Genomic DNA, 142,162 nt, shown 5'->3' with positions numbered 1-142,162 from the left:
TGACTATGCACTCAGAAATTGCTCCTGGCTTGGGGGACCATATGGGATGCTGGGGATTGGACCCAGGTCTGTCCTGGGTTAGCCGTGTGCAAGGTAAACACCTTACTGCTATACTATTGCTCTGGCCCCCTATCCCGGCATTTCTGCCTGCTGTAAGTGGTATTTAAAGTGACACTGTCCCTTCAATTGTCAATATAATGTCTAAACATCAGTGATGACAGGACAGAAAAAGTACCGCACCTTTATCCCGGGATATTCCTCTCCTGAACCCTGCAAGTATTCAATGACCAAGTGCAGAAGCACAGCATGGCTTGTCACAGCACACAAGCTGCTCAGACTGAATCAAGGCTGTCCTTTGCGGCTCTGCTTCCAATACCAAGGCACATGGTCATGACATCCTGGCCACCTCCAAAACCTGTGTCATTCCCTGGCCCTAGTATAAGCTCTTTGTCAACTGTAAAGGCCAATTTGGGCTGAGGCCTTTACTGGCTGCTTCATGGGCTTCCCCGTGTCCTGGGGGTTCACTCTGAGCTTTAGTCTGAAAAATTCTGAGCTGGTTTGTTATCATGGGAGTCACGTGGGGCATTTTTGGATGAAGGGATTCTGAGCTGACACATGTGCCATGTGAACAAATACAGAGGATGGCTCAGGCTGCTGAGTTACATCCCTTGTACCCAGTGATGCTGTCTTCTGCACCCCATGTCAGTGTCTCATCCTCTCAGCAGTGTTCAGCCATTTCTGAAACCCTGTCTGTCCCCACTGACCCCAGGAGTGGGAAAATGGAGTGCAGTAAAGCTGTGTGTTTTGCATACTCTGTGATCCTCAGGAAAAGGGGGGTGATTCTGTTTCAAGTATGTCAACTTGCTTATTTTAGTGTTTTAAATTTGGTTGTACTGTGAATCAACAGCTGGAGTCTGTGGCTAAAATGCACATCTGGGAAGTCCCATTGTGCTGTATCTCTTCCCTGTGATAACTCCAGCTGATCCAGTGGTTGACCAGCTGGAAAATAGGAGGGTCCCTTCACTGTGTCACTCCTGGATTCAGGCCTGCTCTGGTGGCCTGGGAGAGGTGGGCTGCATTGCCAGGGAGCCCTGTGGGGTACCCAAGCCTCCCTAATTTAAGTTCTTAGTAACAGCTTGCCAGAATTCAGGAGGCCCCACTCAAACGCCCACTGCCCTGCTCAGCATAGAGAATTTAAACTTGGCTTCACACACACCATTGTGCCCCAAATATTTGTGGTGGATGAACTTCTCCTGTAATGTGAAGAATTCCATTATAAATAATAATGAAGCAGCATCCTGAGTAGCAACTCCAAAGTGGAATGAAAAAGGCCCATTCTTCAGGTCGCATTAATGGAACCCTGGACATAAATAACTTGGTGTACCAGGGACTATAAATGCCACTTGGGCTTGAACAGCCCTGCTGATTCACTGCACTTTACAGCCTCCTTCTGCAGCCTGGGGGCGGCTTTTCCTGGGTCCCCACCTTTCCCTTGACTGCAAACCGTTAATCTGGTCTGATTTAGACTCACACACAAGATTGGACTCGAGCATTTTTCTGCCAAATATCCATTTGCTAACAGCTGCCTCTTAATCTCAGCGAGTGAGCTTTGAAACACAATCATTTTTCTCCAGCCTCACTGCCTGCTAAATAAAGAGGGAGTAACCAGAATATCAAACAGCAAAGGCATCTGAGACAATTAGCCATGACTACAGGGCCCCCAGCTTCTGCCAAGTCACACAAGTTGGGAGTCATAAGTCTTTCAACAACATAGTTCGGAGATCTGGGTTTTGCCTGGAGCTGTTGGGTCATGAAATCAGTAGTAAGCTGCTGGCACTCTGAAGGAATCTGTGGATTTTTTTTACAATGGTCTTGTTGCTTGGCTTTTTGTTTAGGTTGGGGGGCCAGGTGACATGATGACATGCCCTGACCCTAGGAAAGAAGGAACTAAGCCACTGTTGGATGAATTGACTTGGTACAGGCGAGTCCCATGGGTTGGCAGTCCTGGTCTTCTTGCCCTCACAGGGCCCCCTGTATCCCAGATGCAGGCCATGGTGCTGACCCATCTTATGGTGCTGGCCCAGTTGCTGTCAAGGGTGTAGGTAGGTGCTGGAATCACCAACAGCTGCCTGGATTGGACCCAGTGCATATAGGACACTGAGCATTTGAATTTGAGATCAGATGCCAACAAGGCTGGTGTTAGAAGTTCCCAAACTATTCTTCCAGGTTGGCTCAGGCAGTCTTGTCTGCAGATGGATAAACTGGCTGTCACCTTGCACCATCTCTTCTTGCTAGATAAGGAACTATTTCCTGCTCATTCAAGGCTTCCTGAGCACTTCTAACTTAGCTTTAGACTTTGCGTTTGACCTTTGCTAAGATTTGAAAAGTTAGCTTTGGTTGGCCAGCACAGCTCAGGGACCCTTGATAGTGCCAGGAATTGAACCAGGATTGGCTATATGCAAAGCAAATGTTTTTGCTTTGGTTTTTGGCTTTTGGTTTTTTGGGCCACACCCGTTTGATGCTCAGGGGTTACTCCTGGCTAAGTGCTCAGAAATTGCCCCTGGCTTGGGGGGACCGTATGGGACGCTGGGGGATCGAACCTCGGTCCTGATCCTTGGCTAGTGCTTGCAAGGCAGACACCTTACCTCTAGCGCCACCTCGAGGGTCCCAAGGCAAATGTTTTAACCTCTATCTTACCTCTCTGGCCTAACCCCTGTTGCTTTTCTCTCCTCCCTTCTTCATTCCCATTACTGACTGCGCTGCAGTCTCTGGCTTTAGCTGTATCTGAGGCTGGTCTCCGGGGTCACAGACCCTCTTAAGTGTCCCTAGATTGTCTGTGTCAATATCTTTGATTCATAGACAGTACTTGAGAAACATGGACCCTTCAGATCAGGCCCTGAATCTTGCCTCACAACAGAATTTTGATTAGCACCTGCAAAGTTGTTGAGAGTCCTGGGTTGCCCACTGTCACCCACAAAATTAAGGATAATTAAGAATATTGAATTTGTGCTCGCTTCGGCAGCACATATACTAAAATTGGAACGATACAGAGATTAGCATGGCCCCTGCGCAAGAATAACAGGCAAATTCGTGTAGCGTTCCATATTTTAAAAAAAAAAAGAATATTGAATTCTGCCTGATGAGCTAATAAGGGAGGTGATCTGCTCGCTGGAAGTAATGTGACAGAGCTAATGTGCCCCAAGTCATGATAGACATCTGGTGACTGGTGGATCAGGCCCTTCAGCAATTATCTTGTCCCCTGTCTGGAGAGATGAGTTTTGTCTTTCTGATAGTCCATCTATTTGTACAGTCGTCACTGCCACTTACATTCAGAGACTCTTGCAAAGGCTAGAAAGGCTATTTTGGGGTCCTTCTCCCCTCCCTCTTCCTCTTCTTCCTTCCTCCCCTACCCTTCGTTTTTGGGGTCACACTCGGTGGTGCTCAGGGCTTACTCCTGGCTCTACACTAAAAAATAACTCTTGGCTCTGTTTGGGGGACCATAATTGATATTGATGCCAGAGATCAAAGCCATGTCAGTCATATGCAAGGCAATACTCTACTATAGTATTAGTATAGTAGTCCACAGGAATACTGCTTCAGCCCTCTCTTGAGTTTTCCTCCTCCAAGGCTGCTCTTTACCTGTGTGATTTGATTTTACTTTGTAATCTGGCATTTCAAGAAAATTATTGAAGGGTATTTCGTAGTTTGGACCACATCCAGAGGTGCTCAGAGAACCATGTTGGGTGCTGGGGATCAAACTGGGACCAGCACAATCAAGGGAAGTGCCTTTCCCCGATACTCTCTCGAGCTCCCAGGACCTATTTGAAAAAGGAAACTGGATGTTATTTTGCTTCCCATTCATGAGGGGGCATATCTGAGAGGAGGGTACGGAGAGCACAGTTGTGTGTGAGGCCCTGGGTTCAATCCCTGCCTTGCTACCAGCTGTGATCCTGACCCCACAACAGAAATGACAGCAGTAATGACAAATATTACATACTCGTACACACATAAGAACATTTGTATTCATTCTTTCTTTATCAATGCAGATTCAGGCTACTAGGGACAGAAGGAACTTGTAGATCCTGGGGCTCCAAGGCCAGTGGGTCTCAGGTTATCCGAAAGAATCTTGACCTTAAATTAGCTGAGGGATACTGTTGTTATCATGTGCTGTTATCATTGTTAGAGGCCTGGATTTGCCCTGGAGGAACTTGCTGAGTAGGACTTGTCTGCTCATTGAGGCTATAGTTGGCTGGAGAATGGAAGAAAGGCCAATGTCCCCCCCTTCAGCCCCCTCCGGCCCCTACTGACAGACCCTTCTTTCAGAAAAGTTGATTTGATTCTCATCTACAGGAGTGCTCCTTCTTTGTCTGCTCACCAGGTTCAGGCATAGCACCTGAAGGGAGGGAGGGTCCCAAGGGCTTGGCCTCTGGCCTGGCTCAACCCTGCAGTTGCCACTTTGTTGCAGGTCAGCCCTTGATGGGGCTGACTGATGGAGGAATGGAGGATGAGGTCTTTCCTCCAGCTCCAAGCATGCCTCTGCCACCCTGTTCAGCCAGCGGTTCTGAGGTGAATGCAGTGGGTAAAAGGCTAGCAGTCAGGCTTGTGAAAATATCAGCTTTATTCCGAGGACAAGACTGAAGCCAAAAACCTCAGCATCAGTTCCAGCCCAAAAGCTCCTACCTTCCATAGACACTTCCTTTTATCCACCAGAATCAAACCCCACCCTAGGGTGGGAGCAGAATGCCAGGTCATACACTAGGGTAGGGCACAATCACAGATCAGGGTAGGGTCAGTAACATAGTAATCCCATTAAAATGTTTACACACACAATAATCTCCCCGTTTTTAGTAAACAAACATTAATAATATACAAAAGTAAGTAATATTGTTCACAATTATTAAAGGGAAAACTAAGCAATAATAAAAGACCAGCTGTTTGCATAAGCACATCACAGGAAAATGTAAATAAATAAAAACTTCTAACCTAAACTTAGGGTGTCTAAAACCAGAAACATGTGTCAAGGTACCAACCACAAGCTCCTGAGATGATAGATCTATGACATACAAGATGAAGAATTCCAAGTAAGTTCTTCCTTGGAAAAGCAGATGAAGAATCTGGAATTCAATGATCGAGGATCTAGTAGGCAATAGGGAGCTCCTCGGGCAATCAGAAAGCCCAATTGTAATCTGTAGACAGAGATCCTTCGAAGAGACGCCAGAAAGGTTGAGTAGCAGCCGAGAAGAAGCACTTTTTCCATAGAAGTCCAAGAAGACCACAAAGCCCATCTTTGAGGGTAGTGAATTAGGCCCTTATTTTGGAGGAAGAGGCACACACCCCCTGCACAGTAGGGGCCACTGCAATGATGATCAATAGGTATTCTGAACTTAAATCAAGTTTTTAGTCCAGGCAGAAGTCCATATGATGTCCAAAATTGATGTACCCAAGTACGGTCGATTATTTATAGATGAGAGCGTAAGTTGTAGCAGGTCAGCCCCTGAAGAGGTTGACTGATGGTGGGATGGAGAATGAGGCCCTTTTCTTCCAGCTCGGAGCACGCGTCTGCCACCCTGTCTAGCCCACGGTTCTGAGGTGAAACGGCGGGTAAACAGCTCGCAGACAATCAGGCTCGTGGAAATATTTGCTTTATTCGGATGGACAAAACTGAAGTCCAAAGACTCAGATTCAGTTCCAGCCAGCAAAAAGCCCTCGCCTTCCACAGACCCTTGCTCTTATACTCCAAAGTCAGGTCCCACCCAATGGTGGGATCAGATACCAACCAATGGTGGAAGCAGAATCAGGTCCTACCCTAGGGTGGGGGCAGAATGCCAGGTCACACCCTAGGGTAGGGCACAGATTAGGGTGAGCAACATAGTAATCCCCCAAAATATTTACATACACAACATAAGTCACAAACCAAAACAAAATGTTTAAGGCAGAGACCCTCCCTGTGTAAATAAACAACTTGAGGGCCCATCCAAAATGGATAAGACTTCCTTTTAAACCGAGTATTTTTGCCTATGATGCGCCCATGCAAAAAAACCCTGAGAGCAGACAAAAACATCATTTAGGAAATTATAGACAACAATATCTAACCCACTAACCTAAAGTCAACAAAGCAAAACCCTAATGTAATACAACATCAATTCCTAAGATTAAAAACTAGGATGGAAAAACATTAATTACAATAATCTAAAGAAGTGTAGTATCAAATTCAAAGGATTACAATTATAAGAAAATTACAAGAGGTGAAATTTCTGCAGAGTCCAATGACAATCTGTAAAGATGAGGGGTCTGGAACTCTGAAAAGACTGGCAAAAGACACTTGATGAGTCTGGAAAAGCAGGTTGCAGCCTGCAGGGTAAAAACTCCAACAGTCAAGGATTTCTTCCTCAGGCCGAGATCAGGAGGCATGTAGTTGTGCATGAAAGAGATGATTTGCACAGGTTAAGGGATTCCTGAAAATTAGATGTTAAGGGCTAGGAAGAGAGAGGGAAGGATAAGGAAGACAAAAAATATTTGTTGGATCAAAATGATCCTACATATTGTATTAACCTTGTTAATCCCACAATTTAATGAGACCATCCCAACCACATGTTATGACTTTAGATGTTTCATGAAGATGCCACACAGCACCTATACACACTTTATCATGAGCTTTAAACCGGCTGTAGAGTTTCGTGGTCTTCCAGTCCCAGATGTTTAATTTTCCATTTCCATCTCCTGAAATTACATAGCTCATGTCTGGGGAAATGCCCACTTGACAAGCATAACCTGCAACCATGTGGCCTGTAGTATATGAAAAAGTTTCCATAAGATTATTCTTGGAATTGTTGTATATAAAAATATTTTCCTTAGGATTGTTCTGTGACTATTGCCCCACTTAGGCCTTCCAGGTGGGGGCGCTGTGGAGTTGGCAATAAATAGCTTGATGGACAGGGGAGAGGGGTCCTTTTGCGAAAGCTATTTGCAGGCTTCGAGAGGATTCTCTCGCTCTCTTTGCCCAATCTTTTACACCCTACCCTTCTTGTCTGTGTGGATTATTATTTGCTGCGGATAAATATTACCAAGGTCTCCTCCCAAAAGGGGACAAGGGGATGGGAAGTAATTTCTCATCCTGGGGACTGTTCTTGGATTCACAAATACCCAACAAAGGATTTAACAGCACAGATACTTTACAAATGGTGCCTGGAACAAGTGGACCTGGACCCTCAATACCTGTAAGTGAAACACTTTATTAGAAATTGCCTCTGGAGATCCTTGGATGGCTTCTATGGTCAGCTGCGTTGATTGTGCCACCTTGTTACAAATTCTTTGGTTCTGTGTTTGTCAAGTGGATATTTCCATACTATTTAAAATGAATAGGCTTGATAATAGGAAAATTCATTGCTTTTGGATGGTTGTGGTCTATAGTTCAAACGAAAATTTATACTCAAATATTTGCCTCACCTGTGTTGTCTCCATCAGTCATAGTTGTGGAATCTCTGTGTTTGCTAATATTGTTATGGTGAGCATAGGTATTGGCTGGTATTTAGGAAGTAAAAAGTGTGGGAAAAGTGAGGCTAAGACCAGCATGGATAATAAGGAGATCTATCCAATGAAACTCCAGGCCAAAGTGCAGGCTGATGAATCTAGCACCACCATCAAAAATATAGGCATTTTTCCAACAAAAAAACTACTCAGAAATGTAATTTAGAAACTCAGGACACAAATCAAAATATTAACACTGATGACCAACCCCTGGTGCTAAGTCCACAAGTGAGTCCGGATTCTGTACACAGAATGGAATCACATAATAGTGCCGACTCAGATGACGAATCACAGGCTAGTGCTCCACATGTCAGGCCTCAGAGCCTGGTGCAGAGTACTTCTAATAATCTGGCCTCAGTTCTGTTACAGACAGTATATAGATCAATTTATGAACCCCTTGAAATAGAAGACATGGAATGGTTTAAGAAAGCATGTAAGGACTTTGGGCCAACTTATTCATACTGTCTGGAGATGCTAAGACTTTGGTGTCAAAAATCACTTTGGACCCTGCATGAATTAAAAAAACTAGCTGAAATATGCCTGCCATCTAAACAGCGAACCGAATGGGAGTTGTTATATGTGGAGGGTGTGTAGTTTAAATTGTATAGCCCGGATGGAACAAAAAAACGAGTGGCAGGGGTCAATCTTTTGTATGAATTCTTTTATTTTTTTTTTGGCCACACCCGTTTGACGCTCAGGGGTTACTCTGGCTATGCGCTCAGAAATAACCCCTGGCTTGGGGGGACCATATGGGACACCGGGGAATCGAACCGCGGTCCGTCCTATGCTAGCACTTGCAAGGCAGACACCTTACCTCTAGCACCACCTTCCCAGCCCTTGTATGAATTCTTAATGGCAGAAAATCAATATGCAGATATTCAGGCACTAGCTGCTTTACCTAAGGAAATCTTTGGGTTGGTTTGTTTGTTTGTTTTTTGTTTTGGGGCCACACCTGGCGGTGCTCAGGGGTTACTCCTGGCTGTCTGCTCAGAAATAGCTCCTAGCATTTGGACATATGGGACACATATGGGACACCGGTATTCGAACCAACCACCTTTGGTCCTGGATCAGCTGCTTGCAAGGCAAACACCACTGTGCTATCTCTCTGGGCCCAGGAAATCTTAAACATAATTAAAGATATTGCAGTATCTTCATGGAAAAAAATTGATATGAACAGCATGAGTGTGTAAAGGAAAAAGTTTCCCCTGAGTTTCCTGACTGCCCTGATCACCTACCCCCCTTTCACAATTCTGGGAACTTGTAGACCCAGTTACAGTTTAACTTTCTTTCTGTTCCTACATGGTTTTAACCTGGTCGTGTTAACCCTGTAAGCTTGCACCTAAACCTTGCAAAAATGTGATTGAGCAAATGCCAGATGTCATATACTTCCTAAAGCAAATCAATCTACTGTAACTTTCTATTGTTTGAAATGCTATATACAGCTTGTAAGCTCATGGCTCGGGGCTGGCAGTTTCTGGCTTATGTTGGATTCTAGCACAGCCCCTGCATATGCTTGTAAGAAAATAAACCCCCTGCTTTTGCATGAGACTGTGGTCTTGGTGTCTTTGAACGGCGAATCATTATCCTGGACTTAACATTGGAGGTCCCACTGAGATATTCACGCCTGTTCAGGGACATCAACGCCTCACCTCGGGGTTCTGAGAACACCGGCGCCTAGGAGGTAAAATTTGCACTTGGTGTGGGCAGTGTGACTGCCGTAAGGGCCCGTGAGGGTTCTGGGTGACGGCTGACAAACGTGTCTAGAGGGCTGCAGGTCACTGATCTGAGGGATGCCTCAGTGAGGTTTGGGGATTCCAAGGACGCTTGGAAGTCCCTTCTGTAAGTATACCCTTTTTTTTTTTTTGGTTTTTGGTTTTTGGGTCACACCCGCATTGCTCAGGGGTTACTCCTGACTGTCTGCTCAGAAATAGCTCCTGGCAGGCACGGGGGACCATATGGGACACCGGGATTCGAACCAACCACCTTTGGTCCTGGATCGGCTGCTTGCAAGGCAAACGCTGCTGTGCTATCTCTCCGGGCCCAAGTATACCCTTCTGTAAGTAAGTGTGGTATACATCTGTAAACTGCCCAAGAATTAGGACCTAGGTCAGACTTTGTCTGTTACTCTTTTGTGTGAGTTCTTTCTCCTTGTCTTGTGTGACTTGCTTTTATTGAGGAGCCCTAGGGAGAAGTGGCCAGAGGGGCCCTTCTCATCAGGGAGGAGGTCTGGTGAGGCCTCCTCAGCAGGGAACAGGAATCTTGGCTCCAAATGATTGAGACTCCACCGAGCTCCAAAGATCACTGCAAGTCCCAGCCAGGCTTTCCAAATTGGGTGTGAGCCCTTTGCAGATCCTTCAGGTTGGTTTGATTTCATTTTGATCTCATTTTTTAAATTTTGGTTTCATTTATTGGCTTTCCTCTTTTTTTTTTTTTTTTTTTTTTGGTTTTTGGGTCACACCCCGTGGTGCTCAGGGGTTACTCCTGGCTGTCTGCTCAGAAATAGCTCCTGGCAGGCATGGGGGACCATATGGGACACCAGGATTCGAACCAACCACCTTTGGTCCTGGATTGGCTGCTTGCAAGGCAAACACCGCTGTGCTATCTCTCCGGGCCCAGGCTTTCCTCTTTTCTGATTCATTTTCTCCTGTCTCTCTCCTCAAACTGGAAGTTACTCAGTGAGGGAAAAATCCCTCCCAGTCCTGGAGAGGTGTGGAGTTCATTGGCCCAGAGAGCAAAAGAAATTTGTAAAAGTTTAAAGTGAGAGTGAAGACCGGTCAGTGTGAGTGGTGAAGTGCTTGGCAGAATGTGTGGGGAATTTGTGTGATAACTGATTTCTTGACTGTTATTATCTATTGCCATTTCTCAGTCAACCATGGAGCAGGCTCAGACTGCTCAGTCCAAGGTCTCTTGCTGGCGAACTTCCCAGAGGTGCAAAAATTGGTGTTGAGTGGCGATTTCTATACTTCCTTGTTATTTTCTGTTTCATTGTTTTTGTATTTCAAGGCAGGCTCTGTTAAGGACAGAGCAGGGTGGTGGTCGCAAACTCTGCCTCTTTGCTGGTCAGCAGGACTTAAATTTGTCCTGGAGGGGCTGGATTTAGTGACTAAACACCTCGCCAAAAGGAAAAAAAAAATCATAAAAATCTTGAGAGCTGCCGTCTTGTTGCTTCTGGCTAGAAAGCTAAGAAATTAGTCAGTTAAAAAAATTCTTTACTGGAGCTTATCCAAGAAAGGGAAATTTACCAAACTCCCCCCACCCCCCGGTTTACATATCGAAGAAGAAATTGGGAGTGGCTGGGAGTCCAGAAGGAAAAATTGGGTCTTTAAATCTCTCAGAGAAATTCCTCTGACTTAAAGGTTTCTTAAAATGAATAATTTGGTGGTAAATGTTGCAAATTATTGTAATTAACTTTTCTGATAAAACTGAGTTCTAATACAGACTGAAAAATGCCACTTGCCATAAGGAATTTCACCCACTCTAAGAAATTATCAGTCAGTTCAGAGACAGGTTCCAACAGCATTGTAATGTGGGAATAATACAAATTTTTATATTTTATTTCTGTTAAAAATAATATTAATTTTAAGAGGCCCAAACTGTGTGAAAAATGTTGTGGTTAGCATTTTGATAATATTGTTAATCTTGTGAACGCTTAATATTGTTGAGGTAACTAAATCTGGATAACAATATAAATTTTAATGTGGTTTTAAGGTCTTAATGTAAAAATGCCTAGATTGTCTTTACTAAGTGTAACAAAGAAAACTTGGTCCTGTCAGATAAAAGTAATTCTAGCAATTTGTTTTCTAATTGGGAAAAATAAAAGAAATAAAAGTTTTAGGTATTTGTATAAAGTGCAGACCTTTTAAAATTGAAGTAAAATTAGTCATATTTAATATCTCTAAAGTTTTTATAACTTAAGTTATACTGTGGTGTTTGGATGGTTACAATACCTACCTCTCATTTGCTGAAGTTGCATCTTGTAAAGCTTAAGTAACTTGGTAACTGAAATTTAAAATATAATATGTTATGGACACTGTCATAAATTTGGCATTTTAATCAATAAACAGGATAAATTTGTAGTAAACTCATTTGGACCTATAATTAGTTATAGAGCAGTAAAAAATTGTAAAATAAATTTTTAGAAACTGCAAAGTGTTATATTTGAAATAGTTAAAGGAAAAGAACCATTTTGGATAATGAACTAAGTTGTTCAGAAAAGTAAAGTAATTAAAATTGAGTGAAAAGATAAGACTTTAAGAACTATAACTTGGGCCCGGAGAGATAGCACAGCGGCGTTTGCCTTGCAAGCAGCCGATCAGGACCAAAGGTGGTTGGTTCAAATCCCGGTGTCCCATATGGTCCCCCCATGCCTGCCAGGAGCTATTTCTGAGCAGACAGCCAGGAGTAACCCCTGAGCACCGCCGGGTGTGGCCCAAAAACCAAAAAAAAAAAAAAAAAAAAAAAAAAAAAAAGAACTATAACTCTTCTAGATTGTAAATTTAAAATATTTTTAAGAAAATTTATGTTTTGCTTTGGTCTAAAAATTTTGTCAAATCTGGCATATAGGAATTTTAACATGAAATACATATGAAAGCATAGCTTTTAAATTTGTTTAATGTTTTACTTAAAAGTCTTATAAAATATTATTTATGTAGGAGAATATGTGGTTATGCAAAATGAAAAGATATAAATTTAATACTGGAAAAAATAAAACTCTGAAAAAGAGTAGCCAGTTGGTAAAACTGAAGGAAATTTGTAGAGTGAATTTAGAAAGGAAAAATTTAAGAATGTGTAAAAAGAACTAAGGAGATATACTAAGGAAAAAAACTATCAGATTAAGTTGGGTTATTATTGTTGTTATTATTAAAATGCCTCTAACTCAGGAATTAGCCAATGTTTCGTGTAAAAGAAGTTTAAATGTTTTAAACCATGTTATAGTGTTCATATGTTGTTGGGTAAAAATGGAATAATAATGAGGTATTATAAAAACCTAAAATAAAGATAAAGGTTTTAAAAGAAAATAATCAAGAATTTAAAATATTGAGGTTCAGTTTAAAGGTGTTTAAAAAATATAGTGAGTGTTAATTGTAAATTTTTTAAAAAAGTCTAAAGCCTGCCAGAAAATTTTGTAAAATATAAATTGCTGGTGTCTAATATGTTTTCTGCTTTAAACTGGGTCCAGAAGAATAAGCAAACTTCTACTCTGTATGTAAAATTATTTGTTGCCAAGAATATTGGCATCCAAAAACTACAGAGGCACGGCTGGGCTCAGAACACTCCGCATGCCAGGATTTCTGGGCATCTTTGACTGGTATGTTGGGGGCTCTGGGCAGAATAGCTAGCCATAGGCCCCCTGGGCTGACCACTTAGTCCAGGGGAACAAGATCCCCCCACACCAGGCGGGTCTTCAGGGCCACGCCTGGTTAATCGGGCCCTGGGGGGAGGGGTGAGAAATTCCTCCCTATGTATCCAAAAACTACAGAACCGCTCGGGGGCTCGCGCCCCCGCACGTACTTCATGTATTGAGAGTATTCTTTATTCTTATGTTTTGCGTATCCAGAATATTCATTTTTTATTCTGCCCTTTCACACACCCCTACAAAGCTCTTTTTTACTCCTTAACTCTCTAACCCCCCAAAATGTCACTAACCTACATTACTCTTTTTAACTTCAGTAGTATACAATCCTAATCACAGACCAAAGCCATGCATTGTGTGTAACAACCCTAAACTGTTTCAAGATACATAAAATGGACACGTATTTCTTTAGAATATTTTGTGTTCTTTCTCTGACAGCTATAATTCTTAATAAATGTTGTCTTATGCAGTGACGATTGTAACCACTTTTTATCTTCTCTTTTTGAGCTGTTTAACAAGGAATTTTGGTGAGAGTCCCCCAGTTTAATGCTTATAATTGAACCATATCATGGGAATCGTTGGAATTGTTCTTATGGCCCCCATATGCGCCAATAAAACCATGTGGCATTGCTCCTTTTTTGCATAGGCACATTAAAATGGGAAAATACTATACATACAAATAAGATCCTAACTAATAGAGATTGGAACACACAAATCTTGTAGTGCAAAGGGACCTTACACCCTGAACATTGACATAACGACCTGGCACAGACCTCTGAAGAAAGGGCATTTTCCATTCACCCATGAACCAGGGAAGCCATCCACGAAACATCCAGGCTGGTCTATAAGCAATCCTCTACCACGGAAGACCCTGCACTGCTCAGACATTGACCTGCTCAAAAGAAACTTCCCTTAACACTGAGAAGACTTAACAACAACAACGACCTGCTTACAGGACAGGGCTCCCTGCATTGCCCTTTGATTGTGAGGTGAAACGAGAGGACGCTCCACATCCTGACCTCAATGTAGGATATGAAGATTCCAGGATCTTTAATACAGAAACATGATACCAACGACAGAGACTGTGTGAAAAATAAAAGTGTGTTGGCACTACAAACAGTGTCTTGGATTGGACGATCTAGCTTGCCTGGAGCCTAGAGTTGGTCTTGTGCAAGGAAACTTCAGGGGTCGGGTCTCTTTGTATTTAGGCCAAGGTTATTTCTTTCCATGTCCCTCATATTTTGGTGGGCCTATGCAAACAACAATTGCCACTCCAACACCAATTTTACTGTGCTCCTTTGACTCTAATCCTTAAAAAGAACCCACTTAAAATTTTAGGTTAACTTAAGCTAATATGCATGTATTTGGAAATGTAAAAAAATACTATGCCTGTAATGTTTAAGGAGTTATGTATGTTTTATGGCTTTAGATTGCCTTGTGTGTTGTTAATAAATATTATAATGTGTTACAACCTGGGGACTTGAGGGACAAAGTAATTGTACATGGATTCTGTCTTATTTTAATGTTCTTTGGCTGAAATTTCAAAGTTAAGATATCAGCAAGGGGACTTCGGAGAATTATGTTATGGGTGATTGTCCTTCCACTGTAACTTTACCTTGTCCTCTTTCTTTGCATCCTTGTTCTCATAATTAAAAATAAAAAATTAATAAAAAAAGAATATTAATACGTGTATCACAAGAAGCTTTGTAATTATAGTAATGGTTTAAAGAATTAATAATATAAAAAATCTTATTGTAAAAGCCTCCAGACAATAATCAGGTTTAGAATTTTCTGTGCAAAATTAAGTAACATTTGCTTTTTTTCTCTTCCTCGCACCTTTTAGTATCATTTTTATGTCATGGCATCAGTTTGCTTTGCATGAAATACAAACAGGTAAATTTCCTCTCTGCATGAGGAGTAATCCCCGTGCAAACAGGGAATCTTAAAATTAGTAAAGGGACCCCAGAGCCCTTTTTCGGGAAAATAATCAGGCTTGAGGTGGTGTGACAAGCAGGCATCTTTAGGTATCTGGCTAACAAAACCAAGAAAGAAAATTGAAAATTTCCTAGGAGTTTCTGGACCTGCCTAACTGGCCACAGCTACTCTCATCCTCCACCCTCAGTCTCAAGAATAGAGGATTCGACGTCAGAATCTCTTCCATACCTGAAGAGGAGTGGAACAGGCTACCTCTAGATCCTGCAGAGGGTAAAAAGACAACAGCCATTCGTGAACCAACTTGTTCTTACGTCAGCCTAGCCTAAGTGACTGTGACGTGACAAACTTGCTGTGTCCCCACCCTATCCTCAAAAATTCTCTGTAAGTATTGGGGGTGCCCCAAATGGAGATTTCTCCAGTAGTATTGTGTTTATGCAAAGGAAAGAGCCAAAATTTTTTCAAATATCTGGTAAGGTGCAGAGTGGAGGTAGAAAGAAAAATAATTTTTACTGAAACAGATTATAATAAATGCAAGCATTAGGGGCCGGGAAGGTGGCGCTAGAGGTAAGATGTCCGCCTTGCAAGCGCTAGCATAGGACGGACTGCGGTTCGATCCCCCGGCATCCCATATGGTCCCCCCAAGCCAGGGGCGATTTCTGAGCACATAGCCAGGAGTAACTCCTGAGCGTCAAACAGGTGTGGCCCAAAAACCAAAAAATAAATAAATAAATAAATGCAAGCATTAGTCTAACTAAAAATAATTCAGAGCTGTTTGTTAATAATGCTATGATGCTTTGATTTCTGTTGTTTAACTTGTGTTATCATTAATTGTTACACACCAGGTATAAGAGACGGTTCTCTTAGATACAGAACAAGTAAGAAACCCCCCAGGAACCTCTTCATAAGTCTTTTTCAGATACTTCTCAGAAGCCCACAGCCCGGTGGTCAGTGGCCTGGACGGACTATCTGGTGACCTAAAAGGACCACACCTCCCCCACCCCACCCCCCCGCGCATATCCATCTGACTCAACTTCCTGGACCGGGGCAAAATGAAGTTCACCTAATGTACCAGATGACAGCATGGAAATGTAAAACCACCGGTCAGGCATACTGGAAGCTCACTTCCTGTAATCACCAGATTAGTAGAGAATCACACTTTTTGAAGAGCATCTGGGGAAGGGGGCATAAAAAGAAACACCTTGCATTGTCCTTGAAGTTTTTAATCTGGCCTCCCATTATTGTGTGCTAATTCAGAAGCTGCCCAGAGTGCTATATTATAATTCTGATTCCTTTTTTTGTTTTTTTTTTGTTTGTTTGTTTTTTGGGCCACACCCGTTTGACGCTCAGGGGTTACTCCTGGCTATGCGCTCAGAAATTGCCTCTGGCTTGGGGGACCATATGAGACACCAGGGGATCGAACCTCGGTCCGTCCTAAGCTAGCGCTTGCAAGGCAGACACCTTACCTCTAGCGCCACCTTCCCGGCCCTAATTCTGATTCCTTTAAGGCAAGGTTTAGTAGCTGCTCCACCCAGTACCCTCAAGAACTGGTTTCCCTCACCCTGGCAGTCATCCTAGGGACCGGGGTAGCTGCTGAAGTTAAAACAGGAACAACTGCGCTCTCAAATCAGTCAGCAAAACAGCCGTCAGGCAGGACCTAAGAAAATTAAAAACCTCAGTTCAAGCTCTCAAAGACTCGCTAACTTCCCTGTCAGAAGTTGTGCTCCAGAATAGAAGGGGATTAAATCTCTTTAAACAGGAAAGTGGGCTATGTGTGGCCCTCAAAGAAGAATGTTGTTTTTATACAGATTACACTGGGGTCGTACAGGCATCTATGGACAGACTTAAAAAAAGGCTAGACAAAAGGGAACAAAAATCCCAAGTTCAAGATAATTGGTTTCAGTCCTGGTTCAAGCAGTGCCCCTGGCTAACAACTCTAATATCTGCCATTACAGGCCCGCTTGTGCTCCTGCTGCTATTACTGACTATAGGACCTTGCATCATTAATCGTTTAGTTGCTTTCATTCAAGAACAAGTGAAAGCAGTAAAATTAATAATTATTAGGCAGCAATATAAGGCACTTAATCAAATAGCCCAAGATCTCTAGGATTAGAGATCAAACAAAAGAAAAAGGGGGGGATGTAAAGGAAAAGTTTCCCCTGAGTTTCCTGACTGCCCTGATCACCTACCCCCTTCACAATTCTGGGAACTTGTAGACCTAGTTACAGTTTAACTTTCTGTTCCTACATGGTTATAACCTGGTCGTGTTAACCCTGTAAGCTTGCACCTAAACCTTGCAAAAATGTGATTGAGCAAATGCCAGATGTCATATACTTTTTAAAGCAAATCAATCTTCTGTAACTTTCTATTTGAAATGCTATATACAGCTTGTAAGCTCATGGCTCGGGGCTGGCAGTTTCTGGCTTATGCTGGATTCTAGCACAGCCCCTGCATATGCTTGTAAGAAAATAAACCCCCTGCTTTTGCATGAGACTGTGGTCTTGGTGTCTTTGAACGGCGCATCATTCTCCTGGACTTAACAAGTACAGGAACATTTTTAAGAATTACCCAAGGTCCCCATGAGCCATATATTGAATTTGTAGCTAAACTTAAAGACACTTTGAAAGCACAAATCAAAGATAAGCGGGTTAGAAAATATTAGAAAAATGTTTGGCTTATCATAATGCGAATTTGGCCTGCAAATTGATATTTGCCCCTTTGCAGGACAACACTGATTTAAATGATTTTTATATGCCTGCAGAAATGTTTATGATATGCCCCATTCATCAACAAACCTGGATCCAGTACAAACTTTTGCAATTACTAAGGGAACAAAGCCTTCTACTCCCAGGGATAAAGTGCCCCCCCAAAAACCAGGTCTCTGTCCAAAATGCAAGAGAGGTCGCCACTGGACAAAAGATCGCAGATCTGGAAATCTCCCTAATAACACAGGGACAGGTTTTAACACTACACCCAGGAGACAATTCTTCTGTTACCATTGTGGAAACAGGGCCATATCAAAAGAAATTGCCACAGGGTTCAGGTCCCTGTTCAGGCGCCATTATATTGCAAGTCAGTCCCTAAAGAGGTTGACTGATGGAGGGATGGAGATGAGGTCTTTCTCCCTCCAGCTCGGAGCACGTGTCTGCCACCCTGTCCAGCCAATGGTTCTGAGGTGAAACGGCGGGTAAACAGCTCGCACAGTCAGGCTTGTGGAAATAATTAGCTTTATTCAGTGGACAAGACTGAAGTCCAAAGTTTCAGCCTCAGTTCCAGCAAAAAAGCCCCTCGCCTTCCACAGACCTTTGTTTTTATCCCCCAGAATCAGGTACCACCCAATAGTGGGATCAGATGCCAACCAATGGTAGAAGCAGAATCAGGTACCACCCTAGGGTGGGGGCAGAATGCCAGGTCACACCCTATGGTAGGGTACAATCACTGATCAGGGTAGGTTCAGTAACATAATACTCCCATAAAATGTTTACATACACAACAATGTTTTTGTTAAATCAAGCTTCTCAGGGACCCACATTTCCGATGCAGGGAAACACTTACAAGACCAATCCCCAGGCCTGGTGCAAATCAGGAGCAAAGTCCTCAAACCATAATTCTTCCCAGCCCAAGAAGATTTCTCACAATTAGTGAATTAATTCATGTGACAGCAGGGAGCACTGGGCTTGACATAACTTGTCCAGAGGACATTACAATTTACCCAGGAGCATACCCTTATATGTTAAAACCTGGCATTGTGGGCCCGCCACCCCAGATACAATGGGGTTGATTCTGGCAGAAGTTCCCTCAATGTAAAGGATATATCAGTAACCACAGGGGTCATTGACTCAGATTCAAAGGGAGAAATTATTGTAGTTATTACCTTACTGGCTACTTGGACATTCAAAAAGGGAGAGGCAATTGCCCAGATAGTAATAGTGCCATATGTCAACTTTGGGGCTTCAGATAAGACACGAATTGGAGGTTTTGGAAGTACAGATCCAGGGGCCATCCACAACCCACTTGTTGCTCTGGTTACTAAATTTAAAGATGAAAACCCAATGATTAAACTTCACTTACAAGGGCAACCCCTAACAGTATGATAGACACACGGGGGCTCAAATTACCATAATTTCTGATAAAGAATGGCCAGAAAATTGGCCTCTACAAGAAATTTCATACTTGCTAGAAGGAGTGGGAGGCTTAAGTTCCTGTCTGTTAAGTAAAAGGACTATGGTAGTTCACAGCCCAGAAAATCAAAAGGCTATAATTAGACCTCATGTGGGCCCATTCTCACCTTCCCTGTGGGGCCCTGACCTACACAAACAGTGGAAGGCAGAATTTCACATTCCATTAGCTTCAGAAGAGTCTGGAACCCCTCCTTAAATAAAAACTCAGAATTTTTGGTAGGGGCCACTGCCAGAAAAAATCTAGCATCGATAAAAATAAAATGGAAATCTGATGAACCAATTTGGATAGGTCAGTGGCCCCTTAAAATTGATAAAGGTGATAACAGAATTAGTGGAAGAACAGCTAAAATTAGGGCATATTGAGCCTTCATTTTCTCAATGGAATTCGCCTATATTTACCATACAAAAGAAGTCTGGTAAATGGAGACTGTTGATGGATTTGAGAGCTGTAAACATATCTATAGTACCTATAGGAAAACTGCAAACAGATTTACCATCACCTATAGTTCTCCCAAAGGAATGGCCACTAATTATAATTGATTTGAAAGACTGCTTCTATCATATTCCTATTTAACCAGATGATAAACACCGTTTTGCATTCTCAGTTCCTTCTATCAACAATACCCATCCCTGCTGGCGGTCCAATGGACTGTCCTCCCCGGGGCATGCTGAATTCCCCAACAATGTGTCAATTTTTTGTAGATAAGATTTTGAGCCCTGCAGATCATCTGGCTGCCCACCACGGGCACTGGGGTCGGGGTCACAGCCAGGCCGTCCAGGGTCATGGTGGGGAACAGGGCCGTGGCTGGAATCTGACCGGCAGCTTGCATGGCCTTGTACTGCATGGGGGTGATGTGCTCAGAGTCAAGGGGTGGCACGTCCTAGTACTTGCGAACCCTCTTATCCTGGCGAGGGGAGTGGATCAGTCCCCATGCTCCTCCTTGGTGCCTCGGGTCAAAGGTTTGCTGCTCCGCCACCAGTCCCACGAGGTGCTGCGCTGGTCCTGGTTGCATCGGTCACCGCTGCTGGAACGGCGTTTGCAGTCACGGCTCCGCGAGCGGTTGTGGCTGCGTTTGTGGTGCCAGTTCTCCTTGTCATGCTCCTGCTTGTTCTTGTTGAGCTGCTGCTCGAACTCGTCCAAGTCAGATATGGTGAGGCGGACACGCTCGGCCACTCGGCCAGAAGCATCATTTTCTTGAAACTTTTTCTCTTTTCTGTTTTCTTCTGACCAGTTTCAAAAACAGTTAAGCCTTAATTTTTTTCAGCTTCTTCTATAGAACCAATATATTTAGTAGTTACTTGATGATTATCCAATGAAGGGTACAATGCATAACCATATGCGGCAAAAGTTCTTCTTTGCTGTTCAAACATAAAATCATTGATATGAGCAGGCTCAGCATAGCCAGAAAGCATATTTCTAGGGGCAGCCATTTGCTGTGTCCTAAAGGGATTATATGGTTCAAACTCAGGAGCATACATTGTCTCATAGGTCGAGTTGTACTGACCTTTGAGGGCAGGGTCAAGATGAACCCCAGTCTCCAGGTCTTCCTTAACTGCCACTGAAAGAGCCGAATCCACCGCCACTGCTAAGGAGGGCTTGGCCAAAGGCGATTCAGTCAAGTGCATCAAAGAGTCGGAGGCTGGGAGCGGACACTGTTTGCCTTCACTGTCCTAGCCTGACCCGTAGGAAGCAGCCAGAGCTGCAATTGCTGCCAACATTATGGCAACAGATCTTCAAAGGAGACCAGACCCAGGCAGAAGAAGTGGCTCTCTGGTCCTAATGGACGAGAGTGTTGTAACTCAGCCCCTGAAGAGGTTGACTGAAGAAGGGATGGAGGATGAGGCCTTTCTCTTCCAGCTCAGAGCACGCGTCTGCCACCCTGTCTAGCCGACGGTTCTGAGGTGAAACGGTGGGTAAACAGCTCACAGACAGTCAGGCTTGTGGAAATAATTAGCTTTATTCGGTGGACAAGACTGAAGTCCAAAGACTCAGCCTCAGTTCCAGCAAAAAAGTCCCTCGCCTTCCAAAGACCCTTGTTTTTATCCCCCAGAATCAGGTACCACCCAATAGTGGGATCAGATACCAACCAATGGTGGAAGCAGAATCAGGTACCACCCTAGGGTGGGGGCAGAATCCCAGGTCACACCCTAGGGTAGGGCACAGTCACTGATCAGGGTAGGTTCAGTAACATAATAATCCCATAAAATGTTTACATACACAACAATGTTTTTGTTAAATCAAGCTCCTCAGGGACCCACATTTCCAATGCAGGGAAACACCTACAGGACCAATCCCCAGGCCCGGTGAAAATCAGGCACTACCCTAGGGTGGGGGAAGAATGCCCTTGAAATATTTACATACACAAAAATTACCCCATTTGTTTTTAGTAAACAAACAATATTGTCTACAATTATTAAAGAAAAAATTAGTCAATAATAAAAGAGCTGCTGTTTGCATAAGCGCATCACAGGAAAATGTAAAGAAAAACTTCTAACCTAAACACAGGGTGTCTAAAACCAGAAACATGTATCAAGGAATCAACTACAAGCTCCTGAGAAGATAAATCTAAGACGTACATAGATCCTTCGAAGAGATGCCAAAAATGGTTGTGTAGCAGGCAAGAAGAAGCACTGTGGTGTACCTGAGACCCACCCATTTCTCGGAGGGGTCATGGGAACCGGATAATAGGTGTGACCTTACCTGCAAGACCTCCCATTCCTGGGAGGGGTCTTGGAAAAGGTAGATAAGGCTGGGACCGAGGGAATTCGGGCCCTTTTGGTCGTTTCCTTTGGCCCTGAAGATGGCTGAAGTGAGTTAAGACGCAGGGCTAGCCAAAAATGGCTGAATGCTTGAAAGGTTATGAGTAGGCCACACACATGTGGTGGTTAGGGCATGAATAAAGATAATGCTTCCTGAGGCCTGCCTGTGAGTGAGTCTTCATTACGCCGTTCACCTGGGCCTGGAACTAGCAGGCTGAATGGGGGATAAAGCCACGTGGCTGGGGCCTAAGCACAAAGGCCTCCATCCATCGCCATCCAGCCCCATTGTTATTTATTTAATACAAGAACACCTTTTCTTTATCTGTTGTTGTTGTTGGTGGTGGTTTTTTGGGTCACACCTGGCAGTGCTCAGGAGTTACTCCTGGCTCCATGCTCAGAAATCGCTCCTGGCAGATACCAGCATTCGGACCAATGACCTTCTGCATGAAAGGCAAATGCCTTACCTCCAGGCTATCTCTTCGGCCCCATTTTCATTCAAGTCCAGGTAGACTAGAAAGCCCATCTTTGAGGGCATTGAACTGGCCTTTATTTCAGAGGAAGAGGCACATACACCCCCTGCACGTTGGGGAGCTTCTGCAATGATGATCAATAGGTATCTGAACTTAATCCAAGTTCTTAATCCAGTCTGAAGTCCATATGATGTCTGAAATTGATGTCGATTATTTATAGATGGGAGCTTAAGTCACAAACCAAAACAAAATGTTTAAGGCTGAGACCCTCCCTGTGTAAATAAACAACTTGCTGGCCCATCCAAAATGGATGGAATCTCCTATAAACCTAATATTTTCCTATGATGCGCCCACGCAAAAAACTCTGAGAACAGACAAAAATATCATTTAGGAAATTATAGACAGTAGAATCATTAATTTATAATTAAGTAATTAATTTTGGATCTGGATAGTGAATGATGGATGGAGAGATTTTTCTCTGCCACCCCAGGCCACGTGGCTCCGCAACCCCCATCCAGCTGGCGGGTCCCAGGTTTAGGTGAACGGCGGAATCAGACTCATCCAGAGGCAGGCATCAGGAAGCATCAACTTTATTCATGCCCAATTCACCACATGTGTGTGGCCTATATCATAACCTTTCAAGCACAGCCATTCTTAGCTAGCCCTGTATCTTAACTCCTTTCAGCCATCTTCCCTTTGACCTCGATGCTGGCCAAAAACCAAAAGGGCAAAGACCCTAATCCCCTGGGTCAAAGGCTTTATATAATTTTCCAAGACCACTCCCTGGAATGGGAGGGGTCTTGCAGGTAAGGTTACACCTAATATTCGGTTCCCAAGACCCCTCCCAGAAAAGGGCGGGTCTCAAGTAGGTACACCTAAATCCAGGGTGGAGTTACAATAGACAACAATATCTAACTCACAAACCTAAAGTCAAGAAAGCAAAACCCTAATGTAATACAACATCAATTCCTAAGATTAAAAACTAGAATAGAAAAACATTAATTACAATAGTCAAAAGAAGTGTAGTACCAAATATAATTTCAAAGAATTACAATTATAAGAAAAATACAAAAGGTGAAATTTCTAGAGTCCAATACCAATCTGTAAAGATGAGGGGTCTGGAACTCCAAAAAGACCGGCAAAAGACACTTGATGGGTCTGGAAAAGTGGTTTGAAGCCTTGTACAGGAGATAACATCAAGCTGAATGAAGAAGGAAGGCCAGTACAGTCATCCATGTGTTGGGGCATCCCCAAGCATTACATCATTACCATCATGAGTTGGTTGGGCTTCTGCATTTCCTTTGGGATCGGTGCAATCTTGGGGTAGCCATTGTAGAAATGGTCAACAATAGCACTGTGTATGTGGATGGAAAACCAGAAATTCAGATAGCACAGTTTAACTGGGATCCAGAGACTGTGGGTCTTATCCATGGATCTTTTCTTTGGGGTTGCATTGTGACACAAATTCTAGGTGACTTCATTTCCAACAAGTTTTTTTATGGTGTAAAACTCCAACAGTCACGGATTTCTTCCTCAGGCCAAGATCAGGAGGCTTGTAGTTGTGGGAGAAGATGAGTTGCACATGTGAAGGGAATCCTGAAAATTAAATGTTAAGGACTAGGAAGAGAGAAGGAAGGATAAGAAAGACTAAATTGGGGAAGATAAAGTTAGGAAAAAGGGAACTATATACAAAATATGCAGAACAGACAGACACTAAACAAGACATACACATACAGGCTTCACAAAAATATGGCCCTAACACTCACTCATACTAAAAAATATTTGTTGGAAAGGATCCAAAATAGAGCAAAATAAAAGAGAATTCAGCTGAATCAACTAAAAGCGCCTTAAAATGTAATAGCCGGCAACTGTTTAGAAAAATCATTTCAAATTCAAAAATAATTATTTTTATTGCAGAGCAGAGCAGATATGAAAGAGAATTTCATGTGTAATACAAAAATGAAAACTCTACTATAAGTGTATAACAGTATATATACAATGTTATTGTATAACAGTAACTCTATGATAATCAATTATAGGCAAAAAGCACTGTGAAGAAAGTCCACCTAAAAATTATGATTATGTCAGCATCGTAAAACCTAAATTGAGGGAAATAAAACAATGATGTTAAAATAAAGAGTGAAAGTCGTTAAATGAGTATACCTAGAAAGAAAAACAACATTAATATATTTTTTTTATTTAAACACCTTGATTACATACATGATTGTGTTTGGGTTTCAGTCATGTAAAGAACACCACCCATCACCAGTGCAACATTCCCATCACCAATGTCCCAAGTCTCCCTCCTCCCCACCCGACCCCTGCCTGTACTCTAAACAGGCTCTCCATTTCCCTCATACATTCTCATTATTAGGAAAGTTCAAAATGTAGTTATTTCTCTAACTAAACTCATCACTCTTTGTGGTGAGCTTCCTGTGGTGAGCTGGAACTTCCAGCTCTTTTCTCTTTTGTGTCTGAAAATTATGGGTTTTAAGAAAAACAACATTAATATAATGAGAAATTTCTCTTTCAGGTGAACCTTGACTAAATTAAATTGTAAAATTTCATGATTAACTGAGACCTAGAGCAATAATGAAATTAAGACATAAATCCATCATATAAGGAAACACATTGGGGGTTCATAATTTTCAATCCATATTCATTGATCATGCCTGTGGAAAGAATCCTAGAGCATTAATAGCAACTGATAAGGAAGTGAAATGATTATCTGGTGTTCATTGTAGATCTTTAAGAAGTATAAAACAGAATGTATGCTGCTGTGAATTTCACCAATGTATTAGGGACTTTTTTGATCTTCTTGTCATCAAAATTGATCCAGTGTTGTTTTGCAGCAATTTTACAGTGTTTGTAGTAAACTTTATACCATAATAGATTGACACTGATGATAAGTTGTATTTATTAATCTTGCTTTTATTCTCTGAGGTGAATTCTACTAAATTGAGGTCTTCAAAAGGAAAATATACATAAGTATGCAATTTTTTTATTTGTTTGCTATCAAAAGCAAAACATTTCAAGTATATTATAAGTACTGGGGGCAGTTTCCATAAGTATGTTTTCTTTGAAAAATCCCTTCTAGTTTTGCAGCTGTTGCACAGAACTTTGTTGTCATCCCTTAACTCTTCTTCTTTAAAAAAATTCAGAGAGGCATTCCTGTAATGTACATTTATCTGTAGATGTAACAGCCAGAGACAAATGAACAAATGTCTCATAAACCTCAGACTTTTGGTGGCAAGTGAGACACTGTAGTATAGATTTGAATTGTCCTTGAAAGAGATCATAAATAATAGATTTGTGAGCCTTTTGGCGTTCTGGACTAAATTGTTCATAATTTTCATTTTCCGTAAGATGTGTAGTTTTGTCTGTCATTAGATTTACAGTAAGCAAGTCCTGATGTAGTCCCTCTATTAGGAACATCAGTAGTTCGTGTGGATCCTGCTGATTGTGTCCAGCAAACTGGTCATTAAGTAAACCAATTGTTACTTTGAAGCTTTCAGGGTTTATATATCTATGAAATCCATTTCCCATGGTTTTGATGAGCCAACCAAATTCTTCAGCTAATTTACCTTCATGACCCATCGGATTTTTCTTGTTAATATCCTTTTTATAATGATCTTGATAAAAATACTTAGTCAAGTCTGAAATATTATACAAGCATTGCAATATTGAGTTCATGTAGCAAGAGTTTCCTATATTTTGGAGCCCAGTTAAGATAGGTTCCTGTCTTTCCTTTTGCATCTCAGAGTGTAAGGGTTTATCACTACCATCAGTCTCACTCATTGTATGATGTGTGACAGCTAAATCGTTGTTCCCTGCCCCAGAGACCTCAGCAATATTACTGCTGTTAGTGTCTGGAGTATTCTGTTTTTGCTCTGAAAGGGAGTTTATAGTGTGAACCTGATCATTTGTGCTAGCCCGATTTCTAACAAGGCGTAATGGAACCCAAAATTTCTTGGGAGGGTTGTCATTTGTAGAAACATAGGCATAACCCCTTCCTCTTAGGAGAAGATATTCAGCTATCCATTTTTCATCCTCCTTGATCCAAATAGGTTTATGGGTTGTTTCTTGTCTCTGAATATCTTCTTTAAAATGTCTTTCCGCTGCAGTGTAACTTTCCCCTTGGGGTAAGTTAAAGTAATTTAGTGTGATAAGAGTCAAAGATAGCAAATCCGTTGGTGGTAAACCTCTTTTTCTATTTTTTTGGAATTGAGTTTTTAAGGTTCTGTGAGTCCTTTCTATAATGGCCTGTCCCCTACAATTGTAAGGAATTCCTTTTGAGATGTCTTATCTGCCATTCCTTACCAAAAAATTCACAAGTTTTGCTAACATAGGCTGGTCCATTATCAGTTTTTATAGAATATGGAATACCCATCACAGAAAAACATTGTAAAAGAAAACTACAAGCAGCCTTAGATTTTTGAGAAGACATGGGAATTGCCCACATAAAACGAGAATAAGTGTCCACCACAACATGAAGATAAGGTTTCCTTGGAAATAAATCTGTTTGAGTTATATCCATTTGCCAAAGTTCGTTAGACTGTAAGCCTCTTGGGTTTGCTCCTGCCATGTGAGTCTTTTTTGCTAACGGTGCACATACGTTGCAGATTTCTACAATTTCTCTAGCTTGCCTCCATGGAATTTGGTAATTCACATGTAAATGGTGAGCATTTGTGTGTAAGGCTGAATGTTCCTCTACAGGTGATTTAAATATAGGCATTGCTAGCAAGTCAGCAGTTTTATTTCCTTGAGCCATTGGTCCTGGAAGACCTGAGTGGGCTCTAATATGCGTGATGAAGATGGGCTCAGTTCGTTTTTGAAGAAGCTGCTGTAATCGTTTAAGTAAGTTCTGTATGATCGGGTTATTAGCATTAAGGGAAGAAGTGGCTATCACATGACATAAATTTACCACATACAAAGAATCAGAAACTATATTCATGGCTTCAGATACATTTTCTAATAGGTAAATTAACGTTGCTAATTCAACTTTCTGTGCAGATATATATTTGGTATCTATGGTCATATTAATGTTGTCTCCGGTTATTCCTCCTTTTCCATTTTGGGATCCATCAATGTAAAAAACCTTGGCATTGGGAATAGGGGAATCCCGAACAATTGAAGAAATGACAAACTGAGTTTTCTTTAAAAAGTCCCAAGTTTTTTCTGCTGGATAATGGGAGGATATTTCTCCTGCAAAATCTGAGAGGCCCTTTGTAGAGATTCATTAAGAGGCAATATTGACTCAATTTTCTTTTTTGGTACTGGCAAAACTATTATATCTGGGTCAAAACCTAGTAAAGATATAGATCTGAGTCTTGCCTTGATAATAATCTCTGAAATCAGTTGCAAGTAGGGGACAACTGAGTGAGGCTGTTTGTTATGTAAATACACCTATTCCAAAGGTCCTGACTGTTGCATCAAGGCCCCTGTGGGGGTTTCTATAGTAGGGAAGAGTAAGAGAAATACCTTTTCTCCTGGGATGAATCTTAAGAAAAACGATTTTTGTAATCTGCTCAAGAAGATGTCCAATTCATTTTTGGCAGCTGTTGTTAAGTTTCTCGGGCTATCTAAAGCAGGGTCACCCTCCAACGTTTTAAACAGATTAGATAACTCTGCATTCGGGATTTCTAGTGCAGGGCAGAGCCAATTTACGTCACCTAAAAGTCTCTGAAAATCATTAAGCGTTCTGAGGTTTTCTTTTTTGATAGAATTTTTTGTGGGCATATAGATGTCCGGTCCAAAATAAAACCCAAATATTGATATGGTGGCATTATCTGTATTTTTTCTAAAGCTATTTCCAGTCCTGATCTTTGTAAACAGTCAGTAACATAAGAGTATAAGTCCTGTAAATCTGTTTCATTGATCATTGTGAGCAAGATATCATCTGTATAATGAAATATCATGGCTTGAGGAAATTTTTCATGAGCAGGGCTCAAAACCTTATCTACAAAAAACTGACACATGGTTGGGGAATTCAGCATGCCTTGGGGGAGAACAATCCATTGGAAACATCTGCAGGGATGGGTATTATTGAGAGAAGGAACTGAGAATGCAAAATGTTTTTTATCATCTGGGTGGATAGGAATATGGTAGAAGCAGTCCTTCAGATCAATTATAATTAGTGGCCATTCCTTTGGAATAACTACAGGTGATGGTAAACCAATCTGCAATTTGCCCAGTGGTCAGCATGCAGGCCGCAGGAACACAGACCTGAGACCCCTACAGGAAGGACTTGCCATCTCAGCTCTTCTGACGGCTGCCAACATGGCCCAACATGCACCCACCTCAGGCTCGCCCTGCAGGCCCATGTTCTCCTTTAGTGTCAAATCTTGCCTACTGTCTCTGAGTCTGCTTCTTTCCACCCTGGATAAGCCCTTATTCTTGTCATGTCCTTTCTCTCCTCTTGTATCTTTCTAAATACATTTTTTGTGTGTTTTTTTTTGTTTTTTGTTTTTTTTCCACACCCGGCGGTGCTCAGGGGTTACTCCTGGCTGTCTGCTCAGAAATAGCTCCTGGCAGGCACGGGGGACCATATGGGACACCGGGATTCGAACCAACCACCTTAGGTTCTGGATCGGCTGCTTGCAAGGCAAACGCCGCTGTGCTATCTCTCCGGGCCCTCTAAATACATTTTAATAAAAATTTATCTTATATCAAGTTTCGCTTTCTTCTGACATACTTTTCTGAGAGGAGAGGTGATGGGTCTAGAATTCCTGTGTCAAGGTTGGAACTCACCTGGTCTAGGCCAGCATTCCTGAGCACTGGTAGCTGAGCAGTGAAGAAGAACAGCAGAGAGGTAACCCCATGAGAATCAGGTTCAGGCAGATGGGCAGGGAGGGGTCCCTGACAATAAGGTCTTTAGGAAGAGGGGCCGGAGCAATAGCACAGCAGTAGAACATTTGCCTTGCATGTGGCTGACCCAGGATGGATGTGGGTTTGATCCCTGGCATCCCTCCCATATGATCCCCCGAGCCTACCAGGAGCAATTTCTGATCACAGAGCCAGGAGTAACCCCTGAGTGCTGCTGGGTGTGGGCCCAAAATAATATATATATGTATATATAATTATATATATATATATATATATATATTTTTTTTTTTTTTTAGACAATACCAAGGTGGGATTAGACGGAGTTGCCAAGTCACTGGCCCTGAAGTAGCCCAAAGATGTGTAAGGAAGAAGGATGAACAATCTCTAAGCAGAAGCCCTGACAGGCTGTGTGAAGGGTGGAGACCAGGAACAGTCCAAGGCCTCGCCCTAGTCTTAAAGGCCTCTCTGGGAAGGCGAACCTGAGGTGCTTTCCCTGCTGCTCCATCCCAAACTGGGACTTTAAGTCTGACCCAATCTTCCATTTTTCTTAATTGTTTTACATTAATAGAATAAAATGCACCTATGGGTGATCAGCAACTAGAAAATTGCCTTTCTCTGCAAAGTTATCTTCACTAAGGGCACCCCCCTCGTTTTCTCCCTTTCTAAAACTGGTATTTTTTTCCATGAAATAGCCCAGTAAAGGAATAATTCTGTGAGCTGGAAATATATATGTATATATATACATATATGTGTATATATATACCATAATTTAAAATATAACTCCAGGGGCCAAAGCGATAAGTAGCACAGAAGATAGGACATTTGCTTTGCACACAGCTGGGCCACGTTTGATCACCACTATCCCATACAGTTCCCCCGAGCCTAGCAGGAGTAAATTCTGAGCACAAAGCCAGGAGTAACCGCTAACTGTTGCATGAAGCCCTTAGGATGGACTTGGATGGTGGATGGAGGCCTTTATTCTTAGGCCTCGACCACGTGGCTTTATCCCCCATTAACCGCGGGGTCTGGGTCCAGGAAAGTGACGGGTATTGAACTCACTCACAGGCAGGCTTCCAGGGAGATAACATCTTTCTTCAGCCCTAGCCAACTGATGTGGTTGCTAACCATTTATGCATGCCATTCTTAGCTTGCCCTGTGTCTTAACTCCTTTCAGCCATCTTCCCTCTGACCTCCATGCTGGCAAAGAAAATGGGAGGAAATGGGAGGGTTCTATCAGGTAAGGTTAACATAATATCTGGTTCCCAAGACCCCTCCCAGAAATGGGCAGGTCTCAGGTAGATACACCTAAATCCATGGTATAAGTATAAGACGACTTTTGAAACAAAAAAAAGTCAACCGAAAATCGGGGGTCGTCTTATACACCGAGTATATCCCGAAAAATGTTTCAATATGCTGCTAAACAAAAATTGTCTGAATATTGCCACAAAACGAATTTTCCAACTCGATCCTGCACCAATCACTGCAAGGCTGCTCGGACCGCCTCTCTAATTCAGCCAATCCAAGCAGGCTTTTGATGCATGCAAATTAAACAATGTTCTAGACCCGAATCTACACTGTCAAAAGCCTGCTCAGATGGACCAGAGTCAGAGAGGAAGTCTATTACAGTATAACCTCTGAAACTTTGCTTGTTGTGATTGGCTCACTGTGGTACATACAGTTGCAGCACAGGAACGTTCTGTCTGATACAGCCAATATAGGCCTAAACCTGTTTTAACTGTAAAATTAGGGGGTCGTCTTATACGCCGGAAAATACGGTAATTCTGATCAAATGACACTTTTGCTTTTCTTTTTTTTTTGGGGGGGGGGAGTCACACCTACTCTTTGATGTGCCCTTCAACAATTCTCAGTGTATTATAGATTTACATTGCAGTATGTTGAGTAGTATTCCCCATGCCTGTTTTATTGATGGAATTCTCTTTTGGATCTGCTTTACTTGTCTCTTGGGAAAAATTTTTTGTGATTTTGAAGCAATTCTTTTACCTAGTTTGCAGTTATTCTATTTTGAAGCTCTTTAAATTGTACCAGCCCAGCTTTTTCATTGGTTGCCTTTGGATCCATTTCAATTGAAATTTTAGTTTTAATGTTTGTGTGAGTGTGTGCATGTAGTGGCCACCTTTGTGTCTGTTCATCGTTTGTATTGTCTTTTGTCCATATTATATATATTGTATAATATATATGGAAGCCTTTTTCTTCTTCACTTCTCTCATAACTGATTGATGTTTTCTGCCAGAACTAATCCTCTCTTCCCTCAGCCCTTAACTTTTTCCACACAGAAACTCCCTCATCTCCTCCAGTTGTCTCCACCTTGCTCAGCACATGCTTCTGGTTTGGGCCTTTAGAAGAGAGCCAGGTCTTTCAGAGTTCTGCTTACCAATGACAGTAATGAACCATTTGCTCAGACTCCTTAAGGCTTCATTGATGGCTGAAATGACTTTCTGGATTTTTATTTCCAGATCTTATTCAAATGGACTCTAAGAAGATAATGACTTCTTGTATATATTTCATAGGGGTGTATTTATTTGATTTGTATGTGCCTCTACTTCTTATCTATGTAATTAGAGATCTCCCCATTTTTATTTTACTTGTAGGAGTGTATTTTAGAAAACTATTTTTAGTTTTTTTTTCCTTGCTGAAATTGAGTTATTGGTTTTTGTGGATTTATCATTATCCCGATTAGTCTCCTTTATATTTTGTGTTAAGATTTTTGCATGGGTGCATTAAATCAGAAAAATTTGTAGGTACAGAAAGGAGTTTCTATTCATTAAGAATGGAACTCACATTTTTTTGGTTTGCTTTGTTTTCTGGGTCACACCCGGCAGCACTCAGGGGTTACTCCTGGCTCTACACTCAGAAATCGCTCCTGGCAGGCTCAGGGGACCATATGGGATGCTGGGATTCGAACCACCATCCTTCTGCATGCAAGGCAAATGCCTTACCTCCATGCTAGCTCTCCGGCTCTTACATAGGTTCTTGAAACAGGGATGTTCTTCACTTGAAACATCTTGTCTTGGTTATTTGACTTGAGCTCCCATCAAGCAATAATCGGCCGAACCTTGTACCCATTTTCTGATTTTTCTGCATGGACTCTGGCTAGGATGAAGAGCTTGAAAAATCTTTTCTTCAGTACCAAAAATTCCAGGTAACCACTAGTGAGATACTGCACTTTTATCTCCAGTGTCATTTGGGGTACATTTAACAAATTCCAGGAACAGGCTCAAAATTGTGCCCTAAACATTGACTTTCATGCCACCCTGGATTTGACCTGAAAATAAACTTCATCTTGCCTGCTAAGCCGCCTTCCTTATATCTCCTCCTAAATACTCTAACTGTGGATTACCATGTGACTCTCTGGTCTTTACAAAGGAAGACTTTTTTTTTTTTTTGACAGGGGAGGCATACCTGGTGGTACTCAGGGGTTCCTGGCAGGCTATGGGGACCCTATAGGATGCTGGAGATCAAACGCTGGCCACGTGCAAGGCAAATGCCCTACCGCTGTGCTTTCACTCCAGCCCCTACAAAGGACGACTTTTTGAGAACACTACAGAATGTGATTTGGGGATTGTGAATTAGTCTGGAGACTGTAGTTGGTTCCTTGACTTCAGTTTATAGGTAAGAAAACCCTGTCATTAGGCCTAAAGGTTTTCTTTACATTTTTCTTTTTGCAATTTATTGCTATTTGTTTAGTTTAGTCTTCCCTTGTCTTTTCAGGGCCTATTACTTATTTTCTATTTTAACTTTTCGAGAATAGAAAAGGGGAAATATGAAGTAAGTTGAGACCTTTGAAATAATTCCCACTTGTATCAAATAGTTCCATTTGTATCTTTTATTATTATTATTATTATATTATTATTATTATTATTATTATTATTATTTTTGGGTTTTGGGCCACCCGGTGCCGCTTAGGGGTTACTCCTGGCTATGTGCTCAGAATTCGCTCTTGGCTTGGTGGACCATATGGAACTCCTGAGAATCAAACTGCAGTTCGTCCTAGGGCCTGCAAGGCAAGCAGCCCCCTCATAATTATTTTCTGTTGGTCTTGTTTTCCCATTGCCTTTCATCTGGTTTTTTTCCCCAGGAGAGCTTAGCTGGGGCTACCTGCCATCTAGATTTGTGGTTTTGTTTGTTGGATTGACTGGCTTGTGGATGAACAGCTTGCAGTGTGAGTTTACTTGCCTGCTATATTCTCCATATTTGTGTGGATTACTTACTGCAGAGAATTGTTACCAAACCAGCTTCTCCTGTCCTCCCTCAATAAGGTGATATGGGATATCCCTTCTCCGTCTGGGAACTATGGAATAACCAAACCTCAACCCAATACCCAAAGAACGTCTCATTACACGCCAACATTTATTCTGCCCAATAAATTAAAAATCAATTCCAGGAACTGGGGCAGGTAGGGCATTTGCCTTGCAGGTGGCCAACCCAAGTTTGATCCCTGGTACTCCATATGGTTTCACAAGTCTTCTAGGAGTGATTTATAAGTGTAGAGTCAGGAATAAGCCTTGAGCATCACTGGGTTATGGCCCCAAAATAAAAAAAAATACAACTCTTGGGCAGCAGAGGGTGTAGCTGGGAGGCTGTTTGCCTGGAACCCAATGTAGATCCTCGTGCACCCCATTAGTGACCCCTGAGTATCACTGAATATAACCTCCCAAAAAAGTGACAATTCCAGGGTCTGAAGAACACAAGATTAATGTTTGCCTACCTACAGCCAACCAGAATGGAACCCAGCATTGCATAAGGTCCCCAGAATACCAAGTGATCCCTGAGCATTGCCAGATATACCCCCAAAACAAGTAAAACTCTAGGGGTGAGATAGTACAACTAAGACCTTACATGAGGGTGACCCATGTTCATTTCCTAGCACTGCCAGGAGCTCTGAGCACAGCTGATCCCATAAACCGAAAACCATTAGTTTTTTTAACTGTCCACACAAGATATGGGCCACATTCACCCCCTGGGCTATACAGAAATAGGCAAGTCAGACTGGGAAAAGACTGATATACTCAGAGTCCTTTCACACTGGTCAAAAGTATTCTCTTTGCAACTCAGCACCATTATGCAGTTTTGAGCTAGAAATTGCCAAGATCTCACCAAGTACTGCTTGGACTTAACTTAACAAAAGATGCCACAATCAGCTGATGGATACCCCAGGCACCTCTGACTTACAGCTGTCTGTCTGCAGGAGGGTCTAGTGTCTAGTCCTCTGGGGACAGACTGGGCCACAGGAAGGAGACACCTGGTGTTTCCAAGTGCTCGTGGGCCCTAGGGGGTGGCCGATATATCATTCTACCATGTAAGTACTTAAAAAGGGAGAGATCTGGGACCAGAGTAATAGCACAGCAGGGAGGGCATTTGCTTTGCACACAGCCGACCTGGGTTCGATCCCCGACATGCCTTAGGGTACCCCTGAGACTGCCAGCAGTGATTTCTGAGTGCAGAGCCAGGTGCAGAGTGCCACCGGGTGTGCCCCCCTCCCAAAACAGAGGGATAGATCTGAACCAACAACTCTGAATAGAGCATCCTTCATTTCTTCAGCTGGAAGATGGACAAGGCAAAACTGATGGTGATAATGAGGGAAAGCTTGAGTGAGAATGTTTAGAGATCTAAGCAGGGACCAGCTCTTTGGCTGAAATTTGGGGTGATAGTACAATGCGTGTAACACAGTTTCAATCCCCAGCACTCCATAGTGTCGAGCAGAGCCAGGAATAAACCCTGAGCATTACTAGATGTGGCCCCAAAACAAAACAAGACTCTCTGAGTTAGGGATTACCAGTGGAATATACAAGCAGGTGAACTACAGGTTCCACCAAGCTGAGCACAGGCTGTGGTTTTAGACACACACACAGCACTTACTTATGAGAAAACAATCCATGAAATAAAGAGCCCCAAAGCCCTCCTAGAGCTGGACAGTTAGTTGAGGTTTCAACTTGTCAACCGACCCCAGTTAGAATTTCAGCACCACAAGCTGTGGCACTAGAACCCAGGCCTTCCACAGCACTGCTTGGGAGCCCAAAAGAAAAAACTACTTTTTTCCCTCCCTTACTCTTCTCTTTTTCCTACTCTCCCCTCTTCTTCCTCCTTTCCCCTTTCTTGTCTTCCTCTTTCCCTCCACTCTCTGAATCCTACCCCCCGCCGCCTTTCATTTCAGGTTTCCTTTCTCCATCTTTCTCTGCATGGCACCCCCAGGCAGAGGAGCTCCCCCATTCCCCCCAAGAACTTGCCTACTCCCCAACCTCACCATGGCTCTCCATGCCCCCATAGGGTTCCAGGAACCCCAATAATAGAAAAAGAAAAAATTTCTTTAATGATGGAGTCTGCAAATATGAACCAATGTGATTGCTTTTCGATTACATTCACACAGCCAAAAATCTGAAGTACCTCTAGTTGGTGTTCAAAGGCAGGCTCATTCCTTATCATCCCAGCTCCTTGATCTTCCTTGATTCAGAGGAGTGTTGGCCAGATCACTCTGGGGCCTGCCTGACTTTCTGAAGTCCCAGAGCCGCTGGGAAACTCTTGCCTAAGACTCCTGGAAAAATTCTCTTACTCCATGAGACAATGGCTATTTTTCTGCTAACAGAGTTGTTTTTTATTGCAAGGAGGAGGAGGGGGGAAAAGACTCACTAAGACACAATAGCAGGGACTATTTTAACTTTTTTTTTTATTAAGGGCTATAAAAGTCGCCCGAAAGATAAATAAACGTGATGCAATGATCTCTGTCCACAGACGAAGAATGTGCTCCCACGGCTTTGTTTCCGTCACAATGGCCTTCAAATCGCAGGAGCCAGTCATTCGTGCCATTTCCTCCTCTTCCACAACACACGCTGAATTTCTGAATCACTTTCCCACCCTCGGTCTTCATATTTCTAAGTCAAACTCATTTCAATCCATTGTTTAGGGGGAGTGTATTTTTTCGGGGGTTCCATGAAAAGGACTTTATTCTTTACTGTAAAAAGGGGGAAAAACTGGTACAAGAAAACTAAAATATACCATCGCTTTGTTTAATAGAAATACCTTCAGAGCAGTCTCTGTTCCCTAATATTTACTAGTTCTTGCACATGAGGATGGTGCGAACTTGGTTGCCTGATTCCAAAGGAGGCTGAAGAACCCAGAAGGAACAGGGAGAGGCTAGCCCATGGGAGGCCTCTGTGGGCCCAGGAGGGACACTTCAACCAGAGTGAAATGTTCCAAAGGAAAAGGAAAAACGGGGGCCCAGAATGGAGATCTTCCCCCAGTTAATGCCTACTCTGTAGGAGGCAGAGAGCCACGGCAGAGCTGCACTCCAAAAAGAGTAGGGCCACGATACACTGCAGGCAGGGATCCCTATACATAACGCCAGAAACCTGAGAACAGCTGGGTGTGGCCCTTAAACAAAGGCAGTCTTGCAGAAAACTCATCTCTGAAGATTTCTTCTATCAATCTGGATTCTATATATTCTGCCTGGTCGCTTACTCTTTCCCCGCTTTCCTGAAATTTTAGTTTCTGCTTTGCTGGGTTTTTTTTTTGTTTTGTTTTGTTTTGTTTTGTTTTTGTGGTTTTTGGGTCACACCCGGCAGTGCTCAGGGGTTTTTCCTGGCTTTGTGCTCAGAAATTGCTCCTGGCAGGCACGGGGGACCATATGGGATGGAGGGATTCAAACCAATGACCTTCTGCATGCCTTACCTCCATGCTATCTCTCCGGCCCCAAGTATTTTTTTTTTTTTTTTTTTTTGGTTTTTGGGTCACACCTGGCGGTGCTCAGAAATAGCTCCTGGCAGGCACGGGGGACCATATGGGACACCGGGATTCGAACCAACCACCTTTGGTCCTGGATCGGCTGCTTGCAAGGCAAAGCCACTGTGCTATCTCTCTGGGCCCCGCCTTTTTCTATCAATATGATGGTTAAGATTAACTAAGATTGGGGCCGGAGAGCTAGCATGGAGGCAGGGCATTTGCCTTGCATGCAGAAGGACTGTGGTTAGAATCCCGGCATCCCACATGGTCCCCTGAGCCTGCCAGGAGCGATTTCTGAGCAGAGAGCCAGGAGGAACCCCAGAGCACTGCCGGTGTGACCAAAACCCAACCCCCCCCCCCAAAATAAAAGATTAACTAAGATTAACTATTAGGGACTAGGGAGATAACTTCCAATATGCTCCCCAAGCACTAGAAGGTATGGTCCCTAAATACAAAAAACATTTTTTAAAGAATGGCTAGCGAGAGGCTAGAGAGATAGCATGGAGGTAAGGCGTTTGCTTAGACACAGAAGGACAGTGGTTGAAATCCCGGCATCCCACATGGTTCCCAGAGCCTGCCAGGAGCAACCCCTGAGAGCTGCTAGGTGTGATCCAAAATAAAAAACAACAACAACAACAACAAAAACAAAAAGAATACCTAGCAAGCTTATTAAAATTTATTCATGTGCCTTCTTGTATAAGCACTGTGCTAAAATTGCAGAAACTAGGATCATATCATGGTTTTTGCAATAATGCTAGCAGAGTACACACTAGAAGAAAACTAACTGCACTAGATTGAAGAGACTGGGGAGGACCTCTTTCTTTTTTTAACATTTAATAAATTTTATTTATTTTAATAATAAAAATGAAGGAGCCCATCTGGCCTGGGCTGGTGATGGCTTCCATCCTGGGCAAGTACTCCTCTTGGAGGAGAAGGAGCATCTTCCAGAACTGGAGCCGATACTGCCTCATCAGGGCATTGCCACACACCTCCAAGAAGTCATAGAGAAGGGTGGCGGTCACCTCAGGCAGCGGCTCCAGGTTCCAGATCTGGGCCAACCAGCGCCAGCCCTGATTTAAGCCGTGAGGGTGAGTCTCCTGTCAGAGGAAGGCAGCTTCGTGGTGGGAGACCACCTCCTCTTCTCGTTTCACAAACTTCTCCACTAACTTGTACTGGACCAAGTTCAGGTGGCATTCGGAGTGGCACCAGCAGTGCCAAAGGAGTTGGCAGCAGCAGTGGTGTCCTGGGTGGCACCTGCAGTGCCAAAGGAGGGGGCAGCGATGATGGCTGGGATGGCAACAGCAGTGCCAAGGAAGGAGGTGGCAGCTGTGGTGGCTGGTATGGCACCGGCAGTACCACAGGAGGTGGCAGCCGGGGTGGCAGCGGTGTCACAGGAGGTGGGGGCGTCGTTGTTGTGTATGTAAACATTTCAATGGGATTATTATGTTACTAATCCTACCCTGATTGGTGATTGTGCCCTACCCTAGGGTATGACCTGGCATTCTGCTCCCACCCTAGGGTGGTACCTCATTCTGGGGGATAAAAGCAAGGGTCTGTGGAAGGCGAGGGACTTTTCTGGCTGGAATGGATGCTGAGGATTTGGGCTTCAGTCTTGTCCTCCGAATAAAGCTGATATTTCCACAAGCCTGACTGTCTGTGAGCTGTTTACCCGCCACTTCACCTCAGAACCACCGGCTGAACAGGGTGGTAGATGTGTGCTCCAAGCTGGAGGGGAAAGACCTCATCCTCCATCCCTCCATCAGTCAGCCCCATCAAGGGCTGACTTGCAACAGCCAGGGTGGCACCTGCAGTGCGTTTTATTGCCTCTGTGCCATGGGGTGGTGGATTGGGGCGGCCAAACAGGTTACACCCAGTGGCACTCAGAGTTTACTCCTGGCTCTGTGCTCAGAAATTGATCCTGCCAAGCTTGGAGAATCATATGGGATGCAGAAATTTGAACCACCATTATTCCTGGGCCAGCTGCTTGCCAGGCAAATGCCCTATCACTGTGCTATCTCTCTCTCATTTGCTTCTTGGCCCTGTTCTTCCCTGACAACATACAGATCATAAAGCTCATTTAATTCCTCTATTTGCCTATTGTTTGTATATGTGTATAGATATGAACAGAAACTTATACACGAACATATATACATATATGAATACATATATGTGTTCAAATATAGGTATACATGTGCATATATATATTTGGGGAGCCATACCTGGTGGTGTTCTGGCTCTACACTCAGGTGTCACTCCTGGCTTATTTGGGAGACTATCTGGGGTGTTGAGAATTAGATCTGGGTAGGCTGCATGCAAGGCAAATACCTTATTCACCTCACTATCTCTCCAACCCATTTCTCTTTCCTTTTTAAGTTTTAAGCCACAGCTCAGCGTGCTCAGAAGCTACTCCTGGCTCTGTACTTAATAAATCACTCCCAATTGTGTCCAGGGATGAAGTGTTGTACTGGGGATCCACCCGGACCAGCTGTGTGCAAGTGCCTTATGTGCTTGTACTCATCTCTCTAGCCCCCACTATTAATATCTGTAAGAAGCATTTATTGATCCTTTCTCTGTGCCAGGGTCCTGCTAGGTCTGAATATCTAGAGGTTAAAAAAAATATCATTTAATTCTGACCCTTCAGAGCAGAGAAAGAAGCTCTAGGCCACTGAGAAGGAAGAACAGATTTAAGATGCCGTCACTTTATAAAGTTCTACTAAGAGAATGGATTCAGGCAATGCTTATTAATGGTCAGTACTATCAAGAGAAAGACCAGGCCAGAAAGATAGCATGGAGGTATGACGTTTGCCTTTCATGCAGAAGGACGGTGGTTCGAATCCTGGCATCCTGTATTGTTGCTATGTAAATATTACCCGCCTTTGGCTAAAGGCAGAGTCAAGATTGCAAAAGCTTATTATCATTCATTTATATTAAGGGAGGGGCACCCTGTGTTTAGGCTAGAAGTTTTTCTTTATATTTTCTTGTGATGTGCTTATGCAAACAGCCACTCTTTTATTATTGACTAGTTTTTCCTTTAATAATTGTAGACAATATTGTTTGTTTACTAAAAACAAGTGGGGGAATTGTTGTGTATGTAAATATTTTAGGGGATTATTATGTTACTGGCCCTAACCTGATCAGTGATTGTGCCCTACCCTAGGGTGTGACCTGGCATTCTGCCCCCACCCTAGGGTAGTACCTGATTCTGCTTCCACCATTGGGTGGTATCTGATCCCACCATTGGGTGGTACCTGATTCTGGGGGATAAAAACAAGGGTCTGTGGAAGGTGAGAGGCTTTTGGCTGGAACTTATGCTGAGGCTTTGGACTTCAGTCTTGTCCACCGAATAAAGCTAACATTTCCACAAGCCTGACAGTTTGCAAGCTGTTTACCCACTGTTTCACCTCAGAACCTTTGGCTAGACAGGGTGGCAGACGCGTGCTCCGAGCTGAAGGGGAAAGACCTTATTCTCCATCCCTCCATCAGTCAACCTCTTCAGGGGCTGACTTGCAACATAAGGTCCCCTGCGCCTGGCAGGGGTGATTTCTGAGCATAGAGCCAGGAGTAGACCCTCAGTGCTGCCAGGTGTGACCCAAACACCCCCCCAAAAAAAAAGAGAGAGAGAGAAAGACCAATATAAGGGACTGGAGTGATAGCACAGGGGGTAGGCCATTTGTTGTACATAGGGCTGACCTGGGTTCCAACCCATAAGGTCCCCTGAGCCTGCCAGGAGTGATTCCTGAACACACAGTCAGGAGTAACCTGAGGGGCTGGAGCGATAGCACATTGGCATCCCATATGGTACCATGAGCCTGCCAGGAGTGATTTCTGAGTGTAGAGCCAGGAGTGTCCCCTGCTGCTGGGTATGATGCACACACACACACACACACACACACACACACACACACACACACACAAAGAAAAGAAAAATAAAAAAATAAAAAAGAAAAAGAAATACCTGCCTGTCTATGAGGGCCCAGCACACACACACACACACACACACACACACACACACACACACACACACGAAAGAAAAAGAAACTCACAAAAATACCTACCTACCTGTGAGGTCCCAGCACACACACACACACACACACACAATCAAGTTCAATTCTCAACACTGCCTGCTGTGATCCACAGAGTCACATATGTGAGGTTTGGCATCACACAACCAAGTATGTGACCCACCCGCATTGCAACAACCACAGAGGAAAAGGAGAAAACCAGCCAAAGACCCATGTTGAAGTCTGAGAGAAGAGCTAAAAAGAGATTGTTGCATGAACAAAATGACACATGTCTACACAACAGAATATTAACCAGCCTTAGGATGGTGAGAGATGTGTGAGATGACACCCAAATATTATCCAAAACAAAGGTGTTCCCCCAACTTCCTCTTTCCTTTTTACCTAGTCCTTTGATGTTGTGTATGTAAATATTTTAGGGGATTACTATGTTATTCACCCTAACCTGATTGGTGATTTTTGATAGCATACACAAATTCATCTCTCTTTTCTTTATCTAAGTCAATTTCACAGTAGGTGGCTGACATCACATCATCTTTAAATTTAATATCCAGACCACTAAATTCCAATTCCACTCCCTGAAGTGCTTCACCCAAAGTTTCATGGTAATGACTGATACTTTTTTTTGACCCCACACAGAACGGAAGTGAAAAGTATTTGTATGTCTCTTGGCGATTATGGTAAGGCCCAACAGTATTCATCCATAAGACAACTTCTTCTTTATCTTTTTTTTTTTTTTTTTTTTTTTTTTTTTGTGGTTTTTGGGTCACACCCGGCAGTGCTCAGGGGTTATTCCTGGCTCCAGGCTCAGAAATTGCTCCTGGCAGGCACGGGAGGACCATATATGGGACGCCGGGATTCGAACCGATGACCTCCTGCATGAGAGGCAAACGCCTTACCTCCATGCTATCTCTCCGGCCCCAACTTCTTCTTTATCTTGACACGTGTGTTCATGCTCGTCCGCCTGCGCCTGGGACAGCAGCAGCAGCAGCAACGCAGCGGCCGCCAACACGCTGGGAGCGCCCGACCTAGGTATACTCATTTAACGACTTTCACTATTTTTATTTTAACATCATTGCTTTATTTCCCTCAATTTAGGTTTTAAGACGCTGACATAATGATAATTTTTAGGTGGACTTCTTCATAGTGCTTCTTGCCTATGATTGATTATCATAGAATTACTGTTATACAATAACTTTGTATATATACTGTTATACATTTATAGTAGAGTTTTCCATGTTTGTATTACACATGAAATTCCCTTTCAGATCTGATCTGCTATGCCATAAAAAATATTTTTTTTGAATTTGAAATGATTTCTCTAAACAGTTGCCGGCTATTACATTTTAAGGCACTTTTAGTTGATTCAGCTGAATTATTTTTTCTTTTGCTCTATTTTGTATCCTTTCCAACAAATATTTTTTAGTATGAGTGAGTGTTATGGCCATATTTTTTGTGAAGCCTGTATGTATATATCTTGTTTAGTGTCTGTTCTGCATATTTTGTATATAGTTCCCTTTTTCCTTACTTTATCTTCCCCAATTTAGTGTTCCTTATCCTTCCTTCTCTCTTCCTAGTCCTTAACATTTAATTTTCAGAATTCCCTTCACATGTGCAACTCATCTCCTTCACCCAAAACTACAAGCCTCCTGATCTCAGCCTGAGGAAGAAATCCGTGACTGTTGGAGTTTTACACCATATATGCTGCAAACTTGTTGGAAATGAAGCCACCTAGAATTTGTGTCACAATGTAACACCAGAGAAAAGATCCATGGATAAGACCCACAGTCTCTGGATCCCAGTTAAACTGTGCTATCTGAATTTCTGGTTTTCCATCCACATACACAGTGCTATTGTTGACCGTTTCTACAATGGCTACCCCAAGATTGCACCGATCCCAAAGGAAATGCAGAAGCCCAACCAACTCATGATGTAATGATGTAACGCTTGGGGATGCCCCAACACATGGATGACTGTACTGGCCTTCCTTCTTCATTCAGCTTGATGTTATCTCCTGTACAAGGCTTCAACCCGCTTTTCCAGACCCATCAAGTGTCTTTTGCCGGTCTTTTCGAAGTTCCAGACCCCTCATATTTACAGATTGGTATTGGACTCTGTAGAAATTTCACCTTTTGTATTTTTTCTATAATTGTAATTCTTTGAAGTTATATTTGGTACTACACTTCTTTTGACTATTGTAATTAATGTTTTTCTATTTTAGTTTTTAATCTTAGGAATTGATGTTGTATTACATTAGGGTTTTGCTTTCTTGACTTTAGGTTTGTGAGTTAGATATTGTTGTCTATAATTTCCTAAATGATATTTTTGTCTGTTCTCAGAGTTTTTGCGTGGGCGCATCATAGGCAAAATACTAGGTTTATAGGAGGTTCCATCCATTTTCGATAGGCCCTCAAGTTGTTTATTTACACAGGGAGGGTCTCTGCCTTAAACATTTTGTTTTGGTTTGTGACTTAAGCTCCCATCTATAAATAATCGACATCAATTTCAGACATCATATGGACTTCAGACTGGATTAAGAACTTGGATTAAGTTCAGATACCTATTGATCATCATTGCAGTGGCTCCCCACTGTGCAGGGGGTGTATGTGCCTCTTCCTCCGAAATAAAGGCCTAGTTCAATGCCCTCAAAGATGGGCTTTCTGGTCTACCTGGACTTAAATGAAAATGGGGCCGGAGAGATAGCATGGAGGTAAGGCATTTGCCTTTCATGCAGAAGGTCATTGGTTCGAATGCTGGTATCTGCCAGGAGCAATTTCTGAGAGTGGAGCCAGGAGTAACTCCTGAGCACTGCCAGGTGTGACCCAAAAATCAACAACAACAACAACAACAAATAAAAAAAAGGTGCTTCTTCTTGCCTGCTACACAACCTTTCTGGCATCTCTTCGAAGGATCTATGTACGTCTTAGATTTATCTTCTCAGGAGCTTGTAGTTGATTCCTTGATACATGTTTCTGGTTTTAGACACCCTGTGTTTAGGTTAGAAGTTTTTCTTAACATTTTCCTGTGATGCGCTTATGCAAACAGCCACTCTTTTATTATTGACTAGTTTTTCCTTTAATACTTGTAGACAATATTGTTTGTTTACTAAAAACAAATGGGGGAATTGTTGTGTATGTAAATATTTTAGGGGATTATTATGTTACTGGCCCTAACCTGATCAGTGATTGTGCCCTACCCTAGGGTGTGACCTGGCATTCTGCCCCCACCCTAGGGTAGTACCTGATTCTGCTTCCACCATTGGTAGGTATCTGATTCCACCATTGGGTGGTATCTGATTCTGGGGGATAAAAACAAGGAAGGTGATGGGCTTTTTTGCTGGAACTGAGGCTGAGTCTTTGGACTTCAGTCTTGTCCACCGAATAAAGCTAATATTTCCACAAGCCTGACTGTCTGTGAGCTGTTTACCCGCTGTTTCACCTCAGAACCCTCGGCTAGACAGGGTGGCAGACGCGTGCTCCGAGCTGGAAGAGAAAGGCCTCATCCTCCATCCCTCTATCAGTCAACCTCTTCAGGGACTGACTTGCAACACTTAGATATGTAAGAGTCCACCTGGCTCCCACCAGGCCCTCCCCCGCCCAGTTGGATTTGTATTGGAGAATAAAGAGGTTTTCAATTTGGCTTGGCAAACACACAGAGGACCACAAGGTGAGAAGCCAACCTGATTCCATGATTCTCTCCTGACTGGATGGGTTTATGAAACATGTGCAGCTTCCCTGCATCAGATCTATTCACCTGGGGTTGGAAATATGGTGCATGGGGATTTATTTTACAATTGGCACCCAAATAGGGAACTCATGTGATGCCAGGGATCGAACCTAAGTTGGTCACATGCAAGGCTAATGCCCTATGCACTATGCTATCACTCAAGTCCCTGGTTAGTACACATTTTGAAAGCACTAACAAAGGGATGAGGAGCTCTTCTTATAACTTGTGTATAGAGTGATGTTTTAAGTGTTTTTTTTCTTTTTTTTTTTTTGGAGCGGGTCATAACTGGCATTGCTCAGGGGTTACTCTTGGCTCTGCACTTAGAAGTCACTCCTGGCAGTGAGTTCAGGGGACCATATGGAATGCCAGGGATAGAACCTCAGTCCATCCTGGGCCATCTGTATGCAAGGCAAACGCCCTGCTGCTGGGCTATTGCTCTGGCCCTTGAGTGCATTTCATGTAGAATTATGTGGTGCAGGACTAGTTTCCAAACTAGAACTTTTTTGCTGGCTGAATTTGTTCAAACTGCATCTCTCCAGTGGTCCCCTGCACCTACCAGACAGGGAGAAGTGGCAAAAAGTCAGATTTTGGAAAGGCAAACACAGCAATTTGACCATTATGAGGGAGCTCAAGAAGCAGGAAGGAGATGAGGGATCACAGGGCAGGGGAGGGGGTTTCTAGCAGGCAGAAAGGTTCAGTTCTGCAGGATGAAAAGCTGTAGAGCTGTGCCACTGAACTCTGTGGACCAGCTGCTGAACAGAGGTCGGATGGTCATACGATGTGATGGATTTTTAGCACAACTTAAAAATATTATCATTTGGGGCTGGAGTGATAGCACAGTGGTGGGGCATTTGCCTTGAATTCGGCCAACACAGGAGGGTCCTCATTGATTCCCTGCATCCCATATGGTTCCCAGCCTGCCAGGGGAAATTTCTGAGTGCAAAGTCCGGAGTCACCCCTGAGTGCCACCAGGTGTGACCCAAAAGCCAATCAATCAATCAATCAAGTTTTTAAAAAATATATTATCAGGCCCGGAGAGATAGCACAGTGGCGTTTGCCTTGCAAGCAGCCGATCCAGGACCAAAGGTGGTTGGTTCGAATCCCGGTGTCCCATATGGTCCCCCGTGCCTGCCAGGAGCTATTTCTGAGCAGACAGCCAGGAGTAACCCCTGAGCACCGCCGGGTGTGACCCAAAAACAAAACCAAAACCAAAAAAATATATTATCATTTTTTTTTTTTGTTGTGCTGGGGACGGAATGAAGCCAGGGCCTCATACAGGTGTGTGCCTCCAACCTGCTGTGTAACACCTCCCTCCCCAGTGAGCACTACAACCAAAGATTGCAGGTGTGTGTGCGAATCTCACTTTTCTTTATAGAAACTTCATTATTGGTTTTGTTCAGACACTACTGAAAGTCAGAAGCTGGATACTTTCACACCCGATTAGAGGCAGAATCACAGCTTTTTGTTTTGTTTTGTTTTTATTTTTGTTTGTTGTTTGGTCATAACTAACAACGCTCAGGGCTTACCCCTGGCTTACTTTGTACTTAGGATCACTTCTGTAGATTCTGTACAGCTTTATATAATCTGGATTTTATGCAATCTACAATTTATACAATCTATAATGTAGAACCCCACATCTGAGCCTACCACAGGTTCTAGGGCCCTTTCTTCTCCAATGTGAATTCTTCCACTGTTGTGTTTCAACACCGTCTTTTGGGGTCTTGGGGCAGGAGTGATAGCACAGTGGTAGGGTATTTGCCTTGCACACAGTCAGCCCAGAATTGACCCTGGTTCGATTCCCGGCATCCCATATGGTCTCCCAAGCCTGCCAAGAGCGATTTTTGAGCACAGAGTCAGGTGTGACCCAAAAACAAAAAACAATAACAAACAAAATAAAAACACACCAACTTTGTGTGTACGGGAACAGGAGGACTACTTTCTTCTTTCCTTCTTTCCTTCCTTCCTTCCTTCCTTCCTTCCTTCCTTCCTTCCTTCCTTCCTTCCTTCCTTCCTTTCGGGTTTTTTTTTTTTTTTGGTGGAGGTGGGAACTGCAAGGGGCAGGAATCTTTGTCTTCTTCCCCCTATTTTAGGAGGGCTCCACACATTGTAGTGCTCAGGGCTCACCTCTGGGTCTGTGCTCAAGGATTACTCTTGGCAGGGACTTAGGGGACTATATAAGGTTTCAGGGCTTGAACTCAGTTTGGTGGGATCCAAGGCAAGCATTCTCCCTGCCATGTTCGTTCTCTCTCTCTCCCTCCCTCCCTCTCTCTCCCTCCCTCCCTCTCTCTCCCTCCCTCCCTCTCTCTCCCTCCCTCTCTCTCCCTCCCTCTCTCTCCCTCCCTTCCTTCCTCTCTCTTCCTTCCTCTCTCTCTCTCCCTCTTTCTCTCCCACTCTCCCTCTCCAGACCCCCTGGCTGCTTATTTGCTCCAATTTTGTGACTCATAATCTGTCTAAGTCTGAGCATGGCATTTGCATCTTTATTGGCTGAATCAACCCAGACCTCCTGCTTGCACAGCATGCTCAGAGTCCTTTGAGGCCATCTCCTTAGCCTGTCTTGTTTCAGTTTGCAAGGACTGTTCTAAATGCTTGAGGCTGAAAAATCACCAGTGCATGCCTGGGTCTGATCTTCAGCATATTAAAAAAACAATCAGGGGCTGGAGAGATAGCATGGAGGTAAGGTGTTTGCCTTTCATGCAGAAGGTCGGTGGTTCAAATCCCGGCATCCCATATGGTCCCCTCTACCTGCCAGGCGATTTCTGAGCATAGATCCAGGAATAACCCCTGAGCGCTGCTGGGTGTGACCCAACTTCCCCAAAACAAACAAACAAACAAAAACCCACAAACAATACACCACTTAGAAGACAATGCAAAAACCACATATGTCAATGATCTGACTACCAAAAATAGCAGGTAATGTTTTGAAATACTTCCTTCAGCACTTTATGCATAGAAACAAATCACAAACAAACATACAAAGAACTAGAGGTCTTATTTCATACCAGATGATTTATTTGGGGACTGCACTCAGAAGTGCTCAGGGGATAATCCCAGCTGGGTACAGAAGACCAAACTCGGGTCTTAGACATGCAAGGCATGCACTTTCCTACTGAGTCACATCCCCAATGTCTGGGAGTCTAGGGATGATGAAAGTCTGCTCCGAGCACCTGCATGACACAGACCTGCTGTCTCAGCAGCCCTGCATGAAGGTCCCCAAACTACACACAAGTCCCACTTGTTCTACCCTGCATGGGAAATTATCCCTGCCACCGGATTTCTCAGAGAGGCCGAGAGGAGTTGCTCCTTGCAAGAAAGGAAGGTCCGTCCTAAATTCTACCAGGTTTATTGTGTCTGTGTCCTTCCCTCAAAAGAATTTCAGGTGGGAGGGCTGAAGCAATAGCACAGTGGAAGGGCATTTGCCTTGCACGTGGCCAACCCAGGACAGACCCCAGTTCGATTCCTGGCATCCCACATGGTCCCTCGAGCCAGGAGCAATTTCTGAGCTCAGAACCTGGAATACCTCCTGAGCACTGTGAGGTGTGACCCAGCCCCCCCCCAATATTTCATGTGGAAGACAAAATATTGCAGATGATTTTTTTGGGAAACATGATGAAAGTGAGTTTAAAGCTCAGGACAGCCTGGGAGGTGAGACAGCACAGGATGGTTTTGGGGATTGTTACCCTTTCCCCAACTTCCTACCTATTTCACCTGGAAAGGGAGACCCTCCCATAGCTGGGAGGGGTCTGTGGTTGGTAATTTAAGGGGTTGCCTGGGGTTAGGAGAGACAGAAACCTGAACAAGGAAGATGCAGCACATAGAGAAGAAACACAGGTTGGGTGCAGAGAGGCTGTTTAGCTTAGAAACCACACAAGGTGGTTAGAGCCTTGTAATAAAGCTGGATGTCTCCTGAATCTAAATGCTGTGGGTCATTTCTTTGCAGTCATCCTGATACCTACAGACCCGCCAGATAGAGAAAGGCACCATTCATCCACCATGCACTGATAGGAATCTATAATTAATCATTAATAATTAATACAACAGGGGATGTTAATTTGGGGCCTAGATTTGGGATTCTTGACTCCAGCAGGAGTTAATCAGGCTTTCCTGGGGAAAACCACTGCTCTTGTGTCTGATTGTTTTTAAATTGCAGTCCTGATGCCCCTCATCCTTAGGATTCAGTTCTGCCCTGGGCCTGGAATTCTCTATCACAAATTCTTTTCAACAGTCTTAGTCTCATGCCTTTGAGTTGGTTTATGTTCTAGTGTTTTCCCCAATACACATGATGAGAGTCTCCCTAGCTCTCTGCCGATAATCACACTAATATATTACATATATAGGATGAGTTTCAGGTAAACATTGAGGCAGAAATGCTCTAACCCGCAAATCTAGCCTGAATATCTCAATTCCTTCCCTTGGTTGCCATCTCCAACCCAGAGCCTCACGTCTGCCAGGACATCACCCCCCTCATGCCAAGGTTGAATTAGTCCTATGATAACTATTTCCAAAATAAGTCACTTTGACTTCATGCCTTTTTTTCTTATTAGGAAGAAAAGTACTAGGGACCTGAGTTTCTGTAGGTAGGGCCTGAATGGGTGCAGGGAGGGAGCCGGCCTTGCAGAGGTCACCCGGGTTCCACCCCAGCACCACCTACTTTCTGCCAGGAGTGAACCCTAAACATAAAGCTTGGTGTAGCCCCTGAGAACAGACAGGAGTGGTTCAGAAATTTAAAAAATGGTGGGGTGGGGCAATCCCCGTTGTCTGCTGCTGGAAGTCCCTGAGTGGCAATCTTACACCCCAGGAATCGTACTGGATTACACACGCACGCACGCACACACACACACACACACACACACACACACACGCACGCACGCACACACACACACACACACACACACACACACACACACACCTTGTCTTTTTTCTGAAAGAACTCGTGGGTTTCTGGGTAGCACTGCCTCCCACACACACAGAAGGTTGGTGTGTGTGTGTATGTGTGTAGGGCAGCCTCCTACAACTCCCCCAAATGCCTAGGCCAGGCTGCAGCCTCCAGATCCTGCTTCCAAAGATACAGATCATTCCAGAAGAAAACCCCCTTTTAAAATCCTCATGACAAATGAGAGAGAGAGAGAGAAGGGGGAGAGAAGGGGGAGAGGGAAGGAGAGAAGGATGAGAGGGAGGGGGAGAGAGTGAGAGAGAGAAGGGAGGGGCAAAGAGAGAAGGGAGGAGGGAGAGAGGGAGGGAGAGAGGGGGAGAGAGGAAGAGAGAGAGAGGAAGAGGTTGAGAGAGGGAGTGACAGTAAGAGACGGGAGAGAGGGAAGGAAAGAGAAGGGAGAGAGGGGAGAAAGAGAGAAAGAAAAGGGAAGGAAAGTGACCAGAGTGATAGTGCAGTGGTAGGGCATTTGCCTTGCATGAGGCTGACCCAGGACGGACCTGGGTTCAATCACCGGCATCCCATATGGTCCCCCAAAGCCAGGAGCAATTTTTGAGTGCAGAGCCAGGAGTAACCACTGAGCATCAGCATGCATGGCCCAAAAACAAAACAAACAAACAAAAAAAAGAATAAAGAAAAAGAAAATAGAAAAAAAAGAAAGAAAGATCATGTTTAAAGTTTCATGTTGGGGGCCGGAGAGATAGCATGGAGGTAAGACGTTTGCCTTTCACGCAGAAGGACGGTGGTTCAAATCCCGGCATCCCATATGGTCCCCTGTGCCTTCCAGGGGCGATTTCTGAGCATAGAGCCAGGAGTAACCCCTGAGCTCTGCCGGGTGTGACTCAAAAACCAAAAAAAAAAGTTCCATGTTTCGGGGAGAGGAAAAAGGTCGTGCCAAACCTGGTGACCCTGGTGGTGCTCAGAGGCCCTTGTGTGGTACCCAGGGAGGGTTGCACTGGGCAAGTGCCTCCCCCTTGTCTTCTCTCTGGGGCCTCTGTTATCAACTATTGATGGAGTTTTCTTTGGTCCTCTTGAAAGGTAAAAGAAATAAAATAATTTTTCTCTGCAACTTCCTGAGGACTCGCCCTTGACCAAAAGTTATATTTTAACTGTTGAGCTCCACTAGGACCCCACCCCTTCTTAAATTCCAAGAACTTGCCCTTGGCATTTTAACTGTCCCAAACCTTATAACTTGTGGTTATCTGAACCTTGAAAAAATGTTACTGAGCAAATGTCAAGTGTCAGTACTCCCTGAAATGAACCACCCTACTGTAGGCTATATAAAGGCTTGTTAGAGCTGGTTTGAGGCTCTCTCATCCTCTGGGGGAACCCCTGCATGCTTGTAAATAAATAAAACCCCTTGTTTTTTCAAGTTCTCTGCCTCTTGGAGTCATTAGAGGGGTGTGTGTGGAGTTCCCAACCTATCACTCTGAGCCTCCCAAGACAGCTGGGTGCAACCTGGAACCTGCCCACCTGCCCTGTTGTCCCAGGTCGTGCAAGGATAGAAGGGACTTGATGGTCTGGGGAGACCCAGAGTTGGGTTAGTGGGCTTGAGTCAGCTCCAGAATGAGGCGCTTGCAGTCCCCTGCACTCTGCTTTAGACCAGCCTGGCCTGGGACAGTCCTGCTCTTCCGAAGACCCTCTGGTTCTTTCTGCTTAGGCTCCAGGACTCTTCACCCTGCTTCAGAGTGTCCTCTTGCCTGGGGTACCTAACTTCAAGGACCAGCGGGCACCCACTTTCTGGGCTGTCTTGTCTCCAGAGGCACTCAAGCCCTTTAGAAGTCCCCATGGTCATTGACTCAGAACAGCAGAGATTTGGATTCAACATGCTGATAAAATCTAGCTGTGGACACTTTGTTTTCTTGGTGTGGGGGAGGGTGTAGATTGGCTCTGCACTCAAGAATCACTTCTGGAGGGCTCAGGACCATATGGAATGCTGGGTATAGAACCAGGGTCAGCCACATACAAGGCAAGCACTCTCTGGTCCTTGAAGTTAGATACCCCAGGCAAGAGGACGCTCTGAAGCATTAATACCTGCTAACAGAGGCCCCAGAGAGAAGTCAAGGGGGTAAGGCACTTCCCCCATTACAGCTCTCTGTAGGGCCCTGTTGTGCTCTCCTTCAGCCCCCTTTAGCTAGTTTATTTTTGGGTTTTTTGTTTGTTTGTTTGTTTTTGGGTCACCTGGCAGTGCCCAGGGGTTAATCCTGGCTCTTCTATGCTCAGAAATCACTCCTGGCAGGCTCAGTGGTCCATATGGGATGCCGAAATTTGAATCACCATCCTTCTGCATGCAAAGCAAATGCTTTACCTCCATGTTATTTCTCCAGCCCCACAACAGCACAACTTTCTAATGAGCTCTTCCAAGAGGAAGAGGATCCCTGGATCCCATGAAAGGATCAGCCCATAGATGATCTGGAATTTCCTCTTGATCGTATGCCATAGTCTGCCCAATCTATTTCTTTCAGGGCCTCACTGGTCATTGGTTCAAATCTCACCTCACTGGTGATGCTCAGTGGTTACTCCTGGCTATGCGTTCAGAAGTCGCTCCTGGCTTGGGGGACCATATGGGATGCCGGGGGATCGAACCGTGGTCCGTCCAAGGCTAGCGCAGGCAAGGCAGGCACCTTACCTCTAGTGCCACCGCCCGGCCCCAAGGACACAGGTTTTTATTTTGAAAAGGGAGGTTTTTTTGGGTCAAACCTGATCGTGCTCAGGGGTTACTCCTGTCTCTGCACTCAGAAATCGACCCTGGCAGGCTCAGGACACCATAGGGGATGCCGAGAATTGAACCAGGGTTCGTCCGGGGTTGGCTGTGTGCAAGGCAAATGTCCTACCACTGTGCTAACTCTCCGGCCCCAGGACACAGGGTTAATAAGTTTCTCTCACTCTGGAGTTCCCCCCACTCCCCAAAATCTGAAAAGAAAACAAAAAAAATATAAAACTAGAGGTCTGAAGTGGGGTAGATTTTGAGTCTTTGGTAGTGGTTGTTGTTTTGGGGCTACACCTGGCCATGCTCAGGAAGCTGCTGTCCTGGGGAATGAACCAGTAGCTCCTCACTGCAAAGTTAAAGCAAAATAGAATCCTTCGAATGATCAAATATTTTACCAGGCTTCTCCACACTCATAGTTCCCTTATGACCTCAGAAAATAAAGGGGCCCTAGAGATAGTACAGCAGGTGGTGCTTTCCTTGCACTTAGCTGGACAGGTTTGATCTCCAGCACTGTCTATCTATGGTCTCCACCAGTCCTGGTAGGAGTGATTCTTGAGCATCAAGCCAGGAGGAAGCCCTGAGCACTGCTATGTGTGGCCTCACACCCAAAAATAAAAAGAAAATGGAAAAAAGTCCTAAGTTTATTTTCTGAAATCTGTCTTATCTCCCCAACCTTTTTTGTTGGTTTGTTTGTTTGTTTTTGGGCCACACTCAGTTATTCTCAGGGGTTACTCCTGGCTATGCACTCAGAAATAGCTCCTGGCTTGGGGGACCATATTCTCATATGCCAGGAGATCAAACTAAGGTCAGTCCTAAGTCAGCCACGTACAAGGCAAATACCCTACTGCTTCGCCACTGCTCTGGCCCCTTATCTCCCAAGTTTTAAGCAACAGTTTTGTTATTTCTTTGTTGTTTTTTTGTTTTATTGTTTTTGCCACACCCAGTGGTGCTCAGAGCTTACTCCTGGCTCTATACTCAGGAATCACTCCTGGAGGGCTTGAGAGATTATGGGATGTGGGATGCCGCAGATTAAACCTGAGTCGACCACATGCAAGGCAGACACCCAACCTGCCCTGGTTCCCAAAAGCAACTGTTCCGAGTATTACATATAGACTTCTGCTTTCAGGGGAAGCTCACTCTTTGTTTGTTTGTTTTGTTTTTTGGGACCAGCCATCACCTTGATTTATAGATGCTTTATCTCATTAACCTTTATGTCATCGAGCTATTAGTAACTTTGGGAGCTGCAAAACTCACGGGACACAATCACGCAGCTCTTCATGTGCTCCGAATTAAACTGGACCCAATTAGTCCAAATCAGAGAAGGCAGCCTTGGAGATGTTTTGCTTTCTTCACTTCAAACAGCTTGTTGGAAAGAAGAAAACTGGGGTGCAACCCGGACTTTCTCTTTTTGTCACACACCATATCCCATCAAAACCGTTGGGATTCTTTGAGAGAGACAAATAGATGCAGATGGCTTTGATTATTCCTGCTTGGGTGAAGCCAGCCCAACAGGAGGGCCCTGGAGATCTCTGGCCTCCTTCCACCTGCTGAGAGCATCAGGGCAGCCATGCTGGAAGCTAGCTTTGGCCAGGGGGCTGCCATCTTGAGGGTGAGGAAGAGCCTTTAGCACGATAGGGCATCCTTAAAAAATTTTTTCCAATTAATTAAATTTGGGGGCCGCCCAAGCATTGTTCAGAAGGTCCAGCCATGTGTCCCATCTGTGATTCTCAGTCAACCAGGATGATGGTTCAGTGTAATAACAAGGATGTAACAGTGTTCTGGTCCAGCAGTGCTGGGGATACTCATGTTCCACCCTGAGCAATTCTGGGGGCTTCCAGAACCGTAACCTGTATTGCTTGGGGGGCAGTAGCCATCAGTGTTTGGGGGGACTGTGGTGCTGGAATTCCAACCCAGATTAATCCAACATGCAAGGCAAGCAGCCTAACTGCAGTACTATCTCCATCTCCATTAATCTTTTACAATGTGCCAACACTAATGGTGTCTTTGTACATGCTATTGTTAGGAGTTGAAGGATGAGACTACATGATCGAAATAAAGCAAAGCAAAGCTGTATTCTACCAACAAGCTACAAACAAGCTACAAATCTCCCAGAGAGGCGACCCTGCCCAGAGGCGGCACAGCCAGGTTATATAAGGGCTAGAAGAAAGCCAAATGCCCTACTGCTGTGCTATCTCTCTAGCTTTCCCCCCCCCCCCCCAGTGCCTTTTTAAAAATGTAGATCTTGGGTCTGAAGTAATAGTATAGCAGTAAGGCATTTGCCTTGCATGCAGCCGACCTGGGACAGACCTGGATTCGATTCCCTGCATTCCATATGGTCCCCTGAGCCTGCCAGGAGCGAATTCTGAGTGCAGAGCCAGGAGTAACCCCTGTGTGCCTCCGTGTGTGGCACAAAAACCAAAAATGTAAATAAATAAATAATCACTTGGAATTCAACTTGGTTCTTTGGAATAGGACATCAGTTACGGAAGGAAGAGAGGTTTATTAAAATGACCTTTTATGGCTCAAAGGACTAATTATAGGCTTTGCAGTAGGGCCCCAAATCCATCCCCTGTACTGCATGCTCCCTGAGTATCACTGGAAGTGATCTTTGCAGGCCAGAGCCCCAGTCCAATAAGCCCAACAAGCTTCACTTGAAATAATTTTTCGGAGAAAAGTGACTTGAGTAAAGCAATCCAAGATGCTGTCTCTCAGCAGGGCTTTCTGGATTGGCCTGAAAACAGACAGTGAAGGATCAGGAGCTGCAAATTGGGGTCACTTTCCTTTGACTGTGTGTGGGAGAAACTTTGCTTGCACAAAGAGGAAACCCAGGACTGCCTTCTGGTGCCACCCAACTCTGCCTTCTCTCCTTGGTTGAGTTTGGAAAGGGGTTATACTGTAAACTCAGGAAGAATATTTTATTCATTTTTTTTGTTTTGGAGCCACACCTGTTGTCACTTAAGGGTTACTCCTGGCCCTGTGCTCAGAAATCAGTCCTGGCAGGCTTGGAGGACCATATGTGATTCTAGGGATTGAACCCAGGTCAGCCATGAGTAAGGCAAATGCCCTACCTGCTGTGCTACTTCTATGGCCCTCAGAGAAATTTTTCCCTCTGTTTTGATTTTGGGGTCCACATCAAACTATGTTCAGAGATCACTTCTGAAGTGCTAGGGTGTGGGAATCATATATGGTGCCAGGGATCAAGCTTGGGTCAAGCACATGCAGGCAAACACCTCACCCTCTGTAACAGCTCACGGGCCCCACACACAGAAACATTTTTGTGTGGGCTTTTGCTGCTAAAGTCATGTTTTAATCCTGCTTGACATGTGTCCCTCCCTGCTGGTGACTCAGTCCTGACCATCTCTTTCCCCAGCCTCCAGGCTCTGTCTCCCTCAGGGCTGCAGGTGTGTCTCTGCCATCCTGAGGCCAGGAAGAAACCACAATGTCCTGACTAAGACAGACATAGAGGGCGAGGCAGGACCCCAAAGCCCAGGTGCTTTGAGGCAGTTTGGCCTCCCTGTGAGCCAGAAAACCCAGGGCTCTCAAAGTGCCAAGCATCACTGAGGGGGGACTTGGAAAGATGGAGAACCAGCCCAACTGAGGGGTTCTGTCAGCCATAGCTGCTCCATAGGAGAGGAGAAGGGAGAGAAGGGGAGTTAGAGTTTTTCACAAGCCAGAAGGTACATCCATGTACAGTGGGCTGAAACCAGACAGCAGCATATAGGTAGATGTTTAAATGGTCAATGGGAGACGGGGAGCATTCTCGCATATTCCATTTCTTTTGTCACATCCGGCAGCACACAGGGGTTACTCCTGGCAGGCTTGGGGAACCATACGAGATGCTGGGAATTGAACTTGGGTATGTCCTGTGTTGGCCGCTTGCAAGGCAACACAGTACTACTGTTCTATAGCTTCGGCCCCTCTCATTCTATATATTTTCTTTTTATTTTGTTTTTTGGGGGGTTTTGGGGTCACACCCAGCAGCACTCAGGGGTTACTCTTGGCTCTATGCTCAGAAGTCGGTCCTGGCAAGCTCAGGGGACCATATGGAATGCCAGGATTCAAACCACCATCCTTCTGCATGCAAGGCAAATGTGCTATCTCCATGCTATCTCTCCAGCCTCTCATTCTATTTTTTAATTGGAGGGGGTGGATCACACCTGTTGGCACTCAGGAGTTACTCCTTAGTGTTCAAAACTACTCCTGGCAGGCTTAGGGGACCATATGGGATGCCATACTCAGAGGTTACATCTGGTTTTGCACTCAGGGATCACTCATGGCAGTGCTCAGAGAACCATATGGGATGCTGGAGATTGAACCTGGGTTGGCCGCATGGAAGGCAAGTGTTCTACCTGCTGTCTTTTCACGCCAGCCCCCCAAATTCTTGGATTTCTATAAAAAAGCTTTTCAGAGAAACTGTGGCATGAGTCCCTCCGCCCAACAGCACCAGAAAAACTTTTCTCAATGTGCCTTGAGCAGGCCTCTTCTGCTTAGTGTGCCTTTAGTTTGGAATACTAATGTCATGGAAAGTATCAGTAGAAATTTAGGTAAGTAGAAGCTTTTAACTATGAAGTCTCAGCCCTTTGCCCTTCCCCCAAACACAACTTGTTTTTTGTTTTGTTTTATTTTTGAGCTATATCTGGTGATGCTCAGGGAACTATGTGGGTGCTGGGACTGACTTGTAATATGGAACTTGCTGACAGTACTCAGCTCTTGAACTCTCTCTGGCCCCTGCCCTCTCCTTAGTCAGAGACCCCATCTGCCCCTCATTATCACTTAGAAGAATATTTGTAGAAACTATCATGTGTAGACTTATCACATGTCCTGCTTGAAAAAAAATACATCCAGGCCCGGAGAGATAGCACAGTGGTGTTTGCCTTGCAAGCAGGACCAAAGGTGGTTGGTTCAAATCCCGGTGTCCCATATGGTCCCCCGTGCCTGCCAGAAGCTATTTCTGAGCAGACAGCCAGGAGTAACCCCTGAGCACCGCTGGGTGTGGCCCAAAAACAAAACAAAAAACAAAACAAAAAATCATCCTATTTTTTTTCTTTTTTTTTACTCGGAATCTAAAGATGAAGTTGAGGAGCTGGAGCAATTGGACAGCAGGTGGGATGTTTGCCTTGCAAGCAGCCAAACTGGGTTCGACTCTAAGCACTCCATATCCACTCTAGAGCATGACCAGGAGTAATTCTTGAGCATAGAATCAGGAGTAACCCCTGGGTATCACTGGGTGTGACCCAAATCTACCTCCCAAAAAAGATGAAGTTGAATCAAAGAGATAATACAGATATTAAGGTGTTGCTTTGCACATGGCTGACCCCAGTTCAATCCCTGGACCCCCAGATAATTCCCTGAGCACCACAGGGGTGATCCCTAAGCAGAGCCTTGAGGCTCTGAGGACCACCAGGTATGGCCCCCTGGGGCAGCATTCTCCTCTGTAGCCACCGGAACTTTGCCAGGATCAGGATGGCTGTTGCAAGTCAGCCCCTGAAGAGGTTGACTGATGGAGGGATGGAGGATGAGGCCTTTCTCTTCCAGCTCGGAGCATGCATCTGCCACCCTGTCTAGCCGACGGTTCTGAGAGTAACGCCTGAGCACTGCCAGGTGTGACCCAAAAACCAACAACAACAACAACAACAAATAAAGAAAAGATGCTTCTTCTTGGCTGCTACACAACCTTTCTGGCCTCTCTTCAAAAGATCTATGTACGTCTTAGATTTATCTTCTCGGGAGCTTGTAGTTGATTCCTTGATACATGTTTCTGGTTTTAGACACCCTGTGTTTAGGTTAGAAGTTTTTCTTTACATTTTCCTGTGATGCACTTATGCAAACAGCCACTCTTTTATTATTGACTAATTTCCTTTAATAATTGTAGACAATATTGTTTGTTTACTAAAAACAAACGGGGGAATTGTTTCATATGTAAATATTTTAGGGGATTACTATGTTACTCACCCTAACCTGATGGTGATTGTGCCCTACCCTAGGGTGTGACCTGGCATTCTGCCCCCACCCTAGGGTAGTACCTAATTCTGCTTCCACCATTGGTTGGTATCTGATCACACCATTGGGTGGTACCTGATTCTGGGGGATAAAAACAGGGGTCTCTGGAAGGTCGAGGCTTTTATGCTGGAACTGAGGCTGAGTCTTTGGATTTCAGTCTTGTCCACCGAATAAAGCTAATATTTCCACAAGCCTGACTGTCTGCGAGCTGTTTACCCGCCGTTTCACCTCAGAACTGTCGGCTAGACAGGGTGGCAGACGCGTGCTCCGAGCTGGAAGAGAAAGGCCTCATCCTCCATCCCTCTATCAGTCAACCTCTTCAGGGGCTGACTTGCAACAGATGGCCACTAACATGGTTATCTATTTTTGCCTTGTATGTGGGATCCAGCCTAAGGTAGAAGCAGAGAAACACGTGGAGGCCTACAACCACAATTCATTCACTGCACATGTGGAAATCAAGTAAAGGATGTCTGTCACCTGATGACATAAAAGATTCGGCCATTCTCTTGAGTTCACAATATATTTCCATTAAATCACTTAGGGAAAGGGCTTGTCTTTTTTTTTTTTTTTTTTTTTTTTTTTTGGTTTTTGGGCCACACCCGTTTGACGCTCAGGGGTTACTCCTGGCTATGTGCTCAGAAATCGCCCCTGGCTTGGGGGGACCATATGGGACGCCGGGGGATCGAACCGCGGTCCTTCCTTGGCTAGCGCTTGCAAGGCAGACACCTTACCTCCAGCGCCACCTACCCGGCCCCGGGCTTGTCTTTTTTTAAGGGTGTCTGAAATCAGTCCAATTTATTCACAGGGCAGGAATGGATTCATTTGGACTGACAAACATCTGAAGTTTCAATAGCTAAGGTTGTCCAGAAAATCTGGAAAATACTGTGCATAGGAAAAACAAAGTTAAAAAAATATATCACTTGGAACCTTGTGTTCTAAATATTGAAATCATGCCCTCTCTGGCTCTCTTTTCTTTCTTATTTGGTTTTTGGGCCACACCCAGAGGCGCTCAGGGGTTACTCCTGGCTCTGCGCTCAGAAATTGCTCCTGGCAGGCTCAGGGGACCATATGGGATGTCGGTATTCGAACAGCCAACCTTCTGCATGCAAGGTGGCCAGGGTGGCAGAGGCAATGGTGGCCGTGTTGGCACCAGTGGCGCCAAAGAAAGTGGTGAGGATGGCGGTGGCCAGGGCTATGAATGCCGCCCAAGCGATGGCAGTGTCCCGGGCCACGGGGAGTCGGGGAGTCGTGGCCTGGGGACAGAAAAGATTAAGTGAAAGAGAGAGAATGGACGTGGTCACCGTCTTCGCCACCTCCTTTTAGTTGAAATAAAAAGAACAAAACCCAAAGGGGAGAACACATTTGAACTTTGGAAATCTCCGCTATGTCCTCCCCCTTTTGCTCCTCTGGCTGGCTTCAGGCCAGCTCATCTCTGTAGCCTTGGGTGGGATCATCTGGGTGGCCTCCGGCACTGCCTGCGACCTTTCCCTTGTAGATCTTTGGCAACCCCGGGGCTGGGGCAGAGCTGCCTCCACGCCCCCTGCCTCCCCACCACGTCTCCCCATGGCCCTGGACACTATGGTCTCCTCGGGAGGCCATGGTCCTGGCCACCGCCGCCATGTAACGGGCCACTGCCATCCTTGCCACCTTCGGCGATCCGGGTGCCAACACAGCCACCGTCGCCTCCGGTCACCGCCTTCGCCATCTCCTTTTTGGTCACCTGTTTTTGTTTCTGCATTGGTCTGCCGCTGCCTCCTTTCCTACGGGGGAGGAGCCTCGGCATTCGCTGTGGCCTGTTCATTCTCAGAAGACCGGGGCTGGGGCAGAGCTGCTGCCTTCAGGGCCCTGGGACTGCTGATGACACCCTCCTCCCCCTGGCCGCCGTCGCCACCTCCTTTTCGTACTCCTTCATCCCTCTGCCGCTGTTCGAAGTGTGTCGGTGTAAACATGGGAGCTGGGACGCCTTGTTGCGACTGGTCATGTCAGTTCTATCCCGGCAGAGGCCCCCAAATGTAGGGTTCCAGAATAGAAGGATGAGACCACACAACTGGAATCAAGTATATGCCACTTTAATCCTCCTGCCAACTAGATTCCCAGCCTGGCCAGCCAGGGGCCATCCCCTGAAGGAGAAGCACCGTGCCCAAGGTCATCGTATGTAAACATTTCGATGGGATTATTATGTTACTGACCCTACCCTGACCGGTGATTATGCCCTACCCTAGGGTGTGACCTGGCATTCTGCTCCCACCCTAGGGTGGGGCCTGATTCTGGTGGATAAAGGTAAGGGTCTGGGGAAGGCAGGGGCTTTTTGGCTGGAGCTGATTCAGAGGCTTTTGGCTTCAGCCTGCTCCTTCGAAGAAAGCTGTTGTCTTCACAAGCCTGACTGCCTTCGAGCTCTATACACGCCGCATTGACCTCAGTCACCCAAGGCGAGGGTGCCCCTTTCCTCCGCGGCGGGGGTGACCCCGAGGCCGGGATGTCTCCGGAGTCCCGTTGGCGGAGCCCGGGAAGAGCCTCGAGCTCCAGTGCGAGGCGGCGCAGTCACTCCCGGAGCCCCAAAGCGAGCCAATATTCCCGCTCCCCGCGGGGCCACTCGTCGCGCTCCCACTTTTGCTCCTGCTCGAGCGACCACAACGGCCTCAGCCAGCACTCGAGGAATCAGGGGTACCGCTCCCGCTCGCCATCTTGCTCCCGGGACCGTTCCTTCGCGTCTTTGGGGGGCCCCTTCTCGGCTTCTCCGTCCTATTTTGGCGGCTACTCGCGCCCCTACGAAAGTGACAAGCCGTGGCCGAGCGTCCTAGACAAGGAGCGGGAGGAGAGCCTGCGACAGAAGAGATTCAGTGAAAGAGAGAGAATTGGAGAATTAGGAGCTCCAGAAGTGTGGGGACTTTCTCCAAAGAATCCAGAACCAGATTCTGATGAACACACTCCTGAAGAGGATGAAGAGCCAAAAAAGAGCTCTACTTCCAAAGAAGAGAAGAAGTCTAACCATTGCAAGGAAAGGGCTAAGAAACGGCAGAAGAAAAAGTCAAAAGGAAAACACAAGAAGCATTTTGATGACAGCGACAGTGACTCTGAATCTGAAACAGACTCCAGTGATGAAAATGCCAAAAGGAGAGCCAAGAAAGCCAAGAAAAAGGAGAAGAAGAAGAGAACACACAAACTGAAGAAATACAAAAAGAAAAAGTCTAAGAAGAACAGAAAGGATTCGAGTGATTCAAGCTCTAAAGAGTCCCAAGAAGAATTCCTGGAGAATCCTTGGAAGGACCCATCAAAGCCTGAAGAAACCTCAGATTTCATTGGTCCCGAAGCGCCCAAAACTCCTGCCTCTCAGGATGATAAGCCTTTGAACTATGGCCATGCTCTCTTACCTGGTGAAGGTGCGGCAATGGCGGAATATATAAAAGCTGGAAAGCGGATCCCACGCAGAGGTGAAATCGGCTTGACAAGTGAAGAAATTGCGTCCTTTGAAGGCTCTGGTTACGTAATGAGTGGTAGCAGGCATCGCCGAATGGAGGCCGTCCGACTGCGGAAAGAAAACCAGATCTACAGTGCAGACGAGAAGCGAGCCCTGGCGTCCTTCAACCAAGAGGAAAGGCGCAAGAGAGAGAACAAGATCCTGGCCAGCTTCCGCGAGATGGTGTACAGGAAAACCAAAGGAAAAGACGAGAAATAGGATAGGGTGGTTCTGCAGATACATTTGATATGCTAGCGACAAAAGTCTGGGTTCCTTATTCATATAAAAAGAGAAAGATTATATTCTAAAAAAAAGCTTTACAGTGCAATTGTGCCTTCTATTTCCTTCTTTCAGTCATTTAATTAAAAAAAGCTTTATTTCTTGCAAGTCACAAGGTCTTTGGTTTATTCTGGATTGACTTTACATACCTTTTCTGGTTTAAAACTCTAATTCCCAAAGGAACTGCTCTCTTCCCCTGCTGGGGAGGAAGCAGTAAGAAATAGCATTGATGAGGGGAGAAACTCAATTGTCAGATCCGGGATTGGGCAAGTTTTAGTTGGGGCACCTGCCCACCAGGCCCACCCAAGCACATCTCCATGTGGAAAATGTTTTATGTGTATTTGATTGAAGCCTGAAGAACACAAAAATGAAGGCATTGCTAAAAGAAAATCTGCAATTTGAGACTCGGATAGTAATATATAACGTGGAAATAATTTAATTCGGGTTTTTCCCATCCTTTGCCCCAAAGCCAGTTGAAAAACCGGAAGGCAAACTAACCCACAGACTTGTTGACTTGCAAATGTGAATTTTTGTTTCTGAAATTCCTCATGGGTTACTTCAGATCTGTATTTGAGGGTATCAAATGTTGGGGATTCGGTCAGCTGTTGCATTGATGCAACACAATAATGCAGTACATTATCGATTTCCATCTAAGAGAGCCATCTATGGCGGGAGAGGTTGTTCAGTGGGTAGGGTGCTTGCCTCGAATGCATCTGGCCCAGTCTTGCATTACATAATTAATGATGAGGCTGGATGGCGGTGGATTTCTCTCTGTACCATCCCAGGCCACGTGGCTCAGCAACCCCCATGATCCGGCATGTTCCAGGCCCAGGTGAAACGCGAAATCACTCACTCACAGGCAGGCTTCAGGAAGAATCATCTTTATTTAGGCCCTAGCCACCACGTGTGTGTGGCCTATCTCATAACCTTTTAAGCATTTAGCCATTCCAAACTTGCCCTGCGTCTTATTTCAGCCATCTCCCTCAGAGAGCCCAGCAGGGCCAAAAGGCAAAGACCCTTAATCCTCTGGCTTTCGGGTTTATCTACCTATTCCAAAACCCCTCCCAGGAATGGGAGGGACTTTGCAGGTAAGGTCACACCTACTATCTGGTTCCCAAGACCCCTCCCAGAAATGGGTGGGTCTCAGGGTCTTAAATAGGTACACCCACAGCCCAGATTTGACCTCCAGCATTCCATAAGTTCCCATAAGCACTACCAGGAGGGATTCCAGGGTCAGAGCCAAGAGTTAACCCTGAGCAGGTAACCCTCCCCCCCCCAAAAAAAAACACAACAGAGTCTTTAGATCTTTAGTTGACTGTTAGATGAGTCAGAGCGTTATCTGTGGCCAAGAGTTTAACAGGGAGAAATGGAATGAACAGTTGTTTTACCTTAGTTGTTTCAATGGGATGAAGCAAAAAAATATTCAGTGCTGCTAAGCCAGTTCTTTATGTAAGAGGATATTTTAGCACTGTTAAGTATTTCCACTTATTTGTTTTCTAGATATAAAGTTCATTCAGTTCCAACTTTTACTTGAATGGAACCATCTCAGTATATTCCGTTTTTATGGTTACCGTTGACTCTGCAGTTGGAAGACATAAAAAATCTGAGACTGTGAAAACATGTTTTTCTTTCTCTTGTTTTGTGTGCTTCTGGTTGTTAGACCACTAGAGAGAAGAGGCAGAAAACAGCACAAGCTTTGGTTCTTTTCTCCAGCTTATTTGAGCTGTATCATTGTAGTAAGTCGGGGGTAAATGGAACATACCAGGCAAAGGGTAAACTTTGCCTTTATTATGAGAAAATACCCTTTCTTTTTCTGATGGCACAAAGTTAATAGCAGGACAGGGGGTAGGGCACTTGCCTCACAGAAGTCCACCCAGGTGCAATCCCTGGCATCACCAGAACAGTTCCCAGAGCACAAACCCAGGAATAATCCCTGCTTACTGCCAGTTGAAACCTTCAAAAACCTCACCTGATCCCTTCTCTTCATTTTTCTCCTTTGTCTTCCACTTGACCTAGGACATGGCTATTCTTGTTTAGCTAGGAACTCTGATATTTGGGGGGCAGGAGCACACCCGGGATGGTTCAGGGGTTACTCCTGGCTGTCTGCTCAGAAATAGCTCCTGGCAGGCACAGGGGACCATATGGGACACAGGGATTCGAACCAACCACCTTTGGTCCTGGATCGGCTGCTTGCAAGGCAAACACCGCTGTGCTATCTCTCCGGGCCCTCTCTTGAGTTTTAAACTCGCTTTCATCATGTTTCCCAAATAAATCATTTGCGATATTTTATTTCCCACCTGAAATTCTTTATTGAGGGGGGACTGGGTCACATCTGGCAGCACTCAGGTGTTATTCCAGGCTCTTAGCTCAGAAATCACTCCTGGCTTGGGGGACCATGGGGGATGCTGGGAAGCGAACTGGGGTCTGTCCTGGGTTGGCCGCGTGCAAGGCAAATGCCCTACCATTGTGCTATTGCTTCAGCTCTCCCACCTAAAATTCTTTTGAGGGAAGGACACAGACAGTTACTCCTTTCTTTCTTGCAAGGAGTAACTCCTCTCTCATACCTGAGTTTGGGCTCTCTGAGAAATTCGGTGGCAGGGATCATTTCCCATGCAGGGTAGAACAAGTGGGACTTGCATGTAGTTTGGGGACCTTTGTGCAGGGCTGCTGAGATAGCAGGTCTGTGTCATGCAGGTGCTCAGAGCAGATTTTCATCATCTCTAGACTTCCCCAGACACTGGGGATGTGACTCAGTAGGAAAGTGCATGCCTTGCATGTCTAAGACCTGAGTTCGGTCTTCTGTACCCAGCTGGGATTATCCCCTGAGCACTTCTGAGTGCAGTCCCCTAATAAATCATCGGGCATGAAATAGGACACCTAGTTCTTTGTATGTTTGTGAGTTTGTTTCTATGCATAAAGTGCTGAAGGAAGTATTTCAAAACATTACCTGCTATTTTGGGTGGTCAGATCATTGACATATGTGACTTTTACATTGTCTTCTAAGTGGTGTGTTGTTTGTGGGGTTTTTTGTTTGTTTGTTTGTTTTTTAATATACTGAAGATCAGACCCAGGCATGCGCTGAAGACCTTTCAGCCTCAAGCATTTAGAACAGTCCTGGTAAGGCCGGCATGGTGGCGCTAGAGGTAAGGTGTCTGCCTTGCCAGCGCTAGCCTAGGAAGGACCGCAGTTGGATCCCCCATCATCCCATATGGTCCCCCAAACCAGGAGCGACTTCTGAGCGAATAGCCAGGAGTAACCCCTGAGCGCTACTGGGTGTGGCCCCCCCAAAACAAACAAACAAAAACAAACAAAAAACAAGAACAGTTCTGGCAAACTGAAGCAAGACAGGCTAAGGAGATGCCTCAAAGGACTCTGAGCATGCTGTGCAAGCAGGAGGTCTGGGTTGATTCAGCCAATAAAGATGCAAACGCCATGCTCAGATTTAGACAGATTATGAGTCATAATGCTGGAGCAAAGAAGCAGCCAGGGGGGTCTGGGGAAGGAGGGAGGGAGGGAGGGAGAGAGAGAGAGAGAGAGAGAGAGGAGAGAGAGAGAGAGGAGAGAGAGAAGAGAGAGAGAAGAGAGAGAGAGAATATGGCAGGGAGAATGCTTGCCTTGGATCCCACCAATCTGGGTTCAAGCCCTGAAACCTTATATAGTCCCCTAAGTACCTGCCAAGAATAATCCTTGAGCACACACCCAGAGATGAGCCCTGAGCACTACCATGTGTGGAGCACTCCTAAAATACGGGGAAGAAGACAAAGATTCCTGCCCCCCTACACACACACATACACACACACATGGAAGAAGTAATTCTCCTGTTCCCATACATTTAACAAAGATGGTGTGTTTTTATTTTTGTTTGTTTTTGTTTTCTTGTTTTTGGGTCACACCCAATGATGCTCAGGGGTTACTCCTGACTCTGTGCTCAAAAATTACTCCTGGCAGGCTTGGGGGACCATATGGGATGCTGGGAATCAAACCAGGGTCCATTCTGGGCTGACTGTGTGCAAGGCAAACACCCTACTACTGTGCTATCACTCTTGCCCCAAGGCCCCAAAAGATGGTGTTGAAACGAGAGTAGAAGAATTTACATTGGAGAAGAAAGGAGCCTAGAATCTGTGGTAGGCTCAGAGGTGGGGTTCTACATTATAGATTGTATAAGTTGTGGACTGTATAAAATCCAGATTGTATAAAGCTCTACAGAATCTACAAAAGTGGTCTTGAGTACAGAACCAGGAGCAAGCCTTGAGCATTGTTGATCAGGACCCAACAATAAACAAAAACAAAAAAACAAAAAGCTGTGATTCTGCCACAAATTGGGTGTGAAAGTTTCCAGCTTCTGACTTCCAGTGGTGTCTGAACAAAGCCAATAAGAAGTTTCCATAAAGAACAGTGAGACTTGTGGCCAGAAAGATAGCACGGAGGTAAGGCATTTGCCTTGCATGCAGAAGGACAGTGGTTCGAATCCCGGCATCCCATCTGGTCCCCCGAGCCTTCCAGGAGCTATTTCTGAGCATAGGGCCAGGAGTAACCAACCCCTGAGTGCTGCTGGGAGTGACCCAAAAACCAAAAAAAAAAAAAAAAAAAAAAAAGGTGAGAGTTGACACACACCTTCACATCTGGCTGTAGTGCTCACTGGGGGGGGGGGGGTTTACACAGCAGGTTGGAGGCACACACCTATATGAGGCCCTGGCTTCCATCTATCCCCAGCACAACAAAAATAAAAATGATAATATATTTTTTAAAAACTTGGTTGATTGATTGATTGGTTTTTGGGTCACACCTGGTGGCACTCAGAAATCACCCCTGGCAGGCTGGGGGACCATATGGGATGCCGGGAATCAAACCCAGGTCCATCCTGGGTCAGCTGCATGCAAGGCAAATACCCTACCACTGTGCTATCTTTCTGGCCCTACTAAGTGAGAATATTTTTAAGTTGTGCTAAAAATCCAACTCACATGACCATATCCACCTCTGTTCAGCAGCTGGTTCACAGAGTTCAGTGGCCCAGCTCTACAGCTTTACATCCTGCAGAACTGAACCTTTCTGCCTGCTAGAAACTCCCTCCCCTGCCTTGTAATCCCTCATCTCCTTCCTGCTTCTTGAGCTCCCTCATAATGGTCGAATTCCGGTGTTTACCTTTCCAAAATCTGACTTTTTGCCGATTCTCCCTGTCTGGTAGGTGCAGGGGACCACTGGAGAGATGCAGTTTGAACAAATTCAGCAGAAAAAAGTTCTAGTTTGGAAACTAGTCCTGCACCACATAATTCTACATGAAATACACTCAAGGGCCAGAGCAATAGCCCAACAGCATGGCGTTTGCCTTGCATACAGATGGCCCAGGATGGACCCAGGTTCTATCCCTGGCATCTCATATGGTCCCCTGAACTCACTGCCAGGAGTGATTTCTGAGTGCAGAGCCAGGAGTAACCCCTGAGCAATGCCACATATGCCCCCTGCCCCCCAAAAAAACCACTTAAAATGTCACTCTATACACATAAGAAGAGCCCCTCATCCCTTTCTTAGTGCTTTCAAAATGTGTAACAACTGTGATAGCACAGTGCGTAGGGCATTAGCCTTGCATGTGGCCAACCTAGGTTCGATCCCTGGCATCCCATGAGGTCTCTGTTTGGGCACCAATTGTAAAATAAATCCCCATGCACCATATTTCCAACCCCAGGTGAACGGATCTGATGCAGGGAAGCTGCACATGTTTCATAAACCCATCCAGTCAGGAGAGAATCATGGCATCAGATTGGCTTCTCACCTTGTGGTCCTCTGTGTGTGTGCCAAGCCAAATCAAAAACCTCTTTATTCTCCAATACAAATCCAACTGGGTGGGGAGAGTCTGGTGGGAGCCAGGTGGACTTTTACATATCAAAGAACTAGGTAAAAAGAAAGAGGAAGTTGGGGGAACACCTTTGTTTTGGATAATAGTTGGGTGTCATCTCACACAACTCTCACCATCCTAAGGCTGGTTAATATTCTGTTGTGCAGACATGTGTCATTTTGTTCATGCAACAACCACTTCTTAGCTCTTCTCTCAGACTTCAACATGGGTCTTTGGCTGGTTTTCTCCTTCTTTCCCTCTGTGGTTGTTGCAATGCGGGTGGGTCACATATTGATTGTGTGATGCCACCTCACACATGTAGCTCTGTGGATCACAGCAGGCAGTGTTGAGAATTGGCTTGATTGTGTGTGTGTGTGTGTGTGTATGTGTATGTGTGTGTGTGTGTGTGTGTGTGTGTGTGTGTGCTGGGCCCTCACAGGCAGGCAGGTATTTCTTTTTCTTTTCTTTTTCTTTCTTTTCTTTGTGTGTGTGTGTGTGTGTGTGTGTGTGTGTGTGTGTGTGTGTGTATGTGTGTGAGCGCGCACGCAGGCGCATCACACCCAGCAGCAGGGGACACTCCTGGCTCTACACTCAGAAATCACTGCTGGCAGGCTCAAGGGACCATATGGGTTGGAACCCAGGACAGCCCTATGCAAGACAAAGAGCCTACCCCCTGTGCTATCACTGCAGTCCCTTATATTGGTCTCTCTCTCTCTCTCTCTCTCTCTCTCTCTCTCTCTCTCTCTCTCTCTCTCTCTCTCTCTCTTTTGGTTTTTAGGTCACCCCTGGCAGCACTGAGGGTCTACTTCTGGCTCTATGCTCAGAAATCACCCCTGCCAGGCACAGGGAACCATACGGGATGCCGGGATTCGAACCACCGTCCTTCTGCATGAAATGCAAACAAACGCCTTACCTCCATGCTATCTCTCCGGCCTGGTGTTTCTCTTGATAGTATTGATCATTGATAAGCATTGCCTGAAGCCATTCTCTTAGTAGGACTTTGTAAAGAGATGGCATCATAAATCTGTTCTTCTCAGGGGCCTAGAGCTTCTTTCGCTGCTCTGAAAGTTCAGGATTAGATGAGATTTTTTTAACCTCTAGATACCCAGACCTAGCAGGATCCTGGCACAGAGAAAGGGTCAGTAAATGCTTCTTATGGGTATTAATAGTGGGGCTGGAGAGATAGTATAAGTAGGTAAGGCACTTGCACACAGCTGGTCCGGGTGGATCCCCAGTACAACACTTTATCCCTGGACACCACTGGGAGTGATTTATTAAGCACAGAGCCAGGAGTAGCTTCTGAGCACTCTGAGCTGTGGCTTAAAACTTAAAAAGGAAAGAGAAATGGGTTGGAGAGATAGTGAGGTGAGTAAGGTATTTGCCTTGCATGCAGCCTACCCAGATCTAATTCTCAACACCCCAGATAGTCTCCCGAGGCTGCCAGGAGTGACTCCTGAGTGTATAGCCAGGAGTAAGCCCAGAACACCACCAGGTATGGCCCCCCAAATATATATATACACACATGTATACCTATATTTGAATATATATATGTAAATATATAGTGAACACATAGGTATATATTCATATATGTATATATGCTCATATAAAAGTTTATGCTCATATCTATACAAATATATGAACAATAGGCAAATAGAGGAATTATATGAGCTTTATGATCAATCTGTATGTTGTCAGGGAAGAACAGGGCCAAGAAGCAAATGAGGGGGTCAGAGAAATAGCACAGTGATAGGGCATTTGCCTGGCAAGCAGCTGACCCAGGACCAATGCTGGTTCGAATTCCTGCATCTTATATGATCCCTCAAGCCTGGCAGGAGCAATTTTTGAGCACCCAGCAGGAGTAAACTCTGAGTGCTTCTGGGTGTGACCTGTTTGGGTCACAAAAACAAACAAGATCATAGAACATGGACCCCCCACCTCAATATTTGATGTTTCTCCAGACTCTGGCCTCAAGGCCTCATGACCTTGAACAGGCTAAATTACAACCATTAACCTGACATTTTGCTTTCTAAAGGTAAGTTGGAAACTCTTTGGAGCTCTTGCTCCAGGACTGGGGGACTGGGAAGGGTGGCAATGACTCCACCCTGTCCCTCCTGGGCTTTCACACTCCACCCAGGACCCCTCCTCTGCCTGTCCTAGGTGACCCGGTGAGACACCTGCACCCCCACCCCATGTTTCTCCCCTGAACAGAATGCGAACCAGTTTTCAAGGCTGGAAAGATATATCCTGGGTGTAGAAGAGGGTCTGTGCTGGGGAAGGGGCAGTGCAGAAGGGCAGGGGAATTACAGATGAGGCTAAATTAATTTTGGAAACTATTAAATCTTTGAAAAGAGCAGTATTTCTCCAGGATTGAAGCCATCACAACCCAGGGCAGACGGGCTCCCTCATTCGCCTTCAGCAGTTCTTGGAGCAATGTTTGCAGAACAGGGAGGTGCCAGTCCCCAAAGCCTTCCTGACCTCTTCCTTCTGGCGTTCCTGATGCTGCCCGCCCGGAGTATGGCCAGCTGCCACCCCAGTCCACCAACCATGGTACAGAGGCAAGAAAAGGGCACGAACCGGCCTACCAATTCTTATTCTGTACACTATTCTCCTGTCAGAGCCTCTCCTCTTGCAGAAAGCAGCTCTTGAGTTTAATTGCTGTGCCCACTTCCCTCCCTCGTGATACCCCAACATATTCAAATGCGCTCACAGAAAAGGAGGCTTCTGAGGGCTTTTTTCCTAAAAAAAAAAAAAAAAAGTTTTACCTTAACCCTAGGTGCTAATGCACCTGTGTGGGCCTGGACTCTGAGTCTAGCCCCGCACCTGGGGCATCTCTTCCACTTCTCGCCCAAGAGATACCTGTTATGGATGAGGGACAGTTAGGGGTGAACTCTCTTTTTGGAAATGGACGCAAGTCCCAGGAGCAACTCTGTTCCTCCTCATGGACAGTTGGCTCTCTGGAGGGTCCTTATGGGGAGGGTAGAATCCTGCATATGCCTGTTCAGCTTTTCACTTTGGATGACCAAGCGGGAATGGACTGTCAGACAGGAGCTGAGCCAGAGATGTCAGGGTTCAAGGAAGAATGAAATGACTTTCAGAACCTGTGTTCTGAGAACTGCGTAAGAGGGGTCCACTGGCCTGGCCTGGCTCCATGATTAGCTGCCTCTCCTTGGTGGCCACAGCCTGCCCACTGCCCTCAAAACCTTGTGTGGAAATCAGCTTTGAAGAAGAGGTACACCTCTCAATGTCTTGAAGTGACCCAGTTTATGAGTTAGGACTGGTTGCAGAAAAAGAATAAAGCTATGGGCTGGAGAGATACCAAAGTGGTATGGTGTTTCCACTCAGCCAACCCAACATGGTTGGTGGTTCAATTTCTGGCATCCCAGACTGCCCGGGGCCATTTCTGAGCACCTCCGGGTGTCATCAAAAGAGGTAATAATGAAACTAATAGCTCACTGTTTCTCTAACCTCAATTTCCTTAGCTTGGTCTGTGGTGTCCTGAGATGAGGCTAAGGCAGAACCTAGTGGCAGCAACCTCACATGACCCCATCTTCCTCTTTTTTTCTTTGTCTTGCACTTTACCTAGGACATGGGTTTCCTTTTTTAGCTAGTAACTGATATTTGGGGGCCAGGAGCACACCCAGGATGGTTCAGTGGTTACTCCTGGCTCTGCACTCAGGAATCACTCCTGGAAAGTTGAAGACCCTATGGTATGCAGGGGATCTGCCACATGCAAAGCAAGTGGCATCCCCAATATGGTAGAGCTCTGGGCATTCTGTCCCTGGTTTGTTTTTGTTGTCTTTATTGTGTATATAAACATTTTAATGAGATTATTATGTTACTGACCTACCCTGATCAGTGATTGTGCCCTACCCTAGGGTGTGACCTGGCATTCTACTCCCACCCTAGGGTCCTAACAAATTCAGTTCCAGTGGTGAGCTCCAGAGCTGAAAGCCTTTCAGTAAGGCAAAACCACGGAGCTTACACAGACCCTTGAGTCAGAACCCTTTTCGCCACCCCCAGCCTTAATGTAGGCCTTTCATCTAAACTTGCAAAGCCTTCTACAACCAACTGTGCCTCACCCAGGGTTCATCTCGAGATGAAGAGCTTCAGCCAGCACCACCAGGTATTTTAGCTGAGCAAAAATAAGACTCAAGGACAGTAGGTGTCCCTCACTCCCTTACTAGAGGTCAAGAAAATGCAGCCCAGAAAGTAATGCCTGGCTCAGGTGTGTGCCATGAAGGAATCAGGGATGGAGTCGGGGAGTGGGCGGTGGGAGTGGGGATGCGGAGAAGACCTTGGATCCTTTTCAGCCCCCTGCCGGGAAGGGGAAGGCCTTCGTTGGAGGGGATTCTGCCCGAGACCCCTCCCATTCCTGGGCGGGGCCTAGGTCAGGTTCCCCCAAGGACGCAGTGCCTGGTTTCCTCCCTCAGGTTCGCAGCCCTGTTCAGTCCCCAGCGACCCTGCTCCCGGCCACTCGCTGCGCTGCGCGCTCAGCCATGCCCATGCCCTCGGACGGGCGCTGCGGGGAGACTCTGCAGGCGCTGCGCCGCTCCGACAAAGGCCGCCTGCGCTACCACCGCGACTGGCTGCCGCGGGGCGAGGATGTCCTGGGAGAAGGGGGGTCCCTCCCCGCGCTCTCTTCCTACTCCGGATGGGTGGTGGAGCATGTGTTGCCGAACTCCGCACCAGAGCGCCCAGCTCCCTCGGAGGAGTCCGAGCGACCTTCCCGTGTCCCCGCGTCTTCGGGAAGAAATGCTGCTGCCGTGTCCCCAGCCACTCGGGATGGCACCCGGGACCAACAGGAATGTCAGCCTCTCGACTCGAAAGCACTTCGCGCCAGCCGGGGGATGGAGGTCGAAGGCTGCCTCCGAATGTACGAGCTGGCGCACAGGAGGAGAGGCACACCAGGCCTGCGGCACTGGCAGGAGGAGCAGGAGCGCCAGGTGCGCGCCCTGTCGGAGAGGGCGTCGGAGCAGCTGCAGCGCTTCGAGGAGCACCAGGAGCTGAGGCGACACCAAGAGTGCCAGGACCTGCGGCGGGTCCTGGAGAAGAGCGCCCGGGAGGCCCTGGCCCGGCAAGAGCAGCTGCAAGCCGCGCATCGCCACAGAGCCCAGCTTCTCCACCAGAGGCTCCGGGAAGCAGAGCAGCAGCGCCTCAAGGCAGAGGAGCAGGAGCGACTTGGCCAGGAGGAGGCTGAGGGTCGTGGGCCAAGCCTGTGCGCCCCGCAGGAGGAGCGACCGCGCCTCCCCCAGCCGCCAGCTGCCTGGGCCCAGCAGCCGCACTTGCTTCAGGGGGATCCCGCCACCTCGCGCGCCCCTGCCAGCCCGCCGTGCAGCCACATCTCCGCCCTCACTCGTGGCTCCGGGGAGCATCTCCCTCCCGCCGCAGAGGACCGGGCTGAGGCGGAGCGAGCTCTCCAGGACACTCGGGACCTCCTTGCCCCCCTGCAGCAGGAGGTGGCCGCGGCCAAGGGAGAAAAGCGGCGGCAGGAAGAAGCGGCCCGGGCCAAGCCTCAGCAATCGCACACGCAGAAGGAGCCTGAGGTCCACAAGGACTTGCCAGCCCCCAGCCAGGGCTCGGGAGGGAAGCAGAGCCAAGGTCTCCAGGGCCAGGCCCAGGAGAGCACCATGCAGTGGTACCAGCAGCTGCAGGATGCAGCCGACCGGTGCGCCTTGGCCTTGGGTGGCCTCACCAACGCCCAAGACAGCCAGACCAAGAAGATCAAGATGAACCTCCAGAAGGCAGCCACCATCCCCGTGAGCCAGATCTCCGCCGTGGCAGGCTCCAAGCTCCAAGAGATCTTCCACAGGATCCACGCCCTGCTGTCTGGCCAACCTGTTTCTACCGGGGGCCATTCCGTGTCGGTCACTCAGACCCCCCAGGGACTGGACTTCGTGCAGTACAAGCTAGCGGAGAAGTTGGTGAAACAAGGAGAAGAGGAGGTGGCCTCCCACCACCAAGCTGCCTTCCCCATCGCCCTGGTGGCCGCTGGCATCTGGGAGCTCCACCCCAGGGTGGGAGACCTCTTGCTCGCTCACCTGCACAAGAAGTGTCCTTACTCCGTCCCATTCTACCCAGCTTTCCGAGAAGGGATGGCTCTTGAGGACTACCAGAGGAGTCTTGGCTACCGGGTTCAAGGGGCCACCGTGGAGCAGCAGCACAGCTTCCTGAAGCGCATGTCGGGGATGATGCGCCTCTATGCTGCCATCCTTCAGCTGCGGTGGCCAGGCGGGAACCCCCAGGAGACTCACCCTCACGGCCTCAATCAGGGCTGGCGCTGGTTGGCCCAGATCTTGAACCTGGAGCCGCTGCCCGAGGTGACCGCCACCCTTCTCTATGACTTCTTGGAGGTGTGTGGCAATGCCCTGATGAGGCAGTATCGGCTCCAGTTCTGGAAGATGCTCCTTCTCCTCCAAGAGGAGTACTTGCCCAGGATGGAAGCCATCACCAGCCCAGGCCAGATGGGCTCCCTCATTCGCCTTCAGCAGTTCTTGGAGCAATGTTTGCACGACAGGGAGGTGCCCGTCCCCAAAGGCTTCCTGACCTCTTCCTTCTGGCGTTCCTGATGCTGCCCGCCCGGAGTATGGCCAGCTGCCGCCCCAGTCCACCACCCCATGGTATAGAGTCAATAAAATCTTAGAGCTGTCTGCCCATGCTTATTAAGGACACCATTCTCCTGTCACAGCCTGTCCTCTTGCAGACAGCAGCTCATGAACTCAATTGCTGTGGCCACTTCCCTCCCTCGTGATTCCCAGCATATTCAAATACGCTCCCAGAAATGAGGCTTCTGGGTGGTGGAGCATGTGTTACCTAACTCCGCAAGAGAGAGCCCACCTCCCTCGTAGGAGTCCGAGTGACCTTCCCTTGTCCCCACGTCTTCGGGAAGAAATGCTGCTGCCGTGTCCCCAGCCACTTAGTATGGCACCCAGGAAAACAGGAATCTCAGCCTCTAGAATTGAAAACACTTCATTCCAGCGCCCCCCCTCACACACACACACTCAACACACACACACACACACACACACACACACCGAGGAGAGATATCCTGCAAAGCCTGGGAAAAGCACCAGCTCTCAGCATTCCCCAATATTCTCACAGGTTTCTGGGCCATGCCATGCTCTTTTCTTGGCATTTGAATTCAGGCAGCCTTCTCTGCTTTTATGTTTTATTGTTCTGTTTTGTTTGGAGGCTGCACCCAGCACTGCTCAGGGGTTACTCCTGGCTCTGCACTCAGGAATCACTCCAACAGGCTCAGGAAACCATATGGGGTGCTCGGGATGGAGACAGGGTCGGCCACATGCAAGGCAAATGCCGTCCCCCAGTGTATTATCTCTCTAGCCTCCCTCATCTTCTTTGCTTTAGGGGAGAAAATGTCTAAGGCCTTGTGCAGAGAGATAGTACAGGGGCACACGGAAAACTGGGCTTTGATCTCCAGCACCCCAGAGCATCCCTAGAGCATTGCTTTCTGCCTAGTTGCAAATCATCATTCTTATTTACTTAGCAATCAGGATTAAACTGATTTTCCTAAAATTAGCTCCTTTTAACAAACCCAGGGCTTTCTTGCATGTACTCCAGAACACTGAGTTATTTGGCCCACAAGATCTTCTCTAGACCTTTGTTTTTTTTGGGTTTTTTTGTTTGTTTTGTTTTGTTTTGTCTTGTTTGTTTTTTTTTTTTTTTTTGGCAGCACTTGGGAATTACTCCTAGCTCTGCGCTCAAAAATTTCTCCTGGCAGGCTCAGGGGACTATATGGGATGCTAGGGGTCAAACCTGGGTCCGTTTCAGGTCGGCTGTGTGTAAGACAAACATCGTACCACTGTGCTACTACTCTGGCCCCTTTTCTAGACCTTTGAAGCTTGACAGGACTCTGGCTTTGGTGAAGGAAGAAGCTCCTAAATGCTGGAACCCTTGGAGGCAGATACTCCATGTCAGACTAGTCATATGGTGCTGCTGTAGTTCAGCAGTGCTGGGGCAGAGAACAAGGGGATGTTGGGACAAACTCGGGACCTCGCCCATGCTCTGTGTTGATGTCCTGGACATGAGGCTCATCTCCTTCAAATGAGTGTGATATATCAAGACATCAAGTCCTGCAGTTACTTCCAGATCATATTGCCAACAGTTGCTCAATAACCACTGGAGGGTGGATGTAGAAAGTCCTCTTTAAAAAAATCACAAAGTGAATCAGGCTGGGGTTGGAGCGGTGGCGCAAGTGGTAAGGTGTCTGCCTTGCTGGCACTAACCTAGGATGGACCACGGTTCTATCCCCCAGCATCCCATATGATTCCCAAGCCAGGAGCGATTACTGAGCGCATGGCCAGGAATAACCCCTGAGTGTCACCAGGTGTGGCCCCAAAACCAATACAAACAAATAAAACAAACATAAAAAACAAGGGCCCGGAGAGATAGCACTGTGGCGTTTGCCTTGCAAGCAGCCAATCCAGGACCAAAGGTGGTTGGTTCGAATCCCGGTGTCCTATATGGTCCCCCGTGCCTGCCAGGAGCTATTTCTGAGCAGACAGCCAGGATTGACCCCTGAGCAACGCCGGGTGTGGCCCAAAAACCAAAAACAAACAAACAAACAAAACATAAAAAACAAAGTGGATCAAGCCAATATGGCCAAAATGAAAATTATATATAATAAAAACAAAACAAAACAAAAAAAAACAACAAAGTGGATCAGGAGATTATGCAGGGGGTCAAGGCTCCTTTCGTGCAGCTCACCCTCAGTAGACACCCCAAACTCCAGGGACCACTAAGACCCCATGTCAGTCCTAGAAACTCCAGAGCACTATTGGGGTGGCCCAGAAAGCCCGGCACAGCAGGATCCTAGCCAGTGTCACCGTATCTTGGGGCCCTGGTACTGGACCCCTTGCCTGCATTTTCTTCAAGTCTGGCTTGAAGAAAAACAACACCAAAATACATCATAAAGTGGTCATTAGCATAAAAAAAATCATGTAGTTCATAGATAATGCTGGAACTGCCCAGCAGAATATTTGTTGACCATTTGGGGTGAAACGGAAACAAATGGGGAGCAATCTGGGAGTCTTCCCGGGACCCTGTTATGTTGCTTCCAGGTGTGGGTTCGAGAAAGACAAGGTGGGCCTCACCCTCTTGGGTCCTGCTGAGAAGAAATCTGCTAGAAACACTAGCAGACCCACAGAGGTGGGTCTTTGCTGCCTCCGTGTGGCCACTCCCTGCCAGCGCCACTGCTCGGACAGGGGTGCGTGACAGTCCCAGCTGGGAAAGCTGAGTTGCCAGGCCTGGCTGAACTGGAGACCCAAATGCAAGCCACCTGCTGGGGTCTTGGCTCCTTGACGGGAAGAGGGAGTTCTGCCTGGTTGTGCCCCAAATAGGACAGGAATCCAGGTCTCCTTCTGCTTTAACCCTGCTACAGCCGTCAGAGCCACTATGGTGCTGGTCTGGGCATAATAGGGGCTGGGAGGTGTTTCATCTCTGCACCCAGGAACTGCCAGGGCAGGAAAGACCAGGAACTTACCACTAAAAGCAACAATGCTTGGCATGTGGCAGATCCAGGACGAACCTGGGTTCAATCCCTGGCATCCCATATGGTCCCCCGAGCTTAGTAGGAGTGATATGTGAACGCAGAGCCAGGAGTAACCACCGAGTGCTGGACCCCAAAACAACACACACACACACACACACACACACACACACACACACACACACACACGCAACAATGCCAGGGCCAGAGCTATAATACAGCAGGGAGGGCTGTGGCCCTGCACATGGTTAACCAAGGTCCAATCCCCAGCATTCCATATGATCTCTGAGCCCTGCCAGGAGTTGATTCCTGAGTGCAGAGCCAGGAATGATCCATGAGTACCACTGGGTGTGATGCACTCCCCCCAGAAAACAAACAAACAAAACCAAAACAAAGCAACAATACCATGGGGCACAATGAAGGACAAACTAAGGCAGGGAGTCCTTGTCCTCAGAGATTCGAGACTTGAGTAGATCACTGGACTTGGGGTCACTGGACAGAGCCAGGAGGGTGCCACGAGGCCCGTGCACAGTTTATTGACAGCCCCAGGGTCAGGCACTACCTGACATGGTCACATCCAAGTTTAACTCTTGGTGGGGGGGGAGAGGGCCTCCCCAGGGTGCACAGCAGTGAAGAAAGAACCTAGAAGAGCAGAGTAACCCAATAGTTCTACCCGGGGGTGCTGGTCATATGTCAAGCGTAAGTGAGGGCTTCAGAGTCCACTCAGCTTCATTGGGGGGGGGAGGGGTCACACCGGCAGCACTCAAGTGTGGCTCTACGCTCAGAAATCACTCCTGGCAGGTTCGAGGGACCATATGAAATGCCGGGATTCGAACCATCGTCCTTCTACATACAAGGCAAACACCCTGCCTCCATGCTATCTCTCCGGCCCCCCACTCAGCTACTTAATTCCCACAGGTCCGGTTCATTACTATTTATTACCGTTCATTACTATTTGATTGACAGGTAATTAACATACAGCCAGACTCGAGACAGAAAAGCAGGGAGACAGAAAAGCAGAAGGAAGGTGTGTTTGGGGCAAATCATCCATTGCTTGAGACTCACCCTGGCGAGGGACAGGCATAAAGGGTGTTGTTGTTGTTGTTTTGTTTGGCGTTTTTTGTTTGTTGTTTTTTTGGGTCATACCCGGTGGCACTCAGGGCTTACTCCTGGCTATGTGCTCAGAAGTCACTCCTGGCAGGCTCGGGATATCATATGGGATGCCAGGAATCGAACCACCGTCCGTCCTGGGTTGGCTACATGCAAGGCAAACCCACCTGTGCTGTGCTATCGCTCTGGCCCCTGTTGTTGTTTTTTGAGGGGTCATGATGACGAATACGCACAGTGTATTCTACACAAAGGACTGTTCTAAAATTTCAGGATTTACAGCCTACAATGGACATGAAAACTTTCCTCTGAGAGGTCAGCGAAGGAGCTGAGATTTCAGAGTTGGAGAGCATGATGAGGCAGAGCAAGGAGCTTCATGAGCTAAGTTTTGGGCCAAGACCTGAAGAACCTGAAAGAAGGGGAGACAGCCTGAAGGGATTCCCCTCTTGCCACATATGCTGATCACCCACCACCACCGCCACCACCAAGAATAGGATCCTAACGTGAGAGAAGGCTTCTAAGGATTATTCTCCCAGGAAATAGAAATTGCCATCCTGGCCTGGATGATGTTTTTAAACTCAAGAACAGTGCAGACTGGAACCTCAGAGAGTTGTTTTTTTGTTTGTTTATTTGTTTGTTTTTTGGTTTGGGTTTTGATTTTTGGGTCACTCCCGGCAGCGTTCAGGTGTTACTCCTGGTTCTAAACTCAGAAATCGCTCCTGCCAGGCTCCGGGGACCATATGGGATGCCGGGATTTGAACCACCGACCTTCTGTATGAAAGGCAAACGCCTTACCTCCATGCTATCTCTCTGACCCTGGAACCTCAGAAAGTTTGTGGTGCCCAGTGAGGGGGTCTGAACACAAACAAGAGTCAGATGCTGTGACCCTCCTCCCTCCTGGCTAAGGAGAGTTTTCAGTCATTTCCCAGCAGTTCTGCAAACCTGGTTTGGCCCAAATCCAAAATGGGAACCTCGTCGCCCACTTCCTCCTGACCTAAAGAACTTTGATCCACACTGCACCTTTTTTTCTTTTTCTTTTTTTTTTTTTTAAATATGGAACGCTTCACGAATTTGCGTGTCATCCTTGCGCAGGGGCCATGCTAATCTTCTCTGTATCGTTCCAATTTTAGTATATGTGCTGCCGAAGCGAGCACGCACCTTTTTTTCTTGCCACAGGGCCTTCAACTTTCCCCTGGCACCACTGCAGGAAGCCTGTCTCGACTGCAGCCTCTTGTCACGCCCTATCCGGGAGGTGGCAGCATTTCAGCGGTCAAGCCACAGATCCAGGCTTCAAAGCCTGCTGGAAATTGTGTCATATTTGCCCCAAAGAGCTAATTCCACCCAGCCCAGTGCAGTCGACATGCTGAGGTGGGGCTGTCCTGCAGAAAGGGGGTGGGGGGAGTTTCAGGCTTCCCAGAACAGGGCCTGGAAGCTCCCAGTGAGACTGTCCCTCCCAGGAACGCTGCCGCCATGGCCTGTATTTCCCTTCCTCCCCAGTAAAACTCTCCTTTCCCAACCAAAACTAGGGGAAAGGGGCATCTTTTTTTTTTCTCTATGTTTCCCCATTCACAATACAGACCAGGCAAAGGGCCTGGGCTGAGGTGTATATGGGGTGCATTTACTATACCTCCTCTTTCTATACAGTCAGTGTAAAGAACACAGCCTGTGGTAAACATTGAGAGGCTGGGAAAGGAGTATCTAATGGCTCCTAACCTTCAGAGCCACCCTTCCTCAGGGGCGCCAGGCTGCCCCCAGCACTTGGGGACCAGCTGCTCTGGACATCTCGACTTCCTATGTAAAAGACATCAAGTTCCATTGGCCAGAAAATAGGACATTCAAAATCCCCTAAACTATTGTCCCCTCTGATGAGTGATGTCGTAAGGCCCGGCAGCAGCTCAGGGATCACCCATTCTCCCTTCCTGTGTCCCTTCACTCTCAAACAACTCATCAGCTTCAGCCCTTTAAGTGCTCACAAGGCTGCAGGCCCCGTTCAATTCTCTGCATCTCCATCTCCACTGAAGTCAAGGTATCAAGAGCTCTCTTTGGAGTCAACTTCAACTGGCTTCCTATCACCTCTCTTAGTTTGTGGAGTCTTTTCAAATGGCCAAATCCCAGCCAGGGAGAAGTGTCAAGAGAGGAAGTGCAGATGGAGCATGTGGGAGTCCTGCGTTCAAGGCCAGAAGTCCATTGTTTCCTTGCGCACCACCGTGGGGGACCTCAAACCAAAGAAACCCACTACACCATCACTAGCTTTGCCCTGCTCTGAAGTAGAGCGACTTCAGTTCTCTGTTAGGCTCTCACAGGACAGGAGTTTTGGGGTGTTAACCAGACATGTTTCGGTTTGGTATTCTGAAAGGGAGGCAGGATGGCTTTGACTTCTGGTGATTATGAAACAGCAACTCACAGAGTTCTGGAGAGTTTGTAGCCTTTTCAAACATTCATGAACTGGAGCCCAGATGTCAACTCAATGGTACTTGTCCTGCAAGCATGAGGCCCTCCCTGACTTGGTTCCCAGACCACCAAAAAAAAGAAACAAAAAATACCCATGAACTGCAATGCATGATACTTTTTAAGATGTTACAAGGCACATCTTGAGTCTGGTGAAACCCTGAGGAAACAACAGCAGTCTTGGGCCAAGACTGGGTCACCAAGAGCTGACTGGATAAATCTATCTACTCTGCTGTCATTTTCCCAGATATTCAGCAATACAAAGATACACTTGCATGTCTGCTCAGGAGCTCTGAGTAGCTGTGGGAGACAATGTACAGACATATGCCATGTCTAAAACACCTGAATGTCCCTTCTCTGGGTTTTCTGTGCTTTCAAATCACCCAGGGATCCTCTCAGAGTTTTGATCAAAGTCATCTGAGGTGAGGTTCAACCACTGGATTTAAACCCTTTTAAGTTGATTAGACTATTCAATTGTGGCTCAAATTGCTTACTCGGGGTCTCTCCTCTTTCTATCACACACACTTTACTCTATGCCTCCCTCTCCCCCTTCCTCCCTCAGGGTGAGAAACTGGCCCAGATGTCAAGATTTAGCTTTTTTTTTTGGTGATAACAAACCTCATTATCTACCAAACTCTGTCAAGCTCAGCCATCTTTATGTGATGCCACTTGGTCCTTAGAATAAATCTGAGATGTGAAGAGAAGCTTCTCACAGAAGACATGACCAAGGTTCAGGGCACTGAAGTCTTTCTTGGGATGCTGGGAACACATCAGAAGGTGTTCAGGGGACATGCTGTGCCCAGGATTCAAATTGGGTCAGACACCTGAGGGAATTACCTCAGCTCCTGCAGTCTCTTCAGTCTAGGTCATTGAACTCCTGGCTGCCAAGTGGCCCGTTTTTGGTAAAATGGAGTGAATTAGAAGCTCTAAGTTAGCTCTCTTGGGTCAGATCAGGAGATTGCTGATGTGAACTGTACTAACTGCAGGTCAGACTTGCATGTTATTGTATGGAGACCCAGTTGCTTTCAGGGTGTCTAGACACAGAGTTGTCCTACCACCTCAGGACACCAAGGAGGCAGTGCCTGTGGGGTCCTGGATTCCTGAGGCACAAGAAGAGTGGAGTGAGGAGGAAACAGCACACAGGGAAATGGAGGGCCCAGCTCAACCATAGCAGGTGCGTTTGGTCTGTCCCAGTGTTCGGCTCTGGCGAACACAGTTCTGGATAAGCCAAGTTTCACTTCTGAAGACCCTAACCAGGCTCAGGTTTTGTCCACTGCTGCGACCTAAGGGCAATCACCAAGCTTTCCTCAAGTTCCTGATCTCAGCGAGCTGCCCCAAGTTCCCCTCACTCCCTCTTCAAGTTCCTCTCTATGGGCCTACAGGAAGTCCCGGCTAAGTGCTTCTCCTCACAGCCCAGTGGGATTCTGAGACATGACTGGCGTGAGCAGACCAGACCTCCTACGGCTGAGGAATGAGGCTTCTCATAAGTGTTTCCTGCTTCCTCAGAACATCCTATTTAGAACCCACATTCTGAGCATCACCCATCCATGGCTGGAGCCCAGGCGCAGCTCTACATTGCACAATCTAACACCAGGGACTTGTGCCTGGGTACCAAAATGAGGACCAGCACCTCCTCATCCACTTTGCAGCTAGCCGAGGCGTGTGCTACCTGCCTGCCTTCTCCTCTCAGGTGTTAGTAAGGGGGTGATGCAAGGGCAGACTCCCTTTGCATTTCTTCATGTTTCCAGAGAGGAAGGAGTGTCCAGTCTCCACACCATAGGGTGGGGAAGCCCATACGACAGGACACATCACAAAGTACGCTCAGCTTTCCAGTCTCCAACCTCACTCGAGGCCTCTTGAGCATGGAGTGACCCAGTTGACTGTCAGAATCTGGGGCCTGGAGGAGCTGCGTTTCTACCAGGAAGTGTCCTGGGAGCCTGCACTGAAGTCAGTCTGGGTCTGTCCTCAAATCCTGTGAGAGGATTAGCCTGCCTGTGTGGGTGGGGGATAAGCAGAATAGCCCCATACACACACACACACACACACACACACACACACACACACACACACACACACTGCATCTTTCTAGTTTCAAGTCTGGCAGCACACACACACACACACACACACACACACACACACACACACACACACACACTGCATCTTTCTAGTTTCAAGTCTGGCAGGAGACCTAGGGTTTCCTCTATGGCCTGACTTTGTGTTTCCCACGTATCTGAAGAGGGAGCATCAGTGATGTTGGGGCCTAAATGGCAGCAGCATCTCACAGTGTACGAGAAGCAGAGTCCCAGACGTTTCTGGAAGAAGCTGAACACAACATACCCTCATCTGCTTGGTGTATAGATTGAGGTCACGCCCCTCTCTTTACTCATCCACCAAATACATGGGTCGATTTTACAGACACACATACAGACACTTTATACAGAAGCACACAAATCGGGAGTTAGAGGGTCAATAAACAGGAGAGGCCAAGAGCCTGAGGAACAGGCCAAAAACTGGATCTGATCTCTGAACATTCCAAATGGTGTCCCAGGAATTCACATCACACAGTCCACACCGGCGCCCGCCTGCCAGCATTGTGTGCTTTCAGTAGCCATACTTGTCATTAAGGTGGGTTCTGCCATCGCCACTCTGGCCTGAAACAGAGCAGAAAGAAGACAAAGACGTTTTACTTTTCCGAAGCCAGAAAGGAATGAAGGAGACATTAGTTTCTCCTATGAAAAGAATCTTACTTTCTAGGGCTTCAAACTATGGCTCTCTTTTCATTTCTTTTCTTTTCTTTTTTTTGGGGGGCCACACCCAGTGATGCTCAGGGGTTACTCCTGGCTATGCGCTCAGAAATCACTCCTGGCTTTGGGGACCATAGAGGATGCCAGGGATCAAACTTCGGTCTGTCCTAGGCTACCAAGTGCAAGGCAGACGCCCTACTGCTTGCACTACTGCACCGGCCCCTTTTTTCACTTATTTAAGGTGGTGGTAGGATATGGGGGGGTGGGGGAATTTGGATTTGGGGACCACACTTGGCAGTGCTCAGGGGACTTTATGTGCTGCCAGAATTAGCTAGGGATTTTTTTGGGGGTGGGAGAGGTTGGACAACACGTGGCAAAGCTCAGGGATCACTCCTGGTGGTGCTTGGGGGACTATACTGATGCTGGGGATTGAACCTGGGCAGGCAAGGGTTTATGATTTTTTTGGGGCCACACCCAGCAGCAGTTAGGGGTTACTCCTGGCTCTGCACTCAACAATCACTCCTGGCAGGCTCACGGGACCATAGGGAATGCCAGGGATCAAACCCGGGTTTGCTGCGTGCAAGGCAAATGCCCTACTCCCTGTGCTATCGCTTCAGCTCTAGCAAGTACTTCTGTACTATCTTCCAGCTCCCTCTTTTCACTTCAACTCTAACCTTTACTGGTAGAAAAAGCAAACATGTCTAAAAACAATATTTTTATTTAATAGTACTATATTAGAAATGCAGTTAGAGAAAATGAAATCTGTGAAAAGCATATAGGGAAAGAAGCATCTCATATATTGTCATATAAGGGGCCACGAATAAGTTGGTATACTCCATTTAATACACAGACTTTTATATATAGCTTTTAATATATCTTTGGATTTTTGTATGCTTTATGAACTTTCTATATCTTTTTTGTTGATATGTTTAGGGGTTGGAAGATGGATCTGGGCATAAAGTGCTGCCCACAAGCATGAGTCCATCAGTCTGATCCTGGCCCTTTTGCCCTCAGATCTCAGGCATCACCAGTGATTTTAGGCCACAATAGTCAGGCATGCTGAAGCACCACAACGAAAAGGCTTGACCCAGCAAGCACCACTATCAGAGAGATGCATGAGCACTGCAGAACGAGCACCACAGCCAAGTGTGCCAACAAAACCCAAGCATTAGTGGCTACTGGCAACAGCCATATCAACAGAAAGAAAGGAAGAAAAAAAAAGTCGATAAACATGCACTAGATTTAAAAGAAAAACATGCTAAAACAATAAACCTTCAAGTATGTATCATCTGACATTCACAGTTATCTATTTGTTTTGTTTTGGTTTTGGGTCACACCCTACAGTGCTCAGGGTTACTCCTGGCAGACTCGGGGGAACATATGGGATACCAGATTTGAACCACAGTCCTTCTGCATGCAAGGCAAATGCCCTACTTCCATGCTATCTCTCTGGCCCCCACAATTATCTTTTTTTTTTACCACTCTTCCTGTCCTCTTCTATCATCCTCAACCACTGATTATTTTCTTACAAACCCCAGATATCATAATTTTATCTGTGATTATTTTTATTTACATAGATATATATCTATATATCTCCAAAACATAAAGATATTAAAAAAAAACAGAATTTATTAATCTCCTCAAATCTCTAGCTAGTATGAATTTGGCTGGTTTATCATTACTTTTTAGTTGCCTATTTGACTAAGGATCTAAATAAATTTAAATGTCTCTAGATATTTCAACCTACTAGCTCCCCCAGATGGAGACTTTTCAATACAAGATTGTACATTTCTCCTTAAATATGGGTTTTTGAACCTTAAATATGTACCACCTGTTCATAAATAGAAACAAATGCATTATTTTGTTTGCTTTTGTTTGGGGGCCACACCAGCACCTTTCAGGGGTCCTTTCAAGTGGTACTTGCAGGGCCATATGAAGTACCAGGGAAGGAACCATTGTCAACCACGCGCAATGCAAGACCTTCAAGCCCTGTATAATCTACTCTCTCCAGCCCCCAAATCAAATCATCTTAAAGGAGAAGAACCACCTACCTTCAGGTGGGACCCACACGCAATAGTCTGGGTCATCTTCTGGGTATTTGGAGGAAAGGACTGGTGGAATCTGGAAAAAAAAAAAAAAAGATAGGTTAGTTTATTCCAAAGAATTTTACCTAACAAGTCCTATGCCCATACCTGTAGCAAACAAGAATTCAGAGGGAACAGTTCCAGGAGGGATCTTGTCTTGTTTTGCTTTTTGCTTTGTTTATGTACCACACCTAGATCATGCTCACGGCTTACTCCTGGCCCTGTGCCCTATGCTCGCTAGACCCCAAGTTCCAGTAGTCATTCTGCTGTTGTTCTGGGGTCACACCAGAGGTTAATGACTTCTGGCTCTGCACTCAAGAGTCTCTCCAGGCAGTGCTCAAGGAATGACATGAGGTGGCAGGAATCAACATTCTCTCTGAATCTTAATTTTTTTTAATACCCCCATAAAGCCTCGACTACAAGTAGATTTTCAGGTAGTGAGAATAATGTGATGCTTTGTTTTGAAAGAGGCAAAAAACCTGGGTCTGTGTCCTAAATGCACAACCTCCAGAGCAGAATGAGCCTTTGGATCTAGGTGCAAAGTCAACACAGTAAGCCGGGCTGTAATCCTTTGAAAGGTTTGTGCTCGAGGCTGGCTCGGGGCTTGCATCTGGGAATTTGGATTTTGGGAGGGTTCCCAGAACTTGCCTAACTGGGAGGAGCAGCACAATGGGGTCTGTGTGGAGTACCCCTGGGAGAGTGGAATGCATGTCATTGTCACAGATGGAAAAACCCTGGGCTGAGTCGCTAGAAAGTTCCCATCAGCCATATTTCAGAGTTTGTGAGCCCAGGCTGGAGGGGGGAGGGGAGTGGGGTGAGGGGGGAGAGACTAATCCTGTCTTATGACTCCACCAAAAAAGAACCCCCCACCCATGTGGCCAATCTCTTCACTTTCAGCCTCTATCCCTTTCATTTGTTTCAGTGAGTCACATAGCTGCAGAAAATAAACATTGACCCTCGGGTCAAAGGGTAGGTATGGGGATCTCTGATACAATGTGGCACTCCCAAATCCACTCAAAATGACAATTCCTTACAGGCCCACTATAATAAAGACTAGAAATACCCCCAGTATCCAACACATTAAACAGTAGATCCATACAGCTGGACACTCTAGTGCACTGATACACAATTGTTTCCATAATAGGTTAAAAAATAAATGCAGAATGTCATCCACTGTATTCTACCCTCTGTGTAACAATGAAAACGAGGCTCTCATGTCCCTGCATAGTTCACTGGTAGTTTGTCAACCTCTCAGTACCTGCAGATATTGCTGGCCCATGGCTGGCAGCTGAAAGCCACTGTCCTAAGCAGCGGCGCCTTTGCCAAGGACCAGCAGGAGCTCCTGCTGACCAGCCTGTCTGTGGACTGCGCACTGGGAAGCACTGTGTGAGGAGCTGAAGACAGAGTCTCCACCTAATAAGGACTACGGGTGGCCACAGGGGACAATTCAAAACATGAAAATTCAAAAATAGAGCTGGGGAGAAGTTCAAAGGGCTGAGGCCCAGATCTAAGCACTGGCCCCATGTGGCCCCCACAGATATGCTGGGAGCAAACCCTTAGCATTCCACCAAAAAAAAGCCCCAAAACAAAGCCTTTAAAAATAAAAGAGGGCAGAAGAGATAGTAAAGCTGGCATGGCTTGTTTTACAGGCAGTCAAGCCAGATTTGATCCCCAGCAGACCACAGGATAATCAGAACACTGCCAGGAGTGATCCCTGAGACAAGAGTAAGCCCTGAGCACACTTGGATGGGGCATGCAAGCATGCCCACATGTACATACACACAAAGAATAAAATAAAATAAAATATTCTATAGGAAGGGCTGAATAAGGAACTTAAGAATTCAGTTAAACCATTTCAAGTCACTACTTTGCTTTGGTTTTTAGGACACACCCGACACTGCTCAGGGGTTACTCTTGCCTCTGCACTCAGGAATTACACCTGGCAGTGCTCAAGGGGCCAGTTGGGATGCCAAAGATTGAACCTAGGCCAGCTGTATGCAAGGCAAGCACCCTGCCCACTGTACTACTGTTCCGGCCTTCTGAGTCTGTCACTCTTCAAAATGTGGGTATAAGGGGTTCATTTTCCTCTAGAAATTAAAGATTATCGATTAATAATAAGTTCTTACTTTCCCTGGACCAGGCGGTTTCTTTTTCTTTAATTCATCTTTGCTTTCCTCATTTTCACTCTTTGATGCTAAGTTAAGAAAAGGAGGGGAGAAAAGAGAGATCAGCTATTTCACAATAAATCAGAAAAAAAAAAACACTCGAGAGAGCTTGATAATTACTGAGTCTATGGGGCCCAGAACCAGCCAGGCAGAGGGACTTCAAGCAGCTGCCTTGCAAGTCACAAGTTCAAATCCCGTGTCTCCTGCGAGCCAAGCATAGTGTCTCTGCCCTGAGTCTGGCCATGCTGCAGTTGTAGTCCCTGGTGCTGGGCCAGGTATTTGGAACCAACCATCGTAAAAATAAAGGGGGACAAAACATTCGGCAAACCCCACACTAGAAAGAAATGTGAGCAGTGAAGAGGAGGCCAGAGGCAGGTGGGCGTGTGAAGCTTCTACAGCTGCCCCCAATAAGCACAGCCTCGGTCAGTGCAACTCTGGGCAATGTGAGCCTCTCAGCCAGATGCAGGAGCAGCAGTCAGATATGGACTAAATGCCCAAGTCACCTAAGGGTACAAGCGCCTGTTATCACCATGACATAGAGAAGGAATGAAAACAACCCAAAGATATTTCAGTTCTCCCCCAAAAACCCTCCTACCTCTAAAACTCTACTTAGAATTTCCCCTTCATGACCCCCAAATTTCCAAACCCTCAGGCTCTTCTACAAGCTGAAGCATCATCTCACATCAGAGCGGGTCAAGAAAAACAGGGCTAATTTTACTACTCTACAGGATCATCAGCAGGGAAAGCTGAACAAACAGGTCCAGAAACAAAGTGATCCTTTTAAGAGGCCCTTTTTTTCGTTTTGTTTTGTTTTTCTTGTTTTGGACACTCCCAGCTGTGCTCAGGGCTTATACTCCTGGCTCTGTACTCGGGAATCATTCTTGGCAGTGCTCAGGGGGGCATCCGAGGTACTGGGGATCAAACCAGGATTACCAAGCACATAGCAAGTGCCCGATTCCTGGCACCATCTTTGGCCCCGAAGAAGCCAAGTTTTCAACCAACTTCTCTCAGTCATTTGAATTACTCCCTGGAAAAGGTCGAGTTGCTCAGGACTTTGGTTAGCCAAGGGAAGCATGAAGGCCTCAGGTGTTCTGTGGCTGGGAGTAGGGCCCAAGGTGCAGAGGAGAAAGAAAAGTCCCTTTAACACCTTCTGTTAGGTAGGCCAGCACCCAACAGAAACCATTTGTACCCAGCAGCACAAATCCTTCTTGCACGCAATAAGTTATACTCAATAAGTACAACAGTTTCAGTTACCTAGGAATAAGCCACGTAAGAACATTATGTGCTGGGGCTGGAAAAATAATACAGCAGAGAGGGTGCTGGCCAACCAGCATTCCATCCTCAGCACTCCATATGGTGCCCCTCCAGTACTGCCAGGAATAAGTCCTGTGTTCGGAGCTAGAAGGAAGCCTTGAGCACCACTGGATGTGGCCCCCAAATCAAATCAAAACTCATATATTAATATGTCAACTGGAGCCAGAGAGAGCTCCAGGGTATCCCATAAGCAAGTGCAAAACTCTGGTTCAGTCACCAGTCACGTGGTCCCTGGAGCAGCCCTGTGAGTGAACCCAAGCACAGAGCCAAGAGCAGTCTGAGCACAGACACCCCAATGTAAACCTAACTGAAAACTAAACACTGCATATGCAGATAGCCAGAGACCAAGATCTCGTCTTGTTGCTACACTGCTACTAGGCACTATTACTGGTTATTGTTGCTCTCCTGCTGTACCCAGTGTGTCAGTGACGCTTCACCCCAAAATAGACTCAGTATGAAGAGGGCAAAGATGATTTCAAGGGGCGGGGGCTGTACCAGGCAGGTATTCGAACATCCACTGAGTTTCAGAGTATCTCCTGCAGATTTTGGGATTTAGCCCTAGTGCAGCTCTGCCCTGTTCCCAGAGGCATTGTGTGTCCAGTGGATCTTAAGGCTGATCTCTCCGCCCCTCTGGGGTGCCCCTCACTGCCGTATGTACCCTGGAAAGTCAGCTCCACTACTTGCCTGAGGGATCCTCGCAGGTTGTGGCCCTTTGGCTAACCTCCTGATCATCTTCGGCCTGTTCTGCGTGGCAGGGTTGGGATGAGCTTTCTAGAAAATGCAGCACCAAAGCAGATTGTTATTTTGTTTTGTTTTGTTTTGTTTTGTTTTATTTTGTTTTGTTTTGTTTTGGGGCCATACCTGGTGACGCTCAGGGACTCCTGGCTATGCACTCAGAAATCACTCCTAGCTTGGGAGACCATAGGGGATGCCAGGATTCGAACCACCTTCCATCCTGGATCAACTGCATGCAAGGCAAACACCCTACTACTGTGCTATTGCTCTGGTCCCCTCATGTTACCTATTTTCTGTGTCATCTTGCTAAAGTAGTTTTGGCCAAGCTACACAATAACCCCTGCACCTGATGAAAAAAAAATACTAAAAAAGCCCAAACAAACCCCAAAATACTGATGTCTGTGAGGGGAGTTGTGAGATAGTTCTCTTTCCTTAGGGTAGAAGAGGTAGTACAGCAGGTAAGGCATTTGCATTGCACATAGCTGACCAGGATTTGATCCCTAAGATTCCATATGGTCCCCCAAGCACTGCCAAGAGTGATCCCTGAGCACAGAGCCAGGGGTAAGCTCAGCTCAGTCCTGTGGCTCAAAATTAAATTTTAAAAATTATATACATATATTTTTCTCTTCCTTGGATCCTATGCATGATCTAAAATTTTATATACACACAAATATATGTGAATATTTTTATATTTTTTTCACTTTCCTTTAGAGTGAAGTACTGAGAGTTGACCCCAGAACCTTATACTGCTGAGTCATATATCTCATGTCAGAAAAAACATTTTGGAAACAATTCTCCTTCATCGTTTTCATGAAATCTTTCCTAAGATAGGTAATTGCTATGTGTCAGCTTCTCAGCAAGGTACAACAGGGCAGAAACCTCTGTAAGGGTCTGGTGTTTAGGCCAGTGATACAATTACATTAAGGTAGGTCCCTGTGCCAGTAATAGGGAAACTGAGCCAGGAGAGGCTTATCCTGAACCTCCAAAACTGGCAATGACCTCAGCGAATCCCAAATGCCCTGAGCAGACAGCGACTGTCACTCAGGGTTACTCTACAGCAGTTGTGGGTTGAGAATCCAGTTTTCAACTGCCAATAGTGTAAAGTGGGTGGAAATAGTGTCTTTCTAGTACAATAATGAACAGTGAAAGAAAGATCAAGAAATATGTTTCTTGAGGCCATGGAATCAATAAACACACAAGCAACATCTAGGTGTGTGGGGCCAGAGTGATGGTACAGAAATAAGGGTGCTGGCCTTTCAACAGATGGCATCCTAGCCCCCCCCCCCCACACCAAGTATCGCCAGAATTAACCCCTGAGCATCGCTGAGTGTGGCCCCAAAACAAAAAAAGAAAAGAACTGGCTTTGCTTTTCCCAAACACAGCTGCAGTCAATGCACCAACCTCAGTGAAGAGTAAGGAGGATAGACTTTACCATGGTCCTTTGTTTCTTGAGGACTCCTAAGGTCCAGGGGAGCTGTTTCCTGCACTGTTTCTTCTGGGTCCATTTCCGGCTGCAGTCTGCTGCTTCCAGCTTCCATTTTACTCCTTTCAGCCTCTCCCTTCTCTTTGTTTCCTTCCTCTTCTTCCTCTTCCTCCTCTTCCTCCTCCTCTACTTCAGGCTCGTCTTTGGTTGTCAGTAGGGCTGGAGGGAGTTCTGGGCGCTTGGGGGGTAACTTCTGTGAAGGAACAAACCCATGGATGAAGTAAATTATCCATCGTGATGGAGAGATCAAAGTCCTCCAGGAGGTCAGTTCAACATGGGAGCACCAATGCCTCAGTGGGTGGAACCTGCGGAAGCTACAGGAAGCAGGAATTTCATATGAAATTTTACTTGGTGACTAAGTTGCAAAACAGCTTTTGATTAATTTCAAAATTAATTCATGGGGGTTGGAGTGATAGCACAGCCAGTAGGGCATCTGCCTTGCATGGGGCCAACCTAGGTTCAATCCCTGAGCCTGCCAGAGTAATCCCTGAGCACCTAACTCTTTTTTTTTTTTTTTTTTTTTTTTTTTGATTTTGGGGCCACACCCGGCATTGCTCAGGGGTTACTCCTGGCTGTCTGCTCAGAAATAGCTCCTGGCAGGCACGGGGGACCATATGGGACACCGGGATTCGAACCAACCACCTTTGGTCCTGGGTCGGCTGCTTGCAAGGCAAACGCCGCTGTGCTATCTCTCCGGGCCCTGAGCACCTAACTCTTTACTGGAGCCAGAGAGGTGGCGCAAGGAGTAAGGCATCTACCTTGCCAGCGCCAGCCTAGGATAGACCCCGGTTTGATCCCCCAGTGTCCCATATAATCCCGCAAGCCAGGAGCAATTTCTGAGCACATAGCTAGGAGTAACCCCTGAGTGTCACTGGGTGTGGCCAAAAATCAAAAACAAAAACAAAAAATTAATTCATGGGCGAGAGCAATAGCACAGTAGAAGGGTTTTTGCCTTGCACGTGGCTGACCTGGGATGGATCTGGGTTCAGTTCCTGGCATCCCATATGGTCCTGAATTTGCCAGGAGTGATTTTTTCCCTTTTTTGGGGGGATGGGGGGTCACACTCCACAGCATTCAGGGGTTACTCTTCGCTCTGCACTCAGAAATTGCTCCTGGCAGGCATGGGGGACCATATAGGATGCCAGGATTCAAACCACTGTCATCCTGGATCAGCTGCGTGCAAGACAAGCACACTACCACTGTGCTATCTCTCCAGCCCCCAGGAGCAATTTCTGAACCAGAGGTGTTACTGCCAGAAGTAACCCCTGAGCACCACTGGATGTGACCCACACACAAAAAAAAATGTTGATTATGAATCGGAAAGCACATAAAGTAAAAACATATAGCAGTGATAAACTCAAATAGGAGAAAATAAACATCATAAAACCCAAGACTCCAGTCTAAATTTGTTTGCAAATATAGTTACTAAATGATAGCTGGACCTTGTATTTAACGCTTGAGTCCAGTTTCTTCCCCTATAGGAAGTAAGCATTCCCATGTCATAGACACATATTAGTCTAAGTAAAGCAAAAATAATTATAAACCAGAGCCAGCACAGAGACATTGTTATTATATAATAATAAAGACTTCATGCAGGCAAGTCTTGGTTGAAAACAATGTTCATCATAAATGAAAAAAAATGGGCATTCTTATTGGCAAATCAGTTGCCTGAAAATATAGTGGTGTGAAATGACTGATTCTTGATAATCCCAAACTGAAAAGAAAACCCTAAGAATTATCTTGGGAAAAGGACCCAGTCACGTCCACAGTCCACAGTCCACCTTCCTGTGTGGAATATTCCCAGCAGGGTGCTTGGGTTCCAAGCCAACCCAGGGTGGGCTCCCACATAGAAACACCATGTGCTAGCCCGATCCCAAGTTCACAGCACTTTCTTTTCTTTAACTGTTATGAGTAATCTGAGCTTCCCCCCAAAAAAGTTCAGAATTAACTCGAGATAAAAAAAAGTTTCTGTGGGGCCCGGAGAGATAGCACAGCGGCGTTTGCCTTGCAAGCAGCCGATCGATCCGGGACCAAAGGTGGTTGGTTCGAATCCCGGTGTCCCATATGGTCCCCCGTGCCTGCCAGGAGCTATTTCTGAGCAGACGGCCAGGAGTAACCCCTGAGCACCGCCGGGTGTGGCCCAAAAACCAAAAAACCAAAAAACAAAACAAAAAAAAAAAGTTTCTGTGGGGGCCGGAGCAGTGGTACAAGCATTAAGGCGTCTGCCTTACGTGTGCTAGCCTAGGACAGTCTGTGGTTCGGTCCCCCAACGTCCCATATGGTTTCTCAAGCCAGGAGCGCTTTCTGAGCGCATAGCCAGGAGTAATCCCTGAGCGTCAACAAGTGTGGCCCAAAAACCAAAAAAAAAAAAAAAAGTTTGTGTTTTAAAATCCCCCTTATTTTTAGGTAAAGTGACATGTATAAATTCCTATCAGTAATAGTAATATAAACCATAGTGCCAAAAAGGAAGGGAGCAGGGAAGGAAAAAAGTACAGGGTGGAAGGGAAATTGGGGACTTTGGTGGAGGGATTGGTGTTAGAACATTCTACGCCTGAAACTCAATTATGAATAACTTTGTAGTTCCGACATCCACAGTTACTCAATAAAGTTTTTATTTCTCCTTTTTGTTATTGGGAATATTAAATGCTATAAGAGTTTTAGCATTATGGTTTTAAAATACAATGTTACTCCACCTTCCAACGTACCAAGCTCCTCCAAAGCTAAAAGTTCAACATCCTAATTCACAACTTACCCCCACTGTGCCCGTTTTTAACTTAAATTTGCTTCCTCCTTTCATGGCACCAAACAGTGGCAATGTAAGTTTTTTAGCCTTGTTTCCTGCATCTGTAGTCTGACTGTCAGTCCTAGAAAGACAGAATAATCATCACGGGCCTCAATTCCAGCAAAACCAAGGTTTTACCTAAAAACACCATGATACCAATAAAGGAATTTTTTTTCAATAAAGGAAAATTTAACAAGACATTTCCCCCAAAGAAATATTCAAACATACAATTTTGGCCAGCAGAGTCCACACAATGATGTTAATGACTGTCATAGAAACACAGAGCATAAAGGGGCCTACGAAGATAAATCTACTAGGGGTCAGAGATAGTACAATGGGTAGGGCATTTGTCTTGTACTCGGATGACCTGGGTTCAATCTTCAGCATCCCTATAGTCCCCTGAGTACCACCAGAAGTAATTCCTGGGCACAGAGCTGGGAGTAGCCCCTGAACACCACTGGTTGTGCCCAACCCCCAACAAGACTGCTAGTTTGGTTTATAATTTGCAACATGCTACAAGACCTACATCTAAGATATGGTGTCTGTAGGACAAAGGTTACCAGCAACAGAGAACCACAGAGGCACAGTCCCCTGCACTGGAAAGCAGGGGGCAGATGCTTGGTGTAAAGGTCCATTTTCTACCAACCTCTACAGAGGGTTCACAGTGACCGTGAACAGCACCACAGCCCAGGTATGTGATCCCAGGTCCCTCTAACAAGAACAACAAAGGGAAGGGAAGGAAGAAAAATAAAGAGGACTCAGGCATTACTTATTTGCAGTTTACATTATAATGAGCACATGCAGCAAAGATGGACCATGGGAACAGCAAAGAGGAGGCCCAGATTCTATCCTTGACTGTCTGACCCTGGGGCACCATCATGAATAACCCCGGGCATTGAGCTGGGAGTAGACCCTGAGCATCTCAGTCAGACCCAAAAGCAAAAACAAAACCAAATAAAAGGAGGCCCAGAGATTCAGAAACCCTGTGTAGGAGTAAAAGGACAAGAACCTTGGGAAAGACCCTCTGTTTGGTGCGCTTATCTGCATTTGCAATGGCTGGGGCCACAGGGCAGGGCTGAGAATGAGCAAAGGGAAGGGAAGGGACGGCTCGGAGCAGAATCCACCGGGATGGGCAGTGATGAGACAGAGTGATGGGGCAGTGAAGGGGCCCATGCTTCCCCTACACAGAGCACAGCCTTTGTACTTCAGCAGACATGGCACCAACATTGGCTAGACGGACTTCTCAAGGCCAGACCAAAAAACGACTGCTTGGGGCTGAAGGAATAGTGGTGAAAGTGCTTGCTCACACATGGCCAACCTGCATTCAATCCCCAGCATCCCATATGGTCCCCTGAGCCCTGTCAGGACTGATTACTGAGCACAGAGCTAGGAGTAGCCAGAAAGCCACAGGTGGTGGCCTATAAACACAAGACCAAAAATTGGATGCTTGTCTCTAGGCTGAAGTCCTTAGTACACTGCACCTTTTTTGTTCATTTTTGGGGTCCCACCCAGCTGGTGCTCAGAAATTAATTCCTGGCTCTATACTCAAGGATTACTCCTGATGGGACTCAGAGTGACCATATGGGATGCCAGAGATTGAACCCAGCTCAAAATTCCTTAGCATCTATTTTCACAAATGAAATAAGTTTGAGCTCCTCTGAAACCTCTGCTTTCTGTACTTTAAGGAGTTTCTTCTGATCTAAAATGACTATCTAGAGGGGCCAGAATGATAGCACAGGGGTAGGGTGTTTGCCTTGCATGTGGCTGACCCAGGACAGACCTGAGTTCAATCCCCAGGGTACCATATGGTCCCCGGAGCAAATTATTTAATTTTATTTCTGGGGGGTTTTGGGGCTACACCCAGTAAAGCTTAGGGGTTACTCCTAGCTATGCACTCAGAAATCAGTCCTGGCTTGGGATGCCAGGGATGGAACCCAGGTCTGTCCTAGGTCAGCTGCATGCAAGGCAAACGCCCTACCACTGTGCTATCGCTCTAGCATCCGAGGAGCGATTTCTGAGCACATAGCCAGAAGTAACCCCTAGGTGTCACTGGGTGTGGCCTAAAAACCAAAAAAAAAAAAAAAAAGATTATCTAGAAAGATAAAGTGAGATTTCAAACTGTTTTCTCTATTACCATGCTTACTTAAAATTCACAATAGAACAAAGACTTACTTTTTGAGTTCTGGAATCTCTGCTGGCTTTACGATCTTTATCAATCCTTTGAGTCTCTGCTGTTCTTTCCTGAGCTCAAAAGTCCTCAGGTGCAGCTTCTTCCGGGACACGCCATCCAACGCACTCCCGGACTTCATCTCTGACATGAAGGCATCTAAGGAGTCCTGGGATGGGGACCCCGAGAGTGCTGTTGAGGAGATGGGAAGAGATGGGCCCGACTAGGCTGGAGCCATAGCACAGTGGGGAGGGCCTCGCATAGGGCTAACCTGGGTTGGATTCCCCACATCCCGAATGGTCCCCCAAGCACTGCCAGGTGAGTCCTAAGCTCAGAGGCAGGAGTGACCTCTGAGCACCACTAGGTATGACTCCCAAAGAAACAAACAAAAAGATGGTGCCAACTCTTTGAACATTCGGCTGAAATTTCCACAGAAAACCTACTAATACAAAGCTGAATAAAGAACATCCTTGTACTAGGAGTAAGGGAGACCTCGGGACTTCATTTTGCTTCTCTTCCTATTAAAAGATGAGTTCACATAACTTAGAATATTCTTTCTAGTTCTAACAAGCCATGTGAGTAAATTGTTACCTTACCTCTGTTGGAGGCTTTCAATTTCTCAGAAATTTCAGAGAGCTCCCTTTCTGCATCATTTAACTTTGCAACCTGTAACATCAAAATTAAGAGTTAACAAATGTTTTTCTCCTTTAAAAAGGGGTGGAGGGCTGGAGAGATAGCACAGTGGTAGGGCGTTTGCCTTGCAAGCAACCTAACCAGGATGAATGGTGGTTCATATCCTGGCATCCCATATGATCCCCTATGTGTGCCAGGAGTAATCCCTGAGCACTGCTATGTGTGGTCCAAAAAAAACAATAGGGGTGGACCTGTAGCACTCTTCATAAGAGCCAGAATCTGGCAACACCCCAAGTGCCAGAGAACTGGTGAGTGGCTACAGAAATTCTGGTGCTGTGCCAGACAGATAGCTAGGAGGTAGTGTATTTGCCTTCCAAGCAGAAGGACGGTGATTCGAATCCCGGCATCCCATATGGTCCCCCGAGCCTGCCAGGAGCAATTTCTGAGCATAGAGCCAGGAGTAACCCCTGAGCACTGCCGGGTGTGAACCAAAGCCCCCCCCCCCCACCAAAAATAGAAACTCTGGTAGTTACCTCATGGAATACTATGCAGCTATCAGGAAGAATGAAATCATAAAATCTGCTTATACGAGCCAGAGAGATAGCATGGAGGTAAGGCGTTTGCCTTTCATGCACAAGGACAGTGGTTCAAATCCCGGCATCCCATATGGTCCCCCATGCCTGCCAGGGGTGATTTTCTGAGCATGGAGCCAGGAGTAACCCCTGAGCGCTGTCAGGTGTGACCCCCCCCCAAAAAAAAATCTGCTTTTACTTGGACAGACATGGAGAGTATCCAGGGGAGTGAATGAATGAGAGAGACATACACAGAGAATAACGGCACTCATTCGTGGGATTGAAAAAAAAATGGGGTGGGGAGCAGAGCACAGCACTAACACTAACATAAGGTTGCTTTGCATGTAGCCTACTGAGGTTTGATCCCAGGCATCCCATATAGTCCCTGAGTCTGCCAGAAGTGTTTTTTTATTTTTGGCGGGGCGGGGGAACCACACCCGGTGACACTCAGGGGTTACTTCTGGCTAAGCACTCAGAAATCGCTCCTGGGTTGGGGGACCATATGGGACGCAGGGGTATCGAACCGTGATCTGTCCTAGGTCAGCAGCATGCAAGGCAAATGCACTACTGCTGCACCACCAGTCTCACCCCCAAGAGTGATTTTTTTGGTTTTGTTCTTTGGGCCACACTGGGCAGCAGTCAGTGGTTACTCCTAGCAAGCTTGGGGAACCATACAGGATGCCGGAATTGAATCCCGAGTCAGCTGCGTGCAAGGCAAATGCCCTCCCTGCTGTGCTATCACTCGGGCCACTTACCAAGGGTGATTTCTGACAGTAGAGCTAAGAGTAAAGTTTGTGTGCTGCTGAGTGTGGCCCCAAACTCAAAAACTAAGCAAATAAATGAACAAAAATAAGACAAAACTTTTTTTGTTTTGTTTTGTTTCTGGGTCACACCTGGCAGCACTCAGAGGTTAGTCATGACTGCACTCAGAAATCGCTCGTCAGGCTTAGGGGATCATATGGGATGCCGGGAATCAAACCAGGGTCTGTCTAGGGTTGGCTGCGTGCAATGCAAATGCCCCACCACTGTGCTATCACTCCAGCCCCAAGACAAAACTTTTTTGGGACTATTCCTGACTTAGTGCTTGGGGACTTTTGAGACATGCTGGGGTTGCTGAGGGCTGGAGCTGGAATTCTGGTGTGTAAAACACACTTCCATCCTGAACTACTGCCTGGCCCAAATTTAGTTTTCTAGAAAGATAATATCCTTAAAGCCCCACAGCTCCTTATAGAAATACAACTTGCCAATGATTCAAAGGTCTCCGGCTTCTCCTCCATCTTCCCAGCCTTCTTCATTCGGTTCAGACGCTTCTTCTCAACCAAGCCGGTCCGATCAAGAAATGTATCGTCATCACTGTCATAAAAATCTTCATCTTCCCAGTTCTTGCTCTTCCTTTTCCGAGAAACTAGGGAGAGAGAAATAAATGACCTGGATTGATTCGGTACGTAGCACTGTCTGTGGGTCCCTGGGCCCTCAACCAGGAGTAGCCCCTGGGTACTGCCAGGTGTCCCAACCCACACCCCCACCCCAATTAAAGTGTATAACCCTGAGGAGAATCACAAGTACCAAAACCATAAGCACAAGTCCCAGGGAGCACCACAGTGAGCGCCTTCCCACCTGCAACTCCCTAAAACATGCACAAGTGCTGAAAATAAAGAGTGAGGCCATGTAAGAGTGCTGAAACCGAGTGTGCACCCTCAGTGAGCACTGTAGCAAGTGTGTGAGGATCAGTACGTACATGTGTGACTCCTGGGAAAGGAAACACAGGAGAATCCATTTCTTCTTTTACTACTTCCTTCATCCTTCCCTGCTTTCCTTCCATCACTTTTCTTTCAACTCTCTCTTTGCCTTCCCAGCCCTTTATCTCTATTTTGGGTCATGCCTGGCATTGCTCAACAGTGCTTCAAAGACCATGCAGTGTCAGGTTCCAACCCAGGCCTCCCTCCCGCATGGGAAATATGTGCTCAGCAAGTTGAGCCTCTATCTGGCCCTTCTTTAAAAATTAATCAGGGACTGGAGTACAGAAGGGAGAGTGTTTGCCCTGAATGCACCAACTCAGGTTTAATCCCCAGCATCCCATATGGTCTCTGGAGCCAGCCAGGCATGATTTTTGAGTGCAGAGCCAGGAGTAACCTTTGAGCTCCACTGGGTGTGGCCCCAAACCAAAATAAAGAAATAAATACCAATCAATTGATCCACCCATCTATCCCAGCTGTCCACACACTCACCTGCTTCTTGCCGCAGCAACCCCAGAGTATCGAGGATCCTACAGGCTTCCAGGGAGCACTGTATCATGGCTTCTTTCTTCTTTCCCGAGTGAATGGCTTCAGCCACCAGCTGCTTCCCAGTTGAATCATCCACAGGTAATCTGCATTGATTCCAGAGGGGAGCAAAACACAGCACTAAGCTCCCATCTCTTGTGAGAAAACCCTTCTGTACTTCAGCCACAATGATGTCTTTTCAATCTCTCAATTTGGTTTCCTCTACCTGGCTAGGCTGCCCTTCTGACTCTCTGCAACACTCCCCAGTACCATGTTACTTAACTCTCAAGACCCCACTTCAGGAACAGTCCAAAATCAAGACTGAAGTTATTCTTTTTTTTTTTTTTTTTTTTTTTTTAAGACTGAAGTTATTCTATGGGCTCAACATAAGCCATTAATCCAACCTAAAATTGGCAACTTTGCTGAAATGGTCACAATGAGAAAAAGAACGTACCTCACTCTGCAGAGCCAAGTGCTATGTCCCTGCTCATCAAACTCATATTCTAATTCTTCTCCTGGTGGAGAAAAAAAGACAAAGCACTTTTAACAGCTTTACGACTTGAGACAAAAATTACGAAGTGAGACAAAGGGCAAAGGGAGCTGAGGAAGAACGTCAAATTTAGCTATCAACACTGAGGATTCCATTTCAAAGCGACTGACTTCTCCTCTCCAGGGGTTAATGGCTAAAAATGACATCTGAATGAACTTGAGACGAGAAAAACAAACTGAGGCGGAAGGCGATGGAAGTTTCCAAAGAGAACCAGATAGAGAAGAAACTCAAAAGGGCTAGCGATGCAGGCAGCTCTGAACACAAGGCTCTGCACCACATTGCTGGGCCTGGGACAGGCATAACCAGGCCCACTGTGCCTAAAACCTGGAAGATCCAAAACCAAAACAATCTATGTAATAGAAACAACCAGTTATAAGAGTTTCTCTGGACCCAAGGGCAGATGGCACCTGCCCAACAAGAGGAAGGCTCAAATTTGCTCGATGGTGTCTCCCAAGTACAGTTCTGGCCACTAGGCTGCCTGGGATCCCCAGCACTGCAACAGAGCACATGGTCTCTGACACACAGCGTGTTGGGTCCAAGCACCGCAGCTAAAGTGTGTGACTCCTAGTCAGCTTTGCAACTATAGAAGTGTGAGCAGTAAAGGCCAGCAGTGCAGTGCCCAGTGAGGACTGTGAGCACCATAGTACCACTTGTGAGCACTATCATCAGAGTGCACGAGATACATGAGTACAACTAAATGTACGCAGCCCTCAACGAGTCGAAGTATAAGTACCACAACTAAAGTCGATGTGTTCCTGGCAAGTATTTGGCCAAGTGTGTGAGTACTACAACTAAGTATGTGTGCCCCCTGGCTGTTGGGAACTAGGGGGCTAGGACAAACAGAATGAGGGAAACACTGAATGGGCAGAAAACAGGACCCTGAAACCCAGAAAACTGGCATTGATGTGAATACTGTCAGAAATGATTCCTGAGTACAGAGTCAGGAGAAACCTTTGGGCATTACAAACTGAAAAAAACCTGAAGATGGAGGAGAGTGAATACAATCTAGACAGCTATGGATATGTAGTACTGGCAGGGTCAGAATCTGCTTACGTACCTTCTCGGTCAAAAAATCCCTGGAGAGCCTTTTTTGGATCCTTTATATAAAAGGCCTCCCTTTCCTGCTGAAATTCTAAGACAATCGGGTTCTCTTCAGCTTCGTCCTCTACAGCATCTTCTCCTAGAGGATACAGGGAAAAAAAAAAAATCAGACTTAAGAAATTATGGGAGTGACATGCTATCCTTTAAGGTTGCTTAAAGATAGCTCTAAGTGATGAAAACAAATTAAGGAAAGGGAACAACTACCACAAAACCTCACACTAAAAACCATGGTATGAACGAATGAATAGCTTAAGATTTTCTAAAGTGGGCCAGAGAAATAGCACAGCGGTAGGGCATTTTCCTTACAAGTAGCCAACCCAGAATCAAGGGTGGTTTGAATCCCGACATCCCATATGGTACCCCTGTGCCTGCCAGGAGTGGTTTCTGTATATAGAGCCACAAGTAACCCCTGAGTGCTGCCTAGTGTGACCCCAAAACCAAAAAATATATATACATATATATTTTTTTCTAAACTGTCTGATAAGTTAAAACTTGTTTTTATTTTGGGCAATACCTGGCAACACTCAGAAATTACTCCTGGCAGGCTCCAGGGTGCTGAAGATTGAACTCAGGTTAGCCCTATGCAAGGCAAACAATCTACTTGTTGTACTATCACTCCAACCCTAAAATTTTGTTTTTATGACATGTTATTTTTTCTCTCCATTACTTTTTTTTTTTTCTTCGGTTTTTGGGCCACACCTGGTGACGCCCAGGGGTTACTCCTGGCTATGTGCTCAGAAATCGCTCCTAGGGCCGGAGAGATAGCATAGAGATAGTGCGTTTGCCTTGCGCAGAAAAACAGTGATTCGAATCTCGGCATCCCATATGATCCCCAAGCCTGCCAGGAGCAATTTCTGAATATAGAGCCAGGAGTAACCCCTGAGTGCTGCCGGGTGTGACTACCCCCCCCCCCCAAAAAACAAGCCACCACCATCACCACCACCAACAACAACAAAATCTCTCCTGGCTTGGGGGACTATATGGGACACTGGGGGATCGAATTGCCGTCCATCCTAGGTTAGCGCATGAAGGCAAGTGCCCTATCGATTGCACCTCTGCTCCAGCCCCTCTCCATTACTATTTTTGTTTTGTTTTTGGGAATACAACCTGCAGTGGCTTATTCTGGGTTCTGCGCTCAGGAATAACTCCTGACAGGCTCAGGGACCATGTGGGGTGCCAAGGATAGAACTTGGGTCAATCATGTGCAAGGCAAGTAGCCTTATCTGCTGTACTATCACTCTAACCCCAACTTCCACCACTATTTTCAGAAGCAGATTACTTTCATTATCCTTGAAAAACAAAACTAACAGCTTAAGCTCCTCAGTATGGCATTCTCATTCTCTCAATTCAGTCTAAATTTCCTAGTACTTTTCGTATCTGCCAGACAGACTGGTCTACTCAATCCTCCTTTCAAATCTTAGAATCATCAGACTTTGCCCTGGGTAAATTCGTGGACAAATTTATCATGAAAGGCAGGAAGATGAAAGGGAAAGGAATCTGCAATACGATCTTGGGGCTCCATTTGGAATGACTCACCCATCCCCCAGGTACAGCCCACTTCGTCCTCGATGTTACTAGTAGTTTTCTTCCTCTCCGTGGTTTCCATTTCCTCCTCTTCATCCGAATCGTCTCCTAACATCATCTTCTCCAACATCATCTGCTGCTGTTTGCGCTTTTCCTTCAATTGAGTTACGGTCAACTCGGATTCTGCCTCTTGGTCTTCCTCAGGTCCCTGGAGAAAGAAGCCATCAACAGACTCGGGGTTTAGGAAAAGGGGGATTCGCTGGTCAATGTCAAGTCAATGTCAAGGTCCCTTTTAGGGACGAGGCATCATCAGGGAACAGTTAGGTTTGGAGACTGAGTCCTGCCTGATTCCTCCTCTTGCATCTCCTCTGGCTTCAGTGAACTCTCAAGGACTCCAGGCACCCAGCCAGGGCACCCCATGATGTCAATCCTAGTGGTTTTTTTGTTTTGGGGTCACATCCAGCAGTGTTCAGGGGTTACTCCTGGCAGGCTCGGGGGACCATATGGGATGCCAGGATTCAAACCACCAGCTGTCCTGGGTGGGCTGCGTACAAGGCAAATACTCTACCGCTATGCTATCTCTCCAGCTCCCTGGATTCGGACTGGGGGCCACACCAAGCGACATTCAGGGGTTACACATGGTTCTGTGTTCAGGAATGGCTCCTGGCAGGCTCGAGGGACCCTATGCAATGCCGGAGATCAAACCCGGGTCCATCCCGGTTCAGCAGCATGAAAGGCAAAAAGTCCTACCGCTGTACTATCATCACTCGGTCTCATCCTAAAGGGTTTCTGTTTTAAGACCCTTACTTACTTGAAGGAGAAAGAGCCTGGTGCTCCCTCCAAAGCGAAGCACGTGCCCCACATGCACCCGACAATAGGTGCGGGGTGGGATGCGGGTCTTATTGAGGAAAGTGCCGTGAGTGCTCCCCAGATCGTAGAGGTAGAAGCCGGGCAGGGGTCCTTCGCTGTCTGCGTCCGAGCTGAGCACCCCGTGTTGCAGCACGGCGTGGTGCCTCGACACCGAAGGATGCTCCAGGCACACGTGGCAGCTGGGCAGCCTCCCGAAGAGGCAGTAGCTCATCCCCTGCAGACTCCGGGTGCCCAGAATGGTGCCACCCTTGAGGGTTTCCAAGCTGTAGGGCGCCGTGGCAGGGCCGGCCCACGGTGGCTCTCGGTAAGGGGGTGCCCGGGCCGGGCCTCCGGGTGGAGGGGCGCCTTTGGGGGTCCGCGGTGGCTCCCCCGGGGAACTCTCGGTCTGCAAGCGATGCGGCCTAGCTGGTGGGGCATCAAGAGGTTCATCATCGTCAGGCTCCAACGACGCCGTGGGCGTCTCTTTCGTCACCTCCTCAGACTTTAGAGGGTCTACAACAGGGGCTCTGGGCCTCGGGGGTCCCAGGACAGGAGCCAAGGGCAGGGACGGTTTCTTGAAGTCGTCGGTGAGTTCGTTTGCAGCCAAAGGCTCCGACGGTATCAACTCGGCTGCCATCTTGGGCCTGGTGTGCAACTTCCAAAGCCGCTCGTGAGGAAATATTCACTTCCGGCTCCGACGTTCCGCCCCTCAGTTTCTCGTTGGGGGTACGCACGGTTTAAGAGCTGCTCCCTCACGTCGCCTAGAGTGACGTAGAGGCGATTACCGCGGGAATTTATAAGCAAAGAACCCGGCGGAAAAGGGTGGCGGGGGAACTTCCGGGATGGGGGACGTCTTTCGAGGTTGCAACTGAGGGCGGGACTTCCTGTCCCGGCGCCAGAAGTGTCAGGTGTACTGTTGGAGTTCCTGGCACCGCCTGCAAGGCCCGGAGCATTCCCTGGGACCTTCACAAACCCGACGCTGGGGAGCTGCAGCGCAGTCCTGGGATACGGCTGCGAGGAGTGGAATCTTTCGGCTGCTTCAGCCTCTTCTGATCCGGCCTTTGCACGCGCCCCAGAACTCGAGGTTAACGCTTTGCTGAGCTCACCCAAAGGATTTGGAGCATTGCAGGACCTATACCTGGGCCCTCTTTTCTTGCTGCTTGCTTTTCGGTGAAGTTAGGCCAGAGGGGATTTGGATGGGGTGGATGGGTGTGTCGGCTGCTTTATTAATTTGTTTGATTACTCTTTCTCTCTTTGCAAGACCAACTATAGAGGCAGGATCTTGTAGTTAAGAGAGAATCCTCTATTTGGGCCTGCCTAGGCCTACCGCGTCTTGCATCAAAATAAAATAAAGAGCTGACTCTAAATTTGCACACCCCTCCACCCCTGCATCTAACAACAACTTAGGACTCATGTTTATCATCTGGAAAATGAGACAGTTATAATGAGTTTATCATCTGGAAAATGAGACAGTTATAGTGCTCATAGAGTCATTGGAAGAATTACCAGTAAAGATTTAAGCCCTCATTAAATTAAACTACTCCCAAACCAAGTAGTATGGCCGGCAGAGGTGGTCCGGGCCTACTCCCAGCTCATTGCTTCAGGGATCACTTCTGGGAGTGCTTGGGAGATGTCCTTTGACACATTTCTGGGAGTATTTTGTATTTCTGGGAGACCTCTTTGGGAGTATTTTGATACATTTATTGTGGATAAGTAGGGAAAAGATTAGAGTTTAAGATAGGGAAGAGTGGCTTTTCTGTTTTAAGTTGAGCATAGAAACCTTTACATCGGTCCAGTGGAAAATCTATTTACCACTAATCTCAATGGTCTTGAGAAATCAAATTCTAGTATATATAAATGGCTCAAAGGACTAGAGTGCTTGCTTTATGGGTTCATCACCAGCACAATGGGGCCCTTCAAGCAGCGCTGGGAGTGCCCCACCAAATAAAGATAATCTGAGAAATATTTCAGGTTTGACTTAATGTTTCAAATTTATCAAACATATCTAGCTTTGCCAGGATTGGCCAAGACAAATAGTTCTAGTAAAAAATTACTGGGGCCACATGGAAAACACAGATACTATTGTAGCTTGTGTCCACTGATAATGGGTCACAATTTGTATTTCAGCTCACTGAGAATCTTTGTGTGTGACTGTTGTTGGGTTACACCTTATTTTATCCAAAACAAAGATCTTCTCTGGTTGTTTTGTATCTGTTTGTTTGCAACTTGGCTTCACCCAAAACAGATCCCCGGTTTACTACCCCATCCAGGGTTGATAACTGCACTCAATAAAAAAAAGGTAGTTCTGGCAGACAGAGGGCTCGATACTAGGGAGAAGACTGCCAAATATGTGTTTCACCCTCTGCCTGGTTTGTATTATTTCACACACACCCTTATTCAGACTCGTTCACCTGGGCTTGGAGATATGGTGTGGAGGGTGATTTTGTAACTGTGATAACCAGCCACTGTCCCTTCTGTTCTCTGCTTTAGGAAGAACATCTTTAGTCCAACAATGTTGGGGCCACTGCTCTCTTGAACAGTCAACGTTTTCTGTTATCAGTTGGATGGAACGACTTCCGATTTTCCACTCCAGACACCTTCACTCTGTCATTGCTTGAGATCTAAAGACATTCCTTTGAGGGACTTAGCGATTTTGGAGTATTTGTCTATTGATACTGCCAGGATTGGACACTGACTTCTCTCCATTAAACGATAAATCTCTTCCTTGCTTCCTCCGAAGATGTTGAGGTATTGGGGAGAGATCCCCATCTCATCTAGCCAGGCCAACAGGAGCTCTTTCGACTTGCTCCCCAGGGAGTCCCGGCTGGTAGAAGTACATGACCCACCCCTGCACCAACCTTCAGCTCAAAAGCCCAAACCGCCCACTATGCTGGATGTGCCCTCGGAGCCCTGCAGCCTGACCATCCACACCATCCAGCTCATCCAGCACAACCGGCAGCTGCGCAGCCTCATCGCTGCGGCACAGGCCCAGGGTCAGCAGCAGGCCGAGGGCGTCCAGCCCGAAGAGAGCGAACCTCTCCCGCCATGTCCCAGTTCACCACCGCTGCCCGATGACCTTCTGCCTCTGGACTGTAAGAACCCCAATGCCCCCTTCCAGATTCGCCACAGTGACCCCGAGAGTGACTTTTACCGGTAAGGCAAGGCTATAGGATATGGGAGAAGTGGGGAAGGGAAAATAAAGGAAAAGCTGGTTAGCAAATTTTGTTTGTTTTGTTTTGGGGTCACACCTGGCAGCGCTCAGGGGTTACTCCTAGCTCTGCAGGATTGTTGATCCAAATGGGATGCCGGGATTCAAACTGGGGTCCTTCCTATATTGGCCACATGCTGTACTATCACTCTGGCCCCCAACTTTTGTTTTTGTTTGATTTTGTGCTCAGGTACTGTTCCCAGCTTAGCTCTCCAGGGCTGCTACCGGAAGTGCCCAAGAGGAACAGGTGTCAGGGGTCAAGTTCTGGACTGTGCTTTAAAGCATGTGCCCAAGTCTCTTAAGCATCTCCCCAGCTGTTTTATTTGTTTTGTTTGGGTTCAGTTGGTTTTGGAAGGAGGCCACTCAAGGCAGCGCTTAGGGCTTCCTGGATCTGAATTCGGGGATCCTTCTGGCTTGGAATTGAGCTTGTTCAGTTCAGCCACATGCAAGGCTTGCCCCCTTACCTCCTTACCCCCTGGACTATCTCTCCAGCCCCCTTGATGTTTTTGTTAGTTTGTTTGGTTGGTTGGTTTTGGGGGTCATACCCAGCGGTTCTCAGGGATTACTTACTCCTGGCTCTCCACTCAGAAATCGCTCCTGATTGGCTCGGGGGACCATATGGGATGCTGGGATTTGAACCACTGTCCATCCTGGGTCAGCTGCATGCAAGGCAGACATCCTACCTATGTGCTTGCTATCTCTCCAGCCCCTTGATGTTTATTTCTAAGTGAAGCAACATTGCATTACAACTAAGAGTTTATTTTGTTTGAAGCTGTACCTGGCAGTTCTAGGGCTTCCTCCAGGCTTTGTGCTCAGGGATCACTCCTGCTGAGTCTTGAGAGACTCACTGTAGTGTTGAGGATAGAACCTGATTGGCTGTCTGAAATGCAAGTACCTTTCCTGCTGTGCTGTCTCCCCAACCCAACCCCAATTGATCTAATCACATTCAGTTTTCAGGTGCTCATCCTTCACCCCCTCCCAGAACTGCTAAGTGAATTATAGTAGCTGTTATGGAACATTGTGATTAAGTGGGTGTCGAGCTCCTGCCCTCTGTATGGCATGAATGCCCATCCTTGGTGCAAGGGTGGACCAGGACAAAATAATTTTAATACTCTATTTTATTTTATTAATTAATTAATTAATTTCAATTACAGCTGGGTTTTATTTTATTTTATTTTTATTGAAACCATTGTGATTTACCAAGTCCTCCATAGTTGGGTTCAGACATACAATGAATCAGGGCCAATCCCACCACCAGTGTCAACTTTCCTCTACCAATGTTCCCCTGGGCCCTAGCCTACCAATATAACAGGCCCATTTTAAGTTTAAATTGTTAAAGTTTGGGTTTCTTGGGGGCATGAGAGATAGGGAACATTTGCCTTGCACGCAGCCAATCCAGGACGGAATCCCAACAGCCCATATGATCCCGTATGCTCACTAGGAGCGATTTCTGAGTGCAGAGCCAGGAGTAACCCCTGAGCACCGCAGGGTGTGACCCCTTCAAAAAAAAAGTTTGGGGTCTCTTGATTCCATTGTTGTTGTCTTTGGCTTGAATATTTACTTCTGTCTTTTTTCTTTGGGGGGGGGGGCACACCCGGCATTGCTCAGGGGTTACTCCTGGCTGTCTGCTCAGAAATAGCTCCTGGCAGGCACGGGGGACCATATGGGACACTGGGATTCGAACCAACCACCTTTGGTCCTGGATCAGCTGCTTGCAAGGCAAACACTGCTGTGCTATCTCTCCGGGCCCCTACTTCTGTCTTTTTTAACACTGCCAGTATACCTGAGACCACTTGGCCTGTGACCCACAGCCTTTTATATTTATTTCTCCTTTTCCACTCAGTTTCTTTCTTTCTTCTCGCTATACTTTGGAGCCAACAGTACTCAAAACATACCATTTAGACTTTTGTGTTTCTCAAGGCCCTTATTCTAATTACCACATATAAGTGATATTTTTCTTCAGATTTACTTCATTTGTTTTTGTTTTTGTTTTTGGGCCACACCCGGCGGTGCTCAGGGGTTACTCCTGGCTGTCTGCTCAGAAATAGCTCCTGGCAGGCACGGGGGACCATATGGGACACCGGGATTTGAACCAACCACCTTTGGTCCTGGATCAGCTGCTTGCAAGGCAAACGCCGCTGTGCTATCTCTCCGGGCCCAGATTTACTTCATTTAACATAACATCTTCCATCCATATTGCTGCAAATTGAATGATCGCATCATTTCTCTTTTAAATATTTAGTTCTGTCAAAGGGGATCAGAAAATAGATGGGACATTCCAGAAGATAGCTCAATTACTAGGAAGAGTTTTGTTTGTTTGTTTGTTTGTTTGGCTACACCCAGTGGTTCTCAGTAGTTATTCCTGTCTCTGTGCTCAGAAATTATTCCTGACAGGCTTGGGTGGACATATGGGATGCCGGGATCAGACCGGGATTGGCCATGTGCAAGGCAAATGCCCTACCTGCTGTACTATTGCTCTGGCCTCTTGAATTTTTTTTTTTTTTTTTTTTTTGGTTTTTGGGCCACACCCGGTGACGCTCAGGGGTTACTCCTGGCTATGCGCTCAGAAGTCGCTCCTGGCTTGGGGGACCATATGGGACGCCGGGGGATCGAACCGCGGTCCGTCCGAGGCTAGCGCAGGCAAGGCAGGCACCTTACCTTTAGCGCCACCGCCCGGCCCCATTGAATTTTTAAAATTAAAAAAAAATTTTTTAAGCAAAGGATAACTTTATGAATTTGTTTTCCTAGAGATACTAAGGCTTCTGCATGGAATTGACTATAGAGTGATGGCATTGTGAAGGACATGGGAGCTACAGTTGGAAGCTTTTCCTTCAGCTCTTTAGCATATGATAACAAAATTGTTCATGATTGAGTCCTAATCTTAGGATGTACACCACCCTTCCCCAGTGCACATTTCCCGCCACCAATGTCCCCAGTTTCCCTCCCACCTACCTTCCTCTGCCTGCCTCTGAGGCTGGCATTTTGTTGTTGTTGTTGTTGTTGTTTGGGTCACACCCAACAGTGCTCAGGGGTTACTTTAGGCTCTATGCTCAGAAATCACCCCCGGCAGGCTCGGGGGACCTTATGGGATGCTGGGATACGAACCACATTTGCATGTAAGGCAAATGCGTTTACCACTGTGCTATCTCTCTGGCCCTTGAGGCTGGCATTTTACCTCTCTCTCTTTTTTTTTTTTTTTTTTATTTTTGGTTTTTGGGCCACACCCGGCAGTGCTCAGGGGTTACTCCTGGCTGTCTGCTCAGAAATAGCTCCTGCCAGGCACAGGGGACCATATGGGACACCGGGATTCGAACCAACCATCTTTGGTCCTGGATCGGCTGCTTGCAAAGCAAACGCCGCTGTGCTAACTCTCCAGGCCCTCTCTCTTTTCTTTTTTGATACACTGAGTTGCACTATTGCTAATGAAGAAGTTCCATGCATATCATTTTATCCCCTTTCAGAATCCAGTTCTTGTCCAGAGTGATCATTCACAATTATCATTGTCACAGTTCAGTACTGTTCAGTACCCTAACTGCACTCTCTACTCTTTGTGATAAGCTTCCTACCATCGACTGGTCCTCTTCTCTATTATTTCTGGATATTATTACCGCACTATCTTCTGTTTTTCTTTTATCCCACAAATGAGTGAGATTATTCTATGTCTATCCCTCTTCCTCATTTTTTTTTGGGCCACACCCAAAAAAAGTCACACCCAGTGACTCTCAGGGGTTACTCCTGGCTATGCACTCAGGCTTGGGGGACCATATGAGATGCCAAGGATTGAACCCAGTTCCGCCCTGGGTCAGCCACATGTAAGGCAAATGCCCTACCGCTGTGCTATCGCTTCAGCCCCTCCCTCTCCCCCATTTAACTCAGCATAATAGACTCCATATTCATATAAGCAAATTTCATGACTTGATTTTTTTCTTAACAGCTGTGTAGTATTCCACTGTGTAGATGTACCACAGTTTCTTTAGCTACTCATCTGTTCTTTGGGTTGTTTCCGAATTCTGGCTCTTGTGAATAATAGTGCTACTGTGAATGTAGGAGTGCAGCGGGCTTTTTCTGCATAGTGATCCAAACCACTTTTGGCAAGTCAACCCATCTGCACCTCTGTTCCCTGAGGTGTGCCCAGCAGGAAAGATGGTGTTAAACTATAGAACCCATTTCACAGCATAGCACAGGAGAGAAAACCATTTTATGCTGTTCATGTTTTTAATTTTGTAAAATTGAATTACTTTAAAATTTTACTTCACTACTCCAATATAGTGAGTAGTCTGTTGTCATTCTATAGGAATTTCTAATTGGGGACCGAATTTCAGAATTTATCCCTCCACGTTTGAAAAGTATTGTAGTGATGAATTATAGCACCATTGGGGCCAAAGCACAATGGGGATGGTGTTTGCATTGCATGTGGCTGACTGGGGTTTGATCTCTGGCATCCCATAGGGTCCCCTGAGCACCGCCAGGAATAACACCTGAGCATTGCAGAATGTGACTCATAAACAAAACCAAAAAAAAAAATCGGGGGGGCCGGGCGGTGGTGCTAAAGGTAAGGTGCCTGCCTTGCCTGTGCTAGCCTTGGATGGACCGCGGTTCGATCCCCCGGTGTCCCATATGGTCCCCCAAGCCAGGAGCAACTTCTGAGTGCATAGCCAGGAGTAACCCCTGAGCGTTACTGGGTGTGGCCCAAAAAAAAAAAAATCAGAGCACCATTGAATACTGTCTGAACTCTGTTCAAATTGACCCCATCTTAAGAGTGATCACGGTTAGTTGGTACAAGTAGCAAACTCCAGGGGCCAGAGCAGTGGCACAGCAGTAGGGCATCTGCGTTGCACATGGCTGATCTAAGGCAGACCGCAGTTTGATCCCTCAGCGTCCCATATAGTTCCTCAAGCCAGGAGCAATTTCTGAGCACATATCCAGGAGTAACCCCTGCGCATCACTGGCTGTGGCCCAAAAACCCAAAAGAAAAGCAAATTCCTTCCATTAGATACTTTTATATACTTCATTAGAGACCAGAGCTGTCTATTATTCAGCTCGGGCAGAGTCAGGAGTAGAAATTCAACTTTGACTATTCTGATAGCAGCGAGATTAAACTGGGCTCCATAAACTAAATAGCACCCCTCCTAGAAAGCTGGATTATTGGTCTAAGTGAAATTTTTAAAGTTGGGGAGACAGGCTCGCTCCCCTCTTTGCAACAGCACTGACCTGCTTCCGTGTCTCCCTCAGCGGGAAAGGGGAGCCTGTGATGGAACTCAGCTGGCACTCGTGCCGGCAGCTCCTCTACCAGGCAGTGGCCACCGTCCTGGCACATGCAGGCTTCGAGTGCGCCAATGAAAGTGTCCTGGAGACCTTGACTGATGTGGCACACGAGTACTGCCTCAAGTTCACCAAGCTGCTGCGCTTCGCTGTGGACCGGGAGGCCCGGCTGGGACAGACGCCCTTCCCGGATGTGCTCGAGCAGGTCTTCCACGAAGCGGGCATTGGCAGTGTGCTCTCGTTGCAGAACTTCTGGCAGCACCGCATCAAGGACTACCACAGCTACATGCTGCAGGTGAGGTGACCATACGGGAACAGCGGGGCCTTCAGCAGAGGTTGCCCCCAGGCAGAGCACTGAGGCCCTGAGACCTTAACTTTGTGAAAAAATAATCTTCTTAGAAGACTTAGCACTGTAGTGATGATGGTCAGCAGGGTGGGCATTGGTCTTGTATGTAGCCCTCCTGGGTTCAAGTCCCAACATCCTATATGGCCCCCCAAGCCCTACTGGATTGAATCCTGAGTGCAGAGACAAGAGTAACTTATGAGCGGGTGTGGCCCAAAAGCAAATAAAAAGGAGAGAAGGGGGAGCTGGAGTGGTGGCACAAGAGGTAAGGCGTTTGTTTACCTTGCATGTGCTAACCTAGGATGGACCACGGTTTCATCCCCCGGTGTCCCATATGGTCCCCCAAGGCAGGGGCGATTTTGAACGCATAGCCAGGAGTAACTCCTGAGCATCACTGGGTGTGGCCCAAAAACAAAAACAAAACAAAATGGAGAGAGAGAAGGAACACTTAATCTGCTATCCTCAGGATCCTGGCTGCGTCCATCAGCCTCATCAGGACCCAGCCAGACTCAGGAGCCTCTGAGAGTCGGTGAACGGCCTAAAGATGCTCCTTCCTCTGGAAGAATTTGCAGGCAGAGGCCAGGGACTTAGCTCAGTAGTGCAGCACTTGCCTTGCAAGTGCAAAGCCCTTGGGTTTAACCCTCAGCAGAAGGAATAAAGAAAGACTAAAGGGGCCAGAGCGATAGCACAGTGGCAAGGCATTTGCCTTGTAAGCGGCCAAACTGGGGTGAACCTGGGTTTGATCCCCATCATCACATATGGTCCCCCAAGCCTGCCAGGAGTGATTTCTGAGTGCAGAGCCAATAGTAACCCGAGCGCCACCAGATATGGCGCAAAAACTAAAAGGAAAAGAAAAGAAATTGCAGGCATGTTGGTCATCACAGTTGGCCTGCTGCAGTCAATGGATGTTTGGTGAGCGATGCCTTCCACAAAGTCAGGCATGTAGGGTGTGTCGGTTAGCGACCCCTGCCCCCAACTTGACATGCTGTCTTGAGGCGGCAATAGAAACCAGGTAAACAAATAATGATGAGACTGCTTCTATCTGTGCTTAAGTTTAGAAGAGACAAAGTGGGTTGAGGTGATGCTACCTATGGAGAGAAACTTAGGGTGAGGGGTTGGGGGGGCAACTGTTTTATTTGGGGGGGGGGCAACTGTTTTAGCTTTGAATCAAAATGATCTAATCTCTTCAGCCCTTCCAGCCTAAGCTACTCATTTGTTCATCCTCTCAGTTTTCCCAAGTCCAAATATGGCTGGAATTCTTACCCCCAACACCAAAGTCTTTGCGAAGTGATCCAGATCTCATTGTTAGAGTAAATATGGTGACTATTAGTTTTAGAGCTGAAGGTGTGAGCTTTTGTACCAAATCTATTTCTAAGTTTATCTGGAATTTCATTAGCTTTTTTTTTTTCCTTTTGGTTTTTTGGACCACACCTGGTGACACTCTGGGGTTACTCCTGGCTATGCGCTCAGAAATCGCTCCTGGCTTGGGGGAACGTATGGGACGCCAGTGGATCAAACCGCGGTCAGTCCTAGGTCAGCAGGCATGCAAGGCAAATGCCCTACCACTGCGCCACCACTCTGGCCTCTTCATTAGCTTTTTTTTTTTTTTCATTCTTCCTGCATATTTTATTTATTATTTATTTATATATTGGTTTTTTTTGGGTCAGACCCAGTGGCACTCAGGGATTACTCTTGGCTCTGCACTCAAAAATTGCTCCTGGCTCAAGGTACCATATGGGATGCAAGGGATTAAACTTGCCATCTATCCTAGGTCAGCTGTGTGAGAGGCAAATACCCTACCCCTATACTACCACTCCAGCCCTTTTATTTATTGATTGATTTTCGTTTTGGGCCACACCTGGTGCTATTCAGGGGCTACTTCTGACTCTCTGATAAGGAATAACTACTGGCAGTGCACAGGGGAGGACACTAGGGATGCTGGGATTGAACCCAGGTCAGCCGTGTGCAAGGAAAGCACCCTATTGCTTTGGCCCTGTACATTGTAATTGTGACACACACACCTCTGTCAGAGAAATTTTCTTTGCTTTTTATTTTGTGTATTTTGAGCCCATATTCCTGACTACTTGCTCAAGGATCATTCTTGGCAGGCTCAGGGGACCATTGAGGTGCTGGGGATCGAATTTGTGCCAGGTAAATGCCTACCCACTGTGCTCTTATTGTGACCCTAAATTTTATGTGTCTTTTTTTTTTTTTTTTTTTGGTTTTTGGTTTTTGGGTCACACCCGGCAGTGCTCAGGGGTTACTCCTGGCTGTCTGCTCAGAAATAGCTCCTGGCAGGCACGGGGGACCATATGGGACACCGGGATTCGAACCAACCACCTTTGGTCCTGGATCGGCTGCTTGCAAGGCAAACGCTGCCGCTGTGCTATCTCTCCGGGCCCATTTTATGTGTCTTTTAACGCTCAACTCTGCAAACTCAATGTCTTCAAGCCCTTTCGTTGGACCCATATTTCTATTGTGTTGTCTTTTCCTGGGTACAACACCTCACCAGCCCACTTGCTGTTCATGGTCCTTGACAACCTGAACTCTCACCTGCCAACAGATCAGCAAGCAACTCTCAGAAGAGTATGAGAGGATCGTCCACCCTGAGAAGGCCGCCGAGGACACAAAGCCAGTGAAGATCAAGGAGGAGCCCGTGAGCGACATCCCCTTTCCTGTCAGCGAGGAGGTGGAAGCTGACCTGGCCCCTGGAGACCAGTCCCTGCCCATGGGGGTGCTGGGTGCACCCAGTGAGCGCTTCCCCTCGAACCTGGAGGTGGAGGCTTCACCTCAGGCTTCAAGTAAGCAGCAACAGCAGCAGGCGTGCTGTATGGAGTGCTGGGAGGGCTCTGCCTATCTTGGTACCCTTTGCCCTCTGGGGTTAAGTCTCCAGAGATAGCAGATCAGAATTGGGTGCACAGGCAAAGAGAGGGTCGGAAAGCCAAGAGACACTGGCACTTTATCTTGGTGATTTGTTGGGTTTTCTGGTGACTGAATTCACATCCAGGGCCTCCCACACCTGAGCCTCAATCCCATGACACTAACTCTGTCTTTGTAACTGGTGGAGTGAGGCCATTTCAGTGAGTTTGTATGTCTGTTTGAATTTAGTACTTAACTGGTTGAGCTCAGAAATTCCTTCCAGCATGTGGCTCAGCCATTGTTCCCAACTTTGGGGGACCTTATGGTGCTAGAGATCAGACCTAAGCCTCTTGAATAGTGTTAGCCCTTTGAGCTGTCCCCCCGATTCCTGCTGAGGGCATAGATGCAATATGGGTACTCCTGCTAATTTCCTCACTAATTCAGCTATCCCAGCAGGCTGGGTATGTCTGTTCCTTCCTTCGGTGTTCTCAGTTTGGTGTCCCTGGTGCTTGGTCTCAGCCAGACAAATTGTAGCTTGACAGGAATAGCAGTAACTCGAGGATATTTGGATATGGAGTTACCCAAAGTAACCCAGCTAATGGGAATGGAAAAGGATTGAACTAGATCTACTCAGTTCTGGGCCAGAGACAGTAGTACAGTGGGGAGGGCATTTACCTAGCATGCAGTGACCCAGTTTTGATCCCTGTCATCCCATATGGTCCCGCTAAGCACTGCCAGGAATAATTCCTGAGTTCAGAGCCAGGAGTGTGGCCCAAAGACAAACAAACAAATGAAAAAGAACTATCCAGTTCCTGCCAGCTGGCCTCCTCCAGGGTCTCTGGTTTCTTTAGGAACCAGGAGTCTTGAAGTTGACTAGATTAGTATCTTCAGCCAGCAGCCTGCTGTCAATCTGAGTGCGAAAGGTTGAAAATATCTGGGTCAGGGGCTGGAGAGATAGCATGGCGGATGTGGAAGGATGGTGGTTCGAATCCGGCATCCCATATGGTCCCCCGAGCCTGCCAAGGGCAATTTCTGAGCATAGAGCCAGGAGTAACCCCTATGCACTGCCGGCTGTGACCCCCCTCCCCCCAAAAAAATATCTGGGTCAGGCTCCTAGGGGGTAGCCTAGAAGGCTGGAGCACATACATAGCATAGCACATCCAAGATCTCAAGTTTAATCGCATCATCACATCCCCTCTCAGTCCCTAGCATCACCAAGTGTGAACCCAGTACCACTCGGCTCAAGTAACATTGCACCACCAGGCCTGGTTGCTAACAGCCCAGCTTAGTTTTATCAAGTATCTTTCAGAGTGGTCCCCAGACACCCCCCACCCCCAAACATGGCTTGGAGGCTCATGCTCCAAAAAAGGAATTCACTCATTTACACATACAAATAAGTCTGAAAACTCACTCCTTTACAAAGTGTCTGTGGATAAATACACAAATGACACGAGCAGATCCTTGCATGTGTTTTCTGAAAAATCAGTGTGACCTAGAGAACCTTCACCCTGGAAAAAGTCGTAGCCTAGACCAGTGCTGTGAGACACTAAGAGACAGGCAGGTCCAAGCGGGAACTAGAAGACCCGGAAAGTGCCACCAAAAGTTTTGTAGCGATTGTTCATTTCTCCAGAAAGAGGACCAGGGCCTCTGACCAAAGCAGGTAAACGAAACAGCTCCCACAAACAGGAAGAAAGAAAAATGGAACTTAACAGCGGTACCAGGTTCAGAGCTAAACCTGCCTTTGGGCTGAGACACACTCTTCACATAATAGTTTCACTTCCCCGATTAGGGAATGAGAGAGGAGGGTAGCATGATGAAAAGAGATGGAGGAAGGATAGAGTTGAGACTTTTGGGTTTGGAGCACTAGCACAAAGGGAAGGGCACTTGTCTTGAATGCAGTCCACTTGGGTTCAATCCCCAGTGTCCTAAAAGGTCCTCAAGTCCCCCCAGGAGTAATCCCTCGGTGCAGAGCCAAGTGTGACCCAAAAACCAGAGATGGGACTCTTTTTTTTTTGTGTGTGTGTGTGTTTTTGGGCCACACCCGGTAATGCTCAGGGGTTACTCCTGGCTATGCGCTCAGAAGTCGCTCCTGGCTTGGGGGTCCATATGGGACATCGGGGGATCGAACCGCGGTCCATCCAAGGCTAGCGCAGGCAAGGCAGGCACCTTACCTCTAGCGCCACTGCCCGGCCCCCAGAGATGGGACTCTTAAATTCTATATTAGCTGCCGTTTCCAGCCAAAGGCAAAACTTAGATGCAAAGGCTGATCTTGGTTGGGATGTTCACTGCATGGAGCTCCAGATATGGGCTGCTTAGCCCTATGTTTTTCCTTTCTAGGTACAGAGGTCAATGCTTCTCCTCTTTGGAATTTGGCCCATGTGAAAATGGAGCCTCAAGAAAGCGAAGAAGGGGCCGTCGCAGGGCATGGTGTGCTGGGCAGCGATGTCTTTGAGGAGCCCATGTCGGGCATGAGTGAAGCTGGCATCCCCCAGAGCCCAGAGGACTCAGACAGCAGCTACGGGTCCCACTCCACTGACAGCCTCATGGGGTCCTCGCCGGTCTTCAACCAGCGCTGCAAGAAGAGGATAAGGAAAATATGAAAAGCGAATGTTTGTTTTCTGCCCGGACCTAGAACTGAAAACTAGAGTGTATTCGAATTTGTTTCCCGAAAGAGTCACTTGAATTTCAGACACTTGAATCTCAGGGTCTCCTGATTTCAGTAGACACAGACTTCACAAGATAAACACATGTTTGCTTGTTCCTTTTGCCTCTGGATTTTTATGAAAGGCCATAGCCGCCACCTTCACGAGTAGGGTAGATGGAGCTGCTGGCGTGGTCCTTGGGAGACCAGAGCACTGTTGTGACTACTCCCCAACTCTAATATGACGAGATGCATCACTTAGCATCTCTAGAGCCATTTCTCTTGTCCGCCTGAGACTGGCAGGCAGTTTGTGAAGACTGGCGTGTTATCAAACCCACCTGCTGAGACCAGATGGAAGTTTGGCTCACTTACCTCGTTTTGTTGTGGGGTCACAATTACTGGGGTTCGCGCACTGCCAACTAACTGGAAGTAGCTGAATCCTCACAGCTACTCAGTGGTTTTTTTTTTTTAAACCGGTTTTGCCTTCCAGGTTATGAGAGCTCAAAGGGCTGGAGCTCAGGCTGAGAAATCTCGGGATACAGGGCTTCCTCCCCAGCACTGCATGGCTCTTGTGTACCTCTGTGTTTGGTCCCCCGAGTGCTGTAGGGGAGGCCTAGAAAATCTGAATCACTGGGCCGGGTTATGGCTCAGAAGCAAAATGTGACCTTGCACATATGAGACCTGGTTTAACCAACTTGGCACCACCAAAAAAAATAAATAAACCTTATCCTCCTTCATTGAAGTCTTTTTTGTTTGTTTGTTTTTGGTTTTTGGGTCACACCCGGCATCGCTCAGGGGTTACTCCTGGCTGTATGCTCAGAAATTGCACCTGGCAGGCTCGGGGGACCATACGGGATGCCGGGATTCAAACCACTGTCGTTCTGCATGAAAGGTAAACGCCTTACCTCCATGCTATCTTTCCGGCCCCAAAAAAAATTTTTTTTAATTTTTTTTTTGGGGGGCCACACCTGGTGACACTCAGGGGTTACTCCTGGCTATGCACTCAGAAGTTGCTCCTGGCTTGGGGGACCATATGGGACACCGGGGGATGGAACCGCGGTCTGTCCAAGGCTAGCGCAAGCAAGGCAGGCACCTTACCTCTAGCACCACTGCCCGGCCCCAAAAAATTTATTTTTAAAGAAATATATTACAGAAGTTGAGATTCTTTTTTATTTTATTTATTTATTTTTGGTTTTTGGTTTTTGGGTCACACCTGGCAGGAGCTCAGGGGTAACTCCTGGCTCTATGCTCAGAAATCACTCCTGGCAGACTCGGGGACCATATGGGATGCTGGGATTTGAACCACTGACATTCTGCATAAAAGGCAAACGCTTTACATCCATGCTATCTTTCCGGCCCCAATCCTTGTTCATTGAAGTCTTTTATAACATCCAATCTGGAAAAGGGAAAAGGCTTGAGAGATAGTGGGGAGTGGAGAGGAAGAAGGGGGAAAAGTTTTTTGCCTTGCATGTAGCAACCCTAGTTCACTCCTCAGCACTACATATGGTCCCCTGAGCACAGCCAGGCCCACAGCAAAAAAAAAAATAAATAAAAAAAAAAATAATAATAATAATAAAGTATCAGGCATATATGCTGCCTGGTTACATGTGCCTGAGCACTGTAAGGAATCTGTGCTGTTAAATCCTTTGTTGGGTGTTTGTGAATCCACGGACAGTCCCCAGAATGAGAAATTACTTCCCGTCCCCTTGGCCCCTTTCGGGGGGAGAGCTTGTTAATATTTATTCGCAGCAAATAATAATCCACACAGACAAGAAGGTTAGGGTGTAAAAGATTGGGCAAAGAGAGAGAGTCCTCTTGCAGCCTACAACCAGCTCTTGCAAAAGACCCCTCTTCCCTGTCCATCAAGCTATTTATTGCCAATTCCACAGCGCCCCCACCTGGAAGGTCTAGGTGAGGCAATAGTCACGGAACAATCCTAAGGAAATATTTTTATATACAATTCCAAGAATAATCTTATGGAAACTTTTTCATATACTACAGAGCACATCCTCTGCATCTCCCACTCTTGAGATGGGGACTCTTCTGCTTTAACTCTGGGACATGTACTGTACCGGGTATTGGATCCGGTACTGGGTACGGGGGCTCTCTGTATTTGGAGAAACCTGTGTTCTCTCGAGCTTGTTACTCGTTACCTAACTTCCTCAACCTCCAAATAAAATCCATTTTTATTTCCAAAAAGAAAAAAGTTCCAGTGAATTGAGACTAAAAATGAATGCAAGAGCAACAAGGATGTTATGGGGCAAAGACACCGCTCAGCTGGGGCAGCACTGCAGGCTGAATGTTTTGCATGTGGGAGCCCTGGGTGCCAGCCCCACCCAGCACTGAGCAAGGAGTTACCCAGGAGCAGAGATGATGGTAACCCCTAAGCACTGCCAAGTGTGGTCCAAAATGCAGGGTGTCAGGAGTAAACTTGATGGGGTGCCCAACAGTGCTCTGTGTAGTCCAGGATCTGGGCTCCATCCTGGATCCTCTGCTGGGCCAAACTGTGCTTGAATGAACTCAACACCTTGGACGTGCGAGATAAAATCTCTGCCACTTGGGGCCGGAGCGATTGATGGTGCAGCAGCGGTAGGGCGTTTGCCTTGCATGCGGCTGACCCAGGACAACCAGGGTTCGAATCCCAGCATCCCATATGGGTCCCTGAGCCTGCCAGGAGTGATTTCTGAGTACATAGGCTCAGAGTAACCCCTGAGCATCACCCAGAATGGCCCAAAAAACAAATAAAACCTCTGCCACTTTAGTTCTCTCTAGCCCATATATGATTATCGTGTCCCTAATGAATTTCCAAGCTGGATAGCCTGAATTCCTTCACCCCTTTAGTGTCACTTCCCTTATTTATGAAAGCAGGCATGGTCAGCAGTTTCTACAAAGTGGCCATCTAGTCAAGAGCTAATGACATTGCTGAGTAGCTCTGATGTACTAAATCTAAGGATAGTTAAGACATTGACCCCTGCCTAATGCACAGGCCAGCCTAGTTTCATTCCCTTTAAAGAAGAAGTAAGGGAGGAAAACCCAAGTATGTTCAGCATGTACTGCGTTCAACAGATGCCTCAATTGATGCCAATTCAAGACCACGAGCTCCCACGAAATATGGAATATTCAAGTTCATACTTTCTGGTAAATCAAAACTTTTAATTTTAGATTGTGTGTGTGGAACAATCTCTGAATAAGAGATGGTATAGGAGACAGGGCACTCACTCTCATCTGCGGCAACTCTAACTATTGTTCCAATTCCTGCACTAAGTATGGTCCCCTGAGCACTGCCAGGAGTCACATCCCGGCCTTAAGTTTCCAATATTAAAGTGGAGAGAAGGAACCAGATGCCAAGGTTTGGAAACTTGGATAAAGTCGATCACCTGGAAATAACCTGTCTTGTAACCATCACTGGCTGTTTATGATAACCTTCAGATTTAGCATGGCCTATGAAACAGAATGCTGGAGCTCTCCCCAGCATCTAACCATTTTCCAAGCAACATTGATGCTTCTGCATCTGGGATCATTTCTGAGAAACACTAAACTGAGAGCCAGAGTGATAGTACAGCAGGTAGGGTACTTGCCTTCCACAGAGCCAACCGAGGTTCAGTCCCTGGTACCTCAAAGTCCCCCAATTCCCACCAGGAGGTATCTGTGAAATCAGAGCCACTGACTAGCCCTGATTAGCAGGTGTGAGTTTCCCTCTACTCCCCCCAAAACACTATCGTACAGTTTAGAGAAGAGAGAGAATTCTTTTTTTTTTTCTTTTTTTTTTTTTTTTTTGGTTTTTGGGTCACACCCGGCAGCGCTCAGGGGTTACTCCTGGCTCTATGCTCAGAAATCGCTCCTGGCAGGCTCGGGAGACCATCTGGGATACCGGATTTCGAACGACCAACCGTCTGCATGCAAGGCAAATGCCTTACCTCCATGCTATCTCTCTGGCTCCGAGAGAGAATTCCTTATGAGAAATATATGTCCTATATATAAAGAACATGGCTTCTATGACCACCCATCCCAAACCCGTGGCCTGAGTCACCAAGGACCCATTGCATTAAGCTCTAAACAAACATGGCCTGGCTCTGGACCTGGTCACTAGATCAGTGGACATGGAAATTTTCTTCACTATATTGAGACAGGTTTCGACATGTGGTCCACTAAGCAAATGTGATGGCGATTATGAAATTATTTGATTTTCTTTTGGTTTTGGGGCTACACTTGACTGTGCTCCTGGCTTACTTCTGGCTATCCCAGAGGGCCCTTAACACCCAATTCTTACTTTGCTCCCACTTTTTAAGGAGCTAGTATGACCTCCTTTCATAGCACGTCACTACTACTCTGGACAGGCGAAAAGGAGAGGAAATTGTGGTGTAGGGTCAAGAGAAGCAGAAAACTAATGAAAGAGCCTTGAAGTGAACAAGTTTTTATCAATTCCATACAGCAGGAGCAAAGTTCAAATGATAAAAACTTTCATGCTTTAGGCCTGAAAGACAATCAGCACCTAGGAGCCAGAAGCACTGTCTTCCTTGCTTAAATCCGGGAGAGCTGGCCTCCAAATATCTGTCCAAGGGCTTCTTTCTATCTCTGGCTGTCTCTGAGCCATTTCCCAAACAGGAGAAGCTGCTCTTCTCAATGCAAGGATCCTCTTTCAAAACCTCACAGATTGAGGTCATTTCTTTACAAAGACTTCAAGAGTAAGGGGCTTCAAGAAACTACTTGTTGTTTCTCTTCCAGTATTGTGTCATTGATTCTTGCATAAAATTCTGGAACGCCGGCTCTTCGTGACTTTCCTCTGTAACTGCAAGGGGGAAAAAGAAGGTCATTTCTTCTCTATCTAAGAAAATTAATGTTCACTTCTCCCACTGCAGAATTATTGCCAGAAAACAAGCTCTATTTCTCAACTGGATAATTTATCAGCAAATCAGAATAATCCTTCAGATATAGCAAAATGAGGGGCCAAAGTGATAACACTACAGTAAGGCATTTGCCTTTCACACAGCTAACCCAGGACAGACCCATATGGTCCCCCAAGCCTGCCAGGGGTGATTTCTGAGCACAGAGCCAGGAGCAACCTCTGAGCGCTGCCAGGTATAGCCCAAAAAATTCCTTCAACAGAACCTAAAGATGAGAAAACAGACATACAGCCATTCAGTAGGCTGGCCAGGAATTCTAACTGCAGGAAGCACCTATCCCTGCACCTGCATCCTTGATCTTCTCCACCACAGAAGAGCTGCAGGCTGAGGGCCTCACAGCAGGCAGCTGCAGCATGCACAAAGCCAGGCCTGTCCGTGCTTTCTTCTCACCTTTGTGGTCAATGTCGTCGGTGTCACTGTCTGCTTCCTCGTCCTCTGCATCCAAGGTTCCCCTCGTCAGGATCAGGTCCGAAGGGTCCAGCACGGGAGAGGAGCTGTCTACAAAGAAAACGCGGGTCAGTGTCTGGACATGCGCATGTTTCCCCCAGTGGGGACTTTGCACAATCAGGTAATGGGGGCATAGTGAGGACATAGTCTAGCTGATGGTGGGGGAGGTGGCAGGGGAGCAGCCTGCAGGGGCTAGGCTCAGTCTAAAACCAGGAGAAAGCATGACCAGACCCTTTTCAGGGGACAGAGAGGTTCTAGAACATTCAGCTGGGAAGAGCCTCCTGCCACCACCCCCAAAAAAGAAGACACTTTTCAAATTGCTACAGATAGCTAAGCAAAACAGATCTAATCAGAGACAGAACCTAGGTGTGTATCAAATCATATCACATTTATTTCATCATTGTCTCTTTTTGTCTTAGTTTTGTGTATGTGTGTGTGGAGGGGAATACCAGGGTTCAAACCCAAGGCAGGGCCTCCTAAAAGTAAAGCATACATTGTACCCTTGAGCCATCTTTCCATTCCCTCTCTTAAATGTGTCTTCCTGGTGAGTGAAATGACTGCACCCTTTCCTAGTTCCCAGCCCAAGGAGATGTTCTGATACCTGTAGCAGGCCCGGTTTCCAAGGTAACAGATCCCATGTCTTTCCGAAGACGCTCCAGCTGTTCTTTCTGCTGCTGGCTCTGTGCATTGGCCTGCAGAGGGAGAGAGGTATGTATGTGTGTGTGACATCTTACACCAAGAGCAAGTCAATCTTCTACCTGTAGATGAGCAATCCTACGTATAGCAGAGGGCTTCAACAGGGAGGTGTCAACAGAAGTCCAGGCTAAGACCTTGGAGACTGAATCAGAAATTTCAGGAAGGGGCCAGAGTGATGGCAGAGCATTGGCGTTGAAGCTGACCTAGATCCCCAGCATTCTACAGAGTCCTCCAAGCCCACCAGAAGTGATTTATAAGCCAGGAATAATCACTGAGCACTACAGGGTGTGGCCCCAAAACTAAAAACAACAAAAAATAAAAGAAATCTCAGGAAATGAGGACAGAACCAAAAGAACTCGACATAGCAGAAATTTTCCATGATAATTTGATATCTTTTATGTTATAAAATTTTATGTAATTTTTTAAATATTTTACGTGGGTATTTGATATATTTGCTATTCCATGTATATGACCCATTGCAGACTGATGAGGTAGGCCACCTAATCATCTGGGATAAGCTAAAAATGACCTCTGGCCTAAAAATATGATTTCATCTACAAGGCCTGAGAGATAGTACAGAGATTAAGATGCATGCAGCAGATCCAGATTCAATTCCCAGCGTCACATCATCACATATGGTCCCAAGTAGTACTGTAATAGCCCAATAATGCCTCAAAAAAAAAATTCTAGGGGCCCAAAGAGATCCAGTGATCTCATGACTTTCATGAGGCCAACCCAGGTTCGATTCCCAGATGGTCTCAGCATCACCAAAAGTGGTCCTTGAGCACACACAGAGCCAGGAGTAAGCCCTGACCATGCCAAGTATGGTCTTTTGCAAAAGCAAAAGAAGAAACAAAGGGGCTTCTAATATCCAGACAGCTGAAATCCAATTTTTTTTTTTTTTTTTGGTTTTTTGGGCCACACCCTGTGACGCTCAGGGGTTACTCCTGGCTACGCGCTCAGAAGTTGCTCCTGGCTTCTTGGGGGACCATATGGGACGCCGGGGGATCGAACCTTGGTCCGTCCTAGGCTAGCGCAGGCAAGGCAAGCACCTTACCTCCAGCGACACCGCCCGGCCCCTGAAATCCAATTTTTAATTTAGGGGCCTGGACTGATAGTACAGCAAGTAGGAAGCTTACCTCGCATGTAGCTGAGCCAGGTTCAATCCCTAGCACCCTCTGAATGATCCCTGGTAGAGTCAGGAGCAAGCCCTCAGCACTACCAGGTCTGGCCAAATATTAAGAAAAAATTTGAGGGGCTGCAGTTTGATCCCCTTGTGGTCCCTATATGGTCCCCCAACCCAGGAGCGATTTCTGAGTGCATGGCCAGGAGTGGCCCCTGAGTGTCACCAGGTGTTGCCCAAAGACCAAAAAAAAAAATAATAATAATAATATTTTTTCTTGGGGGCTGGACAGTACAGCAGGTGAGGTGGGGGGAGGGCATTTGTCTCGCACACAGCCAACTTGGGTTCCAACTTCAAAATCACATGTGGTTCCCCCAACCTGTCAGGAGTAAACCCTACGTATGAACTAAAAATAAACAAAAAATCATATATAACAACATCTAAAGGTGACAAGAATCATAAAGATATTGGTCAAAAGGAAGATCAGGAGATGATTTCAATGTGTTTAGCTAGAAACGGACACAGTCCCCTTACCAGGGATTTCTTCAGACGCTCATACTCAGGACGGTACTCCCTGGAACGAGAAACACCGTGTCAGTCCCTCTGCTGAATATGCTGCTTTGTGGAACCCACATGACTTCTGTTCTCCTGTGCACTCCGACCATAACAAAAACTCTTTATTTCACATGATGTTACATGTTTTAGTCATGTTCTTCCCAGGCTGTCTGTAGTCCCTAAAACGAGCAGAGGTCAAGCCCTGCACTGGGCTGTAAAGACGAAAACTAGAGCCCAAGAAACCCCTAGAAAATCACGTGTGGTGGGAAGTGTTTTATTATCTTTAATAAAATACACACACACGCCCCTTTGATGAATCTAAAGCTAAACCACTCTAGGTTCGATCTCCACTGACCCATATGGTCCCCTAAGCACCACCAGGAGTGATTCCTCAGTACAGAACCAGGAATAACCCGAGTATCACTAGGTGTGACCCCACAAACAAAATCAAACAAACAACCTTTGCCCTCTGCTCACCGTTCATACTCCTGGGCAGCGCTGGAGACTTGCACGAAAAGTTCATCCAAGCCTGTGCCCTGCACGGCGGAGACGCCCACCACCTGCCAAAGAGCAGTTAAACACCACTAAGGAAACAACTTGTCTCATAGTATGTTATTCTGTGCAGATGTCACTAAACCTTTACCAAAAAGGCTTAGATACTTGAAGAAGTCTCTGGCAAGGAGTCAAAATGAAACTGAAATAAACAGCATGCCTACTCAAAAGGCATGGCCAGAAGACTCTGGAAATTGGAGAATAGAGCAGATAAGATGGACCAGAGAACAGCAGTAGGGTGTTTGCCTTGCATGCGCCCAATCCAGGACGGACCCCAGTTCGATTCCTGGCATCCTCTCTGGTCCCACCAAACCTGTCAGGAGTGATTTCTGAGCATACAGAGAGATAGGAACACCCCCCCCCCCCGCCAAAAAAAAAAAAAGGGCACATAAACAATCAGGACTAAACAAGGAACAGGACTTTTTAAATCTCTTTCCTATCAAATTGAACTACTGCTTGAGCCAAAGTGAGAACACAGTGGGTAGATTACTTGCTGACCTAGGTTAGAGCCCTGGCTTCTATGGTCTTCTGAGCCCACCAGGAGAGTCCTTAGGGCAGAGCAGGGAGTAACTCCTGAGGACTGCTGGATGGGCCCCAAAACAAAAAACAAACATCTATTATTTTCTATAAAAATGAATACCTCAAAAATCTCAATTCTGTGTGTGTATATGACAAGATAGTGGCTTAGACAGACATGGTCTACACCTGGTCTCCAGCCACTGATCCGTGAGTGAGTGCCAGTGCTGGTCCACAGGGGTTGAGCATCTTGATTTAGATCACTGCTTAGAACTGCTGGTCCTTGGATCAGTGTGCAGAGATCAGTCTGCAGAATACAAACGCTGAGGAAGATGGGTCTAGAGACAGACATGAACTCTGGGGAATAAGCCTTTGATGTGACTCATCTCTCTTGTTTTTGGGTCACACCTATCGGTTGTCAGAGGTTTACTCCTGGCAGGCTTGGGGGGTCTATATGGGATGCCAGGGATAGAACCCAAGTCAACTTTTTTTTTTTTTTTTTTTTGGTTTTTGGGCCACACCCGGCAGTGCTCAGGTGTTACTCCTGGCTGTCTGCTCAGAAATAGCTCCTGGCAGGCACGGGGGACCATATGGGACACCGGGATTCGAACCAACCACCTTTGGTCCTGGATCGGCTGCTTGCAAGGCAAACGCCGCTGTGCTATCTCTCTGGGCCCCCAAGTCAACTTTGTATAAGGCTAATGCCCTACCCACTGTGCTATTGCTCTGGCACCAATGTTACATATCTTTAAACTTCTAGTTTGGGAGCCTAAGCATCACTGGATGCACCCACAAACCAACTTTTCCAAAAACAAACTAATAAAATTTAATAAAAATAAAAATTTTAACTAGTTTTTGATAAGAAATACATTAAGTATTTCTTTGGGGCTGGAGCAGTGGCACTAGAAGTAAGGCGTCTGTCTGCCTTGCAAGCACTAGACTAGACGGACTGCGGTTGGATCCACTGACATCCCATATGATCCCCCCAAGCCAGGAGTGATTTCTGTGCTCATAGCCAGGAATAACCCCTGGGCATCAATGGGTGTGGCCCAAAAAACAAAAACAAAAATATTTAAAACTAAAAAAATAAATAAATAAAATAATCAACTTCATTTCTCAGGTTCAAAGCAGGCTCTCTGAGTTAAGAGGTTAATTGAAGGGGCCAGAGAGATAGCATGGAGGTAAGGCGTTTGCCTTTCATGCAGGTCATTGGTTCGAATCCCGGCATCCCATAGGAGCCTGCCAGGAGTGATCAGGAGTGATTTCTGAGTGTAGAGCCAGGAGTAAACCCTGAGCGCTGCCAGGTGTGACCCAAAACCAAAAACCAAAAAAAAAAAAAAAAAAAAAAAGAGGTTAAGTGGAAGGCAAAGAACTAGAACACAGGTTACCAGTGCTTGCCTTCTGTACAGCTGGCCCCAAGCTGACTCCTGACACCTCATAGAGTTCACTGAGCACTACAAGATATGCCCCAAAACAAACCAGAAAAAAAGAAAAGCCTCAAAAGTTGCCTGGAGAGAAAGACAGAGTGAGCAAGAGAGAAAGTTCACCCTCAGGGAGCTGTAAAACTCGTCCAACACCAGGCTCATGGAACGGGTCAGGTTACTGACGTATGTTGTCTCTTGATTCAAGGCATCTTGGAAAGTCTCAAAATCTTGCATCCATTCGACCGCAAAGCTGTGATCAATGATGTCAGTCTGGAGCAGAGAAGTCAAGTGACACAACCAGACACTAGGTTAGCCATCAAACCATGGCCAGGCTTTTAACTGAATGGTGATGGCAAATAGCTGTATTTCCTTTGCTTTCCCCATTTCCTGCTCTACTGCCACAAGACACAAACTCCTGTCACTAAGTCTAAGTAACTATGGAAGCCACATGAAGTCCCCCTGTGGACCTTTCCCCGTCTACTGCCAAGTTACTGTGACCACAGAGGGATGCCAGCACAGCTTAAGCCTCGGCAGAGTCTGGTAAGCCAGAACCACCATCCAATGGCAGGAAAGATTTGTTTCTGATTGTTCAGCAAACTAGCAGCCCCTCTCTAATTCACACAGTCCTGAGGGTCAAGCGGGTACTTGATTTCGCCTCAAATAACTTTGGAACAGAGTCAGTGGTAAATAATTCAGAGTTCTTTTCTCTGAGTGCTCCTGGTTTCTTTCTGCACTCTAGAGATTCTGCTCTGAGGCCACAATTGTGGCTTGTGTCCGACTAGTATGTGGGGTCCTATCCTGCACTATTATCAACTAGTGAGCTGAGAATCAATGGTGGACCCTAGACCCCTAGAGAACCACTTGGGAGCAATCCTTACCCCCAAAAAAGTAACCAAGATAACAAGACCAGAGAATTGCTACAGCAAGTAAGCTGTCTGCCTAGCAAGCAGCTCACCTGGGCTTCATTCCAGCACCACATATGGTCCCCTGAGCCTGCCAGGAATGATCCCTGAGCACCACTAAGTGTGGCCCCAAACCCAAAAAGCACACACAAAAATAAAAATAAAGAATCTGTTTCCTCCACTGCCTAAAATAATACTTGTCACCTGCCAAACCTTCTGCTGATGTAAAAAAATGAAATTGCCACAGAAAGGACCTACTTACTTTATTCATGACCACAATGAAAGGCAGCTTGGTTTTGTACAAGATGCTGAAAACCAAAGAAAGACACAATTAGTAATAAAGGCATTTCTGGGGCCAGAGATATAGCACAGCGGCGTTTGCCTTGCAAGCAGCCGACCCAGGACCTAAGATGGTTGGTTCGAGTCCCGGCGTCCCATATGGTCCCCGGAGCCTGCCAGGAGCGATTTCTGAGCGTAGAGCCAGGAGTAACCCCTGAGAACTGCCTGGTGTGACCCAAAAACCAAAACATAAAAATAAAGGCACTTCTGTACTCACGTGGCTGGTGTCAGCGAAGAGCAGAGGAAAGGGTGCAGATTCTACAGCTCTGGACCCTCACCCAGGCACTCACACTCTGCTCCCCAAAGGCAAACAAACAAGCAACAGCAGCAGCAGCCAGCAAACAACATACACTCGTGCTTACCAACAAACACCAGCACAACACACATACACACTAGAGTTTGGCTGATGCTGAGCGCGCTCGTGCGTGCGTGTGTGTGTGTGTGTGTGTGTGACAAAAATAATATTATTAGTCATCAGATTTCTATTTGGAATAGAAATTCCTGCATCTAACATGGGAAATGTTGGAACTGTCTTTCTGATCGCTAAAAAGGAATTCTGTCTGCTTTGCTCCTAAGTCTATTGCACCAAAACACACTAAGTCCTTATGTTGTTAATGGTACTACTTGAGGCATTTTCAAATCATGGATAAATTTTCTTTTTCTTTTTGGGCCACAACCCACAGTGCTTGGATTTTACTCCTGCCTCTGTGCTCTGAGATCTCTCCTGGCAGTGCTTGGGAGATCATATGGGGAGCTAGGGTTTGCCCAGGACTGGCCTTGTGCAAAGATAGCACCTTAATTCATATCCTAGCTCTCTGGCTCCTAAATATACTTTTTCTCTTGGTGGGGGAGGTTTGAGGGCCCACCACCAGCTGTGTTCAGGGCTTACTTCTGGCTCTGCACTCAAAAATCAGTCCCGGCAGGCTTTGGGACAGGTGCCAGGTCAACTGAACACAAGGCAAGGGCCTTAGCCATTTTACTATCTCTCTAGCACATCCTGGATAAACCTTTTGTTGGAGTCTCTGATCCAAATTTCATGCTACCTACCATAAAAGATAAAGGATTATGGAAGCCAGACTCCATACTGTTTTGGCTTTTTGTTAGTTTGTTTTTGGGCCACACCAGGTGGCACTCAAGGATTATTCCTGGCTTTGTGCACAGCAATTACTCCTGGTAAGCTCAGAGGACTAAATGGGATACAGGAAATGAAATGGCCTGCCTGCTGCCCTCTATTTCCAACCTCTAGGCTCCATTTTAATTTTTTTTTTTGTTTTGTTTTGTTTTTTGGGTCACTTCCAGCTCAGGGGTTACTCCTGGATCTGCACTCAAAAATTGCTCCTGGAAGGCTCGGTGGACCATATGGGATGCCGGGATTCGAACCACCATCAATCCTGGGTCGGCTGCATGCAAGGCAAATGCCCTATTGCTGTGTTATCTCTCCAAACCCTCTATTTTTTACTTTAATTTTTTTCAAGCAGAAGCAACTGCTACAAGGTTCATGTTCATACACAACTTATCTCTACAGCAAACAAAGGAGAAATAGCTGATACTGAATGACCAAAGCACATGTGCCTAATCAGAAGGCTTAGAGACATTAAGTTACAAACGTGAAATGAAGGCAGGTCGGAATGAGCACTAAACCAGGGAAAACATCTCTGGACTCAGAGAAGAGACCCAGCAGCTCAAGCATTAATACAGCATGGGGAGGGCACTTGACTTATAAATAACCAACCTAAGCTCAATCCCCGGTCTTCCATATGATCTCCAGAGACTTTCTAGAAATGACTTTTTTTTTAAACTTTATTTATTTACTGATTGATTTTTGAGCCACACTCTGTGGCACTCAGGGGTCACTCCTGGCTTTGCACTCAGAAATTATCCCCATAGGGGAATCATATTGGGTCCCTCCCAGGTCGGCCGCATGCAAGGCAAATGCCCTACCTCTGTGCAATATCTCTAGCCCCTCTAGAAATGACTTCTAAGCACAGAGTCAAGAGTGAACTGTGAGCACTGCTGGGTATGCCCCCAACTCATCACAAACACAGGAGGCCTCCTACCTCAATGCCGCCCACCTCACCTCAACCAATCATCAGTTACCTGCAGGCATAGAGCATATTGGACATGAAGGTCACTGGATTGGTGCTCCGAGATGTGTCCATCACATAAATGACGACCGTGGGGAACGAAGATGCCTGAAGCCACAAAATAATAGGGCCCTAACTCAGAAGGTTCATGAACTGACTGTCCCCAAACGCGTTTCCTAGAGACACTAGCGAGAAAGAATCACTTTGGGCCACACACAGAGTTTAGAGGGCTCCTCCCACGTGAGATCCAGCAGTACAAACTGCCCACTGAGTCCAGCTCTCTCCCCGTATCCTGTCTCAAGCCCCAAGCGCTCACCAGGGCCTCAGTGATGATTGTCCCCGAAGCTGACCAGGTAAAGACTTCAATCTGTCCAGGGGTGTCGATCAAAACATATCTGTGAAAAAGAAAGACCTCACAGACGCATTTCGTAGAGCAGTGCTAAAAGACCTTCCACCATTATCCAAACTGGGAATTATTTTTTCATGTTTCTGAGTCTATCTTCCATGTTTCCAAGTCTATTTCCCTTATAATACACCAGCCAAGGAGAAAGCACAATGGGGGAGGGAGTTTGCTTAGCACACAGCTGACCCACGTTTGATCTCTAGCACCTCATATGGTCCCCTTAGCCTGCCAGGGGCAATCCCTGAGCACAGAGTCAGGAGTAAGCCCTGAGAAATGCTGGGTATGGCCCTAAACCAAAAAATAAAATAAAAATAAAATTATCTGGGGATGGGGAAGGTAGAACTAGAATGCTAGCATAGCAGGTAGGGTGTTTGTTTCACACATGGCAGACCCAGATTTGAACCCTAGCATGGTTCCCTTAGCCTGCCAGGGGCAATCCCTGAGCACAGAGTCAGGAGTAAGCTCTGAATAATGCTGAGTATGGCCCCAAACCAAAAAATAAAATTATCTGGGTATGGGAAAGGTAGAACTAAAATGCTAGCACAGCGGGTAGGGTGCTTGTTTCACACATGGCGAACCCAGATTTGATCCCTAGCATCCCATAAAGTCCCCTGAATGATGCCAGGAATGATATCTGAGAGTAGATCCAGGAGTGAGCTATGAGCACTGCTAGTGTGGCTAAGTAAAACGAAGTAAGATAAAGTAAAATGGGCCATGCTTTGTTCGATGTCCAAGCAGCAGCCCAAACATCACTGCCAATGATCTCCAATGACAACACAGTTGATTTAGAAGCAGTAGGGCGTTTGCCTTGCACATGCTAACCTAGGCTGGACCGCAGTTCGATCCCCCGGCATCCCATATGGTCCCACAAGCCAGGAGCGATTTCTGAGTGCACAGGCAGGAGTAACCCCTGAGCGTCACCTGGCGTGCCCCCCCCCACAAAAAAAAAAAACAAAAAAAAAAAAACCAGAGTGGGACCGGAGCGACACCATGGCATTTAGGCATTTGCCTTGCACATGGCCAATTCGGATTCGATCCCTGGCATCCATATGGTCCCCTGAGCACTGCCAGGAATGACCCTGAGCACAGAGCCAGGAGTAATCTAATGTCAGGTGTGGGCTAAAACAACAACAATAAAAAGTGAGGGAAAAGAGGGGCACGGAGATAGCAAAGCAGCAAGACATTTGCCTTGCATGAGGTGAACTGGAAAAGACCCAGGTTCAATTTCTGGCATCCCATATGGTCCCCTGAGCCTGCCAGGAGCAACCCCTGAGCATTGCCAAGTGTGCCCCCCCCAATAAAATAAGGTGAGGGGAAAGGGGCCAGAGCCATAATCCAACAGGCATGTAGCTGTCCTGGACTTGCACCTGGCAACACATATAATCCCCCGAGTGTGGCCAAAAGTTTTATTCCTGAACTCAGGGCAAGAGTTAGCCCTGAGCCCTCACTGCTGAGTGACCCAAATAGCAAAAACCTCTCATGTGAGGTGGGTTCTATAGCTCAGCAACAATGTACTGCCTTGCATGTGTGAGGCCCTGGAAGAGAGCAGGAGTTAGTAACAACCAAAGCCTGAATGTACATTTCTTGGGCGAAGGAAAGAACAGAGGGGTGGGGGGAGTGATAACTAAATACAAGGGAGGTGACAAAATGTTCTAAAACTGATGTGACAATGGTTATGTAATTCAGTGACTACATAAAAAGCTACCAAATTAGAAAAGTTAAATGGGTGAATGTATGTGAGTTACAAAGCTTTTTTTTTTTTTTTTTTGGTTTTTGGGCCACACCTGTTTGACGCTCAGGGGTTACTCCTGGCTATGTGCTCAGAAATCGCCCCTGGCTTAGGGGGACCATATGGGACGCCAGGGGATCGAACGCGGTCCGTTCCTTGGCTAGCGCTTGTAAGGCAGACAGACACCTTACCTCTAGCGCCACCTTCCCAGCCCCGAGTTACAAAGCTTTTAAGGAAAAGAAAAAAAGAGCAAAGAATTGAGTATCAGACTGAAGCAATAGTATAGTGGTTAGAAACTTGCCTTGTATCACAATGGCCCTGTTTAATATCTGGCACAGCATATGGTCTTCAAACACTGCCAGGGGTCACTCCTGAGCACAGAGCAAGGAATGGATCCTAAGCACTACCAAGTATTGCTCAAAACTCTCAGGGCCAGAGAGGTAGTATAGCGGGTAAGGTGCTTGCTTGCTTTGCACAAATGGACAACACACATTCGATCTCGATCTCCATCACCCCACATGGTCCCGAGTCCTGCCAGGAGTGAGCTGTGGGCAGAGTCAGGAGTCAGCCCATAGCATATGCTCAGGTTCCTTTCCCATTCTGTGCTTGAGTGGGCCATACTCCAGAGCAGTGCTCACAGGCACCAAGCCTCTGCACCAGAGATCCACAGTCAGGTGGTGCTGGGAGTCCCAGAAAGCAGAGCAGCAGCAGCCAACTCTCTGAGAGTGGCCTGACTCAGGGGGAACCTGCAGACTAACACTGGCAGGCACTTTTCTCTGGTGGTGCAAAGTGGGGTGGTTTTGGTTTAGGGGCTACACCTAGAGGTACTCAAGGCTTAGTCCTGAGTCCCTGGTCAGGGATTACTCCTGGTGTTTGGGGAACCCTACACGTGATCTTGGGGTAGGAAGCATGCAAGGCAAATGCCTGAACCTCCAACCTATTTCTCTGGCCCCAAGGCAGGCACTTTTGCCATGGAGTCATTTAGACCCCTGAATGACTTGACTAACTGGCTTCTTTTCCTTTTTCACTTCTGAATGTTCCATTTCAATCCACATCCTCTCAGAAGCTGGCTGTTAGCCCAAATCTAACACAAAGCCTAGATATGCATCAACCCCGAAACATACAACTAGAATCACTTACTTAGATACGTGCTGGGCTTTCTCGATAAATTTCATCACCTAAAAATAAGAAAAAGAAGCTAATTACAACAGCATCAAACTCAAGACAAAAATCCTGGGCTGCCTTATCCCAGGAAGTGTCAACTACTAAATCTCCATGTCCTCAAACTCAGAACACCAATAATAAACACTAATAGACTCGGGAATGCAAACTGCCCCCTCATCAGTACTAGAGTACACAGTGTGAGGGTGTGAGAAACTAAAAGTTTCTTCTGTGACTTTGATAAAATGCTAATCACCAGGGTGAGCAATGAATGATATAGTAGCCAGAGTGATAGTACAATGGGCAGGGCGTTTGCCTTGCAGCTGACCAGGGTTCAATTCTTGGCAACCTATATGGTCCCGTAAGCCCTGCAGAGAGCCCTGAGCAATAAGGAATAGCCCCCCCCCCCAAAAAAAAAACACCTTGGGTTATCTTTTTTCTAAGGAGGGGGCATTATTTGGACCACACCCAGTGGTGCTCAGGGTTAGTCCTGACTCTGTACTCAGGAACCATTCCTGACTCAGGGGACAACATGGGAAGTCGGGGATTGAACCCAGGTCAGCCTTATGCAAAGCAAGAGTCTTACTCACTGTATTATTTTCCAATACTAGTATTATTAGTACTACTCACTACTATTTAGCCCCCCTACAGAAATAAAACAGCCTTGGGGCCAGTGAGGTGGCGCTAGAGGTAAGCTGTCTGCCTTGCAAGCGCTAGCCAAGGAAGGACCGCGGTTCGATCCCCCGGCGTCCCATATGGTTCCCCAAGCCAGGGGCAATTTCTGAGCGCTTAGCCAGGAGTAACCCCTGAGCATCAAATGGGTGTGGCCCGAAAAAAAAAAAAAAAAAAAAAAAAAACAACAAAAAAAAAAAGAAATAAAACACCCTTATAGATGACTGTTGAATAATAGCTCTTGGATGGGGCTGGATGATGGATGGTGATGGAGGGTGAGACACCTTTCTCCTCCAGCCCAGGCCATGTGTCTGCAACCCCCTTCAGCCGGCAGGTCTGTAGGTTCAGGAGAGCGGCAGGGAGAAAATCCACAGCAGTCAGGCTTCAGGAGACATCAGCTTTGTTCAAGGCCCTAGCCCACAGGTGTGGCTTCTCTCATAACCTTTCCAGCCAGACTCATTATTAGCCCTGCATTCTACCCCCTTCAGCCATCTCTCCTCATGCTCCTTCTTCCTTCATCTTTCCTCCTAATCCTCCAAATCTCCTCCTGCCCTTCAGGTAATCCAGGTTGGACACAGCAAGGCAAATGTACTCCTCACTAGACTATCACTCCAACCCCTTCTTGGATTCTTGTTTTTGGCACAAATATTAAACATAAAGTGTCTCATACTGCCGTTCTCCCTTATGGAAGGCCTATTTCTCACAGAACCTGTATTTTCGCCATTATATCTGGCTTTTATTGCCACTTTCCCTGTGTGACCATGCCAGAGCAATTTAAAAATTTTTACAGTCGTGATTACAGAAATAAAGATAGATGTACCTGATCAAACCTGGTAGCAAAGAGATTGAGTGATGTCACTATGCCACCATTGGGCCCGAGTCCGTATCTAGACATTATGTTCAGGATTTAACTTAACAGCTAAAATGGTGAAGTCAGACCTAGAATATCACTCAAACACATCTCCCATTAATGAAAACTGGTAACCTAATTCCTGAGAAGTATGTCATACTGAACCTCAGGTGAACATTCACAATCAAGGTCTTTCTCATTCATACAACATTTGGGGGAGGGGTGCTCTCATTTGTACAGCATTTGATGGTGCTCAGGAGTTACTCTTGGCTCTGTGCTCAGAAATTATTCCCAGCAGGCTTGGGAGACCATTTAGGATGCTGGGGATCAAACCTGCATCACTCACGTACAAGGAAAAGCCCTACCCACTGTCCTATCGCTCTGGCCCTGAAAGAACAAGAAAATAAAAGTGATTCAAATGTGACAAACAAGGCATCAGGTGTGAGCACCTACTGGTACAAACCATATAATATTCCTTGTCTATATTCACCAATTAACCTGCTGCTTACATGATCAGTTTTTCTACTAAGACTTATCTACAGGCAAAGTACACCTTTCACACAGAAACGTAGTAAAAGATGAACCAATAAAACATATCCATTACTGAGTCTGAAGCGATGGTGACCAATGCAGGTCCCCTCCACAGAGATAAGTACGAACTTACAGCACCAGCCAGACCAACGATCAGAGTCCCTCGTTCTCTAAGCCTTCTAATTCCAACCACCTGTGGTGTAGAAGATAACACCAAACTCACTAGCTAAAATACGATTACTTGTCACTTTAATACCACTCCCCGCATGCATCTTCTAGCTTCCTCTCAAAATTATTTTAAATAAGAGCCAGAGAGGTGGCGCAAGCAGTAAGGCATCTACCTCGTCTGCGCTTGCCTAGGGCGAACCACGATTCAACCCCCCAGCATCCCATATGGTCTCCGAAGCCAGGAGTGATTTCTGAGTGCATAGCTAGAAGTAACCCCAAAGTGTCACCAGGTGTGGGCCAAAAAGCGGAAAAAAAATTATTTTAAATTAATGAAATGCTTTTTCTAAAATATTTCACAACACGCACACACAAAAGAAAAGCACTTTTTTGGGGGGCCACACCCATTTGACGCTCAGGGGTTACTCCTGGCTATGCGCTCAGAAATCGCCCCTGGCTTGGGGGGACCATATGGGACGCCAGGGGATTGAACCGCGGTCCGTCCTATCCTAGCGCTTGCAAGGCAGACACCTTACCTCTAGCACCACCTTCCCAGCCCCGAAAAGCACTTTTTTCAAAATCACCAGACAGACACATAGTCAGGGGTATATCAAGGCCCGAACAGATGTTGAAAAGGATACTGTTTCATGACTTCTTTATACTTCACAGTGTCACGGATATCTGGGGGAAAGGAGAGGAGGATTAACTGTTGTCTGTCACAAAAGAAACAACAGAGGTTGAGGCCCTTCATCCACCAAAATATTCTAGACCAATGGATCTCTCAAGTACTCTGTTTCTCCTGACGGTGGGAGGGAAATCCTCTCTTAATATTTTAGTTTCTTTTAAATCTATTTTCTAAGCCAGACTCACATTTTTTTGTTGTTTTGTTTTGTTTTGAGCCACACCTGGCAGTGCTCAGGAGTTACTCCTGGCTGTACATTCAGGGGTCATTCCTGATGGTACTCGGGGAACCATATGGGATGCTGGGGACATAACCTGGGTCAGCCCTGTGCTGGCAACTGCCCAACCCACTGTACTATCAATCCACGACCCCGCCCACTTCCCCATCAAACTCAGTTTTATGTAAGCAGAAAACTTCAGGCCAAAACAAGTTGGAGAAACTGCACTTAATCCTCAAAAGTCATTTTCAGGACTGTAAGGATGGCATAGCAGGTAGGATGCTTGCCTTGCATGCAGCCGACATGGGTTTGATCCCAGTACCATTCCATATGGCCTATGACCACAGTCAGGAGTGATCCCTGAGTGCAGAGCCAGAGATAATCCCTGACCACCACTGGGTGTGGTAAAAACAAAACAGAACAAAGCAAGAAGGAGCCATAATGATAGCACAATGGGTACAGTGTTTGCACTCAGCAAACCCAAGTTCAATCTCCGACATCCCTTTACTCCTCTGAGCCAGCCAGGAGTGAAGCCTGAGTGCAGAGTCAGGAATGATGCTGGGGTGCAGCTGGGTGTGGCCCCCAAAAATCAAAATGAATAGACAAACAAATAAATAAATAAAAATAGTTTTAATGGACCAGAAAGACAGTATGGTGGTAAGGGTACTTGCATGCAACTGACAGGGTTCAATCCAGTACCACATATGGTCCATTGAAAACTAAGTTAGTAGTAAGCCCCGACCAACAGAGCTTCAAAAAATTTACTTTTAAAAGATTTATGTATCATGGGGCTGGAGTGGTAGCACAGTAGTAGGGCGTATGCCTTTCATGTGGCTGACCCAGGACAGACTCAAGTTCTATCCCCCGCATTCCATATGGTCCCCTGAGCCAGGAGTGACTTCTGAGCACAGAACCAGGAGTAATCCCTGAGCACCATTGTGTGTGGCCCAAAACAAACCAAAAATAAAATAAAAGAAGATTTATGCATCAGAGCTGGCTAGAGGGTTTAGTCCTAGAATTAAGAAGACTTTTGTGCAGGAGAGAATACAAGGGTAGTTAGTGCACATGCAAGCGGCAGTTCGTGATTTGACCCCCTAATTGGACCCCTGATCCCACATATACTTCAATACCACTGGGAGTGACCGCTGAGCACAAAGTCAGGAGTACATGAGCCCCACCCAAAAGAAAGAGAAAAGTGAAGCATGAAAGCACTGATGCAGCCAGTCTGGAGGCTGGTCATTCTTTACTGCACCTGGAACCATTCTGTTCGCATTCACTCACCGATGTTGGCAGGAAACGGAACCTCGTGCACTGCTGGGTCCAGGTTGATAACGTAAGGCGGGCAGCCTTGGCTATGCAGGTGGCCTGTGAGCCTCTGTGGAGGAAAGATGTACAAAGAGATGGAATGAGGCAAAGAAAACACTACACCCATTCCTTTTTATGGAGACCTTGTTTTGTTTGGTTTTGGTTTTTGGGTCACACCGGGCAGCACTCAGGGATTACTCTTGGCTCTACGCTCAGAAATCGCTCCCGGCAGGCTCAGGGGACCATCTGGGATGCCGGGAGTCGAACCACCATCCTTCTGCATGAAAGGCAAACACCTTACCTCCATGCTATCTCTCCGGCCCCTCTATGAAGACCTTGTCATGGACATTTTCCTCTATTGAGACAACACACATACACTCATGTCCACCTACAGGGCTCAGTGCAACTAAGTCCTCTGTCACAGGCTTCCTGCGGGGGACTGCCCTATCATCTCCCCCAAGGCATAAGCCCCATGTCAACAGGAATCGTATTATCCTCCTTTTCTCTGTGTCCCCAGCATCTGAAACAGTAGGAGGGCGGAGAAATCTTTCATCTCCATCGAATGCCTTGTGCTCGTGCTGTCTGCATCGCCTGTTACCCTGCAAGCCTCTTGCCTTCGAGGGCGGCCAAAGTGACCCGCAGAGCAACTGCAAAACTGAGAAAAGGTGCGTCTGTGTGCAGGGGCCAGGGTGGACGGTGGAAGACGAAGAAGGGGTTGGGAGTTTCCACTGAGTCTCCTCCCCTCCTCTGCGAGCTCTGCCTTCCTCCCATTTTTCTCCCTACGACTACGTACGGGCACGTCACCTGCACAAACGTGGTCTTCCCAGATCCCGCCATTCCCAGCACCAGCAGGCACACGGGGAGCTGCGGGGCGGATGCAGACGGCGCCTCCGCGGCAGCCATGGAGGCCGCCATCTTTCCATTAGCTCCGCCCCTCTGCCTACTGAATAATCGCGAGTCTAGAACAGATTTCCGCGCGATTCAGGCAGCCAATCAGATTTGAGGATTGGGAAGGGCACATGACTAAAGAGGCGGGCCGCCGGAGTTCTTTCGTAGTTCCGGTCGGTCGCGGCGCCAAGCTTTATAGCTCGAGAGAAAGGCCAATCAGATTTGAGAATCAGGAAAGGCGGTCACGTGACCAAGGGGCGGGGCAGTCACCGGCGCGTCTTTTCTACTTCCGGTCAGTCGCGGCACCACGCTAGTTATCTAGAAAGACCAATCAGATTTGAGACTCAATGAGATCACGTGCTGAGGGGCGTGGCGACCACCTTAGCGTCTTTCCTACTTGCATTCAGTAGAGGCGCCAAGCTAATTGCCTGGGGGAAACGACCAATCAGATTTGAGGCTCTGCAAGGCCACGTGACTAAAGGGGCGGGGGCGGTGCCGCAGAATCTCTCCTAACTTCCGGTCGGACGTAGCGCCTGCGGGGCAAAGAGACGCACCGAGCTAGTTACCTTAGTGATTGGGGAGGGACCAATCAAACTTGAGGATCGGGTTATCACGTGACTAAAAGGGCGGGGTGGCCGCCTGAGCGCTTTTTAGTCACCTATCAGATTTGAGGATCGGACTGTCACGTGACTTAATGGGCGGGGCTACCAAGAAAACGTTTTCCCACTTCTGGTCGGCCGCTGGGATGGAAGACCAGCCGCGTCCCTTCCAGTCGAGCCGGCACCGGCTGCGCATGAAAGGCGTGCATTTCCTCTTGAAGCCCCCCGCGTCGAAGGACGGCGGGGAGAGGGAGCCGACGGGGGCAGCCCATGCGGCTTCCGGGCGGGACGAGCTCCGGGGGGCTGGCGACGGGGGACGACCAGAGCCGAGCGCCGAGGAGCCGGGGGGCACGGAGAAACCCCGAAAGCCAGCCACGCCCGGGCGCCATTTCCGCGCGGCCCGGAAGGCGCCCCCGCTCTTGCTGACGGGGCTGGTTCCCGGGCCGCCCCCCGAGTGCGAGGGCGAGAGCTTGGACGCCTGGAGCAAGTGGGTGTCCCACGTCGAGGGGATACCTCTGAACCCCGCTCTGAGCGTCCGGCCCCCATGCTGAAGAAGCCGACAAATGTTCCTCTGCAGCTTGCATTCAGCTTTTTAATATTTGATTTTGGTTTGGGGGCTCAGGGCTTCCCCACTCCTGCAAGGATTCGGGGAACAGGCTGCATGCTGTAGCCACCCTGTGAAACGTGATCGTTTCTTTAAAAAAGAAAAAAAATTTTTGTTTTTGGGTCACACCCGGCAGCGCTCAGGGGTCCCTCCTCTACACTCAGAAATCGCCCCTGGCAGGCTCGGGGACCATCTGAGATGCCGGGATTCGAACCACCGACCTTCTGCTGTAAGGCAAAGCCCTGCCTCCGTGCTATCTCCGGCCCTAGTTTCTTAAATTTTTAAATCTATATTCTGGACCTGGAGAAATAGTACAGAGGGTGGCCTGCACGAGGTCGACCTGGTTTAAGATCCTTGCTACCTAGCCTCTATGGGTCCCTGAGTCTCAGTAGAAATGATCCCTATGGAGTAAGGCCTGAACACTTCTGGGTGGCCCCCAATGTTTTCTAAAAAATTGGAATCCCACGTTGTGTTGCAGTTAATGAGGTATTTGAAAGCCATTAGATGTCATGTTATTCTCTGGCTGTACGTTACCCTCATCCCCACCCCAACACATGGCTCAGACTGCAACACTAGCTTGGCTCAAAAATATTTCAGAGTAGGAATGTGCAATTGTCACTTTTTTAATCTAATCCTCCAGTATTTTCCAAAATTTCCTTTGAGAACTAATGAGGAAACGTCTCTTTGATTTTCTTTTAGGTTTGTTGAAGATGCCAATAAATTCTCCCTACCGTATCTTTATTTAGT

The 142,162-nt window shown here is 46.5% G+C and overlaps 5 protein-coding genes and 4 non-coding genes across 9 annotated transcripts; 5 read left to right on the top strand and 4 right to left on the bottom strand.

Annotated features, from left to right (window-relative positions):
* The first annotated feature begins 3,006 nt into the window (after positions 1-3,006).
* LOC126025224 (U6 spliceosomal RNA) lies at positions 3,007-3,110 on the top strand. The gene has a single exon (XR_007501265.1). It is a non-coding gene; the product is annotated as a U6 spliceosomal RNA (small nuclear RNA).
* Positions 3,111-37,468: 34,358 nt separating this feature from the next.
* On the top strand, positions 37,469-37,629 carry LOC126024930 (small nucleolar RNA SNORA81). Its single transcript, XR_007501005.1, has one exon. It is a non-coding gene; the product is annotated as a small nucleolar RNA SNORA81 (small nucleolar RNA).
* A 23,011-nt stretch (positions 37,630-60,640) lies between these two features.
* On the top strand, positions 60,641-61,840 carry LOC126023827 (NF-kappa-B-activating protein-like). The gene has a single exon (XM_049784206.1). The coding sequence runs from the start codon at positions 60,641-60,643 to the stop codon at positions 61,838-61,840; it is 1,200 nt and encodes a 399-aa protein (XP_049640163.1).
* Positions 61,841-72,235: 10,395 nt separating this feature from the next.
* On the top strand, positions 72,236-74,299 carry LOC126023810 (mRNA export factor GLE1-like). The gene has a single exon (XM_049784183.1). The coding sequence runs from the start codon at positions 72,236-72,238 to the stop codon at positions 74,297-74,299; it is 2,064 nt and encodes a 687-aa protein (XP_049640140.1).
* A 5,090-nt stretch (positions 74,300-79,389) lies between these two features.
* On the bottom strand, positions 79,390-79,496 carry LOC126025021 (U6 spliceosomal RNA). Its single transcript, XR_007501074.1, has one exon. It is a non-coding gene; the product is annotated as a U6 spliceosomal RNA (small nuclear RNA).
* Positions 79,497-79,894: 398 nt separating this feature from the next.
* LOC126025430 (small nucleolar RNA SNORA51) lies at positions 79,895-80,027 on the bottom strand. The gene has a single exon (XR_007501435.1). It is a non-coding gene; the product is annotated as a small nucleolar RNA SNORA51 (small nucleolar RNA).
* A 3,116-nt stretch (positions 80,028-83,143) lies between these two features.
* SLC4A1AP (solute carrier family 4 member 1 adaptor protein) lies at positions 83,144-104,415 on the bottom strand. The gene is made up of 14 exons (XM_049784234.1): positions 103,717-104,415; positions 102,918-103,113; positions 101,338-101,460; positions 100,185-100,245; positions 99,698-99,837; positions 98,714-98,874; positions 96,861-96,930; positions 96,270-96,456; positions 94,068-94,179; positions 91,265-91,508; positions 89,782-89,868; positions 87,745-87,812; positions 85,586-85,655; positions 83,144-83,441 (listed from the first exon to the last, which is right to left on the bottom strand). Exons 1-14 carry the CDS (start codon positions 104,389-104,391, stop codon positions 83,392-83,394), a joined length of 2,244 nt encoding a protein of 747 aa, XP_049640191.1. The 5' UTR covers positions 104,392-104,415; the 3' UTR covers positions 83,144-83,391.
* Positions 104,416-104,868: 453 nt separating this feature from the next.
* Positions 104,869-118,779, top strand: SUPT7L (SPT7 like, STAGA complex subunit gamma). Its single transcript, XM_049784205.1, has 5 exons — positions 104,869-104,924; positions 106,245-106,907; positions 112,195-112,519; positions 115,131-115,368; positions 117,764-118,779. The coding sequence occupies exons 2-5, from the start codon at positions 106,495-106,497 to the stop codon at positions 118,024-118,026; spliced, it is 1,239 nt and encodes a 412-aa protein (XP_049640162.1). The 5' UTR covers positions 104,869-104,924; positions 106,245-106,494; the 3' UTR covers positions 118,027-118,779.
* A 3,700-nt stretch (positions 118,780-122,479) lies between these two features.
* On the bottom strand, positions 122,480-140,248 carry GPN1 (GPN-loop GTPase 1). The gene is made up of 14 exons (XM_049784209.1): positions 140,129-140,248; positions 139,301-139,394; positions 137,762-137,801; positions 136,395-136,461; positions 134,882-134,919; positions 131,926-132,004; positions 131,623-131,717; positions 129,449-129,494; positions 128,408-128,554; positions 126,270-126,352; positions 125,772-125,811; positions 124,020-124,110; positions 123,362-123,469; positions 122,480-122,856 (listed from the first exon to the last, which is right to left on the bottom strand). Exons 1-14 carry the CDS (start codon positions 140,237-140,239, stop codon positions 122,771-122,773), a joined length of 1,125 nt encoding a protein of 374 aa, XP_049640166.1. The 5' UTR covers positions 140,240-140,248; the 3' UTR covers positions 122,480-122,770.
* Positions 140,249-142,162: the final 1,914 nt, after the last annotated feature.

The sequence above is a fragment of the Suncus etruscus genome, chromosome 12 (genome assembly GCF_024139225.1).
Source record: "Suncus etruscus isolate mSunEtr1 chromosome 12, mSunEtr1.pri.cur, whole genome shotgun sequence".
NCBI lineage: Eukaryota > Metazoa > Chordata > Mammalia > Eulipotyphla > Soricidae > Suncus > Suncus etruscus.
Note: the sequence above shows the minus strand (reverse complement) of the source record. Positions and strands in the feature narration are given on the sequence as shown.

Bases quoted from the DNA above. Each gene is read 5' to 3' on its own strand.
- LOC126023827 (XM_049784206.1), top strand. From the start codon at position 60,641: ATGTCTCCGGAGTCCCGTTGGCGGAGCCCGGGAAGAGCCTCGAGCTCC.
- LOC126023810 (XM_049784183.1), top strand. From the start codon at position 72,236: ATGCCCTCGGACGGGCGCTGCGGGGAGACTCTGCAGGCGCTGCGCCGC.
- SLC4A1AP (XM_049784234.1), bottom strand. From the start codon at position 104,391: ATGGCAGCCGAGTTGATACCGTCGGAGCCTTTGGCTGCAAACGAACTC. The intron at 100,246-101,337 runs GTACGTAAGCAG...TTTCTCCACCAG, and splicing joins GGGATTTTTTGACCGAGAAG to GAGAAGAATTAGAATATGAG. The intron at 85,656-87,744 runs GTAAGAACTTAT...TTTTTTTTCCAG, and splicing joins AACCGCCTGGTCCAGGGAAA to ATTCCACCAGTCCTTTCCTC.
- SUPT7L (XM_049784205.1), top strand. From the start codon at position 106,495: ATGTTGAGGTATTGGGGAGAGATCCCCATCTCATCTAGCCAGGCCAAC. The intron at 112,520-115,130 runs GTGAGGTGACCA...ACCTGCCAACAG, and splicing joins ACCACAGCTACATGCTGCAG to ATCAGCAAGCAACTCTCAGA. The intron at 115,369-117,763 runs GTAAGCAGCAAC...TTTCCTTTCTAG, and splicing joins GGCTTCACCTCAGGCTTCAA to GTACAGAGGTCAATGCTTCT.
- GPN1 (XM_049784209.1), bottom strand. From the start codon at position 140,239: ATGGCGGCCTCCATGGCTGCCGCGGAGGCGCCGTCTGCATCCGCCCCG. The intron at 131,718-131,925 runs GTGAGCGCTTGG...TTGTGGCTTCAG, and splicing joins CAATCATCACTGAGGCCCTG to GCATCTTCGTTCCCCACGGT. The intron at 123,470-124,019 runs GTATCAGAACAT...TTTTCTTTGTAG, and splicing joins GGAAACCGGGCCTGCTACAG to ACAGCTCCTCTCCCGTGCTG.